Source organism: Semicossyphus pulcher, unplaced genomic scaffold (genome assembly GCF_022749685.1).
Source record: "Semicossyphus pulcher isolate SPU_LCO1_2020_fin unplaced genomic scaffold, fSemPul1.0.p SCAF_13, whole genome shotgun sequence".
Classification (NCBI taxonomy): domain Eukaryota; kingdom Metazoa; phylum Chordata; class Actinopteri; order Labriformes; family Labridae; genus Semicossyphus; species Semicossyphus pulcher.
In genome coordinates, this window is record NW_027211637.1 from 6,132,980 (window position 1) to 6,241,008 (window position 108,029).

The 108,029-nt window shown below is 42.2% G+C and overlaps 1 protein-coding gene across 2 annotated transcripts; it reads left to right on the plus strand.

Moving 5' to 3' along the window:
* Nucleotides 1-12,766: 12,766 nt before the first annotated feature.
* tafa5l (TAFA chemokine like family member 5, like) lies at nt 12,767-74,789 on the plus strand. 2 transcript variants are annotated; one of them, XM_069659366.1, is made up of 5 exons: nt 12,767-13,491; nt 32,264-32,413; nt 48,016-48,143; nt 68,862-68,908; nt 72,958-74,789. In XM_069659366.1, the coding sequence occupies exons 1-4, from the start codon at nt 13,395-13,397 to the stop codon at nt 68,883-68,885; spliced, it is 399 nt and encodes a 132-aa protein (XP_069515467.1). In that variant the 5' UTR covers nt 12,767-13,394; the 3' UTR covers nt 68,886-68,908; nt 72,958-74,789. The 2 variants fall into 2 exon arrangements, with proteins under 2 accessions (XP_069515467.1, XP_069515466.1); XM_069659365.1 differs by having other exon boundaries at nt 68,862-68,904.
* The last annotated feature ends 33,240 nt before the right edge of the window (nt 74,790-108,029 follow it).

A 108,029-nucleotide genomic window follows, 5' to 3' on the forward strand; every position in this document is an offset into this window, starting at 1 on the left:
CATGACACCACAGACTGTTTTCCGCTTTTGCTCCACAAGGCTACAGTTTGAGCCTTGAGAATATAAGAAGTTGATTATATGCTTTAATATTTATGATGTAATTAATTCTGGGACACAATCATAAGAAAAGTTACACAACAGCTATTCGGCTGTTAACATTCGGTGTTGGCAGCTCCCACAGGCGAGCTAATGCTCAGGGGCTATCATTTAGCATTGTGTATATAGCTTTGAGTCAGAACATAGTAAATACTTGACTCTGATTAATTACGGCATTCCGAGGTCTGCTATTTCTTGATAACGCACCGTTGCTATGAAGAACAGACCGTTGCTAGGAGTGAGCCTCTAATAAGAGAATCTGGAGGACTCACTGTAATCATATCAATCTACCGAAAGAAGTCCGGTAAATTTGACGTCGGTCTGTATACAGACGGAAAACAGAAAAGAGACAATAACAGTGGAGAGAAAGATAGAGAGGTTAAAAGACACAAAAACTGTAACTACGACAGAGAGATCTGCAAAACTGAAGACGGCACAGGAAGTAAACATTAAACGGAACACAGTACGGGATACAGCGGCGACAGTGACGAGACAGATCAGGTGCTGCGCTGATTCCTGAGGTCCAGTTCACCTCGTCTTACTTCACCATCAAGTGGAAATGTAACATTAGCTAGGTTAGCTTAATTTAAGAAGGCTATAGAGTACACACTGTGAGTGTACAGTACTATTTTTAAACGGAAAATGTAAATATAATCATGTTTAAATTAACAAAATAATTTCCAAATCAGTATATTAGATTAGATTAGATATACTTCTATTGTCCCCTTATTGTCCATCCAGCAGCAGTTTATAAGCTAAAATTACACAAAAGTCACAACTCATAATATATTGTGTCAAATAATTTATTTCTTAAACAGATAGCCACGTGACCAATTGAAGTTTTCAGACATCAGAGCTTCTGCTTCTTCCTATAATCCTGACTCAGGCAACTCAATCACTGTGTAGGGCTGCACTATACTTAGGCCATGTCTACACATACACGGGTGTTATTGAAAAGATTTTGCCTCCTTTGTTTCCAGAAAAAGCCCTGTCCACACAAGCACGTTTTAAAAAAAAAAAAAACAGTCCAAACATGCAAAGAAGAAGAAGAATTGCGGCCAATCAAAAGTCTGAAAAAATCTATCCGAGTGCCTTTGTTCCTCAATGTAGTAGACGAGTAACTATATGTGTAAACAAGTAAAAAATCCTGTTAAGCATCACTGTTTTTGTCACGTCCGTCATTATTCAATCAATTTCGCCTCATTTGTGACGCCTCACAAAGGAGATAACGGCGCACAGCCTAACGTCACGAGCCAAAAACACCGTTTACCCCGTCTACACGTCTCCACGGAAACAGAGTTTCTTAAAGTCTTCACCCTGGCCGGAGTGTTACAAAAGATCAGTTTTCAGTGACCTAAAACGGCGTTTGTGTGTGGACGAAAGGTCAAAACACAGAGAAAAGGCTACGTTTTGAAAAATACCCGTGTACGTGTGGACATGGTCTTAGATATACCGTCACATGCACCATGGTTTCTTCTTATTTTTTTCTATCTAATAGTTATGAAGGTTTATTTTCTGTAAGATTTTGCAAACTTTGTAATGAAACTTGCATATTTACTATTTCCAGCCACATTTTTCACGCTTAATAAAGCATATAAAAAACAAAAAACAAAAATGAGAGCATAACAAGACAGCAAGGACCTTTTTTCCCCACTATATTATTTAGGTGTACTATCACTATAAGTGGTCCTTTATAAAATGCTGGCAAAGTTTCCAGTGGAATTGAAAGTCCCACCTAGGAGGATTTAATTAGCGCTTTGAATGAATAACATTTCAGCCATTTCTCTCTCTGTCCTTGGTAATCAGTTCTGGGCCATTAATGTGAGGATGACTATCGACTGGCGGAGCAGGCTGCTGATAATTGAATGTGTGGAGGCCATTAAACATTCCTAATCAAAAACAAACACTCCAAAGCCATAGTTCCTGCAGAACAGTTAAATGCAACAACAATTGAAGCATGTTTGTTGGAAGCTTAAAAGGGGCTCTGTTCTTACCCTCGTCTACAGGGCTGCTCTTTGTTTTTTTATTGGGCTATCGCAGTCAACAGTTCAGGATTTGACAGGCCAGAAAATAGTCTGAATTTCTTGGGGCATGGCACCTCATTGGATTTATTGAAGTTAGTGTTTTGATCCAAACAGCTGAGAGGCGACAGACAAGAAAAACACTGTAATTGAAACGTTCTCAGAGGCTCCATTCCACATGCAAACAGGTCAGTAAATCACTAATAGTGACCGCGCTGTGGCGTTGGAAATCACTGCCCTTCTATTGACCTGGCACGATTGATCTGATTTCAGCATCAACACAACTCATGAAGTCTGTGGGTCAATATTGCTGGTTGACACTTCAACCCTGCGTGGCCTCTGCAGGAGTCTTGTTTATGTTGAGTTAAATGTGGAATTAATGGTGCATGTTCAAGTCTTAATTCTTGTGATTCTAATATCCCAGCGCTCTTTAGTAGAGTTTCTTTCTCGAGACAGAGGTGGAAAAGTGCACACTGTCTTTGTTTAAGTAGAAGTTCAGATACTCAACTTCTTTTTGAAGTCAAAGTGTAAAAAGGAGCCCTCTGAGTGACATTTCTGCCTGCTTTTTTGTGCAAAGCTAACTGAACTTAATGTCATATACGGGAGACTCTTAAACTTCAATATTTCTAACTTAAAGTGATAATCTCGAAGATTTTCATTTGTCATGTCAGAGTGAACATGAGCATGTGCTCCGAACGGTGGGGGATTCAGTGCCCTGCTCAAGGATACCTCGACAGAGCCTAAGAAAAGGAGCTGGCACCTCTCCAGCTGCCAGGCCAATTCCACGCTTGGTCCATACCATGACTTGAGCCGGCCACCCTCCGGTTCCCAAGCCAAGTCTATACAGACTGAGCTACCGTCTACCCCCATTTTCCATCATGGTCTGCCAGAGATGGTAGGCGGAGCTAAGCAGCTGCTTTTCATGTCTCTGCAAGTGTTGCGAGTAAACAGTAATCTACTATGGCTGAACAAACAAAGAAAAGATCGATGACTACAGATACAACTTCAAAAATAAGTGAAAATCCCAAAAAAAGAAACAAATTTGACGCTCTGATGAAGGCAAACGTTTTGAATGTTGATCAAATAGATCTAGGATCAGATCTTACTTGTGACACACTGTAACTGAACTGTTTTAGATTTCCTGGTTTTGTCTTCACTCTGCAGAGGACAAAGATTTGTTAGCCAACAAAGCTTTAGCGCCAAGCACCTCCAGAATCAAACAGTCTAAAAAGGAAAGCGACCGTCAGTGAGGAAAATCAAGAGTTACAACCGGAGCCAAACCGTAGACGTCACACATGCGACACCATTTGCATATCTGGGAAGTGTGCTCCTGCAATTACCGTTTATTGCCATAGGTGCCACCAAAGAGAACAAGACTGAGATCTTCAAGATTACAACTTTAAAAGTTTAAAATGGGATGCTGGTTTCGCTCTGTGGGTAGAGCAGGCGCCCCATATACAAAGGCTATAGTCCTCGACGCAGCGGCTGCAGGCTCGTCACACTCTTGGCCCTTTGTTGCATGTCATCCCCCTCCTCTCTTCTCCCTATATTTCCTGTCCACCATTAAAGGCAAAAATGGCCCAAAAAACCAATACACAAAAAAATAACAAGCATTAACTTTCCACCCATGTCCAAATCCCCTGGATGGGGATTGTCTTGCTGCTCTGACTCTGCTCAGATGTCGTCACCGATGATGGCCGGTTCCCTTTCATCGGTGTTGCTATAAGTTGTCCTTGTTGGTTACAAGCTTGGTTCTCATCCTTTCATCATGCTACATCTATCATGCGTGATATGCACTTGTGGATACGCCTCGTAATCGTCTTTTCTGTGTTTTTATCCCATCAATTTAGGTCTTACTTGGCCTTGATGTTCAGGAGATGATGCAATGATGCAAAATAAAAATAATCAGTAATTCCCCCTTAAATTCTTTGAAGCTAAACTAATGAGTCGGTTTTGAAAATGTGTGGAGAAGAAAGTACAGACACAGGTGTTAAAATTAAGTTAAAAATATATACTCAAGTGAAGTGCAGACCTGAAAACACTTAAGATCAATAACAAAGTGTTTGTAATTCATTACGTCTCACCTCTGCCCAGATATCACCCACTTTTGACAGGGTCAAATGACCCCTCACCCGTTGGGTCAACAGTTTAGTACTGTTAAATGTTTTTGTTGATGTGTGTAAAGCCGTCATGAGTTTATGTCGTCGTTAACCATCATATCTGATTAATTCATCACATGAGCATGTATAATTGATGTGTTATTCTTATTCCCACATTACTACAATAAATATGTAAATTAATGCAAATGTTGTTATGTGCAAATCTATGGAGACTTATTAGGCGTTTATGGTGTGCTGAAAGGATTATTGGCCTTGGGTGAGTGGAACAGGAAATGTAAACGCCCTCACAAACTTCCACGCTAAATCACAGGGTTACATCTATCAGCATATTAGATGAGGAAAAACAGACATTTATTTATGTGAAAATTCAATTTTTAATTAACCTTGTGATCATCTCATTAGGTATGTAACCTCAGTATTGTGTGTAAACGCTGCAGCAGATTGGTGTTTTCTTGAAATCAGGCGGTGATGATCAACAGGAAGAGGCTTTAAAGAAGGAAAACTCCTCAGTCTGAATCATTATGAGGAGCACGTTGCATCTTCAGTAATTACGTGAGGGACCTCGCTGTTGCACTTGAATTTGTTTGTGTTGTTCTTTCAAGGTCCGCTGCGCCTCAAAAGGACAGACGCTGCTTTGCCTTTTCTGCAGCAGCTTGTCAACATGACTCTCTGTCCAGTGGAGCAGAAAAAAGGGGTCCAGTCCGTGTCCCGTCTGACTGGCATGCCGCTCGCAGTGTCCGCACGAAAAGAGCAAGGAGGGAGTTATGCTTGTAAAATCCAAGCAGAAATCCATGTGGAACACGGAGAATTATTTCAGAAGACAGACTTGACTGCAGCAGTAGGTCAAGCTTGTATCATACTGCCGAGGCTCTCAGGGCTCACCTGATTCCCAAATTTATATCATTCTGAGATCTGGAAGCTTCTTATCTGTATGCTGGAAATCCACTGTGAGCACTGCAGGAGATGACAGCCGTGACATTGATTTTAGTCTCATTTGACTTATAGCGGCTCCAACCAACTATTTTAGCTTAAAATCACAGGTTCAAAAACATGTCAGTACATTTATTTGTAAAAGGGGGCAGGGTATCTTTTCCATTCCCACTCATCGCTCCAAATGTGACATGTAATGTCAGCTGAGCAGGTATGATCTCCCGGGGGGGGAGAGCCGTACGGTTTTCTGGCAGAAAACCCTGCAGGCAAACGCCTCCCTTTACCAGTCTTAGATCAGTATTCTCAGTAAGGACATCATGGCAGAGTCAAAGAGACAGAAGGAGGAGCGGGAGAGAGAGTAACCGAGACTAAAGTAAATCTCTGACTGGCCTCGAGAGGGTAAATCAAGACGCCACATATCAGCAATACAAATTCGTACTCATTATAATGTTGCTTTAAGGGCCATTGTGTAGAATTTGTAGTCTCAGAAATTTGATATTATATCCACAAGTTTTCATGACTCTTAATATTAACTCTATATGTAAAAAAAAAAAAAAGATGCAGGTCCCCTTCTTTCGACATGTTTCTAAAGTAGCCAGGAACCAACAAACCAAATACTGTCTTCAAAGCAGGAGTTTTGCAGCCATAGTAGGTTCTCCTACACACTTGGAAAAAGAGGGTGAAGCAGTGTTTGTTGTAATCTTTCACTCCACCACTAGTTGCTTGCAAACTGCTCCTTTACTTAATATTGAGTTTTGGTTTATAAATGTGGAAAGTAAAAGCAGCTTGTTGCAAGATTTAGCATCATTTTGCACATTTTTTTTTTTCTTTTACTATCATGCCGTTGCTAACTCTTTCTACATTTTTACAGGCGGCATACTAAGTCAATGACCTGATGCCAAAATTCAAAATGGTTCAATTTGTGCTAAAAAAGTTTTTTGGGTCTGCTGCTTGATGTGGGAAAGAGGGGAAAGAAGACAGACTGGATGGAAACGACTGAAAGAACCAGAGTTTCTGCTGAGGTCAGAAATGCAGTTTCCGTTTGCACACACTCACAGCGGTAGCTCAGTGGAAAAGTCGGTCGTCTCTCAACTGGAAGGTTGGTGGTTCGATTCTCTGACGGCTACAGTCACATGTCGAAGGGATTATATAGGCTAGCTGGCCTGGGAATTCCTCGGAATCCCCCAGGAGGAACTGGACAACATTGCTGGCGAGAGGGACGCCTGGGTCACCTTGCTTAGCCTGCTGCCACTGCGACCCGGGCCCGGATAAGTGGAAGATAGTGGATGGATGGATTTGCTGTGATGTATTCACCCTTAAATGTTTCTACAGTAGTTTTGAAAGTTGGGGATTCCAAATAGGCCATTGTCATAGCAAAAAGTCATCCCAAATAATCAGAATTTAGCAAAAAAAATTAGAGATATATGACTAATTACACCTGCATTGTTGCTAGCATGAATACTGTATTTCTGTTGCAAAAAAACTCATAATTTACAGGACATTAGCAATAAATTAAAGCTGTGTATTAGGCCTACTTTTGGCAAAACTATCAGTGAACCCAGTGAGCACACAAAAGTACACTGGAGAAGTTTATCTCTTGATTGGTGAAAGTTTCTGCTGATGCAGACTTTTCAGAGCCTCTATGTAAGGCAGAGAGTTTGTTACTTTAAATATTTCCTTTAGTGTAAAGGATTACTTAAACTTCCTCGTGTAAATCTTCACTTTAAATCCCCCAACAACTTTAAAGTTGTTTTGAGTACTACACAGTATAGTATTTACAGTAGCTGCAGCATCCGCCCACTGTTTCAATAATTAGCAGAAGAAAGGTCCTTTTGAACAGGTGCTTTGATGCACCATATGCTTCTCTCCAGCATGCAAGCAAAGCCCTTGAAGAGGCGGTGAATGGAAAGCATTGGAGTCGTGGGCATGCCTGTGAATCCTTATGCTCATGCTCGTACATTCGGGGTGTCTCTAAATTGCTTTTTCGTCCCCAGATGATTTGACAAATGTTGCAAATTTACTGTAACAAATTCTCCACCTGTTCCAGCAAATTCACGTTCATGTGAAATCCTGTGTACAGATATAATAAGCAAAGCAAAAAATGAACTTGCACATGCAACAGTAGCCTGTGGACAGTGACAATATAGAGACTTTTACTTTGAGTTTGATTTCAGAATTTTCAGTATTGAGTTCAATCCATTGTTAACCTGTTTGAGTGCCCTTGAGCAAGATAGTGAATACCAGCTCTTTGGCTGCTGCCGGGCTGACCTGGACCCTGACCTCCCTCCCACTTGAGCTACAAACACACATCTTCACAAAATCAGACTCTGCCGACAACAGCAAAAGTTTCTGCTTACCTGTCTAATGTGGAATTACAATCGGCATGTCATGTTCTGTATTAAACAGAGGCTGAAACGATGACAGAGTGAATATCATCCTAATACTTTATTCTTTCTATCTCGCCCTCTCTCTGTCTGCAACCTTGTGGCAGTTTTATAAAGTGGCTTGAGTGTAGTGATGCTTATTCTTTGATGCTTCTCATTGGATGTGCGTCTGCCAAGTGAAATGTAAAGTGCTGCTGCTGCCTGAACCTCAGCCTCACCTTGAGGTATTTCCACAGTGCATTCATACTTTGCATTGACATCTACCATGTGTTATTCTGATATATCATGATGTCTGTATAAAAACTTTGCACATCCTTTATACTGGGATGTAAAAAATTTTAAAAGCATTGACAGATAATTTAAAGGGGCGGCTGTGGCTCAGTGGTAGAGTTGGTCATCCGTCAATCGGAATGTTGGGGGTTCGATCCCTGACTGCTACAGTCTACATGTCAAAGTGTGCTTGGGCAAGACACTGAACTGAAATTTGCTCCAGAAGGCACAGCCATCGGTGTATAAATGTCCATATATCTTGGAAATTGTCATCGTTGCCTTTGCCATCAGTGTCAAAGGGTGAATGAGACATGTAATGGTTTGAAGACTAGAAAAGTGCTATATAAGTGCAGTCCATTTACCTTTTACCATTTAAATGCATTCTTCATTGACCTATTGGCCCAACAGGATCACACACAGTGTGTATTTTCACACAACAGGCCTTTCCCACGGTAATTATGACTCGTTATAGTAGAAAAATAACAGGTGTTGCTAATAACATTAACCATTTTCCTTTCAAGTGTCCCAGTAAGCCATGACAGTGAGCCAGCATGCAGAATACCAAGACCCTGAAATTAAAGCAGCTTAATGGAATACAGTCATTATTAATGTTATTATTTAGAACTGTGTTTTTCTACTGTTAACATTTTAAACTAAATTGCATTATAGCCAAATGCTTAGACAAACAAATAGCATGACAAGAGTTATCAGAAAACTTCACAGCTGCTGAACTGAACATCACTATAAAAAGCTACCTATATAATCTACTCAGTAAAAATGAGGTAACAATTTGCACTTTATTTTGAGTTAAGAGCATCTAAATTTAACAACCATGATACACTAAAATAAATTGGGTAAATTATGCTTAGCATTTCTCATTAGATTACACAACTAATTACTTAATAAACATGATTAGTAATAACTCCTGACCCAGACAACTTTTCACGCTCACACTCACGGGAAATTTAGAGTCACCAATGAACCTAACGAGCATGTCTTTGGACTGTGGGAGGAAGCCAGAGTACACAGAGGGAACCCACACATGCAACAAGCCCACTTGTCCAATAAACTTCAAGTTGTGAGGCGACAGCACTAACCACTGCACCACCGTGCAACCTTCTGGGAATTGAAGATGCTCAAATAAAACTAAATTATAATCAACAACATTAGCCTGCTCGTGTGAATTTACTTACTAATACTCAGGAAAGTTGGCCAGTGTAACTGCCAAGAGAAGGCTACACATTTAAACTTCTTGTCATATACTGACATGGCACCTACAGATCATCTGGTGTATCAAACTGATATATATATATAAAAACTTTAATACAGGGCAAAACAGGAATCTTAACTTTAACCCTGATGGCACACCGACACTGGCAACACCAGTTAATCTAACCCTGGCCTGCAGCCAAGAACAAACTCTGAGGCATGCACACTCTGCAGTACAGGCTCAATATCTTTATATCTTTGGGGAGAATTTATTACATTATTTTGGGTTGCAATTGTTACTGTTGAAAATTAGGTAATGCAGGTGAACTCATTTAAATATATTTCACTTGCTATCTTATATACTTTTAGGATGGATTTTTTTACTACCCTCAACAATCTTTTTATACAGTAAAGTAAGTCAACATGTAAGTGTGTCATGTGACGTTATGGTGAAACTGAGCAACCAAAGAAGTGACCACCAAAGAGAACAAAGTGACAAACAGATGTTTGCGTAGGATAGTATGATGGTCAAAAGGGGTCCTGCATTCATCATCTGACTTAAACCAAAAGAACTGACAGTGAAAGAGCAGCGATAGTTAGCAGTGATAGAGCTAGAGCAAAACACACAGGTCAGCCTTGTTTGGAAACCGAATCGATTGTGATAGTGATAAAACAAAGTTTATAAACTCATAGTTGTCACATTTAAATTATTTATATTACCAAGCCACTAATAGACACTTTGCGCCTAAGCTATTCATGCTGTCCAAAAGGAGTTCTGTCTTTCTTTACCTGGCTTACAAAACAATTAGACTTGGCACCAGCCCCTCAGCGACCTTGACCTGGATAGGCGGTATAGATCTCAAAGAACCATTGGCCACATACCCAGATGCATTAATCCACACACACCTGCACATCCAGAATAGTTTAAAAAAAAGGTAGAAAGAGGTACGAGGTATAAAAAAAACCTGTTGAAAGTAAGTTAAATATTCATTTTCCTTTTTGCCTGTGTTTTGTCTCCACCAGTTCCTAGTTTGAATATCTTATTCCTTTACCTGCTCGTCCTAATCCTTCACTACATTCAGCAGCTAGTTGTTAACTTTGTTTGTCTGTTACATTGTGCAGGGTCGTCGGCTCCGGTAACAAAGCTTGCTCCTGTGATTATTCTTCGGGTTCATCATCTGATCCGATGGTAATCCATCCATCCATCCATTTATATACCTCTATACCAGCTTATCCTGTTCAGCGTCGCCAGCTGTCATTGGGCGAAAGGCGGGGTACACCCTTGACTGGTCGCCAGTCAATCACAGGGCTGACACACAGACAAACTTTCGCACTCACAACCACAGCTATGGGCAATTTAGAGCCACCAATTAACCTTACAAACATGTTTTGGACTGTGGGAGCCGGAGACCCCGGAGGGAACCCACGCATTGTGCGTCCCATATGCAGAGGCTACAGTCCATGTTGTGGCGGCTCTGGTTTCGACTCCCACCCTCAGCCGCGTGTCATCCCCGCTCTCTCTTACCCTGTTTCCAACACTATCCACTGCCCTATCTCTGAAGTAAAGGCATGAAAGGCCAGAAAAAGTTGAAGTAAATGCAGCAAATAGCACTTAAGGTATCAAAAGGAAAAAGAATAGCCATGTTAAGTTATGTGTGATGGATTTCTGTTGATGATTCAAGATGATGGTTTTAAATCCACAAGATGCATATTTTAATGTCTGATCATGTTGTGAATGTAAAAACTTCATCAGAGTAAACGTGTAAAGTAGCATATGATGGAAATACTCAATTACTTCATATGTACTTCAAATTTGCACCACCGTGACAAACATACACACACAGAGACACAAACTGGCATCTTTGTACTGATCAAAGATGGCAGCCAAATGACACCGTTGCATTACTGACATAACAAACATAATAATCACACTGACAGTTATAATGTGTGTGCACGAGCATCCAGCATGAATAAATCACCATTTTTAATCTTTCTACATTTTATGTTGAGCACAGCCTGTTTAAAGTAAATGCATTATTGGGTCACTGGCATATTACAATCCACACATGCCCCAGTGCAATTACAAATAAGTCTGTATTACTGGTAAACATTCAGATAAATATGATGGGTGAAAATAAAGTGGCAGAATTTCTACAATCCTGCCAGTCACAGTGATTTATGATGATTAATTACACTGCAACCCCTACTGGGACGTCAGTCTGACAGACTGAAATTGTGGTTCTCAACTCTGATAACTGGCTGAGCCGAGCTGCAGACGAGACAAGAAAACAAACCTCGTCTCAGCTGCAAAACTCTGCATGCAATTCCTTCACCATCGGCCTTGTAAAGTGAGCTACTGCAGCTGGTTACAGAGATGCAGGGCTAAAGATATGACCATCTGATGAGGTAGTAAGGTGGAAAATCTGCAAAGAGTCCCTTTAAAAGTCAACTAATGAATCAGCTGTGCAGCGTGAGGCTTGGCCATTTTTCATATGTTACAGTGGTGATGTGACAAGCCAATACGTCATCATAAAAGCCATTCAGTGAGAGGCTGATAGCACAGCAGTGCACAGAGGGACTTTCTCCATCTGCTAATAAAGTGCACATTCACTGGTCATGGAATCCTGTGTGTGTATGTGTGAGTGTGTGTGTGTGTGTGTGTGTGCAAGGGGGGTTGAGTTATAGTAATGGTCCTCGAGTGGCAGGGGAGTCTTAAATGGTCCTCTTTCAGAAGATAGACTGGCATCTGCAGGGCTGTAGCGCACACACACACACACACACACACACACACACAAAGGGGCAAGCAGGGGACCCTGAGTCTGTGCACTCTTGAGTCCTGGTGTGATATTACGCAGTATATAATAATGTAACTTCAGCTTTAAAGGAGCTCTAAGGCTCTGCACGCGCTATACCTGTCAGTCTTGTGAACAGACCTCTCACATTTTCCCAGAATGCCATTGCAATGCGGTGCTGCTAAATGTTAACTGTATACCATGCAGCCCCAAAGGGCGTTTTCCACCTATGAAAGAAGACATAATGACACGGGGGAAAGTCAGGATGTAGGGGGGAGGCAGGTGCTGCTTTGTGTCTCGCTGCAGGCTGAGACGGGACATGTAACTGTGTAAACAAGAATCATCACCATCATCTACAGTTTGGATTTGTCGCCTGGGAGCTCAAAGTTATTCTCCCACTTTGTGAAAGGAATTAGGGCACTGTGCGTATGTGTGTGTGTGTGTTTGTGTGTGTGTGTGTTTGAGGGAGAGAGAGAGAGCAGATGGAACCATTGTAACTCAAGGCAAGTCAGGGTGCAGCAGCGGCAGAGGCAGCAGCAGCGTTTCTTTCCATGGATTGAAGAGGAGGGAAATCCTCCTCCTCGGCGTCGCCTGCATGCAAATGAAGCCGCGCGGGACCGAATAAGGCTGGTTTAACACACTCATCTGTAACCAACACTTGACTTTGCAAAAAGAAGAGCTTTTTTCCTCTAGCTCGGGGTGCCGGGGACCATCACAGACAATTTTCCAGAGCGTCCACAAAGGCTCATACAGGTGACAAGTGTGTCTAACTTCACTGCACCGCCCGAATTGACGCGCTCACTGTGCGCTTTGTCCGGCGGCACTTGCGCTGCGTGAGACCCGCCGTTTTTTGTTTTGACGTGACATTTCGCTTGCGCAGCTGTGCATATGTGGCCACATATGACGCATTTGCGCCTTTAGCTGTTTTCCAAACGCTTGTTTTGGAGGCTGGAGTGATGCGATGCTGAGGACAAGTTTCCGTGCTGATTGGTATGTTCGTCATGTCTGCGCGGGTTAACTTGCGCGTTTCTCTGTAGACTCACACACACAGCCGGGCTCTGCTCGGCGCAGAAGTTGGTTGGGAATAATAATAACAACAGTGCGGAGCGCAGATGAGGGAAAAAGAGGTGACAGCGGCGTTCAGGGGATGTTGAGCGGCTAAATTTACTACCAGCATCATCAGCATCTCCGTGTGAGGATCAAAACTGCGGGGGGCTGCTGCTGCTCACTCCTCTTCCTCGACACTCTTCGAGTTTTTGCAGAAGCCAGCCTGTGAAATTGAGCTCCTGAAGCCACAGCTGCGTAAACTTGGCCAGATCTGGTGACACTGTACCCTCTGTGTGTGTGTGCGTGTGCCGAGCAGCCCTGGATGGATATGCGTCTCACCGAGGGAATTTGAAAAGCAAGGGGGGATTTCTATCAGCCCCTTTTTTATTATAACCTCAAAATGGATGCCGACGACAGGCTGTGGAGACGCCACTGGATTAGCCTCTCTTCCACTGATCTGCTTGACATCTGAGCGGCACCTGGGGTTCAAAGTTTGGATAATCTCGAAAAGGCTGAAGGTGTAGGATGCAGTCTGGAGTGAAGACGCTCTCCGCAGGTGGAGGTGCGTCACTCTGCTGCCTGCTGCTCCTCTGGCTCATCTACTCCCATCTGCTCAGAGAGGGTAAGGACACTAAGAGCTATTTATTACTTTGTCAGCAGCATCATTGTCTCAAAGGGGTTTTTATGGTGATGCAGCTGCTGGTGTGGTCACATCCTTTGATCATGAGAAAAAAATCCCTGTAATGTCCAATAAAACCTGCCTGCAGGGACCTGGAATGTGTCTGCACTCATCATCTATCAATTTATGGTGACCTTGTTGTACCTTTTTTTGATATATGTGACACCAAACAGCCGAACATAATTGCACTTTGATATTTCTATGAGCCTGTAATATATAATGCAGACAGAAATGTACTTAAAGGACATTTTCCAAAGTTTAAACAGTGAATGTTGGTCAGCATTTTACCCTCGTTGCCAAACTAAACTCATGATTTTCCGTATTCTGGTGTCAGCTCTTTGCTCCCCTGTGGAATGATAATCTAGTGAAGCTCTAACTGAGCTTCAGGTGGGAAAGCAACACGGTTTGTGTGTTTTAGTTCCGGCCTGCCTTCAGAGCTTTATAAATTCACCGAGGTTAAGGCTATATTCATCCATGGCATGCTTTCCTCCTGAATAATACATCTGCTGGTGCAATTACACCTTCACCCTGACACAGAATAGAAAGCAAAAGGATGTCTCCCTGCTCTTCATTGGCTGTTGTCCATGATGAAAGAAATTTGGATTCCAGTGTTGCAGCGACACAGAGAAACAGGCTTAAAGCACTGGATCTTGTTGGGAGATGTTGAACACAAAGTTTGCAGATTAGATCTTTTAATCAAGCATTGGCCAGCAGCGTAATTACTGCTGTGGAGGAGGGATAGTGCCTACATCAATGTGTTTGGCAGCTTGCCGGGAACAAAAGTAGACACTGATGTGAAAAATGAACTGCCTGTGCGCTGAAATGTGCTCCCTTTGCCTCTCATTTGCAGTGTTTTCTCCCAAAATGCTGCTGTCACCGTCCTCTTATTGCTGCACCATGAACCGCATCTTATCTGAGGAGGAACAGCAACCCTCCCCTTCCCCTCGGCCATTTATTATTGACTCATTTTGGTATGAAAATGATCTCATTAGTGCTTTATTGTACACAATCGTTCAATCAATCTCTTGTGAACTTTATTACCCTTGATGTTCCTGAAATAAACAGAGGCTTCTGATAGTAGAAATCTCTGGATGAGATCTGAGCTTTGACATTCTCTGGATGTAGCTGCTTCCTCGCTTCAGCTCTGAGCTGAATTTTAAGAATGAAGCAGGGAGTATTTTATAATCCGTACTTGTAATCCCACTAAAATCCGTCTCTGAAAGTGGCTGCTTTGACCCGGCAGGATGGTTGCAAAGTAGTTCTGACCACCACTGCTTTGTTGTCATTTCAGGACACAGCGTGCAGGGTTGTTTTATATGTATGACTTCTCCCTGAGATGAAAGTCAAAGCACCGTTCACTTTCTATGAGCAGCCGTTTACCACTTCCACTTCAACGGCCCCTGAGGGCACTGAAAGCAGCAACCAGTGTTGTTGATCTGGTGGGCAGAGAGGTGAAGCCTTGTGGTGGTGAGAGGCTGCATCACCTCCACCCACTCTGTAACCCATCTGTCTTGGCGGTCAGGACAGGAAATCAAAGCGCAGCGGCCCTGTCCATGCACGCCATTGGGCCAGCAGCCGCCACGATGAATGGCCTGTCATCTGCTCTCAACGTTGCCAGTTTATTCAACGATAAATTTGGAAATGTCTGGATTTCCTCACCGGACCACATTCCGGTTCAGTGGTGCAGTCAGAGAACGGTGGCAACTCCTCCCCGCTTTGTCAACCTCAGACCTTTGTGTTGGTGTGTGTGTATGAGGAGGAGGGGTGGAGCAGTTTTAAGCACATTTGTAAGTTGGAGGTGGACAGACAGTTGGCCTTTGCTCAAAGTCAGCTCAAGGAATTTAAATGCCAAGAATACATTTCAACTTAAAGTGAGGACATGAAAACTCCTGCTTCTAAACTGTGATCAAATTACGTCATCATGCGTCTAGATCTTTGAGCATCTTTGTTGCAACGGTGTTTCTTCACAAGACTGCCTGTTAATCTAATATTTTTTATCATATTGTTCCATGTTTTTCTGATTTCCTGCTAAAGATCCTCTAAAGGATATTTTAAATTAACATTTGATCAAAGGACTGCTTGAAAGGTTTCCAGTGATAAAATCATCAGCATCTCTGCAGTTCACCTCAGCTCAACTGAGCTTTTAGCCTCTTTGTTTTGGTTTTAAACTCCAGATACCTTTCTCTTACGAAATCTCAGTTTGAAGTACTAGTCTCGAAGATCTCAGTTTCGTTTTCTTTGGCAGCACCTATGGCGATAAACTGTTATTGCGGGAGCACACTTCCCAGATATCCAGACAGTGTTGCATGTGTGACGTCCACGGTTGGCTCCGGTTGTAACTCTTGATTTTCCTGGCTGACGGTCGCTTTCCTTTTTAGACTGTTTGACTTCATCTGAGCGTCCAATTTGTTTCTTTTTCTTTGGATTTTCACTTATTTTTGAAGGTGTATCTGTAGTCATCCATCTTTTCTTTGTTTGTTCAGCCATAGTAGATTACTGTTTACTCGAAACACTGGCAGAGACCGGAAAAGCAGCCCCATAGCTCCGCCTACCCTCTCTGGCAGATCAACCACTGCTGGGTGATGGAAAACGCGTCACTAACTGGGTGTTTTTTTTAAATTATGGTCCCATTAGAGTAAAAACAGACCATAAAGCAGGGTATGATACAGGGCGTGGATACCTGTGACTCTAACGTCACAAACACATCGATCTGTCAACCAGGATAAAAGCTGTCCCTCTTGTCCAAATATGGTGACTTCTAAATCACAAAAATACAAGCTGGCAAAGGCATAAATGCTGAACCCAAAACTTCAAGGTAGTCAAAAAAATTTGGGGATGTCACGGTGGCGATGTTCTCTCTTATATACAGCCTGTGCTTAAGACGAGCCAGATTTTTCTCAAGGGATAGTAGTGACCAAAAAATGAATTAAAAATCGGACTTTCAGGTTAGGTTGCCGGAAAAGTAATTACAGATAAACGCTAATGTTGTGTTGTATCTACTGAATGTGTATATAGTAACAGTAATGTTTTAAATGGATATATGTTGTACACATCATGGTCTGCTGCCACCAATTTGCGAAAAATGACTAAATGTAGCTTTAATTTTCTGTCTAATGCTGCTCAGTTATCACTCCCAATGCTAAGTAGCTAGCTCTTTGGCCTTCTTTAACAAAGCTGACATTTTGAATATGACTTCCCTTTCTGATAGGTTGAATAAATCACATGACTAGAAATCATGTACAGTGTTATAACCTAAACATGTTGTCATATTAGTGCAACAGACAGCAATGCTGCTTTTTAGAGCGCTTGTCACATGTCATAATGAACGCGTCACTTTGATTTGTTTGAATAATTCAATCAGTGCTTCTGCACACAAATAACAGTGTCCCGAAGCTGAGAGGCAGAAACTACAATCTGCTCTGCAGTGCAAGCTGTCGATGGGAATGACAGCACACATTTCATGAGACGCGTCTACAGGCTGTGCCACTACATTCTGAGATGATTCACTGTAGCTTTACAATCAGACAGAGCTCCATTGATGAAGGCCGAACACGCTGAGTCCACTCCTTGCGATGTGCTCAGATTTCATTCTCAAACAGAAATTATTCCAAACGCTATCATGGCTTCTTTATCCATCTTTAACAAATCAGCCCATGCGTGGGGGATAGTGAATCTTCATGGGGCACCAGAATGATGAATTTAAACATCTTTAGTTGGTATTCTCTTTTAACTCAGGGAGCAGGGCCTATCCATCCAAGCATTAAACTAATCAGAGTAGCAGAGAATTACCGACTTTTTGAAGTGAAAAGGATGATTTCCATTCCGGTCTTCTTCAAGGCAGCATTAGGCATGCAAAGGGAGCCCCTGCTTTGATTATGACCTTGGTTGTAAATTCTAAGCAAATCATCGAGGCCTGCTTCTATAGGCGGCGGAGCTGTAAAAGTATGAGCATCTTTATGGAGCAAAATGAAAAGAATTTTTACAGCTAAATCAATTTGGCAGCACACAAAGCTCATATTTCATAGCTCCCTAAATATGAATTCTTTCTCGCCGTCAGCTTTGACCTCCCTTGTGGTTGAGTGTAGTGCACCTCTCAGTGTATTTCTGCATTGTTATTTTCTCTGCGGAAAGCTCCGGGCTCAAAACTGCTCCATCATTGGCAGAGTGGTGTAAACGATTTGAGTTATCTTCCTTCAGTCTTGTGTCCTGTTCTATTTTCTGCCTGATGCCATGATGATGATGATGTCTGAGAGGGCTCTTTATGAATATTAAAGCTGTAGTTCACAGAACCACGCAGTACTGTACAGTACACATGAGGTCATAATAGTCTTCTGCTCACCGTTTCCTCTGTGTTTGCATTAAAAGAGGGCATCCTGGAGGGCTATCTGAGTGAGATTTGAAGTGAGTCACCGTGGCTTTACAGTCCTCTCTGCATTACATTCAGCAAAGCTACTGTTTGCTTTTGCAAGGCATATTGCACAATCACTCTTTATGCCTCAAGCCTGTATTCATCCACAACCAATTGTCTGAGAGTACTCCACATTATAATATCTCTGCAGCCCAGACCGTGCTGCATCACTGCAACAGAAATCCATCATAAGCCACCTCCATCATGTGTGCCGTACGAGGCATGTTGCAGAAAGGGACCTGAATTACAGTGACAGTGCTAGCAGGGGGTGCATGTAAGGGGAATATTTTCTATTTTAAAGCGGCCTTCGGCAATGTCAAACAATGGCAGCGCTGATTGTTAGAGAGTGGTAACTTTGAGAAAAATTGAACTGCATAGACCTAGAAGTCCTGTAAAAGGATGTTAGCAAACTCTATATGTAGCCGCTCCTGCTTTCCAGTGAGAAAGGAAACAATCTAACAGTGTTATGTCGGGCTTCCTCTCGAGGGAGTGCCATCCTACTGCTGCTACGAGAAGTTTCAATTTGTCATTCCCTGTGGGTGGAGTAGTGTACACACCTGACACGAGAATTAAATTTGGGCAAATAGAGCACATCTCCGGCTTCTCAGCTGGTGGGGGTGTAGTGCTTTTTCTTTCTTTCTCTGCAGCCCCACTGGGTACTCAGTATTGCATGAGAATCATCCTCGGTGGAGCTTTAAAAATCCCCACTGCATTTGGAAACAACGCAGGTATGCATTTGTTAACATGAAGAGCTTTTTAGAGCTGAAAGTCCAACCCGTATTGTTGTCAGGATATAAGAGCTGCTCCTCCGAACATTAAAACGTGGACTGACTCAGGGCCAGCATGAAGCTGTTGCTGTTACAGATAAATGAACCTCATCCAGTAGTAGCACAAGATAGCGCTCATCTCCAGAAGTCGCCCCGGCTGCTCCCACTCCTCACTTCACCATCGTTCCTGATTCATTTCTGGCAGCTTCAGATTAAATTGCATACTTAAGCACCATTACAGGTCCTCCGACTTCAGCAGAGAGTAGTTCACCAGTATAAATATTGATCGGACTACTGTAGAGTATTCAAATAGCATGTGAAATCAAGCGCCGGTATTCCCTTTTAACCAGGCACATTAATATAAAGCGCATGTTTCGCTCCACTGCTCTGCTGCCCCACTTGTTTAGCAGCAGAAGATCACGCTGGTGTCAGGAAGCGTATAGCGTCGGGTCAGTCAAACATCTGCCTCTCTCACCTGGTGTCCTATTACATGCTACCTGCTGCGCTGCACGCGTCAAATGCTGTTAAGGTAATGAGATGCACTTGGCTGTGGCTGCCTTGACTAGCATATGCTCAGTCCAATAAGATTGCTGTTTGATGTCCTTACTTGTTAATAACAGATAGAGCTGTGAGATCAGAATGGGCAGGAAGGGAAGATTAGGTCGCAGCACTGCAATCAAAACCGGAGCAGCGGCAGAGATTAAATCCAGATCATTTGGATTATCATTTTATGTGCAGGATGCAGTTGATTAGCCTCCTGTGTAAGCTGATGAAACACTGTGAATAACAGTGTTATGTTAAAGTCAGTGATGAAGAACTGAAGGAAGCCAGAAGGGGGCTGAAATATGTGTAACTATTAGTAGATCTTAAGAAAAATAATGGTCAACATTTTGATTGTCAATAATTATGAAAGACCCTCCAGTGAAAATCCAGTGTTTAACCTTGTAAACATCTCCATGTGGTGTTTTTCATGTGCTACAAGACATATCAGGGACAACATCAGCAGTCATCTCCAAGGCTGGGCCTGTCTGCTTTTAAACTGCAGTGTACCAAGGACAGGCTGAACAACACGTTTTCAGATTGGCAGGTTTGAGACGTCACAAACCTAAGGAGCCAATCCTGTTAATGGACGTTATGCATATCATTATGTGTAACCTATGGCAACCACTTCGGTGACGTGCGAGCCAGCTGTAACCGTCATCGTAATTTTTGCAAACTCACTACTGACTACTAACGTTAACGTTACGACTACTAATTACTACATTTCGAGCTAGCTATGTTTCAACAACAAGTTGCCACAAAACGATGGCAATGACGTGTTTTGTTTTAGGCTGTAGGAGAAACGTAGTTCATAGTGGGCGGGGCCTATGCAGATTTGTGAATTTTTAATGCGGTAGAAGGAGGAGATGCCTTGGGAGGATTTTTACAAGGTAAACGTATTTTGCAGAAAAAAACATATCAGACAAAATTTATTATTTCAAGCAGAGCATTTTAAATGTCTTAAAACATGACTGGAGCTGGTCTTTAATCATCAAGCACAAAATCTAAACAATGGGTCTCACGCAAGAACACATTCATCTTTATATAACAGCTGAAACTAATATTAATAATAGAACTACAAGCATTTTGTTAGCGTTTCAGCCGTTGGTGCAGATGGTTTCCCCTCCGATAGTCTTCAGATTATAATGTATTTCTCTTTGCGCTATTGTCACAGTTAATGATCAAGACGATTGAGCTTTTAAATATTCCATGCTTATAACATTGAATATGATGATATCTAGCTGAGGACCTCAGATACTGGGATTATACTTGTACTTGTAGTGGTAGCTGTCGGAAAGGGCCGGCATCACCTGTCGGCACAAAAATGGTGTACTTGGTCCTTGTTTGAAAAATATCCACCGTTAGCGGGTCTTCAACACAATACACGCATGTGTGTCTCTCTCTGTTTCTGTGCAGAGCATGTGCGACTTTTAGTAGGTGAAACCTCCCCGCGATAGAGCGAGGGGAGATTGGCCTGTTCCACTAGTCAATCGATCGCGGCTGGCTTCGTTCTCTCAGATGGATTAAAAAAAATGCTAAAATGCCAAAGTATATTTGGCGAACGTTAATATACTTGGGCGGCCAGCCTAAGTAAAGTCTATGTGTGGGTAACCCTGAGGTTACTCAGTTCATTGATAAATATTCACATGAACAGTTTGGGCCCATCAAAAAAAATCATGTTTAGTTCAGAAGATGTGATGCAAAAGAAATTTTGAAAAATTACTGATTATTCATTCTAAAGAGAAATAATGGGGGACTATTTTATTTTTATAATTTATTTATCATTAGAAAGCAAAAAACACAAAATATTTCCTCCTTGCGGCTTCTAAATTGTGAAGATTTGCTGTATTTTTTATCATTTGTGTTTATTTTATTTATATTTTGGGGCTTGGAAAGATCCATCCATCTATTATATATATTATATATCCCGCTTATCCTGTTTAGGGTCGCGTGAGGGGCTGGAGCCAAGCCCAGCTGTCATTGGGCGAGAGGCAGGTACACCCTGGACTGATCGCCAGTCAATCACAGGGCTGACACATAGAGACAGACAACCTTTCATGCTCGCATTCAAACCTCCGAGCAATGTAGAGTCACCAATTAACCTAACGAGCATGTCTTTGGACTGTGGGAGGAAGCTGTAGTACCTGTAGAGAACCGATGCATGCAAACATGCAAACTCTATACAGAGTGACTTGGAAATATATTACATAGCAAATAATCATTGATTCAAGTCTTTACTCTCATCCTTAACCTCTCTCACTATTTTCTTTTAAGGTTTGCTCATAAGAGGGATCCAATCAGAGTCAGTAAACTGCATTCACTGCACACACCTGTCTTTAATCGCTCGTTTAAACTTGATGAATAGCACCTGTTCATGAGTAGGTGCTCATTTAGAAGATTGACTTATTCTTCACCTCTAAATGGCTTAATAAACCTGCTCTTTCTTCTGTTTGTGGACACGTTTCATTCACTAACAAGTTCAAGTGGGAATATCACACAGCAGAGCTTGAACTCCCGCTGTTACACATCAGCAGATAAAAACATCACTACGTAGTCAAGTCAGAACGTATTAAGAGTCTAAAACAAAACACAACATGGGCTTTCAATATGTTGTCCTTGTAGAGTTTTTTGACAGAAATTCAGAAAGAATGCTCTGAGTAGAAATTAAATGTTTAAATATATGGATGTTTTTTAAACGCAAAGCATTCCCTAACTTAGATGGGAGGTTGACATGAAGATTGACAAGAGAAAACAGGTTGTGTTGTACTGTTGGGGGAAAAAATAAGAATGCTGCTCCTCTTAGCAAATTAGCAAACATCACATCATATGGAGAAATGGTTTGAAAAGAGAGGATCTGAAGCCGTCTTTGGCTACTGCAGCGCCAGAGACAGGGTGCCTACGCCAATTTATGCTGTTTCCTGATTGGCTTATGTGAAACAGGTACATCATTCAACTGCATTTGGAGATTTGACAAGTCAAATCTTCTGCAACTCCACCCAGCGGCTACAGACGCTCTGCAACTAACCAGTTCACACCGCTGCAATTTTCTCTGCAACATTGTAAAACTGTTTTGTTGCGTTGCGAATCATTGATCTGAACTGGGCTTTTGTATTGTAATGTTCAGATGTAAGTGTTGGAATGTTCAGAATGTGGATAAAGGAAGTCACTCTGTACACTCTTGTATTTCGATTGTACCTTACAAAGAGGCATTCTGTGAATGCAAGAAGTCCTCTGAAAGCACTTGTGCCTCTTCAGAAAAGCTGTTTTTAGCCCATTCTCTGGTTTCAACTTTTCACTTGTGAGAATTTGCTGCTTTTCTCAGTGTGAACTGAATATTTGGGCTGGTTTGGACTGTTCCATTGGGGCCACATGGTGCTGCAGTGTTTAGCGCTGTGGTCTCACGGGAAGGTTCCTGGTTCAGATCCCATTTCTGCCACAGTGGGCCTTTCTGTGTGAAGTTTGCATGTTCTCCCTGTGCATGCGTGGGTTCCCTCCGGGTACTCCAGCTTCCTCCCACAGTCCAAACACATGCTCGTTAGGTTAATTGGTGAATCTAAATTGCTGGTAGGTGTGAACGTGAGCGTGAATGATATTTTTATTTTGGCTTTTGCCATTATTATATTGGACAGCTGAAGAGAGACAGGAAATGTGGGGAGGAGAGAGTGGGGGGGTGACATGCAGCTAATGAGCCGCAGACCGAGTCGAACCTGTGATCAGTGTGTAGCCTCTGTATGTGGGGCCCCTGCTCTACCTACTGACCTAAACCAGCGCCCTAAGTGTGAATGATTGTCTGTGTCTATGTGTCTATGTGATTGACTGATGACCTGTCCAGGGTGTACCCTGCCTCTCGCCCAATGGCAGCTGGGATAGGCTCCAGCCCTCTGTAGTGATGTCAAAATGTGCCAAAAATGACGTTCGATTATTCCCTCTAAAAAAACAAAGGTTCGAACTATTCAAATATCTATTTTTCCGCAATTTGTCAACAAAAGGGCATACCAACACAACGCGAGACAAACGTACGTGCAGAGATATATTTATTTAAACATAAACATGCCTTTTAAAAGATCAACATAGGCTTCCTACACCTTGCAAAACAAGCGGCGTAGATAATGGATGGATGTTCCATTTGACATTTGTTGCGCTCCCATGCGGGGGGTCATCGATGAATTCGTTTGTGTTTTGATTTCTGCTCCTGTCCACGTCTCAAAATGTCTTAAAGCCAGATGCTGAACCCCAAATTGTCCAGTGTTGGTGTGTGTTTTTAATGTAACACTGCAAGCAGTCTGATTGAACAGATTAATCACAGCGTAATCACTAATGATAGTAATCATTGGCTGCAGCACTAAACATGGGGTTATCAAAGAGAAAGCATACATTTAAGCAGTATGAGGTAGCTGTATGGATTTGAGATGTGTAGTCGAACTGTATGGGAGTTAGTTGGTGCTCATTACGTATTAAAAATTGATAACTGCAGCCTCTAAAAATCAATTTTGACTGATTACCTGCACTATTAATATTTATGACGTCTCGCACAATGTTTTAACTCTCCCATGCATGACGGCTTGAATTCAAATCTGATTTGATGCATGTTAATATGATTGTCATGTTTCTGAACTGGCAGGCCCATTTTCCTTCCTTGATAACGGCTCTTCTTTCAAGACAGGAACATACAAAGGAACGGAGATAATCTGTCTGACTTCTTATTGTTTGCCAGTGTCGTGATTAGAGTCTGATTGGCTCTCTGAGGGGGGAAAAAAACAGATAGATTCAACGCCAGGAAGTGAAAGCCAAGCCATCACGGAACGGCACTGCGCTATAGCTGGGTCTTTATGGGGAATTATACCAAACACAATACATATTGTCATGAATAATTAACGGCAGCAGCTTTACAAGAAGTGGAATTTTTAATAAATACGCTTGGAAACTATAGTTTGCAGGGGTGCTCTTTGCAATAAAACATTGTAAAACCTTGCTTCCATCTTCAGCGGCCTGCGAGTAATTACAATCTATAAAAGAAGATTGTTTTAATATGGAAATGGAATCCTTGTCATAGTTCATTCAGTGCAGCCTGTCATATAATTTTATGGCAAATTCCCCGAGGAGAAACAGAGCCGTTCGCACCGCTCCCAATCTGCTTTGAGTTGTACGCGAGCGGTGCCGAGCTGTGTCTCATGTGTTTGTCTGTAAAATCTGATAAAGGCTCTTTTTGTCAGATAGGACTAACTACTGCTGTATCTGCACACGGCTTAATGAAAGACACAAACAAGACAAAAGATACGCTTGAAAGGACTGAGTGTTTTATTGATAATTATAACCGCCTAAATGAATAACAGTTAGTTTGAATAGATTGTGATGTTTACAGGAAAGATGACAATTGGTTGTTTTTCCTGTTTTGTTTGTATGTTGCCAGGGTCAACCAGTATCTAGTTTAATAAGCTCATCATGCCCGACCGTTCTCAACCCCGCAATGAGGCACATTGAATCAGGGGAACATTGAGAGAGCGAGTGTGGGCTCCATGCAGCCTATTGCAGAAAAAGATATGAAGATATTTGTGCTCCTGTACTTCGGTGATCTGCAGTGTGTCTGATCAAAGCGCTGATATGTAGAACACAGTCTCACGTCTTTGCTCTAAGCGCTGTGTGTCTGAACCCCCTGTGTGCGTATGTGCAGACGTTTGCACTTGTATAGTGTTGTGATTCAGTGATAAGGTCATCAGACTGCCAGTCAGTACTGAGAGCACACAGTCTCTCTCTCGCTTTGTATCGGCTTCCTGTAGCTCGCTAGACGTCGTTTCTGACAGCATCCACAGCCTGGAAGGCGACCTGGCGCCATCCTTCATTCTGCATGCTCGTCCTCACCGCCGCTGCCGTGTGCGCACTTCATCATGTGAAATAGAGACGGGGTCAAGTGTCTTCACGCTACTGAGTGACAGAACCCCCCTGTCACATGAATTAACTCCTGTATGGATGATAGCGCGCTGGCCGTGGCTTTGGGCTCTTTACGAAGCACCCCACCCACACAACTCGCCACTTTGACTCCCCCCTCCGACTTACTATTCTCCTCCTTCAGGCTCTTAACATGAAGCCTATTCATCTGTTCAGTGTAGAAACATGGCAGAGAGCACTGATATGTGATGGCACCTCTGTCCTCCAAGCGTCCACCAAGTGTACACGGACTCGTCTCAGCAGAAAGAGAGTGAAGGGTGGGCTGAGTGGTGCCGGTTGGGAGGGGAGGGTGGGCGGCAAGTCTGATGGTATGAAATGAAATGTGCAGAGCTGCAGAGGTGATTACTTTTTATGACTCACAAGAAGGGTCCAGGTAATATTTTTATGTAAAGTACAACAATCTTATCGTTTTAAATGGCAAAGAGCGGCCATCACTGCGACCAGCAACCGTCGCTAAATCCATTAAGTACCAAAGTTGGCAAAGGTACGATGTCGATTATTGTTTCAGAAAGTACAGAAATACTTAAAGAAGAACTAATATGCTCATTTCCAGCCCTTTTTTTTATTCTGGGACTCCATTAGTGTAGCCTTGCATGAATCACAGTTCAAAAGTTCTTACACTGACCCTCTGTGTAGCCTCTGTCTCAAACAAGCCTCTTTAGCCCACTTTCTTCTGATTGGCTAGCTTTCCGCAAGCCTGCGAGCGGCAATAACAGCGGCAGCAGCTGCAGTGAGTGCAACACGAAACTGAAGAGTAGTTTAGAGCAGAGCGGTCTGAAGCTTTCCTAGACAGACTGATGGGGCGGATTGTTGCATCCCTGCACTTTGTGGGCTGCAGCGCCCGGAGCTGATGACTGTGTTCAGAAATCTGCGACTAGCTGATGTCAGCTATTCTGAAGCATGAGCTTTTGAAGCCTGAGGATTACTTTAAAATATCTTTACAACATTATTTAAGACGTATCATATGTATCCAACTTTGTAAAAGTTTATCTGACAGAAAATAAGGAACAGTATAACGGGTCTCCTTTACATAAAGCTTTAAGCCTGGCTAACAGGCCCTGAAGGCTACATTGTCGAGGCAGTGGAGCTGGAGGAAAGCTTATGGAGCGCTGAAAATAAAAAGGGTTCACCTTGTGGATGACAAGGCAGGATCATCGAGCAGGCAACAGGGCACGAATGTCACATGAATTATAGCTGTTTTATTCATAGACTTGTTCAGGAATCGAGTTTAATATCAGTTAAAATAAAAATTGTAATGAAAGGAACAGTCTGACATTTTTAAATATATAGTATTTGCTTTTTGTATAGTTAGTTGAGAAAGCTGCCAGTGCAGTGGTTATATTAGTGCTGTCACCTCACAGCTAGAGGCCCCTGGTTTGAGTCTCAGTGTGGACGTAGAGGCCTTCCTCCCGATGTCTGCGTGCATTCCCTCCAGGTACTCCGGCTTCCTCCCACAGTCCAAAGACATGCTCGTTAGGTTTATTGGTGACTCTAAATTGCCCGTAGGTGTGAATGTGAGTGTGGAAGTCTGTCTCTGTGTGTCAGCCCTGTGATTGACTGCGATCAGTCCAGGGTGTACCCCGCCTCTCGCCCAATGACAGCTGGGATAGGCTCCCACCGTGCCCTGAACAGTAACGACATATGTATATGTACTGTTTTCAAATATATAAATTAATCAGGTTAGGCTGCTCCTTAAAAGTCAGCAATATAAATTCAGTCACATTGTGATAGTTTGAAATGATTACTACAGCAGCAGAACATAGCTTGTGCTTGGCGTCTCGGCTCCGACCTCATCACTCCTCTCAAATTTATTTAACATGCAGAAATTTGAGGAGTGATGAGATAATATCTTAAACCTTCTAGCCGGAGCCTGCAGGTGGATGCTGGGGTGGTGGTGGGGCTGAAAGTACGAGTGTAGTACTGGTAGCGGTGGCAATGACAGAGCAGAGGGAGAGAGCGGAAATCTAGCAGCTTAAAGAGAGCGCCACATTGGGAGTGTTTGTCAGGTGATTTTGGAGAATGACGCATGTCAAGTGTGAAATCAGTGCAGCTCGAGTTGCCTGCCTGAACTAGCTCACAAGCGTCGCTCCATTTTATATTTAAGAAGACCCCCAGACTTCATCAAGCTGACCTGCAGCTCACTGTAGCTAAGCTTGTTTCCAGGTGCTCAGTTTGTTTTTAAGGTCAAGATTCCTTCAATGTTCACAAGGTTTTTACAAGGCACCAGCTTATCAACCATCTCCACCAGAAAACAAAGCTAACCAGTGATTAAAACTGGTACATGAAGATGAGTTTCTCTCCGATGGTTGTTGGAGTACAGCCTTACTGACAGGATATCCGTACATCTCGGTTTAGCCTTCACTGTAGCTGATGAGAATTTAAGATTATGTTACGTTTTCAGTGCAAAGAAATTTTCAGTGAGAGTGGGAGCCGAATGTTTATTTTTGCCTGGAGCCCACTAGTTGTTTAATCGAGACATGGCCAGGAGACACTGTGACCGTACCATACTGCTGTAAGAAAGGTCGCAGAATCACCATAATGAGTAGTTATCATTATTTGGAATTTTTCCAAGATGTCTTCCTCTGAAACTTGGAAGTGTCCCCACCTACTGAGGTAATTTTCTGAGTCATTTGTGTTGATCAACAACCCTTACAACCTTTGTCATTATTGCAGCCATTTCCAGCCGTAAAGCAGTTAGCATCTCACTTAATGAACCTTTTGAGGGTGTAGGGAAGAACAAGAAAAGCGGTGTGAAGGAGTGATGGTTGCTGAACGCCAGGGATTGACCTTACAGGTACTGCAGCACAGACTCTCCTCTAATCTACCTCCACTGAGCTGATTTTATTTCAGTGTCAGGCTGAATGCTTTCCTCTGGCAGCTTTCCATTCAATACAGAAAAGAAGGAAGCGAGTGTGTTACTTTGTCTAGATCCTTACAGAGTAAAGTAAGTTGCATTTATATTTCACTTAAAAAGAAATGTGCTGATTTCAAGCTGAGTTAGCTCTGATGTACTCACACATATTAGTGCTGTTCAGCTGCGGTTCAGCAGGTTATTGATTCATCTTCTGGTTCTTGTTTGAGGCTGCTGCAAACCTCCTCTTGATTTTCAATGACAAAGGTGATAAGCGAAAATGTGTCATCTTCATATAATGCAATGTTTGTTCTTCCAAATGGGTTTTTGAAAACAGCAGACACCCTCAAGCAATTTACTGTGATTAAAGCCTGTTTATCTTTAAAGCATGCAACTATTAACAGTAAATAGTTTCTCCTCAAACACTCCAGGACGCCCAAAATAAAAGACAATTAAATAGGTTCCCTTCGGTTTCTAAATAATTTACCCAGACAAAACTGCTGCCTTAACAATAAGTGTTCAATCAAACTGTCAGCAACAAGAGGCCACACAGAGGTCTCATTTAATTGATCCAAACATTGAAAACATCATGATTACGGTACTTTTGTTTGCTCCGTTTTCACTGTGACTCATTAGAAATGATCAGTACAGCTATGCATTAGCTTCATCTGCAATTCTGGGCACACAGCTCATCTCTTCACTTTGACACAGGTGCACTATTCTTTTTTTTTTTATGCAGAGCAGCTCTCGCTCCTACGAATTCAAACTAAATCTTAAATTAATTCATCCAAACCCATTAAAATTGGAATCTAGTTCATTTCATCACGCAATCTGCCAAGTGAAAGTTTGAAAAGTGTTTTATCAACTCTTTCGACTCCCCTGACGTGATAAAGTCAAGATGAAGAACATTTATTTATGTATTATCTTTCCCCTCCCAAGTAGTCCATTTGCAGCCGAAACACCCTGGTGAATTGTATGTTTCTGCACTCTGTGTAATTAATTTAGAGATTACATTCTGACAAACTTGATACTTAAAAAACTTGCAAAACCACAGGCCCCTGCCCTGGGAGTCATCCATCAATTTGTAATGCCTGGAGAACTCTAAAGTAATTCTCTGTGCTTGGATAAAAGTGTAAGAATAGCACACACATACACCATGGAGATTTCAGAGAAGGTAATCATCAGCATAAGACATTCTGTCCATTTGCCGTCTCAGTAGAGCTTAACTTGGCTTGAAAATGGGTCTGTTGAATGAACAAAGAGCCCCGCAGCCAATGTCATGTCAAGTACGTCACACATTATTTTCAGCCAGTGGTTCATGCATCAGTAACCTCTCAATAGACAAATTCCAAAAATAGATCTCCAATATACAAATGCGCAGAAGTCAGCACTAAACACAAAATACAGCTGAAGCTTGTTTTTTAAGGTATTTGGTAAAAGTTCAAATTGAAATTGAAGTATCACTACATAGAGAAAGTTCAGTCTGGGCCAAAGTAGTAGATCCACCAACTGGAACTGCTTTCCCTAAAGGCTGTTCCACTGGTCCAACAGATTTTTAAAATCTTAACAGATGTTGAAACACATGACATGAAATAATGGTAGATTTAAACGTTTTGTTCCTGTAGTGTGTGGAGAGCAACAACATGACCAAAACAGCACAAGGCTCACTTAACAGATTCACTCACCAACAAACAGAGGCCGACTCTCAGGACAGGTCTCTCGCGGTCAAACGTGACTGTGAGTAAACAAACATGGCCGACGACAGGCAGGAATATGATGATAGTTTTTGACTTTGTACTTAAAATTCACAAAGAAACACCTGTGGATGAAGTGGTAGAGATGAGGTGAACATGGGCCGTACATGTTACTTGCATGCTTCACGTTTGCTTTGGTTGCCATGGCTGCGGTTGTTGTGTTTCCTTCTTCATTCAGCTTGCTCCCCAATTGGCTGTCGTTTCGCTCTGCCTGACGATCCACAGACTGCGTGTTCGGCTGTCCTTGGGGTTCCCCCCACACAACAGGACATCAGAATATTGAACATGTTTAATATTTACTGTTGAAATCGTTGCGGCCACAGCGTTTTTCTGAGCAGATCGGGGGAAGTAAAATCACTCTTACCTCGCATACCAATTTTCTAACTGGGTACAACAACTCTAGAGATCTAATGACCAGTTTTCCAAGCATATTGGACAGCTGAATTACTCCCAGTGTCATAGCCCTTGGTGTGCATCCTCTGCCATCAGTGTAAGTGTTTGTGTGAAAGGGTGAATATTAACATGAAGTGTAAAGCACTTTGCGTGAAGACTAAAAAGGCTCTATAGAAGAGCAGTCCATTTACCATTGACGTCTCAGGGGATGGAATCACCTTGGACACCCCATTAGCTTCCCTCTCACAACAGCCTGAGAGCACCTTTCATGTGTCCCCAGGATATTTTCACCCACATACCTTCAAACTACATGCTAAAGTATGATGTCTGTCTTTGCTTTCATAAGCTACACTTATAAGCTTTGATATTGTACCCTTATTGGAAGGGTTTTATTGGGGAAGATTTTATTAGATTTAGGTTAACATACTTCTTGGTCATGATCATGGTTGTGGGTTTTTGATGTTTGCATATGAAGCATGGCAAACTGAAGCCCAACAAGCAACAACAGACGGGCATATTGACCTGAATGTAACATTCCTAAGTAATAAGTCATTGAATCTGCAGCAGGAGATAAAAATAACATTTATTTTTCAAAGTTGAATTACTTAAAGACGTGTTTCACAACCTGGGGCTCTCTGCATCAGCTGTGCGCTTGGCCAGCAAGTGGTATTTAAGACTCGACGTACTCCGGTGGTAACTCAGTTCGCATCGATGCTAAATACAAATAACTTCTGTCTTGTTGAGAGAAGCATCAAGCAGGGCTTTGAGGCTGGTTTGTTTCTGTTTGCTATCCACGACATTATGGCTGCATCGGTTCCTGATTTCTCAATCTACGGGGCGGGTGGAGGGTCATAATAATTGAACGTGTACGTGATTAATGCACATGCGTTCTTAACGCGTTAACTTTGACAGCCCTAGCTGAAAGGCAATCCAAGAACTGGCCATTGTCTGACTGCTATTAGCAGAGAACAATCTTCTCTTAACTCCAACTTAATTTTTGGTCACAAGTTGCTACTTCTGCTGTGAACTTGACCAGTGGACAGAAGAGAAAGCCTTGGCCTGGTTTTCCAATATCAGTTATCCGGATATCCCTTGGCTACACTATTCCCTGGTCAAGTTATTTGCTGTTGCCCAGAGGCTTAATCGCTGTGGGCTGATAGCTCATGGGTTCCAAGATTGCTGCCATGTTTAAATTTAACACAACAGAACTTCTTTTTCACCAACACCACACCTTTGGTTTTGCTGTCCTATAACCATCACAGTCAACAGTCACATCACCGTCACAGTTTATTCACCTGCCCATAGCTCAACCTTGTCAGGGCGGCTGTGGCTCAGTGGTAGAGTCGGTCGTCTCTCATTCGTAAGGTTGGTGGATCCCTGACTGCTACAGTCACATGTCGAAGTGTCCTTGGGCAAGACACTGAAGCCCAAATTGCTCCCCGTGGCATAGCCATCGGTGTGCGAACGGGACTAGTTCTGAATGACAGTTGGGCACTTTGCGTGGCAGCCTCTGCCATCAATGAGTGTTAAAGGGTGAATGTGACATGTAGTGTAGAAGCGCTGTGTGGTCTGAAGATTGTGGAGTTAATTTACATGTTTACACAGGTTGTTAGTTTTCTGTTGAGGCCAGTCTTAATATTTCATGATAACTTCGCACTTCAATTTCTTTCTCCCAATAAGAAAAACTTAGACTTGTGCTTTTGTTAACTTGCTGTTATGACTAGTCAAATCGAAAAGTCCTTTTCAACAGATACTTGAAGGAACAGATACTACTCTTTTCCCCATAAGACAGTTTTATCAACAGAGCAGTCAGCCTTGCTGTATTCAAACTGCAGAAGCATTCAAGCCTGCTGCTTGTAAAGCAATAATATCAGTTTCTCATTTTTCTATCGGAGCCTTTAAATGAGTATTAAACTGTTGAATGGAAAAAGGGGCCCTGCGTCCAGCCTGCAGGTTGTTTGTACCTTCCAACACCAGTTGCTCCTCTGTAATGTGTTCATTACAGTCTCATTATGCTAATGTGATGTACTTTGTTCCTCGCTGCTGTGTTTGGCAGGCCAGTTGGCGGTGGGAACCTGCGAGATAGTGATGCTCAACAGAGACAGCAGCGTTCCCAGACGGACCATCGCTAGGCAGACGGCCCGCTGCGCCTGCCGGAGAGGCCAGATCGCCGGTACCACCAGGGCGAGGCCGGCATGTGTGGACGGTGAGTTGAATGACCTTTTTTGGCACATGGAGGGCAATTTTCCTGTGGAGGACTTATTTTACAGCCTTTAGGGTTCCCCTCTTCCTCCCTCGGGCAATGCAGGGAAAAACAAGTGTTGGAATGTGACACAGGGTAAATCGGGAAAAGTCTCACTGTGGATAAATAAATGTTGAATTAATGAAGAAGGGTTCCTCAGGTGGCTCTTTGGAACATTAGAAACAGTTTAATTTAGCTGTAATTTAATTCACTACAAGTTATTCCATTTATAACGAGACCAACCATTACTATTCCCATCATAGGCAGCTCCGTCTCCCCTGTAATAACCTTATAATTCATCTCGAATGAACAACAGCAATCTAGCAGTGGGTCTGATTCCTGTAATATTTTACTATATGGGGGTCCACTGCAGGACTCCTTGCCTTAAAACACTCTATTACTTGCACAGCAGGGATGTGTTAAAACTAGAATTACTCTCTGAGCATTTATTTAGTTTGAGGCAAGATTTGCCTTTAATGTGCGCCGAGTGAACACTGAATGATTGCTTTACTAATCGATTCATTTTGACTCAATGGTAAATATAAGGTTGAGGATGCTCTGTGAAGTTATACATTTATGTGAGCTGAATAATCAGTCTGTAAAATACACGTTCTTAACATACTTAACATTAGGAACCTTAATACTGCTGTCATATTTGTACAGTAATGAAGCTAGAGGGAGCGGCCAGTTAGCTTAGCTTAGCATAAACATTGGAAAGTGATTATAAAGAAGAATACAATAAGTAAAATAATACGCAATGTCCGAGTACAAACTGTGATAATGGCCAGTACAGTAACAGCATTCATAGACCTTAATCAAGGAACAGGAACATCATGAAAAATCATAACAGGAAAAGCACAGGCGTAACTATTACTGTTAATGATAACTCAATTACATTACGTGTCCCATTTCAGGAAACCAGGATGCACAATACCAGGGCCATGTATGCGTGTCCTCATTATCAATGTTAGGTCACTCACATAGAGGAGTTGACCATTGATAGTCGATTCCCTCTTGACAAACAAACATGATCAGTAAATCTTATAAAATCAACACATAACAAGGAGGAGGATCGGGTGATGGAGAGAGCTGCAGCAGCAAAGGTCGTTGGGTTGGATCTTCAGAGTCACAGCCCTCAGGGGTTATAAGGGTTATAATGTCAAAGCTGTACATCTGCATGAATATGATTGGATGCTGAGGCTACACAGCTGTGAATCAGCCAACCAGTGTAAAGCTAAACAACTGGTGCTTATCAGCCAACGCAAGCATGACCTTAATGCTCTGCCTGAGCCAACACCATGCTTCATTTATAACTCCTGTGCTTTTGTTAATGTGACATAATAAAATGTCATAATATCATCAAAAAGTGTAGAGAAATAGCAGCTCTTCTCTCATTTACCTCTTTTCCTTATCTTTATGGAACAGTATGGTTTGTACACAAGTGGGAACGTTAAATAATTGTCATAAACTGAAGGTGATATTATAACATGTTGATCCATTTGTATCTATGGTGGCAACAAGCATTGCTGAAAGTGAAAGTAACATGTTCAGAAGTGTGGCGTGGGTTTGTTTACAAAAAGTGAGACCTACAACAAACAAAATATGTAAAATTATGTAAAAAGCAGTGTAGGAAGATGGTAACAACAGCAAAGGTTGTAACACAACAAACTTGTTGTGATTGCTACAATGAAAAACAAAAGAATTGTATGCAGCCTTTGGTTTAAAAAGTGAATCCAACATCCCAAACATGCTTTTTTTTTTCTAGTGGCCAGCAGGGGGCGACTCCGCAGGTCACAGGAAGAAGTCTATGAAAAATTGGTCCTTCTTCTGAGTTGATTTATTATCTCAGTTAACATTTTTATAATGAGTTTATGGCCTCAGTTGCTAGTTTCAAGTCTTCTTCAACACAGCATGATGTTCGTTTTCTGTATTATTGTCCCATGTAAAGTAACATAAAGCAGACAACATGTCAACCAGGGTAGAGGTGGAGCAATGCACCCACTCTGCTAAATATGGTCAATTCTGGCTCACAAATACAAACAGCCATGGCCTAGATGCCAAACTCAAGGCTTCAAAACGTGGGTGACATCACACAGGCTAAAGCCACTTATCATATACGGCCTATGATTCAGAGAGACGTCCCTGGCATTCCTTAAAAAGTATTTTTCATGAATATTGTATTTAAAAACACCGTTATCTAAGAGCCATGACGCCATTCCCCATCCTAGATCCACAAGTCTGCAACAGAGTGGAACAAAAAAAAAAAAAGATGTGATAAAACAAAATGTATGGGCTTCCTTCATTCTCCATTAAAAGCAACTGCCGATGTAATTTGGTTGTTTAACCAGCAGATCGATAATCACTTTGCGTGTCTCTCTTTTTTTTTTTATGGCTCTTAAACTGTCTGATTTCCAACTATGTGATCGGTTGTCTGCGTTAGACTTTCTCCAGTCAGTCGGCGTGACATCAGCAAATTAGAAATCACTTCTCGATGTCTTTTGCTTTCCTCAGTTTGTATCTTATTGAATTTCCCTCCTCCCTCTGGCGTTTTTTATACAAACCCCAGCTGAATGAAGATAACTTGCAACTTGTTCATCCACTTTGTAGATAAGATTTTGTACTTTAAGGCCCTCTGTGTTATTGGACAGTATCTTGAGGAGGTTGATAAGACAGATGAGAGGTCTTGGGGGGGTGACACAGTCCATCTGTGATGCTGATTGGATCTTACAATATCACAATCACACTCATCAGATGGGCCATTAGTTCCATCACGCAATGACTCATGTTAGCCTTAATCTAATAGCCCTGACATGACACCGCAGTCCCACTGCCTGTGTCACGCTCCCAACGCTGGTTTTAACCACCTCTCCCTCTCTGCAGATGCCTCTCCATAACACTCAACAGATGCTAATTAACTTACAGAGAACTATGATTACAGCAGCAGGAAATTGATTATTACTGGCTTCCCGCCGCACCACACCCTGCACTCCATTAATAGCCAGTGCATTAAAGATGGAACCTGTTGCTGGCAGGCTCATTTAAAGGCTTTCTGCTGTCAGCCGCAAGAGCGTCCATCATCACGAGGCTTTAAAGTGGAATTTCTGCACGAGTATGCAATGCCACTGTTCAGACATCCTCTCTGACCTTTAGCTCAGAGTACATATCCAGTTACATTCTCTGTTTATATAAATTCCAATAAATGCCCCTTTTGCCCCTCTAAGCACATAAACTAATATACTGACTTATAAACAAGTTCATTTGTATCTCTCACCGAGGCTTTGGCATTCTGCACTGAGCTGTTATTAACGCAGCAAGGGCTCACTGTCCTCTGGGTCAATTTAATATAACTCTTTCACAGCAGCAGCAGGAGTGGATCACTGCCTCTTTCAGATGTGCGGTGATAGAAAAGTGACCTTTAATGAAAGTGGGACCACCACTGGCGGATTGTTGTGAGTAAAAAAGGCCAAGTATCGTATCCTCACATGAACTGTAGTAATCTGATGATACCTCCCTTTCAGCACAGCTCATTTTAGAAACCAACATGTAGAAGCAAAACCTGCTTTGCTTTTTGAATACTTGACATTAATTTCTCCTTTTTTGAAGTGTAGGTCACATCAGTAGTTATTGTAGCAACCTATTCCTGTCCAACTCTATTGGATTCTTTACAGTGGTATTTTTTCATGAGAAACTGTTGATATAAGTTTGTTCCCAACACCACAAAAGCACAAAGCAATGTACATTCACCCTGCTGCATACAGCAGGATGTATAGGGCTCCCTTTTGTTACACATAAAAAAGAAAGAACCCTCAGCTGTGTCTGACTACTATACATTTTTGAAACATCCACGAAGACGAAAAATCTGCTTTTCCTTTTGAGTCTAAAGTGCAACTTGTTCCTCTTGTTTGTGTTATTAAGCCATATAAAGAGTTACATCATTATACTAGCAACATATTCCTGTCCAAGTCTACAGCATTCTTTGGGGTTGTAGTGTTTCCTTTTACCACAGAAAATCAATGATTTCTTTCTTTTCTTTTCTCTGGACCAGAAAAATAAAACTGTCTGCACCACAAACCAAATGTGTACATTTTCAGCAAAGTCAGATACAGTGGAAATCCAGGTGTCACATACATTTCCTGTCATCCAGAATTCATAGAATTAAAATTACATACGTAACTATCGATTGGAGTGATGTGAAAGCGGTTGGTAATTGAGAGCATGAAACTTAAATTAGGGCGTGGTCACTGTTTTTGGTCTAACTGGAACGTTCCTGGTTAAATAACAAGCGAATGCTGCGGCCATCTCCTGACTTGTTTCTGTATCTACATTTTACATAATGTTTAAGGCTAAATGCCCCAAAAAATCTTAAAACAAACAAGAAAAAGAGAGAGTTGCTGTCAGAGCTGTGAGGCAGGTGAGAGTGTAAGAGGTTTCTACTCCGCATTTGCATTAAAAAAGGCCCACAGACACCTGACTAATACAGGAAAGTAATGTTGTCTTCTTGGGAATAATCAAGTGTTGTTTTTTTCAAAGTTGTGATTCACAGGTGAAACGCTGCCAGAGAAAATAAAACCTTCTCAATCTGTTCTGCAAAGTCCGTCTTTGTTTTCAGCAGTGCTTTAAAGAATGACGTCGGAGCTTTTTTGGGATGTTAAACCAGTGGGAGATTCTGTAACTGTAACATTGCTAAACATGACCCAAGTGCAGAAAGTAGGAGCAAACACACACACACACACACACACACACACACACACACACACACACACAATGAGCTTCTGTAGGAGTTAGCATGAATAAATAACTAAACTTGCTGCAGTTATCAACCAATCTAAAACTCTCACCAACCAGGAATCTGATCAATAAGAGATATACATTGTACTGAGATGTTAGGCAATATGATGACCCTCAACAGTCAAGGCAGCATATCGTCCTATCACTCCCAACTAGTGGGGTTGTGCCCTGCCAGCACAAGACAGCCAAGCAAGCTTCCGAATCAGCACCATGGACAGCAACAAGATAGTTTGTCCCAGCTCCAAACTACATGCAGACATACAGCTCAACTCTAACTTTAACTGGGTTAAAACATGTTTTTGTGTGCGTGTTTAGATATTGAAAAAGTGACCTGTATGTGTGCTAAATGTTTTTGAGTATAGTGTTGATTGACACCCGTGTCCCACGATGCTTCTACAAAGAAAACAAAATACAACAAATTGTGGATGGTGTGACAGCGCCAGGAACATCTTGGAAAAACAACAAAATAAAGTATAAAGTGAGTCATAGCGAGCCACTGTGGCCAGCAGTGGCAATCATAAGAAAATGATGGGGAAGGGGGCTGGAGCCTAACCCAGCTGTCATTGGGCGAGAGGCGGGGTACACCCTGCACTGATCACCAGTCAATCACAGGGCTGACACACAGAGACAAACGACCTTTCACGCTCACACTCACACCTACAGGCAACTTTACCCTCAAATTCCACAGGATCTGTCTCCAGTGCTTTCCGTGTGCGCCACGACCTCCGGAGTCGATCGCGCCCATTCAAGTCAATGCTTGTGATTACACAGTACGCGCCCAGACCAGTGCTCCGCTGCGCTGCAGACCAGACACGCTTCCTGTGGGCGAGGACTCGCGCCATCTGACGGACCGGAACCGCGGCGCAGATGGAGTGCGCCAGACACGGATCCTGTGGGATTGAGGGGTGGAGTCACCAATGCACCTAACAAGCATGTCTTTGGACTGTGGGAAGGAAGCCAGAGTACCTGGAGGGAACCCACACATGCACAGGGAGAACATGCAAACAGAAAGGCTTACTACGTCTGAACCGGGATTCGAACTAAAAGCCTTCTAGCTGTGAGGCGACAGAGCTAACCACTGCACCACCGTGCAGCTCCACATCTAGAATCAATGTTTTTTTCTTTTTTAGTATTTAACAGTATTTCTTTAAATGGTTGCACAAACATTTTAATTTGTCCTTGTTAGGTTTATAAATGTTTCAATGTGTCAAAGTCACACTTTGATGAGGCAATATTCGACACATCTTATATAATTTCCTGATCTAAACAGTAAATTACATTAATGTTTCTATATGAACTGCAAAACCAGTGAACTATGGAGTTAATTATGTAGTGTATACTTTCTTGTATTAGTGATGTGATTTTTACCACAGTATTTCTTTTGCCCTAAGCTCCTACATGACCTTTCTGAATCTCAGATTGAATGAGTGGGCGGTATTGGATCTGCCTGCTCATGTGTCTGTTTGCTCAACTTTTCACATGCAATATCTCAGGTTCCACTGGCTGAAATTTTAATGCAACTTACAGAAATAACACCTCTTTACACCGCGTTCAAGCATTTTCCCTGTCAGTTACAGTGACTGACATATTGGTGTTGGGGGGGATTACAAATCAGAAGTGAAACTTTAATAAACATCCACTTATAACGTGCAGGTTTGACTGATGTGGAGTTAAGTGCACATACACAGCGTCACTGGCATTACAAATATACTTGACTTTGTGTCATATTGGACTTTTTTTCAACCATTTTGAATCCCTCTCCGTTAGCAAGGAACAGCGGCTGCTGCACATGCAGAATGATGCCAATGCTGCTTTTTACGCATTTCTCCGATCAATATCTTTATTATATATTTAATTTTGTTTGAAGTTTACCTCGAAATGTATCCAGACATTTTTATACAGTAAGTTAAGATTGGGGAAACAATCTGCACAATTATAACCACCAGAACAAGCTTGCAGATTTGAGTCTCTTTGCTGTTTCCTTTGGGACGTTTCCAAATTCACAACAGTCTGCAGCTGGTAGTTTAAAGAAAACAACTGGACAAATATTTGCATCTTCCTTGTCATCCTGCAACAGTCACTCATCCATAATGACATACAAACAAGCTTACTTAAGCCCTGCGGTGCATTAAGTTTGGGATGTAAGAGTTACCTTGCCCACACTGCGGCTGCAGCGTTCCTGCTGTCTGACATGTTCACTTTGTTATTCTTTTTTTGTTTCAATTCACTGAACAACTCTTCCACAAAATAGCTTCCTTTGTTAGTCTTTTTCAGGACACATTTCAAGCTTTCCTGCCCTCTTTTTGTGCTGCTGTGTGTCACTGTTGTGAAGGTTTAGTCTGCACACTGTACACAGGAGGATTATGTGCTTTTTCCTTGCTTGTCTCCCTGCTCTCACTCTAATCTGCTCCCCGACTGCCTCCCGCTCCGTCTCCCTCTCTCTGCTTAGCCCGTTGTTGCCATGCCACCACATCACACTGTAATCGTATGAAGCCTGATGGCCACCGTGATAAGAGTCTGCAGGCTGCAGGGAGACTGTTTATGTGCTGCCTGCAAGCCTCGGCGTTCACACTTGCTGAAATGATAATTGGCACTAAATGAGCAAAAAAGTGATGTTAAAAGGAGATTACGCGAAAGGAAAGCTTTCATCAGATTCAAAAGATTCATTGTACACTTTATATATCTTCGCTGCAGAGAACCTGGCCCTCCTCTAAAAGACCTTTAAAGGATGAATGGTATAATTTTCCTTTCGCTGATCTGCTCCTATTTTAATGTGCTGCTGATGATGTTTGCAGGTAATGAAAACTCAAACTCTGTTTACCTGTTGTCTTGATTAATTAAGTATAATACACATTTCACAGCACTAATGCTGCAACAGCACCGTTATGGCATACTCCCTCTGTTATTACAGTTGTGGAAGTGTTATTCCTCTAACAGAAATACATTTGTTATTTATAAACAGCAGCTTTATTGTAACAGCAACTACAGAAAGGTGGAGAAAAAAAGCTATTGGAAATATTTGGTGTACGGCTGTTATTCAATCAGCAGCTTTTATGTGAGGATTTGTGGTATGATTCTTTTAAAACTCAATGAATCACCGGCCCAGCCTATTTCATTTCAATAGAGCCTTAATGATTCTTCCGTCTTAACAAAAGCAAAAATAATTAATTATATATTTTCTAAATATATAAAATAGTGATATCACTGGCAGCAAGTATGTAGGTAGGTGACATGTAGCACATGACCAATATTGGATCTCTGGACCTATAAGGGAAAGATTTACCAGCAGACCTTTTCTATGTGGCTTGTGCACAGATTATGACTTAGAACTCAGAAGGCTACAAATCCCAGTCTGTTAGCTGTGATGCTATGCCACCCGTGCTGTAGACGGTGCTGAGAACAGTAAAAAACTATTTAATGACACCAGGGCCCTACTGTACACCCTACGCAAGGCGCCGCAGCGCACAGTGCAAGTGTCATTGCTATTTTCCACCCAACGCAGTCGTCATTTACACGCCCAGCGCCCACGTGTAAATAGCAACATACCTGCCTGCGGGTGCACCTGGCTCTTAAAGGGAATGAGAGCTGACACTCTGATTGGTTTGATGTTACGCCCAGGATACACTGATGAATAATCAGGGCACGCAAGCCAACCTCTTTGCGGCTTGCGCCTGACTTTGCGCCCAGATTGTGCGCAGCTTGACTAGCAAAAGTGTGTCGGAGGGCGCCGGTTAAGCTCAGCAGTTAAATCGGCGGCCATATACAGAGGCTATAGTGCGGCGGCCCTGGGTTCAACTCCCACCCTCGGCCCTTTGTCGCATGCATCCCCCACTCTCTTCCCCTGTTTCCAACACTGACCTCTCAATAAAGGCATGAAAGGCCAAAAAAATAATCTTCCAAAAAAAAAAAAAGGTGTGTCACAGGCCCTGAATCCCTTAGCAATATGCGATTCAGACCATGCGGCCATGAGGCAGTACAAGTATAATGGCACATTTGTGGACCTTTGAGCCTCAGGTGGATGCTGTCTGCAGAAAAGTCCGTCAACACTTAAATCGTAAGCTGCATAATTTAAATGTTGAACGTGTTTTTATGTAAATGTCTGTGAAGGTTCTCAGTCATCCAGGTCTTGGTAATTGTAAGCTTAATCCAAACTTGGTTGAAGTTTTTGAAGACGTTTCAGCTCTCATCTGAAAGGCTTCAGTTCTAATTGACTGGTGGACAGAGCTAGCAATATCAGCCTCTGTAGGTCATTAGTATGCTAATAGATGTGTAATCAAGGCTGACTCATTAACCTGAGCTGTTGACCTAGTATCACTGAGAGTCGTTAGTATCCTCTGGTGCTGATGGGTCGTTAGGCTCACATGATCCTGAGTGTGATCTCTGCTGTTTGAGCAGAGAATTCAACACTGCATTGTAAGTGGGTGTTAGGTGGTGTCTGAGGCCACCACCTCTGTTAAAGTCAAGCTGAAACGGCATTTCGAGAGTATCTAGCTTCCGTATCGTGACGTATTTCCGAGTGAAACAGGACGTGCAGGCGGGACATATCATTAGAGGGATTTGATTTGATCGTTGAGAAGTGGGCGTAGACAGACGTTCTCCACAGCGCAGTAGCTAGCTAACTGACCGAGCGCACTTGGCGCTCTGCGGCTAAATGTTGCAGATTGATTGGTTGAAATTGTTTGGTTCTAGCTTATGTGAGCACACAGGTTTTTTTTTTTTTACAGGAAGAAAAAATTATCGGATTTTGATATAAGAATATGAAGAAATTGATTTTCTGTATTTTTTTTGGCATATATTGTCAAATAGATGCACAATATTACCGAGGATGTGATCTAAAAGGATTATTATGACATTCTTCATTTCCCCTCGACTTTAAGGGATGGTTTTTCCAGCTTCCTTGACACCTTTTAAACCAGCTTCTTCTCTGGCAGGATGTGAACCTTGCTGTCTTCACAGGAGCGTCCTTTAAATGTCGGTGGACAGCTAAAACATTCATGAAAATGTTTTATTCTTATTTTATCAGATCTGTTCTCACAGTCTCTTTAATCTGCTTTTATGGGTCACCTCATTTATAAAACAGAAACAGGTTGCTGGGCATCGTCAACATGTGCTGCAAAATTGCAGTTACTAGAGGAATGATTTGACTGATGTGTGTATACTCAGAACTCTTAAAAAGGCCGAGTCAGTCATGGATGATAAAACCATCCGCTGTTTAAGGACTTGTTGTTGCTCCGTCTGGCTGCAGAAACATGCTGCCGCCATGCAGGACAAACAGGCTGAATACCTCCTTTGTTCCGACTGACATAGGCCTTTTAAATGCAACATTTAAGACATGTATTTATTGTCATTGCCCTTTTAACAAATTTAGTGTTTTTTTGGATGTCCAATATATGTTTTCTTTATTATTTATTTCTATTGTTTGTGTGATGGTTGTGTGGTCACGCTGGCTGTCCAACAAATTGCCCCACTGGGATATAAAAGATATCCCTTATCCTTGATCCCAAATCAGCCCTAAGCATTGTTTTTTGCACAATATGTTGGTAAAAAATACTTTATATCTGTAAGTCTGCAGGGAAATGAACAGGAAGTAATCACATCTGCAGATGCAACACTAAAGAGACATTTAAAGATTCCATTAAACACTGCTTCATCACAATCATCGTTTGTGCTCTTACTTTGAAACTCAGTCAGCACCAGCTTGAAACACAAGAAAAGCAAAGCCATACGGAAAACAGGCTAAAAAAAACGCAACAGAAAAATGTCTGTAATTCACAGCAACAGCTTGCTCAATAAAACACACATTTTATTATGAAGTATAGAGTCGTTTATCGCTTGGCTGCTGGCTGCTTTTGCAGTGTTTTTAATGTGAGATTTTTCTGTTGTCATAATTAGAAGTGAAAGACCATCAGGCTTCTGGTAGCAGGTTGTGCTGCGCGGAGGACAGAGGGCTGAAAATCTGGCCGCTACAAATTGATCCATGATTGAAGCTTAATTAACACAGAAAGCCTGTAAAAACCTGTTACAGTGTTTCTGGTGCCCAGCTAAGCTAGTTAGCTAATCTTGTTGGATACTTAGCAGGAGAATCATCAGTATTAGCACCATTATTAAATTAGCAGAAGAGAGGCACAATTTATTACTTTGGTGATTCATGCTTCAATATGTCATCTTCTCAGTGCAGTGAACCTGCTCTGTGTTTTTCCTCTTAGCGTCGAGACACTGTCGCTAAAACCTAAAGCCTTTTTGTTTCTCATCTAAATACATTTTAAATGAGCCGCCTGTGGCTTTGGTAAAAATTTCATGTGATTTTTTTACTTGTGCAGAGGCAGAGTTTCGTCAGAACGACAGTGCGTCTGGTTTAGGAGGCAGTGTTGTGCCTCCTGCCCTGCTCTGAGTCGCGTCTGGCAGTGCTGTGTTGTGCTGGGCAGGGCAGGGCTTGGCACTGTGCGCAGGGGGACAGATGGTCTTACATGTGATCTAGTTGGAGGTCCAGAGCCGTACTACCCCAGCAGGGCCCCTGGCAGCTGACAAGCCTGGCCCCGACATCCACAGTCCCTGGGTGGGACTCGGGCAGTGACTTCAACAGGACGGGCCACCCAGGTGTTAACCAGACAGGCCGGCTCTCTCGCTCTCTCTCTCTCTCTCTCTCTTCCAGCTGTTTCACCTTTCTGCTGCCACCGTCACAAACAGGAAAGCGCTCACACACAACCCTAAACAGATACCTATCATAATAAAACCATCATGCCAGGAATAATTCTCATCCATTTGCAGCAGCTGAGTGATCCAACAAGGCAGCTTTATTACAATAGCAGCGTGTAAAAGATACTTTAACATGAAATATAACAGCCGACAGACATTTTCAGACACTTTCAGCCCAGAAGCTTCGAGTCAGCTCAGGATACTGTTAATGTGTGTGTGGGCGGTTGTACCAAATAAGCTTTTTTAATGTGTCTGCTTTTGTGTGTGCCAGCATATCGGACGGATAAATGCGATGGATAGAGACAGGCTGCAGCCAAACCGCAGCGATGCCGCTTTTGTTGCTGCTTGTGTTATTCATGATGTCGCTGTTGATGAAGTTATCACAGCAACACCCCAATCCCGACCCACCGCCGTGCGACCTCTCCACGGCTTACGGCACCAGGAAAAATTCATCAAGTCATCATAGATCAAGTCACGCTGTCATGGATGGCATTGAAAAAGTAACAAGGGCGAGCTATGGAGTGCCTTGATACTGTGGCAGCGGCTGAAAAATGCATTTATTTTAGCCAACCTCCGCGACTCCGAGGCTTGCCGGCCTGATGCACTCCACGGTTAGTCAGCACTCCCCCCCGCTTTGCCAGCTCAGCTTTTATTCCCTGCCCTGGAAATTGAGTTTTGCTGGCCCTGTAATGTACTCAAAACTACATCTGCAACTGACTGATAAATCTACGCTTTGTTGCGCCTGACGGATGGCTGTGAAAATGAAAATTCACCACGGCATGTTGCTGTGTCAGGGGGAAGGTCACTTTAAATTTTCTCCCGCTCGCTGAGGAATCGGGGCTCAGGGTGAAGCCGAAATGACCGCTTTGTCTCACATTCGAGTGGTGAAGCTTAATATTTTTTAAGGCTTGTTCAGTTCACTGAGAAACCAGGTCTCTGTATTGTTTTGTTCCCCTTCTGCGTCTCCTCTCTGCCCGACTGAAAAAGCACCGCTCTCCTTACAATGTGTCAACAATATCTATTATTTGCCGAGGGAGAAAGGCTTTATATCAACAGAGCGGTAATTTTGTATGTGTGTGTCCTTACATACATAAGGGTGCAGCTCGGCCGGCTTGATAAATACCACGAGATGACAGATCTTTATTGCAGAGCGGCAGTCGGGGTTCTGACACTCCAAAGACCAATTTCAGACTGTTAACAAGGCCTGCAGCAGGAATACCTCACAGCAAAATGTCACAAGACCTCCCCTTTCCACACCTCCTTACTCCCCCTCTCTCCCGCTCCCTCGCTCAGCTCTCCCGTGGACATTCAACGAATTGTAGTTCCTCTCTTTCAATTTGTCGGCCATGTTTCCTCGCTCCACAATGCGCTGCCCCCCCCCGGGGGATCGTGGGGAGGCAGGAGCAGCGGCCCCGGCCAGGTCCGCAGAGAGCCGATAACCTTTCAGTGTTGCTTTAGCACGCTGTGTAAAGAACAATCAGTGCTTATCAGCATCGACTACAGGCGAATGCTAATTCAATGTCATGCAGTCAGACTGCGGAGGGAGAGCGGGAGCATCGCTGGTTTTCACTCTGACAGCTTCATGTCTCCAGCGACTTCTTGACTTTACTCACTCTAATCTATGTATTATACATTTTGTAATTACCACTTTGGAATTAACGATTTGTCTGCATGACTTCACATAACATAAAACTGAATATACTGTTGCAGTATTTAAGGGATATCATGTTTAACACCTCCGGTATCTCCATCCAAATATAAAAACTCATTTAGATAAGTTGTCTTCGCAGTATATTTTGCTCTGCTTTAGACTATATCATGGTGCAGCTGACTGATATCTGCCGAAAGGAAACAGTATTGCTGAAACAATGTCCAATGTAGCATAACAACTGCACAGAATGGAAAATGCCTCCATCCATCCATCCATTACATACCCACTCATCCTTGAGGTTCGCAGGGGGGCTGGATCCAATCCCAGCTCGGTGTACGGCACAAATGTGTGTTTTTCCGTGACACCTGTCTTACTCTGTAGGTTCATGTCTCCCCCTGAGACCAAAAATATATGTAAAATTTAGCATTGATGCGTCGTGAACTGCAATGTCCCCGTTTGCATCCGATCAGGGACCTTTGTTGCATTTTATTCCTCATCTTTCTCTCTCTTTCTTTCCCCATTTCCTGTCAATTCTTTAACGTGACTATTTCAATAAGGAGAGACTTTTTTACAAGTTGAGAAAAGAATGAGAGCAATGTCTTTGGCAATTAGACATTGTGACGTCTTCATGAATTTAAAAGGGGTTGTGCGGTCGAGAGCAGGATAGGATACCCTCCCCGACGGAGTCCAGGTGGTGGTGTTGGAGGACGGATTGATGCAGGATGTGATGAGGAGTGGACTTCTTAAGAGCTGTACCTGAACACTGAAGAATTGCATTGGAGATGCAATTGGTGATTGTGATTGGGGTGGAGGAGGGTCGCAACGATCCACACTGAAATGACAAACTGACAGCAGCAAAGAGGAGACCAGATTTAAAGTTCGACTGCAGCAGGATGATTGGCTGATTAAGGTCGAGGCTAAATCTGATTTGTAAAATACTTAAAGGATTAAATCTGCTGATCAGAGAAGCAGGAAGAGAAAGAGAGGGATATGAATGATGAATGGATGATATGAAACAGTCTTCCTGCTTGAACTTAAGCTGAGCTTCATTTAGTTTTATAAAATAAAAAAGTTCCCAAAATAAGTTTAAAAAATAAACATCTAGCAGCATCTTCCTGCACTCAAAGTTGAGATGTTGTAATCACAATTTACAACACCTTTAAATGGCCAATTTGCAGATTTTCAACCTCAGTCATATCATGCTTTTATGGGGAGCTAATGCCATTGTGGTAGGAGAAAAAAATGCAATGAATAAAATGCAGACTACATAAAATGTGTCATCTGGCGGAGGCCAGGGAGCTTGCTAAACTACACTTCCTTAATCTTACCCGTCTCCGATGTCGTGTCTCAAAATCGTCAGGTGTGAAATGTAGACTGCAGAGCTGAAGATTTTTTAGACAAGCCACCGGTATATTCTCGTCGTATTTCAGATTCTGTACCGCTCTTAGCCGTTTCCTGCATGGAAAATGCATGCTGGATGTTGTAGGAATGTAGAATGGGCGAAATTACCAGCTGATTGTACGACTTTCTCCACAGCTATGACGCCAATTTCAAATATCATTGCTTCTATTGATTACACCAGCTTTGACTGACTGGCTTTTGCAGTGAATTGCTCCTTTAAGTATTACATATGATGCATATATGAACATAAGATGCATGCAAGAATAAAAACATGATCATCTTAGATTGTAGCGTAGTATTGCATGCCATCATCACAAATTATCTGCAAACTCAGAGCAGCCTTTGTTACAGTACCACTCTTCTTTTGCACATATTATAATTCTGTTTACTGCTCAGTTTTTGGAGAGAAATTCTTCTCCACTTGACAGAAAAGCGACCAGGCCTTTTTCAGCCAGTGTTGTGAAACTTTGCTCTTGCCATTCCAACTATGTACTGTAGCTCTCTTGTAGTGCGCAAAGAGATTCCCAAGATTGTTGTTGTTGATACACCATATGTCAGAGCTGTCCTTCAGGTTGAGGATCTATAAGCGAAACTATGTGCGGTTTTGTCCGCTGTGTCCAAGACAACAGAAATCCAACAACAAATGTCTTGTTACCAACATTTTCTCTAAAATGATCTAAAACACCCGTTTAGTAGTAAAATTCTGAGTACCAAAATGTCAGAAGGAACTCTTTTCATGCCGCTGCAGTGAAAGCTTGCATTAGCGGGAGAGTAATTTATGGACTGCCAGCTGGTCTGTAAAGGTTACTACCACAGGCGATCCAGACATGGAAGTTCAACTTGAAGCTCATTAAAATACTACAGACTTGTAGACACAGCAAGATAAGAAGATGTTTTCCTGTCTGGTGAGCATAATAAGGACAGTTTAGTTGCTTGTTCCAGAAAAAGTTGACATTTTGAAGCCTCTCTCTCTGGTTCTGTGAATCCGTCTAATTTGCCTCTCTGCCGTCTTGTCTTCTTGCCCTGGCAGCGAGGATCGTGAGGAGCCGTCAGTGGTGTGAGATGGCTCCCTGCCTGGAGGGGGAGGTCTGCAGCCTCCTGTTCAACCGATCCGGATGGACCTGCACCAAGGGGAGCGGTCGCATCAAGACCGTCACGGTAAGTTGCAAGATATGATGTTAATATGCGCCATATGCACTTAACAGAATCATGCCTACTCTTTCAGCATCTGTGACTCCGGCAGCTTAAGTGAAGCTACAGCCCGGGGCAGGAGGCAGCACAGTTCAGTTAAACAGCAGGTCAGCTCACAGGCTTCAAAGTCTGCAGTGATGCTGAATCACAAAGAGTAGGAAACGAATGCTGACCTGCTGTCTGTGCTCGCTCATATAATCATTGTTACTAACAAACCTCTGATATTACTCTGTTGGTTTTTTGTAGCAAGGGCAGCTGGATGAGCTCTGCAGTGCAAATATAACAGGAGTATTGCATACCAAGCTATCCTGCTTTTGACCAGGAAGAATATTCTACCAGGAAACCTAAATTCTTAGGCTGGGGATATTCTTGCATTTAACTACGTCGCATGATCGGAGCATCAGTTGTGCACGTCCTCAGGAACTACAGGAACGAAAGATGCAGTATGCACTGTAGGTGCAGTGTAGAGGCAGAGGCGATGTGATGGGGTCAACACAGCGGCAGGGACAACAATGGCAGAAAGTTTTGAAGATGATAGACCTTAGAGACCAAGTCCACAATTATCCACATCTGTACGACGTGTCATTGCCACTTCACAGCGACAAACATGCCTGTCAAAACAGTACAAAACAGAGTACGGGGCCGTGACGTCCGTGCACAGAGGAACATGTTGGAGAAAGGAGCGGGGACGGGGACGACGGTGTGTTCTGTCCACGGGTCATCAGTCGCCTGAGCTGGGCACCTGTCACCGGGCCACCGAGAGTTCAGAACAAACATAATAGAACTAACCTCCTCGATCGTCGCCATGTCTGTTGATTACATCCCGCACATACTGTAGTTGCATACAGCCTGAGCTCTCTGGTGTGCACTCTAGAGGTATCCTGCAGTTACAAGCGTAGTGCATAGCCAAGTATCTGAACAATTACGTTCACGACGCAGCCGGTTGTGTACGCGAACACGAGGTTAGAAAGCAGGTGTATCTCGGCCTTACCGTACCAGCTTAAACACACCAGAAACAAACTCAGATATGGTGTCTCCTCCGATGAAAGCATGAAACTTGGTTACTTTTTACCCTGAACATTTTCAGAAATTTAGTGGGCATACCTTTATTTTTTTGGGGGGGGGGGTTGCCTTTTTTTATAGGACAGCTGAGGAGAGACTTGATATGTGGGGAGTAGAGAGTGGGGGTGGCGACATGCACCAAATGGTCACAGACTGGGAGTGGAACCTGCGATCGAGTTGAAAGTGCGTCGAGGATTGTAGTCTCGAGTCACGGGGGTTAGGGGTTAGGGTTAGGGGTTAAACCAGTGCCCCTGTTTGCTGTATCTTACATTCCATGTGTGTATTTATTTTCCTGGCGCACACACAAATGCACCAAACACTAACTGGGCTCATCATACTCATACGAGAACATTTTTCGTTTTGAATCATCTGTCCCATTAGACTCTCTGTTGATTCACCTGTGTAGTGAAGTTATCAGAAGTTTTACCTTGAACATTTACAGCAAAGCTCCTGACTCATGCTGCAAAGTGTGGATTCAAATACGAATCTGAGCAGACGATTAAATAATTCTCTCAAATAAAAGATCACGGGTTTCAGATATCAGCGTGCTGCTGAGATCTATAAATAACAATAGCTGACAGTCTATGACCTCTCCCTGACTTTGTGAGAGATGTAAATGAACACAAAACATGTTAAATATTTAAAGCCTTCAATATGGTGTCATCTGGTCCTCTGTAGGCTGCTCTGCTCTCACAGTGCAACATGCTCGCAGAGCCTCAGAGCTGCAGAGCTGCTGACTGAGGCTTCATTTGTGATTACAGCTTATGTGATTCAGCAGTGAAACAATACAGAGGAAACACGAAGCCATCACACAGCCTCACTCTACATGAGGGTTGGCTTTTAGCACTTTGTATCCTCATAAAGCAAGTATCATTATAAAAAGTGTTTGAAAGCCAGGAGTGAAAATAGGCTCTATAGGCGCCTACAGACGGGCCAACTATACTGCTCCCCTGGTCAGCGGCTGAGTCGCCATGGATACAGGTCTTTGTGGTTCACACTTGGCAATTTCTCAGTATGCAACTTTATGCTCAAAGGAAATGGATGTTTGTTCTTTTATATACAGAGCAGGATCTTAGCAGGTGGCGTTTCCATCTTTAGTGAGGTGGTGTTGATAGCTTAACAGTGTTCGATTGTTCTATGGACTCAGTTATATTTCCTCCACACTAACACTAACACCAGTTTTATCTCTATCTCTATGTATATCGGTGTGTTTGCCTTCATCTGAGCGTCGAATTGTTTCTTTTTCTTTGGATTTTCACTTATTGTTGAAGCTGTATCTGTAGTCATCGATCTTTTCTTTGTTTGTTCAGCCATAGTAGATTACTGTTTACTCGCAACACATGCAGAGAGCAGAAAAGCAGCCGCTTAGCTCCGCCTACCCTCTCTGGCAGACCAACCACTGCTGGCTGATGGAAAACGCGTCACTAACTGGGCGCCGCTTGTGATTTTTTCCATGAAAGTCGCCACAGACACCCAGTCTGTAATACTGCAAATGCAAAGGCTTTCATCAGTGGGCCATAGGCTCAATCACTATTGTTTTACCTCATTCAGCGATAGAAAGAGACTTAACAGACATTTATTTAAATGAAAATATTTGTGATTATCATTTTAAGTTTTTCAAATTTGGCTTGAATTTTCTCTGTTTTGTGTTTTCTCCTGCAGCCTCTGGTTTCTTTATCTCTGAAAGCAGATACAAAACATTTAGACACAAAAATTTACAAAACTGTACCATATAAAGAAATATATATTTCCTTAAAGGACTAGATCCCCTAAATTAGTCAAAGGAAAATATGCACATATTTCACTTCATATCTATCAATCATATATTGTGCCTCTTTCTGCAGATGTTCTCTGTTTCTCTGGGCTGCAGAGACACAGAGAACATCTGTTGGAAGTTGGTGGCCCTGAAGAACTGCATGTTGTTTCAGCTCGTATTTGTTGTCTTCTCCATCGCTTGTGTTGAAACTTTGCTTTGAACAGCAAGACGACATGTATAAATATGACAGCAGAACAGTTAACAGATGAGGAATCATTTTGCAGTCAGTTAATCAGTTGTATTTATTCACGCTGGAGTATCCGAAGGAACTGCAGCAGAGAGAGGCCGATGCCGAGGCTGCAGCTGCTCGTGCGTTTGCATCCTGGAACATGTAGGCACTGCTGGCACAGCTTCACAAGCAGGAGAACGCAGCTTTCACTGTCAACACACTGAGGAATGTAGTGCTTCAAATGACTACATTTACCATCATTACTAATTTGACATCCACAAAAACATGGCGAAAATTTCCCTTAAATCCTTAAATATTGTGACCTAGATGTGGACTGAAACAGGCGTGGATCATTCTACAGTTGAAACATTAAATTGTCTTTCTAATAGAGACGTGGAGGACGCATATGAAAGGAAAAGGCTCAGATGTGCAGATTTGGCAGCTGTAGCTGAACAGCGAGGATGGAAGTTTAGGGTTTGTCCAGTAGAAGTGGGATGTAGAGGGTTCATAGTGCGTGGACAGATTCGGCTAAAGGCACAGTGGTAAAGGAGATGTCAGACGAAGCAGTTTGAACAAGTCAGTGGATTTGAGGGAGAAATTATGTCAGTTGTGGGCAAAAACAAATGTAATAGTAATCCTCCTTATATGCCGTTCCTTTATAATGTTGGCACCAGGAATAGTTGCATTTATGACATAAGGATTTGACAGCACAAAGTTTTGATGGCCGTGAGTGCTAGCAGAGAGGGGGGTGGTTCTGGGACGCCAGAGCTAACTATTGAGTCTCCCCGAGGTGTCGTGGGCCTAACTTGACGAAACACCGGTGAAGCGAGGTGCCCAGTTGATTATCCCGAAGCTTTGTCAGGTATGTCCTCAAGAGGAGAAGAAAACTACTTGTAAATGCTCGTTTGTTCAATGGAGGTCGGATCGAGCATTTCTGATGCATTCGAGAAAGTCTGGAAATCTGAACGGCTTTTGTGACACAGCGTCAGTTGTTAGCGGTTAGCATGCAGATGTTAACATGCAGCTAAATCATTGTCAGATAGTCGCTGATGGGAGCAGGGATGTCATTTCGGCACATGGTGTTCCGCTTGCTTTTGCTATCTACATGTGAGACTGATTTTCCCTGCATACGCCGCAGCCTGCTGGTACGTGATTGGTCCATATTACTCTGACTACAAGCGTTCTACAAACGTAAACAAGAACACTGAAATCCACGTCCCTGCCTACAGATTCTATGTTTCTATGTAGAATCTGTAGATCATACGTTTTGGGATGAGGGCACAAGGGGAAGTGTTTCTTACTGAGCGCTTACCCTTAGAGCACAAGTATCTTGGCTTTCATTCAAAAAAACTTCAACCTCTACAGTTGGTCTGGCCATATTACAAAGTGTAAGGATCTCACAGCCTTCCCATTGTTCTTGATGATGCCTCATGTTATTGCCTGTATCCCCGTTTGTCTTGTTAAAAGTTCAGTTTTTGTATTCAAAGCTATAAAAACTTAGATCTAGGTATTTTACCCCGTTGGTGTATCCCACCACACAGCAGCGTTTCTGCATTTTTCTCTCGTTTGCTAGCAGATGAAAGAGAAGAGGAGGCACCTTCAAGCAATATAAAGTCAGTGGAGACCCATGAATCTTTTTCTCCTGCAGTGGGGGCGGGACCATAGACTGTATAAATAATGGACGTAGTCTCAGTGACGTCACCCATTTGTTTCTGAAGAAGCGTTTTGAAGCCTGGGTGTTGCCATATTGGAAATGCCAGAGCCGGCTAATCCAGAGACGAATCACGGCTACGAAGCTAGGCTATATGCTCCTCAGCGTAGCTAGCGGTTATTAGACTGCAGGTGTTTAGTTATCAGAGTAAAGAAGTAGAGAGAGCGGCGACCCGACACGTAATGGGAAATGTAAAATAACCGCTTCTCATCATTACGGTCCGCTGTAATCTCTCCGGGGAAATGCCGAAAACTCCTTTTTTACTGGCCGACGATTAAATAAATGTTTGATAAACACTGAACAGGCTAACAAGCAGCTAAAGCGAGCACAGTGTACCTGCTACTTAGTGCTACAAAATATATCAATACAATAACACTAGCATTTAACTCAGCGAAAAGCTGGAGCTCAGACTTCTTGCACGGCCATAAAGTTCCATAAATCCCACAGAGAGACAGATTATTTGTCCCTCCAGAGGCTCCAACAACACAAACAGGTGAAGTTAAGTTCAGTGTTTGTGTGTCTGTGTTAACGTCTAGCAGACAGCCAGCAGGGTCCACCTGTCAATCAAGTGAGCCGAGCCCTATAATTTAAGGCTTAATATAATTATAACGGGTGTGTTGGCCAAACAATAAAATTAGCTATTTATAACAAAACCGTTTTTGTACCAGGCTGTAAACATGTTTATTTCTGCTGTAAAAAAAATGGCATTTTCCCATCTGGACGTATGTTTTCTGGAGCCTCAAGTGGCCACTCGAGGAAGTGCATTTTTCATCACCGGAGGTTGCCGCTCGGGCGGGACTGGATCGTGATCTGTTCCTAAAGATATGGCCACACTAGTTCTTAACAACCTCAAACATACAGTACACATGACATCTTTTTGTCTCCTATGCCGCACAGCCTATTTATAGACTAAAAGAGTATTTGAGTAATTTTCTACCTCTGTTTCAATAAAGTGAATAAATCTGTTCATACAGAAGCCAAAGCACTGGATATCTGCCTCGGGCGACGGACGTCAAAATAAAGAGAGAGGGAGGAAAGGCAAGAAGCAGAGCGATGTAACTTACAGAGACAGAGCGAGTGAAACAGCACAATACAGCATGTTGATGTCAGCAAGAGATGACAGGGTGGACAGACCAGGAGAGACTGCTGATCACCGTCAGGTACATCAGGTCAAAGGTCAACCTGTGACTGGCTCTGTTGCTTTTCACTCTCTCTCTCTCTCTCTTTTATCCGTCTCACTCGCTGTCTCTTTATCTCTCTCTCTCGCTCCTCCGCCTCCACCGTCCAGCCGCCCTGGGCAGCTGCGTCACATTTCACGCACGCATTCCCACCGTGCCGTAATCTACCCTGACAGCACACTTAGGTTAGTGTTTTGCTTTTGTACATACATTTAGAGAAAATGCAGATTATGTTCCACTTTATATTCTCAATTAGCCGCTGCGGAGGAGAGTTTTATTGCAGAAGTTAATCACAAGTGATGCTGGTGTTGCTTTGCGGGGGCAGCGGATAGGGAGGATTTGGCAGCAGAAGAGAGGAGGTATCCAGGGGTATTTGTTGTAAGACCTGAAATGGGAGGAAAGCACATTCTGGAAGATAAATGGAAATGAGAAATCTATAAAGAGGATTGATCAGGCTGGAGTGTGGAGAGAGGGATGAGAGAAAGAGAAAGGGAGCAGGCTGCCGCTCGGCCACTGGCCAAACCCCGTCTGTCCACATCTGTGTGCAAGTATCTGTGAGGAAGAGAGAGTGTGCAGAGAGGGAGTTTAACTCCTGAGTGTCTCTGTCTTCATGTGTTTATAATCACATTACATAGGATAGCTCTGTGTGAAAACGTGGGTTTCTAAAGCTGACAATGGCTGCATTATTCATCCTGTGCTGTGCAGGCCTGTCGTGGGAGTTAGCCACTAAAATAAAGTGACAAATGTACCTGATGGAGTCAGATCATGCTTATATTAAAACATATATTAGACTGCTTATATAACTAAAACATACAGGGCAGAGAATGGATAACTTTTTATAAATCCAGTGCTATATATTAAAAGGCAACACGTACCTGAGATCTGTGTTCTGTCAGCTAAGAACGAACATTGACTTCCTGTTTGAGTGGCAGCTTAATTAATGCTCATAATGTGTACTCTAGCCGCAACCTGACAAAAAGCTGAGCAGCACAAGATATGAAGTTTTGATTAAATTATTCTGACAGACTGAAAAAAAACACACCCACAGACTTTCACACACTTTAACAAGCTAATTCAGACTTATGAGGTTCAAATGTTCAACCCTTATTCCACTAAAGATGAGTGGATTTAAGGGCCTGATGTCTTTTGGTGCTTTATTCTAGCATTCAGTTTTTTAAGGACTTGGTTAATGATTTATAATTATATATAATGGTTTTATGTCTCTATTTAAATAAGCCTAACCAATGTACAGGGACCCAGGGGACTCCAATCAAATGCACCCTTTTCTGCCTTTATGCATTTTTTATATATGGAACTATTTCTTGAGGGTTTCTTTAATTCATTTAAGTATCACTTTTACACAATCTGATTTTGCAAAATATGCAGATCAACAATAACCTTTTTTATTACATATGACATAAAATATATAAATATATTTTTGTGAGAGGAAATCAGCAGTTAGAAGTTGCTTATGCAACATTTCCTTTTTGTAACTTGTCGTTTAAGGTGGAACGACAGATTTACTTGTACATTTCACTCAAGCTGTGTTGTGTGACTAAATAAAATATATGCATCTTCCTCTGGGGAGCAGATGTCGACTTGTGTTTTTCAGATGTAGCACGCTTGTGTTTGGTTAATCTTTTTTGCATTAGTGTTTACATTTTACTTTAGTATTTTGGGGCTTTTGCCTGTATTTGATAGGATAGCTGAAGAGAGACAGGAAACGTGGGGAGCAGAGAGTTGGGATGATCGGCAGACGGAGAGTCAAGCCAACGATCAGTGCGTCGAGGAATGTAGCCTCTGAACACGGGGCGCCTGCTGTACCAACTGAGCAAAACCAACGCCCCATTTTACATTTTAATATTGAGCACAGTTGGCATGAGAAAAAGCAGTAGTCGAGCTTGACATGGAGATCTAGCATGGAGATTACAATGTAACATGGTTTGGACCCCTATGGCTCTTGGTTTGAGTCCCTGATTTTGTGGACCTGCCAATATTTTCCTCCTGCGTCTCTGTGAGGCTGCACTTTCTCTTTGACTAACTCTGGCCTATATGTTAGAAACTAATGGCTGAGTTTCCAGGGAACTGGAAGTGGATATCCAGAGTCCCTTAAGGAAGAGTTTTATTCTGTCGTCGACCCCCTGACCTTTCTTCGAGTACAGCTATCAGGCAATGTAAACAAAAAATGGGCGTTATTGAACGTTTTTGTTCTACCTCAGGAAAGTATCTTAAAGTTTTCAAGTTATACAACACTTGTTGCTAGGAGGGCCTTTTACTTTTTTTTTTCTTAATTTAAAGCAATAATCTTGAAGATTAGACCTCTATCGCGAATGAGGTAACACAATGGTGATTGAGCCTGTAGCCCACTGATGTTGGCGGACATTGGCGGATAAGAATCACAAGCGGAGCCCAGTTAGTGACACGTTTTTATCACCCATCAGTGGTTGGTCTGCCAGAGAGGGTAGGCGGAGAGTTACAACCGGAGCCAACCGTGGACGTCACATATGCAACACTGTCTGGATATCTGGGGAGTGTGCTCCCGCAATTACCATTTATCGCCATAGGTGCCGCCAAAGAGAACTAGCTGTCAACTAGCTGCTAATAATGCTAATGTCCTAATGTAAATACTGAGTATTCTCAAAATGCATTACTTTCACAGACTGCTAGTACAAAAGGAAGTATTGAAGTATGAACAAGTACGAATTTGAAAAGGACTGGTTTTATTCATAATATTCAAACAAAAAGCATTTTATGCCACCACCCTGGCCGTCGCACTGTTCAAATATAAACTTAAGAAATAAAGTGGAGGTTATACAGTGATGCTAATTTTAAGGTTATATGTCTTAAAAAGAATCACATATATCAAAATTTTTAGGCGTCTGTCATGTGTCATCATCAAATCTGACAGCGCAACGTCAAAAAACGGTTCTCCTCCTCTCGTCCTTTGAGGTAGTTAGACGTTTCTGCCAACCGCTAACTCTTTATTAAAACGGCTTGCGCAATTAAAATTTTCATGAATATGAATAAGTAATTATTGTGTCAATAGATTAGGCTTTCAATGTTTCCCCCATTGTTGTCAAGAACGGCTCGCTTTAAAAAATAAACCTAAAACAAAGCATGCAGAGCGTGCTACGACAGAAGCCCCCCTACCTTCAAAGCGCGCCGACAGTCAAACAATCCTTGAAAACTTTGCAAGCTTGAAAGGCTCGAAAGATAAAAGAAAAAGTCCTTTGTTTTAATTTTGGTGCAGTGTGTTAAACGGTTAATTAGATCATTTTTATGCAAATAATAATGACTTTTTTTGTTCTTGTCTACTGGGAAAACCTCATCAAACAGCATGAAACTGAAAAAAATCAAAGCTGCATATTTAAAAGAAACTTGTGTGGAATAATTTTATCTTTTAGTTCAGGGGAAGGTCTTTTGATATGTAAGTCCGACCAGTTCCACGATATGACTGTGGAATATTATAACTACATAAAACAATCTGATAATTACTAAAGTTACATAGTCTAACTTAACCACACATGTTGACACCTTTACCTGCTCCTGAAACCCATCCGAAACACATCCCCATCACCGTCCTCTCTGCAGCCCGCCCTGCTGTGTGTGCAGCTCGTGGTGGCACTGCCAGGTCACACACTCCAGCCTAACCTGCTAATGGAGTTTGCATATGCAGCTCGCTCTCCTCTGCCAGCTAGCCATTAATATGAATCACTCTCTGGAGGCTCCCCCAAACAAGCTGGCAATTTGTCTTCACTAGTGAGCCGCTGAAAGGTCTACATATGATATTCTCCGAGGTGGCGAACGCATTTCTGAAGGGGTGGGGCGAGGTGGTGTGAGGTCGGTTTCATACACTTGACAGAGGGGAGGGTGTGGATTTGAATTGCAAGGTTGCACAGGTGTGTGGTTGTGTGTTGGGCGTGTGCGGATGCGAGGGAGGTGGAAGCGGCTGTCAGGTGGAAAATTAACACGAGAGACGGACTGAATTCAGGACAGTAAAATGATTTTCCTCCTTTCAGGCGAGCAAGACGGGCTGTGAGATTGCATCACTTTCTCCGTGCTTGGTGAGAGCTCTGTTGAGAGCACTACTGAGCTCTATTATCAGCCCGTGCTAATCAAGTGATGGGCTCAAACTGAAACTATGCTTCATCATTGCGTGATAAGACTGCACTATTTTCCCCAATATTACGTGCGGTGCTGCAGGGAGCTTAAATAATGAAATGTAAGCACTTGAAACTCTTATTTGATCATATTCAGACTGCGGTTTCACGTGTTCTCCGTCCCTCAGACAATACCCGACAGTAGCTGGGATGAAAAAAAATCTTCCTGCACCCACACAACAAATGCCACCGCTCTGCTAGTGTGTGGCCTGCAGAGAAACAGCACAGTTGCTGTCGGGCGTTTTTGCCAAACGAAGGAGAGTTGCAAAATGAACAGCGTACACACACACACACACACACACACACACACGCACGCAGCACGACCCAGTAGGTCAGAGAGGCTTGCATCATATTTTTTAGCATTTTCCTTTTCTTCTCTGCTCTGGTGGCCCTCCTCCAGCTATGCGCTCTTTGTTCCAGCGTCAGCCAGGGCGGAGAGCTAGCGGAGTGTGTGTAGTGCTGCCAGTGCTGCTGTAAACATGAAGTCATCATGAACACTTAGCTCGGCAGGCTCTCTGAAAGGACGCCATCCAACACGGGATTGATTTGTGCAGGTAAAAAAAGAGGTAAAAGGTGTAGCATTATGAGGAACGGAGAAAAAGGAAACAGGTGCTTGTATAGAAAATGTCACAAATGCCATTCAGACCGAGGAACACATTGAAGCGGCTCCTCTGCAGTTATAAAGCACTTATTTAATTCTCACGTCTTATGAAAGAGGTGAGAAAATGACACAGTGTCGTTATGTAACACTAACTAGCACCTCACTTATAAAGGCTTCAATGTCTACAACAAATGACCAGGCAGCCAAGTCGTGTGTCACCATGGTCACTGCTGTGCTGGCAACCCATCTGACCAGAGACTGACTTCTAATGAGCTCGCTTCTCAAAGGCAGCGACACACACTCCCTCGCTCTGTCAGATACACAACTGCTTGTGTTCGCCTTCTGAGGACTGATCTCTGCTTGGCTTGGTGTCCTTAATGTGGACATGCAAGTACAGAAAAGAATAAGGTGCAACATTGAGTCTCACATGCTCAGTGCCAAAAATACTTACTTTGGTTACCTTTATGTAAGATTTCCGAGGTCGACTTATCTCACCCCTTTTGGAATATATTACCTTAAATAGTCATTATTATTCTTATAATTAAGAAGCCCATTAAACCACAAACAACAATACATTTATTACATTAATGAGTGTTTGCATGTGAAGCTAAATCTTGACCTCCATTGATGTCCAGAAACATTAATTATCCACACTGTTACACTGGTGTTTCTTCATTACCACATACTGTACTTTATATTTGAGTCAACACACTCATCCTGCAATCATAAATACACACAAGAGAATTAAAGAGATATTCATCCACCGCTTAAAATAGAGCCTAATATTTAATATGCACTGTTTACTGCTGTTTGAGTAAATACTACAATGCCCAGATGTTTCAGGAAATTCCTGAGCCTTTTTGAAAAACACAAACCATCCTGCAGACATAAAAAAACTCACACGCAAGGATCACACCATCAACAGGAAGTGACTGAACAATTTATTGATTCAGGAGATTGATGATAATGGTGCTTGGACGTGGAGAGGTCAAAGTTCTTGCGGTCAGCGTTTTTGGGGTACGCCGTAGCACCCGGGCACGACGAAGCCCCTCAGGGCCCTACGGATAAGAGGACAGAAAGAAACAGAGAAAGAGTAGGTGTGGGAGGGAGGGGAGCAGAATGCGAGAGCGAAAGAGGAGGAGAGGGTTGGTTTGAATTTATGGGAATGGAGGGAGAGGCTCGGTTGAGGTTTGGTCCTGCTCCTGAAACTTTGCTATATAGCATCAATTGTTGTGGATTTATCCGCTGCTGAAAATAGACCCCACTGTTTTCTCGTGTTTGAGTAATGTTTGCTAAAAGCTGCTGTGCCCATTGTTTCAGAAAATGTTTAAAAATTAAACATTAACACATGAGCTTTTAACAGATTTTCAGTGATAGTGTGCCCGGGGCTAAGTGCCAAAGACAGGGCAGGGAAGTCAGAAAGAATTGAGAGATTAACAAACATGGTTCGATGGTTTGGGTCTTTTAATCGGGTTTGTTGACGATTAACAAAGATATAAAAGTCTAAAACATATTTATCTGAATACATTTCTGTTCCCAGTGCGCATTTTTCAGTTAAAAAGACGTTTAAAAGACGATGATGGCCCCTGGTTCAAAAACTATTTTGAGGTTTAACATTAATGTTGAGATTTCACCTGCTTCTGTTACAAGATTCATCACACATTTACGCACATATTATTATTATTTATAATAATATAGATATTTATTTAGCGGCTAAAACGATATAAGTGAGCACAGTCACCAACGAGAACATGAATGGAAGCACGAGGGAGTTGGATTCCATTTCATGAGAGCTGCATTCATGTCCAGCACTCATCAACGTCAGCCACCGAGGCCTCCTGGGACATGTCTCTCAGTCAGGTGTTAATGAACTACGTCAGCATCCAGGGGTCCTTCTGCCTTCGTAGTCAGAGCTGCACATGCGCAGCCTTTTTCTTCTTCTATGGGGAATGTTTGAAACTGCTTCCTTTGCAAGGTCTCTGAACCTTCTTGTTAACATCACACAGCCCATAAAGTGTCGTATTTTTGACTTTGTATAAAAAATGAAAATTGTTGAAGTTGTGTCGATCAGATTTCACCCACCGCTGCAAATGGATTTTGGAGAAATGCAGCTACAATAATCACTTTCGACAAGCTTTTAACACTTAACAAGTTATCTAAATTATAAAACAAAAATGTGTTTCTGACACTTTGATGTTGTAACCGTGTTTTAGTCGCTTGAAAAATGTTTGAAATTCGGTCTGAGGCCTGATTTCACCTTCTTTTAAACCAAATTTCAACGTTGAAATCCCGGTTGCAGCTCACTGGGTTACGTCATTATCTTTTGCTGAATGAGTTAACACGAATGCCCTTGCATTTATTCTTTGTTATTATGAACTGGGAGTCGAGTCAACTTTAATGGCAAACATGTAGGAAGAAGTGATGTACTGCTGCTGTGAGTTAATATAGGAAAGATTAGAGATTACAGATGATGAAACTTATAAATGAGTGCAAATTCATACAAAAAGAAATACATGTGAACACAAAAGCTGTCGGTGAGGAAGCTGTTCGGATCTAAGGTAGAGGTTCAAAACCTGCAATTATAGCTCATCGTTTTTGAAGCGACCGGATTTTAGTACGGGAAGTGTTCTGGTCTCCGTTTGTACTACGCTTGTAGTCTGAGTAATATTGACCAATCACGTGTCAACAGGCTGCAGCGTGTGCAGGAAAAACAGTCTGTGTGGAGGGCAAAAGTGTCCATAAGAACGTAATCCACTGTAATGACATCCTGGCTCCCATGGGAGGTCTTCTGACAATGATTTATCTTCTTATTAATCTCTATAAACAGACACCTGCAGCAAGTTCAGCTCACAATCCGTTCTAGATCAACTTGAGACAAAGCCGTTCAACACTTAGATTTCCAGACTTCCTGGAATGCACCAGAAATGATCCATCCGCCCTCCATTTTTACTTTTTACAAATCTGCATCATGATGTTGTTATTTCGGCAAACTTAAGACCCTTTAATTAAAGTAAATCACAAGCAAAGTGGTTTATTTTTCAGGTTCATACAGCTGTAGTTAGCCAGAGTGAAGCCTGTGTAGCCGATGGGTTCCAAGATTGGATATCACAAAACAGAATCAAAGTGATATCATCGAGTTTGCTAATTTTAACTTTTTAGAAAAATTAAAATTTTATATCTCATTTAAAATGCAGCTTTTGTTTCATAAAGATGACATATCTGGCACAGAGAGTCTAAAAAGTTACCGACATGAAACCAATCTGCGTCTGTAAAGCTGAAGCTGAATTGTACGCTGCTGTAATCTGCTGCTGAAATGAAACAGATGCAGACCCTCACGCCCATCTCATACATACTGCTTACTTACTGCTGATGCAACTTAACGAGTTAAGACTAAAACACAACATTAGTCAACCAGAAAAGGCCGAGGTGCCTTCAGTCAACTGATTTATCATCTGAAGAGCCGCTCTGTCTCCCAAACAATGTTCGTGTGTTATATTTAAACCAGCAATTTGCATGTAGTGACTCATATGTGATTCATGTGTGTGCTGCAAAACAGCCTTTTGCACACAAAAAAAAGTGATGTATTAAAGCAGCGCTGGAAACAACATGTGACCACTGTTTGTTCCCTGCTAATGAAAAATGATAATCAGGCGGTCGTACTGAAGGAAATGGTTTCTAAAGACAAAAAAAGCTCGACTTCTGCCGGTGGTCACATCCAGTCTTTTATCTGTGAATGTGATTTTATTTTTAAAGACACATTTTCGTTTTGATTCTGGCAGATCTTTATCTGAACAGCTCGTCCCACTGAGAATAAAATCTATTTTTCAAGAGGTCCTTCAGCGCTCTCTTGGCTTTCAGCCCATTTTGCAGCGTGTACAGTACATTGCTCTTAGCATTTATATGATTGGAGTGTTTTTTAGGTTATGTAAATTGTTGCTTTTTGTTCTTTTAAAACTCTTGTGTTTGTCACCGAGCTGCCTTCTGAACCTCTTGAAATCAGATTTGCATTCTCAGCGGGACGCCATCTTTACATAAAGATGGTCGATCGCTTTCATTAGGTGCTCCAGCGCCATGACCAGCAGCATCATTTAGCCTAAATAAAAGCATCATGAGAGGTACTGTAGGTTCTTGCACTGAAGGCTCTGACGGATAAATACAGTAAAAATGGGCTCTGAGTAATAGATGTTTTAGAAAAAGGTCTTGTTTCTAAAACAGGCGGAAAATATTAGTGAGGAAGAAGCGACATGGGGGGTCATTTGAGAAATGTTTGCGTCTTCAAAATGCTCTGAAAAACCAGGCCGAAGCATTTTCAAATATTAGGAATTCATGCTGTGCTCCGTGTCCTTCAACGCTCGGCTGGCTTTCTGTCTCATTTGCTGCTGAAATTATTAAATTCTGTGCACCAGCAAGTAAATTCCAACAATTGTGCACCGCTAATATATTCTATTTCAGCAGTGTCTGGCTGAAAGAAATATAGTTTGACTTTTACTGGAGTTTTTTTGCAGCGGGAGAGATGCAAATCTGCAATTAACTGAGGCTATTATTTTGAATTGATTGTTAATCTAATGACTTGAAAGCACTGCCATTGTTTCTTTGATACAGATCGGACAAAAGCGCATCGGCCCGTCTTTTATGTTGTCCTGGCTCACCTCCAGGCTTCCATATACATTCCTGCTGGTGAAGTGGCAGTGCTCTTGTCATATTGTATCTGACAGCCTCCCTCAGCGATAACAAGCAGCTTTGCTTTTGGATGTACATTTAATAAAGTGATTGACGTTCAGAAGCCCTACATGCCCCTGCAGAACATACACAGACCGCACAGAGGTTACACTAGATAAGAAAATATGCTCTTCATTCCAGTTTCATTTACACATCTTCTATTTATCAAGCGGAGAAGAAAAATGCACTCCTTTGGTTTCAACTCATCTGTTTGTCGCATGCTGTGGCATGATCATCCGTCTTGAGCCGATAGCGTGTGGACTGATGCAGAAAATATATTGAAATAGGTTAGATTGATAGAGACGCTGAGAAAAGGGAGAAACAGCTAATTCAAAGCAACCTTTCCATCTCCCCTTTTCTCATAGTGTTATCACAGGTGTAATGGAACAGGCCGTACATATTGCAGGAAGCATGATTACATTTCAGCATCTAATGTTTCCTTTGGTGTGCGTTCACGGGGCGTAAAAAAGCATCACATTGTTTTTGTTTCCTCTGCTGTCTGCCATCATCTTTTTTCAGCTTGCCGTCGACGGGCATGTTTTCTCCCCCTCCTCCTCTCCTCCCTGTCTGAGACCCGCTCTGAATGTGGTCCCTTCTGCTGTCACTTCCAACACACTTTACCCCGCTCCTCTATTTGAAGTTCTGTCATTGCCGGGCTTTGAACTGCCATTTGTGTTTTACCCCGCACAATGCTTGTCTCCAGAGCTTCGTCTGGTGTGAAATTGTCAGAGCCACAGGCCACATCATCACAGGGGGGTTTGTAGTAAGTTATAGACTGGACACATTCAGGCATGTGCAACAGCATGCTGCTTCAAAGCTCTGATGCTCTCTGTGACCTTTGGAATCATATGTTTGTGTGTGTTTATTAATTGTTTCATGCTGTCACCAGTGATGCAGCCAGATACAATCCATCTTTTATTTATCCTATTTAACCTGAAAAAAAAAGATATCTTTGCAGTGGTATGAAGCTAATTAGAATTGTGAGATGCTTGCACTTCTGTCATAGAATAAATATATACAGTACATGACCATATGTTCTCTTTATTCCATGGTATCTATTTGACAGCCCCAGTAACCTGTTACTTTGCAGGTTAAATGCTAATTTAAAGCTTCATATTTCAATTTTTCTCACACTGGTGCTCTGTGCAGGCCCTCGTACAGCCTCTGCCTGAAACAAACTCAGTCAGCTCTGTCCCTTTAAGAAACCCCACCCCTACAAGCCCACTTTCTTCTGATTGGCCAGTTCTCTTAAGCCCGCTGAGGCTGCACTTAGTGCGGCGTGTAGAAAAAAACTGTGTGAAACCTGGTGTTCACAGCAGCCTGCAGACTGAGCTGAGAAGCCTGTAGATTACTCCAACATACTTTTACCTACAGATTTGAAGCTTCACCCACACTTTAATCTCTATTCAGGGACGTAGATTTCTGGGAAGGCAAGTGTTCTGTTTGAACTACGCTTGTAGTCCGAATAATATTGAGCAATCACGTATCAGCAGGCTGCGGCGTATGCAGGAAAAACAGTCCGTGAGGAGAACAAAAGCAAGCGGAGTGTAATCCGCCGACATCCCAGCTCCCGTCAGCATCATCTGACGACGATTTATCTTCTTATTAATCTCTATAAACAGACATCTGCATGTAAGTTCAGCTAACAATCCGTTCTAGATCAAAAATGTAACATGAGATGAATTCCCTTGACGCTGTGTCACAAAGGCCATTCAGCGTTCAGATTTCCCAACTTCCTTGAATGCACCAGATCGATCGAGCATTTTGAAAGTTTTCTCCTCTTGAGGACAGACCTGACAAAGCTTGAATTTTTACTTCTTACAAATCTGCATCATGAGGAAAATCAAGAGTTACAACCTGAGCCAACCGTAGACGTCACGCAATTACCTTTCATTGCCAGTAGGTGCCGCCACATGGAACGATTATATCTATAAGTATTTAAATTCATTTTGCTGATTATACTTTACTTAAATAATAAAACCAGTAATTTTGCATGTCTTACATATTTAAACCCTGAACGTGTCCGCTAACCCTTTCACAAACCATGCTGCTGTGTTTTCCCTTTCATTACAGGCATCCACTGCTTCATGTATTGTTTTTTCGGCCGGCTCTTGAAACTCGCTTGATTTGTGTTATTTATCAAAATAAAACAGTCTGCATTCTTTTCTGAAAGCATTACAATATTTGAAAAATTGCTTCTGTCGATTTTTCAAATTAATCTACACTAACTGCATAATTATGCCAAAGTAATTTTACATTTACAAGAAGAGAATAGGCATTCTAAAAGTGCTCCTCAAAGCTGTTAATGAGACATCATTTAGAGTTAAAGCCGCATTACATCAAACTGTTGATGGATCAAGTGGCTTTGTTTTATGTGGAAGGGATCCACCATAGAAACAAAATCCCAAAGATTTATCACCTTTCCCAACCAGCCCTCCAAACTCTGCTCTCATCAGTCTCAAGTATGAGGCAGCTGGTTAAAGCAGAACATCTTTGACAAACTTGCTTTACTCCACCTGCCCAGCATCGCACAGCAGACACAAAAAGCTAGCACCAAGCTGCATGGTGAGAACAGTGGAGCTTTAGCAGCTAAAGAGACAGATATTTCCCTCAGGATGTGGGGAAGTCTAAAGCAGAGCTTGGACAGTGAATATTGGACTTATGTTTGCCAGGTGGCCAGCTCCGAATTAATGCCAGTGTGGTCCTCTGTGTACCGGATGTGTAAATAAGCAATTGTTTGCTGACACATTAGCCATTACAACTTTATTATCCTAGAATATGTGGGTGATTACAGCTTGTTCCTTTGCCCAACGTGTGAAAAATACAATTAGTGAATGCAGCTTTTAAGAGCTAAAATCTTCAAAGACTCTGCGAGGTATCATTTTACATGCAGGATTTTTTCTTACATTATAATTTTGCATCTTTTTCTTCAGTGAATTTGAAACAGATGTTTTTTTTGGAGCTGCCTCCTCAGATATAAAGCAGCAAATGTAACTCGATGCTTTGAATCTAATGTTGTTTTTTTCCCTCTCAGCTCAGGGTCTGCTGCTCTGATGCTTTTGTACATCAGGGTCATTGTCCGGGCATGAGCACCCACCTATAGTCTTCAGTGGGCTTCAGCTGCGCTTGTTAGCCTAATAACAACAGTAGTACTAGTGCTCTGTAATGAATGGGACCCGTGTGTGTCTGCATTTGATGAAACCAAACAAAGTCCTCTGCACTTGTTAGAAGAGACCCCCAGGGAAAGAGTTTTGGTTTTTGCAGTGATGGCACAGCGCCGGCCTCCATAATGGCAGGGTGGGTGGGCTCGCTGGTGAGAATTTTGCAGCTTGAAGTGCAACCAAATATGCAGTGTCTGCTTTGTTTCCCTCTGAGCGCCGAGCAAACAGCCTGTCTGCTGTACCTGCAGTGGCTGTGCCCCTCGGCTACACAGGTTTCCTGGAGTTGAAACACTACCTTGGCTGAGGATTTTATTTTGTTATGTGAGGAATACTGTATCTTAAAAATACTTTGATCCTGAAATATGTTGTGTTGATGATAAGGAAGGGAGTTAATTGAATCCTTTAATATTTTTGCCAATCTCCACTGGCGCTCTCTCAAAGATCCAGGCTGAGCACCTCATTTGAACTGTGAAACTTTATCATTCATGCACAGTGCTCAGTGTTTACAAGTGAGGATGAAACGAGGGCACCCCGAGCTCAGAGACGAGGTCCAAATGTTTCAATTTTACCGCAACACAAGCAATTAGCTGAGCGCTTATTAGCGTTCGTGCGCCGTGATTTCTCTCTCACTCTTTCGCTCTTTATCTGTGGATCTCCCTCATCCCGCGTGCCAGCGGGAGATGAATATGCCTTCGTTGTCCTTGGAATCCTCTCTTGTAAACACCATAGGCGGTGAGCACTGTTTACCGGTGTGCATGGCGGGCAAACAGGCCGCTCTGTCTCTTGCACAGTTCATCCCGTGGGGGCCAACCTCACCTTGTTACCCTTTTAATTAGTAAGAGCAGTTAATAGTGCCGGCCGCTTCTGCAGCCTCAGCACTCTGCTCAGACTTCAAGAATCCCTCTAATCGATTGCAAGAGTCCGACGGAGACGGGGGAGATGGGGGAGAGGAAGGGGTCCGATTGTGGGTGAGGCTTAGGTACATTCATGGAGGTTTTGGAGAGAAATCAAACAACATACTATTTTCTTTGAAGGAACCTACAGGGTGGGTGTATCAATAACTATTCTTTCTTTTTTCTTGTACAATTGCAGGGATAACAAGGTCTCTGGGTTCCTTATGCACATTCCTCCCACCCGTTCTCTCCTCTCCCACATTTCCTCTCCCTCGAAAATGAATGTAATCGAAAAGCTAAGGCACATTCTATTGTGCCCTTATAAGCTTTTATCCCTCCCAAGCGCTCGCCCCGTGCTCATTTCTTTTCTTGTTTTGATTTAAAGATGCAGTGGAAGTACTTAGCATTTAGATGACATGCTGCTGGAGAGGTGTGATAGATCAGCGCCTCTTCAGAGGACTGAATTTCCTCGACAGTGTCGGGGGACAGTCCGCCGTCGGACAGACAGATCACCGGACGACAGGCCGGGCGGGCAGAGGAATACCAAGTCTGCCGCAGATAGCCTGGCACAGCCGAGAGGGGAGCAGCGGCTGCTGGGAATGCCAATGCTTTGCCCAGACAGCCGTCTCGCCTTGGCTGCTCTGATTGGCTAAACAGACCATTAGCTTCCTGATTATGATTAGCCGAGTCATTATCTACACAAAAGTGGCTCATTCACCAATATTAAGAAGGCAAGGGAGCTGTTTTGTTCCCTCGGTCAAAGGGAAAACAGCGTGTTTTCATGTGTTCTCCTAAAGATGAATGTCGGAGGCAAGAAGTTGTTATTCACAGAGAAACAAAGTGTATCGCTGTTTATCACCCTGCCCTACAGCTAATTTGATCAAATGTTCTCTCTGTGTGATGCCACTGATGGAAGAAAGGAAAGGTCTCTCAGTCGTTAACATGGATGATGAGGTGCCCATTACTTGCTCGTATTTTCTGGTCGAGGAGAGAAGCGGTCCTCAGAGGTCATAAAAACTGGGAGAGAACAAAATAACCTTCAGCTTCCATCGTCCCACCTAAGATATAATTGGAAGACATGCCATCTGTGCTTTTAAATGGACATATGCTGCTCTGCGTCCAAGGCCAATATGCTGAGGGGAAAGTTGAGTAAACCGTTAGTGAAGGCTGGCCCTCTGTTCCCGCCATGCTGACCTTCTACTTTTCTTTTTTCAGCCTTTGCCGAAGGAGCCGTCGTAGGATTCCAAGCAAACAGCAAGTATGTAAGTTTTGTTCTACTTTGAATACAAAGTGCATGACCCTGCTTCTTTTACTTGGCAAGGCGAGCCTGTATTTTTAGCTATTTTTGGTTCTAAATGTTTGAAAAGTTTGGAATTGCTCCAGTAGACTGCTTCAGCCGGCAGCTGTGACACGGCTGTCGTGGCTGTAATGTAATCCTCAGGGGCAAATGGGCTTCATCAATGTACATCCACTAAATACTTGTTTATTTCACTGACAGACTCTGATTATTATTCTACAGAGATAGACCTTTTCTCTTATAAGTAATGTTTTATTTTATCCAGAAACATCTATTACATCACTCTTTTCACAGCCACCAGACTCCATTTATAAAAACAGCAATTTCACCTCATAGACCGCCACATCTAACACTGCCACGATCAGCTAGTTTTTATGCATTTTCTTTGTGACATTGGTGTTTTAAATAGTTAGTTTGGATCCATAATCCAACACAATAATGATGTAACACTCATTACACAATCAGCCACTCCTGTGTTTTCTGTCAGGTAAAATTACAGTTTTCGTCAGTGGAGTTTGGTGGCTTTGAAGAGAGCGATGCAGCGCCTGTTTCTGGTTTAAAGAACAGTAATTTAGCATTGAACATAAAGGGTTTTCTTCATGGATCTTTTCTGTGATGTTGTCAGGCACTTAGAATAACAATCTGAGCCTGCCGTGGCAAGAACAAGAACTTTTACAGGACGTACTTTAGATTGCATTAGATTGCAGCTATTACAGTCTGTTTTGTGGCTGCAGGCTGAAAGGATGAAACTTTTATTTTAAAGATGGCTTTTATTCAAAATTGTAGGACAGCTTAAGAGATGTGGGGAGTAGAGAGTCAGGGATGACATGCGCCAAATGATCGGCAGACTGGGAGTCTAAACCTTGCGATCAGTGCGTCGAGGACTGTGGCTTTTGGGGCGCCTGCTCTACCAACTGAGCTAAACCAGCGCTCCAATTCCAAACTTTTTGCACTTTAAAGTCATTCAGAATAAATAATATTGGTTTAAAAATACAGGAATCCCCCTTCTAAGGTTCAGTGTGGCTCAGAAGTGGAATGAATCAGTCATTAGTGTCTATTCATCATGTTCTTTCCAGCACTGCTCACCGCTCTCACTCTGAGCTCAAATAAAGATATTCCAGGACGTTATGAAGACACAATGGAATTCCCCTTCTCTTAGATTGCAGTCACTTTGATGTACCTTAGAAAAAAAGAGGAGAGGGAATCAAAGAGGGTTATTGGAAGTCTGAAATGCAGAAGGATGGAAACCTTAAAGCTCCACTATTGTTACATCAAAGAGAGATGCTGCTTCAAGTGTCCAGGGTTTCTTTTTAGGACACAAAAAAGGTACAAAGAGGTACAAAAAACTGACATGAACAGGAGACTCTCCTCGACAAAAACAACAACCAAATGTTAACCATGTTAACAGATTCCTTTAATTAAGATGAAGCCAGAACCAGGTTTGCTGGACTCTCCTGCAGGTTAACTTCCCTTCCTCTGTGGCTTTTTGTTCTCCAAAAAAGACAAGGACATTTTCTAAAGACTAAACTGGATTCCTCTCCGCAGACTGAGTATCTATGAAGGTTTTATATCCTGCACAACCACGCGCATTTGGAATCTGCATGCTTTATGTCTCCTCGCCAATATTCTAAGATTGATTTTCCCTCTTCTACCGAGAAAACAAAATGAATCACGCGCAATTACCAAGGACAGAGAGAGAAGGGGAATTGGGGGCGTCATAAATATTTATTTGCCAGCCCTGGGAATTTGTGCAATTCTTTGTGGAATTGCCAAGTCATATTTAAGTGTCTGAATGATTTATATGGGCAGTCCTGGGTGTCACATTTGTCCACTGTCACCCTGGATCATTTATGTATTAACATTTATAGATTTATCCATATAGCATATTCATGGCAGGGTTCTATTATCATTCAAATGGGTTTCGTGATCAGATGATTGGCTAAATTAAGTCATTAAATGTGGAATTTCACTGGAGGTGAAATGTATTCCATGTGGAGAGGAATATATTACAACCTACACATGTGCTCCGACTCCTTTACAGAACCCGTCATAGAGTTAGCTCTGTTAGAGACGGGACATGTTGGAGGAGAGAAGAACAAGAGGACGGACTCCAAGTGAAGAAATGGACAACAGAAAAACGCTGGTTTTACATATCAGTCTTGGTCTTGGCCACAATGCTACAACCATATTTGGCACTACCTGCACAAAAAGTGTTCTTTATGTGTTTATGCGACCTCACTGATTCATTTTAAAACCTAGTTTGTTTTTTACACCTTAACTAATGACCATCGTGAGCTTAATGGGACGCTCCCAACCTTCTCACCGTGAAGCCCCGCACAATATTTCTCATTAATTCCATCATTTATTAGATAAAATTAAAAACGCAAGTGGTGAAATGTGCCAAACACAAGAGTCTGTTTGTTAATATCCAACATTGCAGCAGCGTAGAATGACAAGACTTTAATTTGGGGCTCTCATTTAATTCCTAATTAGCACACATGCTGTATGTAAAGTGGTTTGCGGGAGCTGACACAGATTGAAATTGAAAAACAGGGAGGGGGTGCTGGTCTCAATATTACTGTGGATGTGCTTTTTTTTTTTATTGACTTGTGAGGAGAAAAAAGAAATACATCCACAACAGATTAAAAAAGGCTTTTCAGTGTTTTAGAGTTTATGCAACAGGTGAGTGAATGCTGCTTGGATCAGACGTTTATATGACAACACAGTTGCTTCTGTTGCACAGGTACAATCAGTGTCCACCAGAAGCAATCGTCTCTGCTAAGAATAAAGAAAAGCCTTTTATTTAACCGCCTCATTAAGTTATTTTCTTTGTGTAAATGAGTTATAAAATATATCCGTGCCATTTCTGTCGAGGAAACCTATTAACCTTGTTTGTGCTGCAATAGCCTTTATGTTTCATTTATTATGAAATGCTACAAGTGAGACCACTACATGTCACATTCACCCTTGTACACACACATAACACTGATGGCAAAGGCTTAAGTGCCAATCTCCAATCAGGATCTAGATAACATTCACGAGAACAGCCATGCCTTCAGGAGCAGTTTGGGGTTCAGTGTGTTGCCGGAGGACTCTTCGACATGTGACTGTAGCAGTCAGGGATCGAACCCCCAACCTTCCGATTGGGAGAAGACTGACTCTACCACTGAGCCATAGCCTCCGCAAAACAACCAAATACAGACAGAAAAACAATTAAATATTGATTATACAACCATATACCATTAATTATTATTATCATCATTGCCTTTTGCTTTTAATGTATAGCAGAGCTGAAGAGAGACAGGAAGTGTGGGGAGTAGAGAGTGGGGGATGCAATGCACCAAATGATCAGCAGACCTGGAGACGAGCCTGCGATCAGTGCGTCGAGGACTGTAGCCTCTGTACATGGGGCGCCTGCTCTACCAACTGAGCTAAACCAGCGCCCACTTTTCCTTAAATCTTAACACTTAAGTAAAAGTACACAATTAGCCAAATAGTTAATTTCCTGCCAAAAGCCATGAATCTAATCTATACCGCTTATCCCTGTGATTGGGTGAGAGGCGGGGCACATCCTGGACTGATCGCCAGTCTACACAGGGCTGACACATAGAGACAGACAACCTGTCACGCTCACACTCACACCTACGGGTAATTTTTGGAGTCACCAATGAACCTGCAAGAACATGCATACTTCGTCCTCCCCGGGATTTGAACGAGCAGCCGTCTAGCTGTGAGGCGACCGTTGCAGCACCGTTCTGCCACCGTTATTATTATTATTATTTCATCACTTAATGGCAGTATTCATGTCAGACTTGTGTGTTAATTACATTTGACCCAAAAGGTCATTACTTCTACATAAAAGGAATTCAGGGACTTATTAGGACATTGTACATGTGGAATAATGGTCGGCACACTTCGGTGATAAGATACATGTCAAGACAGGATCGTGAAACAATGGTGTCTATTGATTTTGACCTTTTCCTTCAATGTTCTTTTTTTCTCATTCCTCTGCAGGTTCATCGACATCAACGCTACAAAAGGAACCGAGGACAACCACTACTCCAGAACATTGTGTCCATACAACAACAACAACGAGGCTCCCCAAACTTTACAGCAGGCTTGACCTTCAGTAAAATAAAAAATAAAAAACAACCCTTAGAGCTTTTTCCAATCACTACAGTGAAAGACTCTCTGCAGACACTTGTAAGAACTCTGAGAAGTCTCAAGTGAGCAGCCCGGTACACCATCGGCATCGAATCTTCACCGCAGCCAAATTCACAGAAACATCACAGAAAGAAAATCTCTCTGAGGAGCCGTCATAACCGGGGCAGTGGATTAATCATTCAAGTACGTAACCTTTTTTTGTCCATGTTATCTAACGTTAGGTCGGCAAAGGTTGTCTCCTTGAAGATTTTTACCTTCGTGGCTTGATTTAGACTTGTCAAAAGGTCTTTTAAAAGTCAGCCCCTTCATCTTCTTTACTACCCCCCGCTATGAAGCCTTCCAGGGTTTTATTCCAGCCAAGTTTCTTTAATGACAGCTCGCTGCTAAAGAGTCGTGACTTGACTGAGGTTGAGCCAGGCCGTACCGTCCATTGGATTCTAGCCTTTAACACCTCTCTCTCATTCGGCTGAGTGAAACTTTACAAGGCCGTAGCCTCCAAAATCTCTGCATACACACACGGGAAGGACGTTGTGAAAAAGCATGAAAGTCTACGGGGACGACAGAGACGATGAGACTGTCTATCTTTGATGAGCGAAGGTCGCGGTGGTGAAACGTGGACACTTTGGACGACTTAGCTTATAACTTATGTTTTGTATGTGGTGCCAACATAGACTAGAAGAGTAGTTTTTGTCAATGAACCTCGCACATGTTGTACACACCACTGGGAGCTTTTAGCAGATGTGGCACCCTGGCTCATTTAAATGGTCTATACTTTGTGTGTGTGTGCGAGCGCATGTCCACATGCAAAAACATGTGTGTGTACGCTTGTGTGCCTGTGTGTGAGAGCGTGTGCACATCCTGAGATACACTGTGAAATAAGTCATGTCCAATGCATTATTCATACTCTTGTATAGTTTTGGGACACGCCAAGACCAGAGCTCACCATCTGGCAAAAGAAGCGTTTGTGATTTTACAGATGTTGGATCTCATTTAAAACCTTCACGGATGAGTCCTGGGTACGCCTTCTCTTTGCTTTCTTGTCTTTTCTTTAGTACATAGAGATATTTATATTGGGGGGTGAAATATTACTGAAACTGGGGACAGATCTACAATATGTCACATAAGTTAAATTCTGTAATTAAAAACGATTAATGTGTGATTAAATGTACTCAGAATACTTGTCTAAATTGACTATATTTTGATATGAAATGTTTTGGCCAGCTGGAAGTGCTATTTGCTGATTTCAGATGCTTGATATATTTGAAATTGTGTACATATATATATATATTCAATTAATGTATTTTATGTTCTGTGGGTCATTCAAAGAAGAGATAAAGAAAAGGAGGAGCACAAGAGGCATTCTTCTGAGAGAAGTACCAGAGGTGGACACAATAACACGAACACCAGAAACAGATTCGCAAGACAGAATTAAAAACACAAGAGGCTACTGCGAGATGAATAAGCGTCTCTTTTATGCAGCATCTAAAGAATACATTTCACAGAGGTATTGTTTGTTGCTTGCTGATTACAGTAGTTTACATTCTATTGTGCAGGTGTTCCTGTTAATGTGTCTACGCCCTGATTTTTCATTTCTTTGTACTAAAACTCCTGTACATCTCCATCTTAATGTATGCATTTGAGGATATAAAGAGAGCGTCCGCTCCTGGGAGCTGTGGAGTGTGTATTCGGCGTGTGTGTGAGTGTTTTCCAGGTCAACAGCCGTCTGTGCCCATACCTTTGATTTCATGCTGCTTTTATTTATGGCTCCTTTGGTTTCGCGCTCACCGTAAATAAACTGTCCGTTTGATTTGAGTCACTGTCAAAGCAGGGACTGATGCAACGACAGATCTGTCGTTTGGGTCAAATCAAAATAAGAGCAGAAAAAACAAATATACTAACCTCCTCCTCATATGTATAAATTGGTCTAAAACCTGTCAGAGTGTGATGGAAGGTACCAGCACAAATCATCGAAATAAGTTCTGCAGTGAGTCGCTGACTCCCTGGTGCACTGTGGTGAAGGGAGCATCTTAAGCCCCGGGCTGTGTCCTTAAATTGTCAGGAATATAAATGCCTTTTGTGGTCCTCAAATGTCTTTTCATAAATAATTGAAACTTTTATTTCAAACTGTCCTTGTTTTGAAAGACGCTTTGGTTGAAAACCCCCAAACTACAGGCCAATTATTTCCCAAACATGACACAGCAACTGTACGAGGCAAACTGGGACAGAAGAAAGAACATTTTCTTGTGACGGCTCAAATGAAACTGGGTGACTCTTTCTGTGAAGCCCTCACGTCTGACGGATTATAATGTAGACTTCTGCATAATGTATTATGACAGCAGCGTTTTACATTAGATTATGCAACAGGCTTTCATGTAAATGCCTTTATTGAAGAATAACAGGTTTGTGGTGCAGGTATCAAAACATAACGCACAATGTGGAGTGTATGTAAGGGATAATGTACAGTGAGCAGATAACAACCTGCTCACTATACATTATCCTGCTTATTACACAGCTTTGTACTAATGAAATCAATTATTTGACAATTTATTGTTTTGGAAATTGTTTTATTAATTTTAAAATGATAAATTTTCCGTTTTTATATAGTCAAATACACTCACAGTGAGAGCTGCGTCCATAGCAACGGTTAACTCTGTAGCCTTCTTAAAATGAGTTAACTGAGATGTTTTTACTCAAGTTAAATGAAAAAATTTCCTCTAATGTTGAAGTAAGACACGATGATCAGGACGGCAGGAATCGTCACTCTCAGAGTCTGTTGACATTTTCTTTTCCATTCACCGTCTTTAAACTCCGCTCTCTGTCGTAGCCTTCAGTTTTTGCATCTTTTAACCTTTCTTGCTTTCTCTCCTCTGTTTTGTCTCTTTTTTTTTTCCCTCTGTGAACAAGTCGGCGTCAAATGTACCGGACTTCATTCGGCGGATTGATATCATTACAGTTAGTGATCCAGATTGTGTAATTAGAGTTGCATCCTTAGCAACAGTCTGTTTTTCATAACAGAGGTCTGTTATGGAGAAATAACAGACCTCGGAATGCCGTAACTAACCAATCAGAATCAAGTATTTAACACAGCCGTGTAATAAATTAGATTACAGCGTGATGCATCATGAATTTTCCCATTTACACGATGGCCACACTTTTCTGAAATACAAATGTACTGCCCTTATTTAGAGTGACAGTGGGTAGTATCAGAAACAGGGGAAGGGAGAGTGGGGTTGATATCCGGCAAGGTGCCGAGGGTAGGAGTTGAACCTTGGACCGCCACATTGAGGACTGAAGCCTCTGTGTATGTGCCGCCAATTTAACCACTGAGCCAAACCAATGTCCATTAGGAACATATTTTTAATGAATGAATCCTTGTTAATTTCTTAGTTTTGAAAGTAATGTTTCTATCATGAAATGGATTACATCCATCTTGACTGACTATCAACTGCTGATAAAACCGATACAAGTAACAGAGCTTTGTCTCTAGTCCACTTGCATGAAGTCCAGCAGTGTTACAAAGTTTGTTCCAAACAACCTTAAAGGAGAAATTCGCCCTGAGAAAAATCCGTCAGTCAAAGCTGGTGTTCTCTGTAATCGATAAAAGCAATAATATTTGAAGTTGGTGCCATAGCTGTGGAAAAAGTTGTACAAACAGCTTGTGGTTTTGCCCATTCTACATTCCTACAACACCCAGCGTGCATTGCGCCCCTCCTTCTCACAGAAACGGCCCAGCGAGAGACGCTGGAGTGAAATACTACCGCTTTGCTGCAGGCAATGGCTCAGAGCGGTACAAGGCACCTCACGGAACAAATTATTACATTTTACGGTATGTGTTTTTTTCAACTAAACACTGGAGACATCGGAGGCGGGCGTCCTAGACTGAGAAAGTGTAGTTTAGCAAGCTCCCTGGCCTCCGCCAGACAACGTGTTTTACGTAGTCTTGCGGAGGTTTTAGGGCCTATTGGAGAAGCGGATAGCATCCTCCAAATGCACAGAGCCAAACTGTATTTTTTTCCTACCATAATGGCATTAGCTTCTAATCTAAGCTAAGTTTATAAGCTATAATAGCATGATAGGACTGAGGTTGAAAATGGGCGAACTGGCCCTTTAAAGAAACATGAGGAAATAAGACACCAGTCAAAATAAAATAAGAGTTAGCATGCTTTCTTTAACCATTATTGACAGATAACACACTTGTGCTCTCTTGTCTATATAATTGGAGAGGATATTTGCTGTAAAAAAGGTGGAAATGCAATACCCCAGCACACAGTATGATCAGGAATATTATGTATGTGTTCCAGTTGGCTGCAGAAACTGGCCTCTGTGTTTGCTGCCGTGCCAGTATTCCCACTCAACTCCCACTCAGCTCGAGATGTTCTTTCAATGAGGCCCTGCTGCTGCCTCCTTCCATTTTGAATGTCTGTCTCGCTGTCTAAGGGTGCTGAACGTGGGCTGCTGTCAGGATCAACAAATGGTATGAGGGTGGTATCATGCTCCCTGCCATCCATGATACACTACAGTATCTGATCTGAAAAGCTATAAACGCCAGTTCCTATGAGCAGTTGTGATGCTTGACTTAATTATTGGGATCATTCTTACAATTCCTTGTGACCTTATACATTATACATTCCTTTGTTGAATTATGCATAATAATGTGCTAGTGTATACTGGTAATAGACATAAACATGGACTTCATAGAAAGATTCAACAGAAAATGACCTCCCAATACAGATTATGATCAGAGAACTAGTCTAGAAAATATGATAATTATCACCAATTGGCCCTTGCAAAAGAAAGTGTGTTAAGTAATTAATGCATGCAAGAGTTTATGGATCGTTTTAGAGTTGTGGATGGTGAAATATACAGTAATTGGTTGTGTGAAGGGGCTAAAAGTCGCCCTTTTCTATGAGACATTTAATTTTTCTCGTTTCTATCAAGTAGCAAGTAACAACCAACGTAATAACACCTGACACTCGATTTGTTCTGGTCCTATGAGGTGTTTTTCTGATTTCAAAAAAAAGAATTGTGTCTGCACTTGTGTGATATTATCCCCCCCTCTTCAATAACACCTTCAGGTGCAGGATGGACAAGTGTTCCAGCCCTGTAGGCCTTTGTCATTGTATCTCAGTTTTGCCACTGAGTTCTCCACATCCGCAATAGATCCCTGGCCGAGCCTAATGAGACACAAACACACCCCCGAGGCTCGGGCTGACTTGCTAAACACTGCGTTGTTGAACAGCGCCGCAGTGTAGCAAATTAGCATTTATGCCCACATAAAAATCCATTTACTGATCCATTAGCTTAGCATAGTGCTAATGAGTTGCTGGCGATGACTCGCAAGGGACTTTGGTTAGCAAGCGGAGCATCATTAAAGGTAGGCACTTAACAGGGCAGCAGCTTTAGACATGTAGAGAGAACATGGCCCGAGCTGTAGATTACTAGAACTTCCTTTTTTGAAAAGTTAACAACATGGCAACTTCTTTCTTTCTCCTCTTCTAAAATGCTGCTCAGACAGCAGCATGTTCAGCTTGTGGGAAGTGAAAGTGCTGCTGTCTCATGAAATCTGTTGAACCATCCCTCAAACTAACTATGAGGAGGCGGCAGCACTCAACAATTACAACTCATCCCAGAAAAGCAGAGCAGCACTGGCTGCAGGAGACACTCGGTAAGTGAAAAGTAGAATACGATCAAAGGTATCAATGGACTGATCCCTAAGCAGCTTAGAGATTTCTGGAGAGATGTCTGACTTATTTACTTGGCCCTTCCTCTCTATTATCACAACAGACACTTGAATGTCAGATTCAGACCTTCTTAGCTGAAGGTAGCATATGTACAGCATCGAATCACCTCATATCTGCTTGACACCGATGAACGAGAAAAGTAGCATGCAGCTGAATTAAATGTCATTCACACAACTCACTGCATTCCTATGAGGAGTGAAGCTGGCAGACTGATATCAGCATCATCTGGAAAATGTCTCCCCTCTGCCAAAGCCGCTCAGTCCAGGGCCCTTCCTGTGCTTCCACACTGAAGGGGAGTCAGCTCCGGGGGGGAAGATGAAGGTATAAAATGGTCGTTTTGCTAGAGCAACACAAGCTAATTTATCATTCTCCAGGGGTCAGGCGACGCTCCCTTGGTTGTGAATTTTAATGTTGTTTTTTATGGGTCTTAATAAACTCTATTTTGCTGGGAGCGTTTATGCAGAAGAGCACAACATCCTTCACTCGGCTCATTTAGTGAGTCAAGGAGAGACGGGCCGGAGCCAAATTTAACCAATGGAGTCATCATTTTCTTACACGAGCAGGACAAAGTCAGGTGGAATATGAAAGGTATCGGAAAAGTTATGGGATTCATTAACATGTTTTCTTAAGATCCATGCTGCAATGTCAGATTATACATGCTAGATAATAGTGCTCATTATTCAGAAGGAGTAAAGCTAATATTTTGAGAGTAATACAAGTATGCTAGCAGTATGCATGATATAACAATTAAGCTAAGTCTGTTGCATTATCACTTTATTAGAGAAATTAGATGAAGTTTTTATATTTCCAGTACTTTGGTTTATGCAGAGGCTACTAAGGTGACCTCCAAATCGTTCATGCACTCTCACATTTATGTGCTTAGTAATGCATTATTTTAGCACTTTGCACACCTTTTAACACCATGGAACCTGTTTTGCATTTTTCGTTGCAATGTGCTTTACAAAAGGAGTAAGCCTCCTCGAGCTCTTTAGAAAAGACAGACTTTCGCTTCATCGTGACAGCTAACCGTTAGCATACTGACAGGTGATTCATAAGCTAGCAATGGCCTTGACAACGACACATTGATTGACACACATACAGACAAATCAATCTTTCATTGAGATGCATGGAGCATTTTTTGGTGTTTTTTTTTTTTTTGCCAAGGTAACAATGAGTGGGACAGAACATGACAAATGTCTTTGTAAGTGCTGAAAACACGTTTAACATCACAATAATTTTGGACAATTTGGTTGTGAATTTTGAAACAGTGTGTTACATGGATGAAATCAGGACCATTTCTGAGAAAATGGGGTACTGGTCAAAGCACCAAATACCTGCAAAACTAAAGACATTCCCATCAGCCTCAGCTGTACTTTGTATTTAGTGCTAATTAGCAAATGTTAGCATGCTAACAAGCTGAACTGAGATGGTAACAATGGCAATTGCCGGCTTATAGTGCTAGCTTAAAGTGATAATCTCAAAGATTTTCATTTAAATAAATGTCTGTTTAGTCACTATCTATTGCTGAATGAGGTAACACAATGTTGATTGAGCCTATGGCCTACTGATGAAAGCCTTTGCATTTGCGGTATTACAGACTGGGTGTCTGTGGCGACTTTCGGCGCCCAGTAAGTGACGCGTTTTCCATCACCCAGCAGTGGTTGGTCTGCCAGAGGGGGTAGGCGGAGCTAAGCGGCTGCTATTCCGGTCTCTGCAAGTGTTGAAGTGTGAACAAAGAAAAGATCGATGACTACAGATACAACTTCAAAAATAAGTGAAAATCCAAAGAAAAAGAAACAAACTCGACGCTCAGATGAAGGCAAACAGTCTAAAAAGGAAAGCGACCGTCAGCCAGGAAAATCAAGAGTTACAACCGGAGCCAACCGTGGACGTCACACATGCAACACTGTCTGGATATCTGGGAAGTATGCTTCCGCAATTACCGTTTATTGCCGTAGGTGCCGACAAAGAGAAGGAAATTGAGATCTTTCAGATTATAACCTGATAGCGTCTTTGTGCCTAGCCTCAACAAGCTGCTAGCGTGGCTATAGTTTTCATCAAAAAAGTAGCGATTATCCCATAAATTAAACACAAACAGCAATTTTCTGCTATTTTTTTTAACAAAACTAGAGGATTATGAGTACAATGACTAACATGATAGCAACAAAAGGATTAGCATTTTGTTTTTAAAAACAAATTTCTTACTAGAAAAACAACTGTTGTTATTTCAGCTGCCCAAAGCCAATGGTGAATCAATCCTTCAAGTGTCAGGCTGCCTCTTAGACCGACCTGAAAAAGCTACGTCAGGGGTCACATTTTGCCATTGACCCGGTAAAGCAGCAGGAAATTCTCTGTGATGAGGGTATGGATCTCCATGCAGGCCTTCTGACTTGTTTATTGAATTTTAAAAGGTTGAATGGCACCATTTAACACCGGGGTCAATTCATCACATGATTGCTTCCTGCCACATCTGTCTCACTGATCCCCAGCCCTGCACGCAGACAATTAACAGGCCTACTGCTGAGGACACGACTGCTTATTTGAATGATTATTGCCTTTGGACTCAACAGCAGCTCCTCGTCTCTGGTAGCCACACAAAGAGAACCATCCAGATGTCACCGAGGATGCCGAGGACGCCGAGTACTCGTGTAAGGGAGAGGACAAATGTTCATTTTATTAGAGCGACAACTGCGAGACGTAACAGGCTCCAAGTCAAGTGCAAAGCCTGATTAGACTCCAACAGAATCACGGTGCACTCTACTCGAGGACGGCCTTTCAGTCTTTTGATGAAAAGAAACACAATAGGTGCATTATGAATGAGGATATAAACAGAACTGGTGCTGCAGCACAATGATTATGTTATTGCATGATTCATTAAAGATGTGCAGGGCGATGACTTATTTTTTCATTTATAACGAGTGTTGCTCATCTTTTTAATAGCCTTTTACCAATTAAACTTATATTTATATAATATTATATATTATAAATTAACTATATTTGTGACCCCTTCATTAGATTAATTTCTTTCATTAGAAGAAATGAGCTTTAAATGGAGAATCACACACAGCATAGGGAGCTATCTGTCTCATGTAGGTGATACGTTGCAGACAGAACTTATAAATAAATACTGTTCTGAATGTACCATGATTGGTCCATTCTGCTTCTTTAGTCTTGATTAAAGGTGATTAAAGCCCATGATTCACCTCTGTTTCTTTTCACCATTCAATAACTACTTGTAGCTCACAGCATTGACCTGCTATGATATTCGAATCATTTTCAGTGACCCAGAAAGAATACAATTAATTATATAGATCATTATAGTTCATGTAATTATTGTCAGTAAATATATCTGGATAACCCGAGGCTGTCTATTCGTTCAGACTAGCGCCTCAGTCCCAAGACGGGTGATTAAGCACGATCCATATTCGCCCACCAGTACAAACTCTCCTTTCCACGCCTGCAACCAAAGTAACCAGATATCCTCAACTGTGAAATATGTAAACGTGGAGAAAAAAAAGTGTCTGTCATTGCAGGCAGTCTGTCATTGCCAGTCTTGATTAGCTCAAACTCTGCTGAGCTCAGTGTACTGTCCCGGCCCTCCTGACTCCAAGACGAGGTCCTCTGGGTTTTAGCTGTGACAGATTGAGGGTGTCAGGAGGGACTCCCAAGGGTGTGCGTGTGTGTGAGGGAGTGTGCAAACTCGTGCATGTGTGTGATACCCTTTTAAGTGTGTGTACATGCATTTGGCTTTGTGCAGCAGTGCATGATCTAATGTGGGCTCATTTGTGTGTATATGCTTGCTGCCCACGTACTGTGAGTGTGCATGCGTGTGTGTGTGTTGGTGTGTGAGTGGTTGGAGGCTGAGTGTACCAGGGCCAAGATCTCGTCTGTGAATCACATGTCTCCCATCAGTCTGACAGCATTAAGCCGAGCCCAATCAATACCCTGAGGGCCTCCAATCCCTCCGACTGAACGACACAGAGAGAGACAGACACACCAGAGGGTGACTGGGAAGGGGCGAGAGGGGGAGACAAAGAGGGTGTGATAGAGAAATGACTTATAAAGTGATGGATAAGAGCATTGAGTCCAAGGCTGCATTCACATTGCAGCTAAAGTGTCCCTAGTATCATTTATGTCCTCTGTTTAGACACGTGCAGTTTGGTGTTTTCTAAGTCTTAATGGCAAAAAATGCACAACCACATGTATAATACTGATCATTTGAATATGTTATAAACAGTGATGAAGAGAGCAAAACATAGCTTGTATTTAAATGCTCATTACCAGCAATCTTATCAAAGCGCAACACTTTCCCAGACGCTACACCTGCCAATATGCCTTCGATTGAATGATGATTTTAGAGTACTACACAGGTAGAACAACAGAATAACAATTGGGATTTTAAATGAAATAACATTTGTATTCAGCTCACAAAAGCGGCGCATACAAGTGCAGACAGAAAGCAGACAGATGCAGAAATAGACAACAATCAATTTTGAAATACTCTGAGAACTGACAGAAAAATTACATAGGCAGAATAACAAAGAAACGACGCCGCTCACATCTCAGCAAACAAGCAAAACAGACGGGGACTGTAGAAAGTTTTAAACAAAAAGTTGCATCTTTAGTGTCTTAGTAATTCAGCCAGGAGTTCTGCTCACATCAGCTCTGAATTAAGCTTCCTTCCCAGGTTGTGGCTGTTTGTGCAGGAGGTGCTATAGTAACCCTGGGCGCGGGCCTTGCCTCAGGCTATGCTAACAGTGCTGTCAGGGCTGAGAAACACCAGAGAAGCTGCTACAGCATGTCCTGGTCTCCTCTCCATGCTCTACTGTTGGCCTCTCTCTCTTTCTCGATGCCTGACTTCACTTTCTCATTTTCACCAGCTTCTGGTTCCTCTTCACGCTGTTGTTTGAAAATGAAACAAATTTAAGCACACTCTGGTTTACTTAGGGAAATTGGAAGAGAGCAGACGCAAATTTGTGATGGGTTGAAAAAAAATGTGGTAAAAATGCACCTACTCAAAATGAAAATGTTCCTTTTAGAGCTTTCTAAGGTCTTAAACTTGCTCCAAATTGTCCGTTCCATCTGAATGGTATGCTTCCAGGTTTATTCAATCCTTTGATCAGTGCTGGCAGGGTTTCCTGACAGTTACACAACAGTGACGTCAAACTCAAGCGTCTACACTGCCCAAAACTTGTAACATATTTTATGTATAATAATGACAGCTGTGCTAGTTGTAATGTCTCTTAAATTATTTTAATTGAGGGTGAGATATCAAACAATATACTGAACATGGGTTTAAGTATTAGGAATACAACATATTTAAAAACCCAAACAAACAAGTGCTGTGCAAATATTCTCTCATTTACTCCATTTTGAGAGACTACAGTTGTTGCTACACTGGCTTCAGTCTCAGAGAATAAAAAGACAGTTGCATTGATGCTGAAAACCTGTGTAAGTCACCACTCAAGTTCCACTGAAAAAGCTGATGAGGAATCAATAAAGAATTCGATAATGGCATTGATATCAATAAAATCTCATCAATTCCCATTACATTCTGGGAAGTTGTACTATAGTTTAAAGGAGGCCTGCTGTACCGCCTCCGCACCAAACAGCAAACGAACACAGATAGCGACACGTTGGTGAACATAAAGGGATATTTACCAGCTAAAGAGACAACAAGAGTTAGTGAAGGCAAAAAACAGAGGTGTGAATTTGGTGGTATTTTCCCAGGGTGCACTGGGGCGGACTCAAAATGTTATTGTTGATATTGTTAATGAATTGAGCTAATATGCCTTGCGTCTTTAAGTGTTAAAGTGTACAGTGTTATGTTATAGTGTGTTTATTGATTCCTTTGTGTTCAAACATCATTATTTCACATTCATGCTAATTTTAATGCGTACCACAAGTGAGGGTTCCATCACCAGTAGGTATGAACAATATTATCGGCTCGATATCGGTATCTGCAGATAATGGCTTGCCGATATGCCGATTCTGCTCATAAAACAACTCTTTAATTTTGCCAAAATGCTCGATGATTCCCTTAAAAAGATTGATGTAATGATTAAGTCGGCATGAGTGTGCGCGTGCACTGCCTGCACAAAGTTACCAACAATATACAATTAAAGACTAATAGGTCACAGAAACTCGAGCCAATGAATAGAAGTTAAATAACTTTCACAACTCTTAACTAGCTAAAAATTAGCTCACATTCTCATCATTTTACCGGACTGAACAACATCAAACAAGCCGAAAATACACTTGCCGCCACTGCCGACGCTAACAGAGTGTAACATAAACATCAGTGCAAATCTGACTTACATATTCATGGATGCACACACAATAAAAAGAGTCTGTCGGCGATCACTGATGTCTCCGTAGTTGGTGTAGTAAACAAGTCCGGGCATGTCTCCCTCACTGCCATGTTTCAGGTGGATGCTAATAAAAAAAAAATAAAGAAGAATTGAAATGGTATTAAGAAATATTCCTGATTCCAAAACTACCACCAAAATGTGCTGAAATGATAACGTTTGATTTAAACTTGACTTCCTTACATAACATTGTAGATACTATGTGTCCTAATCCAGGGCTGCAGCCTTCGAAGGTTGTATTTGAAAGCCAGTTGCGTCACAGTGCATTGAAGGCTGTCCCAATTTGAAGGCTCCTTCAGATGCGGCCAACAAATGCGTTCTCCGTTTCCACGGAGGATCCATAGGGTGCATCCTTCGCGGTCCAACGTATCCTGAGACGCATTGCGGGCCAATTCAAACTAAAAACTTGGTTTCAAATTGGTCGAAGCTAGCATTACACATGCTTGACATAACAAAATGGCCCTTGAAAAAAATGATCTTTAAAATAATAGGTTAACTTACGCAACGTTAGTTATGCTAGCTAGTTAGCCCGCTAGCTACATGTTGCTAGGCGTCAGGAGCGGCCTTTGGTGACACAAACAGGAAATCCTCCGTAGACCAGACAGTCTCATTTCTGTTCGGCTTGAACGGTCTTTGCAGGCTATGAATGGAGCATCCTCCGTGGACTGCCTCCTTCGAAGGCTGCAGCCCCTTAGTTGAGACACAGCTTATGAGTAAAAGCTGAACATACATTTTACCATTAATATTTCTTTTTTAAAACTGTTGATTGAATTTCGTATTTAGCACTTCACAGATTTTTCTCCACTATGATTCTTAAGCTGCTGTTACCAGTGAATTTGGCCCAGTGTGGCATAAATTTCAGTTTGGGATTAAAGTGCATTTTAAATTGACATGAATATTTGTTCAAAATATAAAAAGTCAGAAATATGAAATGAGTCAGGCAGTGACTCATCTCACATCACTGGCTTTATACTGTAAGCTATCTGTGTCTCCTGCTGTTTTACTACGTATCTGCAGACTGACTGTCTGTCTGTTCGTCTCTCTCTCTCTCTCTCTCTATCTGCCTGTCTGTCTGACAGACAGATAGAGAGAGAGAGAGAGAGAGACGGACAGTCAGACAGACAGATAGAAAGATAGAGAGAGAGAGAGAGAGAGAGAGAGAGACGGACAGACAGATAGAGAGAGAGAGAGACAGGCAGAGAGGCAGACAGATCAAGCATGTTTTGCTCTTTGTCCCCGGGGGGGGACATGTCCAGATGGCTTGTTGGAAAGTATCCTCCCTCTTCGTCCACAAGAGTCCTGTCTCTCATGCAGCACAGAGGGCTTGTTATTCACTCACTGCTCCTCCATACTATTGTCAGTAGTGTTTAATCTACAGGACTCCCCACGTATTTGATGTTCTTTCCTCTGAACTTGGTCCCCTGCTACCAAACACTGTTGCAATTAAGGAACTTTGGTGTGTTGACATGAGAAAAAATGTTTGAGAACAAATATGAGCCGTAATGAAAACATAATGACACATTTACTCTCTGCAAGTGTTCTCAAGTCTCTGCAAAAGATAAGGGGCAGTATTTATTGTCTGGTTCACAAATGGCTGACTGTTATTTTCATTTGCTATCTGGGGACGGACGCTTCGTATGAAAATTTAAATCATCTTCGTTCTTTGATTTAAAGTAAAGGTCCCAGTCAGCAGTGCAGCTTTCCACTGGGGTTTTAACGTGCACGTCTTTGGCATGCAAATCAATGAGTTAGCAAAGCGGTGATTGGAATTCCACACATATGGCCGTTTGATCGGAATTTGCACCAGGATCCACTGGGCAAGTCGATCAAGGGTAATTCACTATGAAATATCCAGAGTTACGCTTCGGTGCTCGCATCTGGCCCCCTCCATTCATTTTGTTTAGCCATTCCAATGTGGCAATCAAAATGAATTAGCATGACAATTTTATTTCAGAAAAGGCTTAGGGCGGCCCATTTTTATTGATGAATTTCAATAAGGACTTGACAAAAGGTCCTTTGAAATTGACTGCCCCCCCTTCCCTTCTACTTGACCTTCAGGTATCTGTGTCTCTTCTGTGTATGAGAGTGGGCAGCGTAAATGTCCGTATCAGCTGTAATCATTTTATCTCCTCCATCTCGAGCTGTATTAGTCAGGGCTTGAGAAGGTAAGCACCCGAGGTGATGAAAAGGTCTGAATAGATGATGATAATAGTCATAAATCTCCCCATGTGTTGTGTTAGACAGCCGAGCTGCTCATTCTAATCTTCTCCTCAATTTGTCAGAGGGTTTAATATATTGTAATTTGGATGATTGATGGTTAGTTTTCAACATTATTGAAGGTGATATAGGTGTATAAAATATCACTCCAGGTGATACTGTAAGATTTAATATAGTGCTGGTATGGATAAGGTACCTGGAAAGATTCACATACTCAGCGGTTAGGTGAACTGCAATCACCAAAACAATTCAAACTTCTTGTTTTAAACGTGCTACATTTTATTTTTAAAGTGTTTTTTTACTCCTGAACTGCTGCTGTTGTGTTTGCCTGTAAAACCCACTGAGATGTGTTAATTGGCTCTATAAATACACTTGGCTTGACACCTATTACAGTTTGAAAGACCAATTAATTGGAGTCCCAAAGAACCAAAGAAAGCAGATTGTTGCATACACTGGTTTCATTTTACAGTCAACACCTTAATGGGCTTCATGTGGCGATCTTTGCTTTGGATATTTTTTTAAGGAATTTTCATGTGGTAGTCTGATTCCAACGAGTGCTGAAAAGTTAATTTAATCAAATAGACAATTATCAGAAAATATATCATCAACAATAACAAATTTACTGTTAACAAGCAAAATGCCAAGCACTTCCTGGATCCAGCTTCCAAATTTAGGCTTGTTTTCTCTAAATAATGTGAAAAACTTCTTAATTTGATCTGAGAATACACCGACGCAGAGGTGCTTTGACCCACACATCAACATGCATACATACTCATGAGGCCAATGCTTAGATGCTGAGGTTTAACAGGTATATTGTTTACCCTGTTCACCAACATAAGCTTGTTTCCCCCTCATCTCTCCAATTTGCAGATATCTTTACGTTGTCTTGTAGATGACCCTTCTTCTTCAACCTCGGATGTTTGTAACATTAGAACCGCTAACGGGTAAAATTTACCCGCAGCTGACTTTTGATTGTATGTAACTTTTTTTCCAGGAAATAGTCAGGCCTCCCAGTCTTTGACTTTTCCTAAAAGTGTGTTCGGTAGCGCCCCCTATTGTTAAAAAATGTCAACATAAAGCCAGATTTTAAAAATGGCCAGTTATACCTATAACCGCCAGCAGGTCAAACTTACCCATAGAAAGAACGCAGACATTTTTACGCTATTCATTTTGCGCATCTAGATTGATACATTGTATGTTGCTATGGCAACGCCTTTTTTTCTACTACTGTGTGTCATCAAGTTGCTCATCAAGTCATAAACTCCAATTCAACCTGGATAAGAGGAAGAGATGCGTGAATGTAAATCAGGCCTTAGATTGACTCAGTGCTTTGAGTGAAGGTGAGTCTGATGGTGGGGAGCTCTCTGGACTGTCTGCTGTTCTTTGGTTTGTTTTCTGCGAAGCACCTTGTTCACAAAGTGCTTTGTAAATAAAGTTTATTGGTATATTTCATTGTCATATTGTCATTTTGTAAGCTGCATAAAGACACCTCATCTAGCATTTTGTGTTGTAAAATGATAAATAAATTAACCTTGTACACAAACTGTTGGAAAAATTTAAATGTTGATGATATGAGGGTGCTGGAATGACAGCAGATATATAATTAAACTTTCATGGCAATCCATCCAACATCTGTTGAGACAGACTGCATCTCAACGTTCTGGTGGTTGTTTGGAAAACTCTGGGGTTCCCTTAAAGCTCGTAGGGTATAACAGCAGGAACTATGACTGTCTAGTATCAAGGAAGTGATAAGACAAACAAAATCATCTCTGGGTACCATTAGTTTCTGTGCCAAATCTCATAGTAACCATCCAGTAGTTTTTGAGACATTTTAGTCTTGACCGGACCACGCTCTCATCTTGCTCATATGTCTCTGACCACATGAATGTAGAGGTACAAGAGAGAAAGCCATGGGTTCACCAACAGTAGAAGAATAAATCCTCCTGAAAAGTTGTGTGCACTTTTTGTTGAGATATTGACTGAAGTGTTTGGCTGACTGACCGAGCAACCAACAAGCATTGCCATTCTGAGAACACGCCACAAGTGTAGCTAAAAAGAAATCCATGCATAAATATGTAATGAAGACAACTCTTAGTTGCAGCTATGTTTAGAATCTCTCCCGTTCCCCCGCTCAGCTTTAATCCATAAGACTAAAACACGAATCAGAATATCAGCTGAGTGCATGTGCATGGAAGTTTCCCAGAATCTCAGTCTTTTCAGAGCTGCTGCATAGGCCTCAACTTCTCTCTGAGAGCTTGCGTGGGTTGGCTCAAACCTCAATCGGTCATTAAAAATCATAAACTGCACGGCTCCACCACCTCCATCACGGCGCCCCCCAGCAGAGCAGCTCCTCCAACACCCATGGAGGCGGTACAGCCAGCAAAATGTACAGCCACATCTTGCATCACCACAGCTAGATGACCATTATTTGTGGTGCCTCCCGCTTAGAACTGTCAACAGCATAACTGCAGGCCTGCTGCTGCAGGTTGTTAGGGTTTCCTAATGATAAACCAAGGGGGATCTGATGCCCTGGGATCCTCAGCACTTCCACCATCTCTGCTATCATCAAAGAGCAGCTGGCGTTTGATCCGGCCTGGATCAAAAGGTGAAGGACAGCACTGTCCTGCGGTGCTACAAGAGACCTCTGGATGCCATGCAGAGAGAGATAGAGACTGTGGAGAGGAAACGCTGTAGTACCAAGCAGAGGCTGGTATAATTGAGACCAAGGGGAGTCCATCTTGGGTCCTAGGGGGATTCCCCAAAAGGCCTCATCTTTGTTTCTTCAAAGGCGAAAGCTACATGTCACTCTGCTCACAGATCTTTATCCTCCACGACCCTAGAATCCAATGGCGATACAAGCAGATTCAGATCATTATCATAAGGAAGGAAAGAAGACTTGAGGGGTGGAAGCTCTAACAAGTTGGCGTCTGCCCCTCATTGGTTTTCCACAGGAGGGTTCTTAACCGACTTCTGAGTAGAACGTTTTTTTTTCTTTCTTTTTCAAACCCAACTCTGTTTGTGTCCAACTGGCTTTGTTCTGTTGAGGTTCGATGGCCAAGGAAGTAGCTTTTGGCCCTAATCATTTGAAAGCACATCATCTCCCTCCCGAAGGCGCGTTCTCATTAGCTTCAAAAGAGTATCAAAGAAAACAAAGTCAAGACCATGTGAAAGAAAGAAAGGAGGAGAGAGAGAGAAACAACAAGACGGAGGGGGAGATCTGGTTTGCCTCACCATTCATCATCATCCATCTGTCTTACAGGCTTGGCTCAGATCCCTGGTAGTGGAATATGTTGATTAGGAAGAATGGAGGAACAGCAGCAAGGGAGAAAGAGGGAAGGACTGATTAGCAGTGTGAAAGGAGGAAAGGAGGAGGGGCACTGGATGAAAGAGAGAAAGGAAATGAAGCGAGAGAAATGGAGGACAGATGGATGAAGAAAGACACAGTTAGAGACAGACAGCGTTCTCCTTTAGATCAATGCTGCGTGTTGGAGGCCGCAGCATCAGCCCTGAATGCAGAGGCGCTGTCTACAGTCAATTAGACGAGCTGCTTCACCTCCTCCTGTCAAACGCTGATTAAAGCCCGCAGCAGTCATGGCAGGTCTTCCTCTTCCTCTAGACTCACGCTTCCTATTGCTCTGTGTTTGTGTCTGAATGAGGTTGTGTGATGTGTGTGTCATTCAAGGTGTGAGCACTAAAGAGTCTGTGTGTTTTGTTGGGAAAGTTGCTTGAAAAATGTAACTTCCTTAGCACTCGTTGAAAATGTAATCACGTTACTTTACCAATTCTTAAAGTTACAATCTCAGAGATTTAAAGCTCTTTCATTTGCAGTATTATTTGGTATTACAAACTGGGGGTTGTTTCAACAGCCCTGATAAAACTCTGCGTCCATCACCACAGCAGGGGTTTGACCACCAGAGGGAATAGGTGGAAGTTGTGTACTTTTATCTCCGGCCTATGTTCAGCTGCAAGTTAAAGGTTCCCTTGGCCAAATGAACAAAGACAAGATAGACGTCACTGAGGTGGCTGCTTTTAGTAGGACAACTAACAGGACAACTCAGCTTTATAGGTCACTGAAATGTAAAGTTTTAATTGACTACATTTACCATCAACACTAATTGGACATATTCATTAAAGGTGGCAAAAATCCACTCTAACCATTAAGGGCCTGTGTCCACTAATGGCATTTTTTGCCCTGGCAGTGCCCACAACCTCAATTTCAGCTTACTGTTGCTAGATAACGAAAGTTGCCTGGCGGCAATTCAGCTTACATTGGTAGTGATCGTTAGGTCCGTTGTAAATCGCTCTGTATGTTTAATATTTTCTTTTATTAGCTGAAATTTCACAAAGAAAACATAAAAACGATGTTTTATGATGGCAGCAGCTCTACACCTGCAAGTTATACCCATAAAAAACACAAAAGGATTAGTTTCTCCTTCAACATTGTTGTTGACAAGGTTGTTATCTGAAGTCCCGCCCCTTCTTGATTTTGATTGGTCGGTGAGGGAGAAGTGACATTGACGAGCACGGCGGTGTTCCAAAAGTTGAACTATTTTCAACTGAGAGCACAGCGACAAAAAACAGCTGTTGTCGAGGGTGCTTTTTGCTCTGAGGACACTGAGCGCTGAAAATGCTGAACTGCATTGGTTTTGTTTAGAAAATAGGTGCTGCCAGTGCAAAAAACACTGTTTGACACAGGCCCTTAACGTACTTCTCGTTATTGTGCTGCATCTAACTGTAATACTTTCATTACTTTTCTCTTAGTAGATCACACCCACTGGTACTTGACTGTTTGTGAAAACCAGTAGACGGTGCTTTCCCCCAATAACCACAAGGGGCAACTATTAGCCAGTTCAACATAATAATAATAATAATAATAATGATAATGATAATACATTTTATTTTAACACACTTTACATTTGAAGCAAATCTCAAAGAACAGAATATTGCGGAAACAAGCTGCACAGATGGGATTTGAGCTTTGCCTATCAGAAGTGCTTTCAAACAGTGTGTCTGGATTTTTCATGAGAAAATAATTCAGGGATGAAGACTGACTAGTGGGTTTGGCAAAAGTACCTCTCATTAACTTCCTGACCTCTAATAAAGAGCAGCAACAGCTGCTTCCCTGAACGTTTCCAAGTGATGCATCCAAACAAGAAGGATGTGTGAAAGAGACAACAACGGATGAACGAAAGCTTATTCCCTCTGACATCTATCCATCCATTTTCTATACCGCTTATCCTGTTGAGGGTCATGGGAGGGGGGGCTGGAGCCAATCCCGGCAGTCATTAGGCGACAGGCGGGCTACACCCTGGACTGATCGCCAGCCAATCACAGGGCTGACACACAGAAACAGACAACCATTCACGCTCACCTATATTTTTGGAGGCACCAATGAACCTAACGAGCATGTCTTTGGACTGTGGGAGGAAGCCGGAGTACCCGCAGGGAACCCACGCATGCACGAGGAGAACATGCAAACTCCACACAGATAGGCCCTCTTCGTCCAAGCTGGGACACGAACTATGAACCTTCTAGCTGTGAGGCGACAGGGCAAACCACTGCATCACCGTGCAGCCCTCCCTCTGACATGTCCGTCCAAAAAATGAAACGCACAGTGTTATTGGGATGAGTTGATGTAATGTTAACATCCAATTTCAAACTGCTATCCAATAGACTATACATCCTAAAAATGTAAACAAATTACTGTAACATTCATTCACTCTGATAAGCTATTTTGTCTGTGATGAGTCAAACCTAACCCTATGATTAGATAATTAAACTCACATGTACTTCCACAGAAATGTCCTTGAAAGTCACATGTTGTCACCTCAGTAATACCACTATATTCAGCCTTGCTCTGGTTACTCTCAAGATATACTAATATACTCGTCCCTGCATTTAAAACACTTAGAATAACTCACTTTATTGGCTTGTTTCACTTGTTTTAAATGCACGCTGAGAGGATTTCCGCAGTGTGTGGCTTGTAAACACAGCTTACAAAGTGACCCATCTCTCTCCAGCTCAACAAGACGCGAAGGTCACGGCCCCCTGAATGCAGCTGCCAGAATTCAGCGGCAACTGTGCCACCGACACCTCAGGGAGCCGCACTAGAAGGACACACCTGAACTGAGTGATGAAGTGGTACAGATAGGAACAGTTCATATGCATGTTTTTATGAGGGTGCAGAACACCAGCCGCCATGCAGCCAACTGCCAGAGGTTAACATCTGAAAATATCCTCAATTTTCAAACATAATGGAGGTATAATAGATGGAATTAGGTTTGTTACATGCACTGACACAGGGCACTAAGAGAACATTGGACTAGTAAATGATTTTGCAGTAATAAATAGAGAAAGAATGGACAAAATGGACAAAGAAGAGAGTAAAGCACAGTTTCATCAAGGTGAGAATGTCTCTGCTATAACTGTTATTTATTAGATTAGATTCATTTCATTTCATTCAAAGAAATCTGCATAGAACCAATAGAAGAAAGTGCACATATACGTTTAAATCAAAGACTGTATATATAGATTGACGACATGACAGCTCCCTAAAAGTGAAGCCAAAACATTTCGAGCGCCCCCTGCTGACTGGCTGCAGTATAGGTCATAAAGCCCGCCTCCTCCATGTTAACAGATGGGACATGGGTCAGACTATAAAATCAGAATAAACGCCAAATACATTTTTCTCAGACATGGTTTCTGTCATTATAGCTAGTTATTATCATGCTGATTTACGTCAAAGTGTTCATTTTTCTGACAAGTTTATTTTTAATTAGTTATTTGATGCTGTCAAAATGATGATTGACAGCTCTGTTGACAAATACAGCTCCTGCAGCCGAACTGTTTCGGATTAGCAGAGTAGAGGAGGATCGGCGAGAGGAGACGTAACTAAAGCAATCACTACAGTCATTGAAGTTTCCACACCTGTGAACGTTAACCTCAGACCAACACAGAGAAGCTGTTCTGCTGTTAAACACGCCGGCGAGCGAGATCCTTGCTGTTTTTTCGGTAAGCTAAGTGTGTGTTTGGGTTAGCGGAAGTGGCTACGGCGGCGCCGATCTCTACTGCGCAGACTCTGGCTCCATATGACGTCACAATCGAAAGATGGCAGCGCCTATCACGGGGGTTATTTTGGCATCACTTTCGTACAATGGGAGCAGCTGGAGACGCGTCGTCCATCTATATATACAGTCATTGGTTTAAATACAAGACTTGACTGCAGATAATGATGGTACATTTTGCAGCACATTTTCACTCAGGCTCGAGTGTGTTATTTTGTGCCTCTGTGTACATATGGTCCTTTTTTTAGCACAAGTGGCCACCACATAGGGCGAGGTGAGGGGAGAACGTGTGATTGATTGAGGGAATGAGTGAGTCCGACTGAGTTTGAAGGAGTGCGTGCACACCAGTAGCCTCTAATAAAGCATTAGCAGGACAAGCAATTTGCTTCTTTGCCAGGCTCCTTGGCATGAAAAGAAGGACTTTTACAATAATGAGAGGAGCAGAAGAGGCAGTGGAAATGAACTCTTATCTCAACTAAAAGAGGGAAAGAGGGAGACTTAAATAGCATAATATATCAGCATAGCGCAGAGGAGGGAGAGAGAGATAAATAGAGACAGAGAGAGAGGAAAAGCTGATTATTCACACGTTAGCCCTTTTTAACCTCTGGTTAGGATGAACCAATTACTCTACAGAAACACCTATGCTCACATCATCCTGCAGAGACATGGGGAATAGTATGTCTACATTGTATTTCATTATAACACTGACAATTAAAAGTTTAAGAAGTCAAACACATTGTTATACGAGACAATTGAAACATTAAAAGCTCCACAAAAGCATAGCCCTGTGATGTCATCTCAATTAAAAATCAGGAGCTGCTAACTAATGATAAATATGAGCCCGTTTTTATTCAGAATAATTTAAGCAGGAATCAACTGTAGAATGAAAAATGTACAGGTGTATCTGGAGGACATCCCTGGGTGTTCTTCAACCTCCCCTAATGTGTTATTCATACTCCAGATTATACATTTGAATGCTGTAGGTTTTAATTTGAGAGATTCTGCTTTATTAAAACTCTTTTCTTAATGAGTTCACCTCGCTCACTTAGCTTTACTGCTTATCCTTAGAGGTAATAGTACAATAGCATTGGATGCACAGCATGTTAGCATTGTTATTGGGAGCATTTTCCATGCTGATTCTTATTAATACCCAAACTATTTCAAATATTGATCATAATCTACAGACCAACTTTCTGTCTCAACTTTAAGAGGGATTGTAACATTTTGGACTTGCTTTTGGTTTAACATTGTTTTCGGTAGGAGCTTGTGTTTCTTGCCCTGTTACTGTGCGTTCACACCGAACGTGAATCTGCGGCAATATTCCAAACAAAGTCATTGCAATGACGTAAGTAGATGCAAATTTGCGTCGGGTGGCGCAAATGACGCGAATGATCGCGATGCGACTTTGCGTGAGTTGAAAAATGTTTACTTACTCGGCGAATTTGCGTCACGTGGTGTAGCAAAAGCCTATCAACATCGAGATTCTCCTGACGCCTCCTCCATTATTTATTAGCGAATTTAAAAGCGAATTTTGATCCGGCGGTCAAACTTGCACGAGTAATGCGACGCGAATATTCGCTTTGCGTTCGGTGTGAACTTAAACTTCACTGTAGCTAATGCTAACCCATATGAGAGCAATATACTAGTTGATTAAAATAATGAGTTTGAAGGCCAGGAAGGATGGACAAAACTACAAGACAGAGAATCCAAACCCTCTGTGAAGCTGTGCAACATATGTTTGAGCAAAATGCTAACATAAGAATGCTAATATGTTCTCAACAATAATACTACCATACTGATTTTTGGCAGGAATTGTTAAAGTGGTACCTTGAAGATCTCAGTTTCGGTCTCTTTGGCAACATCTATGGCGATAAATGGTAATTGCGGAGCACGCTGACGGTCGCTTTCCTTTTTAGACTGTTGGCCTTCATCTGAGCATCGAATTCGTTTCTTTTCCTTTGGATTTTCACTTATTTTTGAAGTTGTATCTGTAGTCATTGATCTTTTCCTTGTTTGTTCAGCCATAGTAGATTACTGTTTACTTGCAACACTTGCAGAGACCGGAAAAGCAGCCGCTTAGCTCCGCCTACTCTCTCTAGCAGACCAACCACTGCTGGCTGATGGAAAACATGTCACTAATTGAGCGCCGCTTGGGATTTTTTCCGCGAAAGTCACACCAGACACCTTGTCTGTAATACTGCAAATGCAAAGGCTTTCATCAGTGGGCCATAGGCTCAATCACCATTGTGTTACCTCATTCGGCGATAGATAGGGACTTAACAGGCATTTATTTAAATTAAAATCTTGTATTACTTTAAGTTACAAATTTTATATTTGAGAGTGACTAATTTCACTCTTAAATATCACCATAAAAGAAGTCCCTATAAAATGAGAAAGTCTTCTTTTTATGAATTTTATACACAACCTCACACAGGTTTCCAACCAACAGACTAAATGCCCAAATCGTGCTATCTTGCAAACGTTTGCCAATTCCAACAAAACACCAAGTACAGCTAAGGCTGAGAATCTTGAATGTTTGTATATAATTTCACATCAATCAATCCAATAGTTGATGAGAAATTTGGTCTAAACTAAAGTGGTGGACCAACTAAGCCAAACCATGGCTTTAGTTTAAGTTCCATTGGTTTGACTGTCTTTGAGCTCACAGCATAAAGGAATTCAAAATGTTAGCAGTCTGCCCTATATCTACAATAATTAAATTCACATGTTAAATGTTCCTCCCTCTAACTTGATATTAGAGATTCACATGGACTTTGCACCCCTCTCAGTCTCAGAAATACACTTGCAGCATATTTTTCACAGCTATCTGTGAGCTCAAATTAAACAGAGGCTTAACTCACTAAAGCGAAGTTCTGCATTTCCTTTCACCACATTTGATAATTTTCTTGTGCTTTAAATTTTGATGCTTTCAGGGACTTTGAGGTGGTGGGTGGGTTGGACCAGAACAAACACTGGATGTGACTCAGACGAGCTGGAATCCAGCCTGCATTCAGTAACACATGATAACAGGCCTCCTCCAACACCCATCACACCAGGTACTAAAAGAATCGCGCTGCAGGAAGCCAAGAAGGAGGGAAGGGAGCTGGAAGTTTTGTCCTGTGTGTGAGGCCAAAAATAACTAAATGTTCTGCTGCAGCTTTCTGCTTCTTGTGTCACTTTGGAAACTGTGAAGCTGCAGGTGATGGGGAGAGGGGATTGGCGTTTATTAAAAAATCTCTGGTGCTATTGATGATTGTAATTTTTCTGTACACCTACTGTGACAGCATATGCTGCTTTCTCACAATTTAATATAATTAGATTTTAGAAAAGAGTATAGTTAAAAGTACATTTTTTACTTCAGCTTGCAGTCCAACAACAATGATTGCATTCTGTTTTGTCAGCTGACATAGATGTAGCCACTATGACGTCAACAGTTGTTGACCTTGGGTTTAGTGTTTTGGTTGTTGATTTGGGGTTTTTTTTGGAAGCAGAAGTGATATAGATATTTGACCGATAGGATCAAGGATCAAGGATGTCTTTATTATCCCCGAAGGGCAGTTTGTTTTACAGCCAGCAGTACCACACAACAATCACACCAACAAGAAGAGTTTAAAATAAGAACCACAGGATGGATACACATTACTAGACGTCTCTGTGGAAGAGACTTGTCAAACACAGGTGGCCTCACCTTAAAACGTCCCTGCTTTATCATCTTATTTACTCTAAATGGCACCACTATATACAAATTTAACATTCAGCTGTATTGAAGAAGACTTGAAACTAGTGATTGAACTAGGGCCTGTGTCCAATAATGGTGTTTTTTGTGCTGACACCAACTATTTTCTATACAAAACGATGCAGTTCAGCGTTATTAGCGCTCAGCATCCTCAGCACAAAAACACCTTCTGTGTGAGCTGTGAGGGTTATTTTTGACACTGCACTCACAGCGCACTCAGTTGAAAATAGTTCAATTTTGGAACACTTGTCAAGGTCGCTTCTTTCTCACCGACCAATCAAAAGCAAGAAGTGGCGAGACTTCCAATATCAATTTGGCGGAGGAGAAACTAATACTTTAGTTTTTTAGAGGGGACAATTGACCCTTCATTAAGCCCCTCCCTTGAACGGCCACTGTCCAATCCTACGTTAGCAACCGTAACTAGGCGCGGGAGGCCTGTCAAGCTTTCAGAACAAGGGGAAATGCCGAAAAGGTGTGCATATGGAATCTGCAAGTCCCACAGCAGATATCCTCAAAGATTAGAGGGGGGTGTCAAATTTTTCGCTTTTCTGAAGCCAGAGAGTCGAGAGGAGAGATGTCGGACATGGATTAAAAATTGTGTAAGACAGTCAACTGGTCTCCGCTTGCAAACCTGTCTGGCCTTCACTATCACCACCGATGATATCGGCACAGCCTTTATTTTACCACCCTTTGGTTTGTGCCATTGTTGTGGCAAACTTGTACATGAGATCCAGTGTGTGGATCAAGCCCACGATATGCGAGAAATATCCTGAAGCGCTTTAAATAAAATGAAAAAGTGGAAACATGAAAACATATTAGATAATGAAAGTTATAGGGAGTCATAACTAAACATCAGCTTAAAATAAAACAACATATTGACTTACCCTGCTGTGCAAGAACATTGTTGTTCCTGTATATGATTGTCCTTAATATGAATTGTCAAGACGCTTGCATTGGGACTGATTTTTATGTCTTCTTCATTCTCAACGCTCCGCTGACAGATTATATTCTGGATTTAGCTTTCAAAAGCGTGTTGTCGTCCTTTCTGTCGACTTCTCTCTGATATTTGGGAACATTTTTCCAGAAATTGGCTTTTATTTCCCTCGGAACATCTCTCACTGTTAGAGCTGAAAATGCTGTAATATTTACATGCCGGTGCAAAAGCTTGACAGGCTTAGCAACAGTAACCAAATGGGGCGGGACTTAGCAAAGGGCCAATTTCCAGGTCTAGAGCTGCTGCTAATGCCAGGACTCGATTCCTTAGAATTATTTTTATGTTTTATTTGTAAAATTTCCTTGAATAAAAACAAATATTACCGACTTTAACGGTAACTACCAAGGGATACAGAAGTGCTGACAGACTTTCATAAACTAGCATCGGTAAGCGCCGCTGAGAAGTGCTCTGAAATAGAGGTTGTAGGCGCTGCCTGCACATAAAACGTCATCAGTGGACACAGGCCCTCAACTTCTTAGAGTATATGATTACTACGTTAGTAAAACAACTGATTAGTAGAGTCACATTCACATAGTCTCATTAAATCAGACTTCTTTTTACCACCTGCTGGCCATTAGAAAGATTGCAGGCTTAAGATACTTCCACACTGGTTTCTCTTTCGACACTAGAGGCTCTTCTTTGATTGTCGATGGCTGCTTTTAATGTTTATGGATTTGAAAACTCTGTTTTGTAACACCATGATATCAAAAGCTTCTTCCCCTGTAGCAGTAGGTTCAGGGCTTCCCCGCAAGCAACAAGTGTTGGATTGATTAATTCCACAGAATATTAAATCAAAAGAACCGTATCACATCGGATGGGGTGTACTGATCTGATCTTTGAGCCATATCAGCTCCCCACTAACATTATACGTCCCTTTGTAACTTTTTTTTGCATGAAATACACGTTTCCTTTGTGGTTAAATAAAAAGAAATCTTTGAAAGTCATAATAAAAGAGATGATAGGTACAAGCAGCCTGTGATACTGTGTACCCATGAAATATCCCATAACTTTATTGTTCACTGCAGTGGCAAGGATAGATGAGAAAACAAAGAGAGGTCATTTTTCTTGTCACTCTTTATCCTGACCTCTTTTCCCTTTCTTTTCTCTCATTCTTTCTGTCTCCAACTTTACAGATGTAAGGTTTCACCATCCCTCTTTCCCCTCCATCTTTCTTCCTCTTCTCCTCTGACATCCTCTCTTGCCTCCTCTTCCTTCCTCCTCCTCTAATCTCTCTGTCTCTGTCATCATCTCGTCCCTCCTGCTCCTCCCTCTCTTTGCCCTCCCCTCCCTCTCCCTTCTTTCCTTTTCTTTCGCGGCGTGAAATGTGTAGCTCATTAGTTTGCTCACCACACCGTCTCACGTCAGTCTGTCCTTCACATCTCGCTGCACTGCTAAGAAGTCATTTACGCCGCTGTGTAGCTCCCCCCTCCTGCCCCCCTCATCTCCCCATTCCCCTCCCTGCTACCCCACCACCACCAGCCTCCATATGGTTTCATCATCATTTTGCAGTAGCACTAGAAAAAGACATCCCAGCCCCTCCAAACCCCCCCCCCCCCGCCTCCCCCAACTCTGAACACCCTGTAAAACAGAGGAATTTGAAGAGTGCGGCTCAAGACTTGAAAGAAGAGGGAGGGGCGAGGGGATCGGGATTATCCCAGGCGTAATGATACAGCACTTTGATAGAGAAGAAGGGGGAAGGCAGGAAGAGGGGGAAAGCAAAGGGAGGAGAGCAGAGAGGCGGAGGAGAGGGAAGGGTGGAGGAAGAAAGCTTAAGCTGCTCCCGAAAATCATGTAAATGCAGAGATAATAAAGGAACTGTTTGGCATTCATGGGAGTGGGTGGTGCATCAGTGGGGAGAGATCTCAGTGAGAATGTTGACTAATGCCAGCTCTCTCTCTCTCCCTCTCTCTCTCTCTCCTTCTTCAGAGCCAGCAGGATGTCTGGGTATTTTAAGGAGGAGGTGGGCAGGAGTGTGTGTGGTGGGGGGGGGGTGTTCAGGAGAGAGGCCTTGAAGACATGAGATGGCATGAAAGTCAAATCTGCCCTCCCATGAGTTAAAGTTGTAACATGTAACTTTAAAAGTTAGCTGACAAATGTATCGGGACGCACAGTCAGAGAATGCTAATTACATTTACTCAAATACAATAAATAAGTACTTTTACTTCTTTACGGAAGCCCTAAGAGGACATGCATCCATATACATAATCGGAAGGTTGGTGGTTTGATCCCTGACTGCTACAGTCACATGTCGAAGTGTCCTTGAACTGCTACCGGTGGCACAGCCATCGGGTATGAATAGGCATAGATCTGATTGGAGATTTGCATTTAGGCCTTTGCCATCAGTGTGTGAATGAGTGTGTGAATGGGTGAATGTGACATGTTGTGTAAAAGCAGCTTCGAGTGGTCGGAAGACTAAAGCGCTATATAAGTACAGTCCATTTACCATAATAGGTTATTTTCCAGTTGTTTACTCGAGATCTCGACTTATTTATCTCAAGATAACAAAGCTGGTTTTCTCGTGTTAATGGGATAATTTTCCAGCGAAAACTAAACAACAGGCTGGTCACTGCGATATTAGACCAGGACATGCCACGCTGCCAGTGCCCACACTAATAATGTAAGTTAATCCTGTTTCTATGTTTGTTTTGTGCTTTTGCAGCTCTGGGGATACGAGTTATGATCGTCTGACATTACGGTGATGCAGCGTTCCTTTCTTGAGATAATGAGATAAATACTTACTTGTTATCACGACATGTCCACATAGGGCTTCCATACTTCTTTACATTGTAGAGGCATATATTGTATGTTGTGCTGCACTTCATTTATGTGAAGTAAAATAACTTTGGAGATAAATTCATGTTCATACACAAAGTATATAAATGATTCAAAACTAAATCAAGTGCTTGACTGAAGTTTGAAATGATGAAATGAAGTCTGCGTACCAGCACATTTAATAGGCCTTTTTCACAGCGGACACTTTGACATCCAACGGGAGGAAAAGCACAGGTGTTAATAGTAGCATTAATGATGGCTGTATTCCATTTAGCTGCTTCAATTTTATGGTCCTGGTTATGTGCATTCTGACTGCCTGTCATGTCTTTCTTAGACACCTGAATAGAACAGAACCATTGTTAAAGTTATTATTAACACCTGTGCTTTTCCTCCTGTTGGATGTCAAAATGTCCGCTGTGAAATAAGCCCATAGAGGAAAACATCCATCCTTCCATTATCTGCCACTATCCTGTTCAGGGTCGCGGGGGGGCTGGAGCCGATCCCAGCTGTCATTGGGCGAGAGGCGGGGTTACACCCTGGACTGATCACGAATCAATCACAGGGCTGACACACAGAGACAGACAACCTTTCACCCTAACACACACATCTACGGGCAATTTGGATTCACCAATGAACCTGACAAGCATGTCTTTGGACTGTGGGAGGAAGCCACGGAGGGAAGCCACACACGCATGGGCAGAACATGCAAACTCCACACAGAAAGGGCCACTTCATCCGAACCGGGGTTCGAATTAGGAACCTTCTAGCTGTGAGGCGACAGCGCTAACCACCGTGCAGCCCCTAGAGGCAAACAAAGAATGCAAATAAAAGCAGCAGACAAAAGAAAATATTTCAGTTAAACTAAAGAATGTGATATTTGAATGCAGACCTTCAACAAATCCCACTAATGTTTCAACTTCATTTCATAGTGCTTTAAAAACTAATTAAGCTAATAAAGCTAATAAAGCTAATTAAGCGTGTAAGCAGCCCTGAATTAACTATGCAGCTTATTTTCTGAAAAATATGTAAAACTTTCAAAATAATGTTCAGCGAAGGTACGAGGCAGGCTGAGCGAGGTGAAGCTGATTTTAGGTTCAGGAGCAGAACCACGCCTGCCTCACTAATTCATCCACCTGTGCCTTACTAACGCAATTACCTGTGCCTACCTAAATAAGCCTTATCCCTGCTCTACTGTTTGTCTCAGTTTTTCAAGACCCTTCGCCCACCCCTCAATACAGAAACCACAGGAGGATGCTGAACTAGTAAGTGCATTGAGACATGCCCCCACCCTAAGTTTCGACCCCTGGGTTCCTGACAGCTCCACCAACCTCCACCCCGACCCTAACTGGACCCCTTATCATCCCACATACCTCAACCTTCAAGCCTTTTCTAAATAAACAATTTTTATACCGTACCATGCGTGGTCTCGTTAGTGTCTTACAGTTGCTATTCATGCTTCATTTCATAGGTTGATTGTACATTTTAAAGGTAAAATTCTATACGAAATAGCTACAGGTGGAAAATAAATGCATGCAGATGTAAATAAGGGAAATTATATCCTGACACTTCTCACTCTGACTCTGCTGAGGCGTTCATTCCAACAACTTTCCCTGCTGCGGCTCTCTCCTCTGGACCCCTCCATGCTTGCTATTTCAAGCTCCTTCATAAAGCAGACAGACAAAATCTTTACAGCCAAATCTAACTATGACAGTTTACTGTAACAGCTTCCTTTGTTACTGTCAATTCTTTGTGTCCTTGACTAAACAGGCAGTACTTGTGTAAATGCAGTTAATTACTTACCGCCTGTTAGTGCTTTACAAAAAAGGGGGGAAAGAAGGACACAAAAGAGAAGATCAATAAACTGTTTAAAAAGACGACACAATGAGTCAGACTGAATGAAAAGTAAATAACCGATGTTCACACCTGTCGTGATGCTCCTGCAAAACATTAATATAATGTAGGTAAGTAGGTATACATTACAGTTTTCTCAACTCTCAGACCCCCGTGCATGCTTAATACTTTTATTCATGTGTGACTCAGTGTCTGGAGCGGGGCGTTACTCTAAAGGATGACGTGCTCCTATTAAAGGGGATACTCAGCGTGTTGCGAAATGTCAAGGGCAAGTTTGCCTTTATGTAAAAATGAACTGGCTGTGTGCACACATGGAGAAGTTGACATTTTAGTGACACAGTCAACCCCAACCATACGCCTTTTTCCAAGAGCCAGGGTTCACTGACATTTATGAATATTTTTCAATCTTTTGTCAGTGTTTTTTGGGAAACATTTTGAAAATACGAGCAATATCTAGTCGTGATATATGCATCCTTTTTGCACATTTTTCTTCTACTTTTCACAGAAACACAGCACTGTCGATTCTTCATAAATTGAACCTCTGAATTGCCCGATCAATCGCTGTCTTTTGGAGCACTCTCGTCCTGGCTGTTGACGAGGATAACATAATGACAGCGGTGTCTGCACAGTTAAACAATACGCTGCATATATATTGGTTGTGGTGTTATGTAGGACAACGTGCACCAGAACTACCTTACCTTCACTGTGACAGATGACCGTTATTCTGCTGTCTACCTGCTCAACAAAGAGGAATGTTTATGACTATGTGTGTGTGTGTGCACTCAATCATGCGTGCATTCTAGCCTCTGCATGTGAGTCAATCACTGCGGCAGTCTGCATTAGGAATAATAGAGGTGCAGAGTGAAGGAAAAAAAGGATACGAAAGAAAATACAAAATAATGGGAAATCTGTCTGATGTGGAGTGTGTGTAAACAGATAGCTATATTTTATGTAAATCTTAACCTTTCCTCCAGTGCTGGCTATCAGGCTTGTTGACAGCATGGTGCGTATCTGTCCTGTTGACAAGACGGGCCAGGCAGACAGAGAGGGAGAAAGAGAGGGAGAAAGGACCTGTCACCGCTGACTAATTACACTGCAAGCAAACAGTTGAGTCTTCTGTTTACATTTGGACAGCCAAGGGAGGCCGAGATGAGCATCATTAATCAGATTTTTCTATTGCATACGACCGACACGCACACACATGCACTCATAAGATTATAAATAGCAATCAGTCATGTTTTTGATTTGACATGAAGGACGGTCTTTCTAATTTACCAAAGAGTTCGCAGTAATGAATCCCAATAAAGAGCGGGACCAGATGTGGTTAATCAAAACTCTCAGGGGTTTCTGGAAGCCAGCGCGGGCCTGCAAAGCTGCAGTCAAAGTCAATGGGGACACGGGTTATTTCCACCAAAACCATTTGCAAACTGTTCCATTATGTTGTTGGATTTGATTTGTAGACTAAATAAACAGATTCCCCACCGCCTCGCAGGGAGATACCAAGCTGTTGACCCATTCTGCACAACTTGATCAGTGCCTGAGAGGTGTTCTTTTTTATCACTCGATTGAAAGAATTCATGTTTTAGAAGCAACAAAAAAACCCCTCAACTCTCAGAGTGCAGCTTCGATAAAAGGAGGAGAGGTTTCTCAGCTGGAACAAAAAGCCTAATTACAGTGATATTTATAATGTAATGCTTAATAATTTAACACATTCCTGCAAAAAGAAAAGAATCTCCCTTTTGAATATGAAGATTTTTTATTCATGGATTGACTCATTGTTAGGCTAAATAAATCCCTACTGTTTGGAGCTGCAAATGGTAATGACACATTCCTCTCACAGGGTTTTTACTCAAATGATTTATTCTGTTTGCTTTCATATTTCCTCGTCATACAGAACCACGGCTGATGTGAAGCCACCGTGGGTTATGAAAGGTTGTAATATCGGTTTTAGCCAATACAAGCGATGAAAGGGACAGAAAAACAACTAAATCAAAGGTGATGAGATGAGGGAAAAGGAAGTACGGCAAGGAGAGGAGTCCCCTGCCTTATCGTTTTAGCCGTGGACCACTGGTCATGGGTGGCTTCAGGTCATCTGGCACTAACACACTGGGCCTCAGAGAGAGACACAAATACACACTTAGACAAGGGCCACTGGACAGGAGAGGAGAGGAGAGGAAGAGGAGAAGGAAGAGGGAGCTGTTAGAGAGAAAGATTGAGCGTGGAGCTGGGCTCGTGCTGCGGGGTGGACGGCAGAGGTTTGGCGCGGGGCCACGGACAAGGACAGAGGAGAGGAGAGCTCCGACGGAGAAGAAAGGGAGCGATAAGATAAGATGGAACCTCAGTGATTGCTGTGTGGTGACAAGGTTGTTGCAGATTGGTAGATATTGTAAAGCTAACATCGGGAGTCATAGCATAGGATAAAATAAAGCATGTTACTAACAAGCAGTGAAAGAAAGAGTTTAGCTTGTTGGTGAACTTAATTAAAACACTAATAGTGCACAAAGGGAGTGTTCATTAAATTCTCATGGCCATTAATGATAGTATATAAATATTGTAAGCTACATTATCCATAATTAAGTCCCCCTTTCTAATAACTAATACAACAAATGTGAGTTATGTTTCAATGAAACAGAACACCTGTTTCATTAAAGATGCATTGGTTTGTATTGCCGGCCGTGTGGGAGCAGAGGAACATGCTCTCTTATTAAGATTGCTGGCTGTTAGCTGTTAGCAAACGCATGTAGCAGACAGCGGACTTGTGTTTCTCACCATTTCAATATTCACATTCCTATCAGCTCTGTTTTAGCCTCCACAGGGTCATTAGCGTACTCTTTAGCGTCTTTGGTGTACAGCAGAGGGAACAGAGATTTTCATTGTGAACAGTTTCCTGCTTATGGATCGAAAAAGGGTTAAAAGACCTCATAGATCTGAGGGAACAGAAGAGTTGACAATTTGCATTCTAGGCTACCTGGTAGGGGTGACCAGGCTGCCTGCAAAGGATTGTGCCAGTTTGAAGCTGGGTGTCTCAGTCCTGCAGTTATCTGTAAATCTCAACATTCATGACCAAATTTTTAACCGCATTTAACAAAATAATTATTATATTATATTATATTAGCTTGCAGCTCCCTCTTACAGAGCCTGTAAGTACTAACGGTAAGCTTTAATGCTAAAGAGAAAATCTGTTATTTTCAGAATAGCTCCTTCTTTTGTAAAGACCGGCAAAAAGGATCTTGGTGAAGGCGCCTGTGGTGTGCGCTCGTGTTGGGAATAAGAGCTCTTTGATGGGAGCCTGATTTTATGGCTCCGTCCCTTTCTGAGACGCGAGCGTCCCTTTTCATCGTGCACCTGCACTGTATTCTCCCGTGTCAACACACATGCATATTCAAAATGTATTTCTATTTTTCTGGAGCCCCAAGTGGACACTTAAGGAACTGCAGTTTTTTGCACTTCCGCATTGGCTTAATTTTTCAACACCGGAGGTTGCCCTGGGGTGAGAAGACCACCCAGATGGCAGAGGATTGTCTTAGTTTCAAGCTGGGTGTCCCAAATTTTAACCACATTCAATAAAATAAGAATATTATACTTACATGTTTATCTTGTTCTATCCAACAAAACATAGAACATACAAACAACAGAACATAGAAACATAAACAATATACCATGTGTCTGACTGTTAGCTTATATGTCATAGGCTAGCTTAAAAGGCTATAGTTTGCAGCTCCCTTTTACAGAGCCTGTCAGTATGCTTACAGTTAGCTTCAATGCTGAAGAGAAAATCCAGTATTTTCAGAAGAGCTCCAGCTGGCTTCTTCCTTCTTTTGTAAAGAAAACGGCAAAAAGAATTGTGATGAAGGCGCCTGCGGTGTGTGTATAAGCTTTTAAACGGTCATTAGCATGAATATGTGATAAACTTAGAGGCCCAGGTTTTTGGGGTTGATAATGCATCCTCTTCTCACAGGATATATTTCTGGATTTAATTTGGATTATATTGTTTTATGAAATGTTTTTATAAGATCTTTGTCTAGTTTTATGAAGAAGAAATTGCCTTTGTTTGGTCCACAAGTGCCGCAACTTGTAATTCAAGTCAGATTGAAACAGTCTCTCTGTTTAATCAGATTCCAGTATCTGCTTTTGTCAGGTCACTTTAAGGACAGGAGATTGTGTTTATATCAGCTGCAG

Excerpts from the sequence above, each read along its gene's own strand:
- tafa5l (XM_069659366.1), top strand. The coding sequence starts at position 13,395 with ATGCAGTCTGGAGTGAAGACGCTCTCCGCAGGTGGAGGTGCGTCACTC. Across the intron at positions 13,492-32,263 it reads CTCCCATCTGCTCAGAGAGG|GCCAGTTGGCGGTGGGAACC; the intron begins GTAAGGACACTA and ends TGTGTTTGGCAG. Across the intron at positions 32,414-48,015 it reads GAGGCCGGCATGTGTGGACG|CGAGGATCGTGAGGAGCCGT; the intron begins GTGAGTTGAATG and ends TTGCCCTGGCAG.